The 125,722-nt window shown below is 49.1% G+C and overlaps 30 protein-coding genes across 30 annotated transcripts; 16 read left to right on the forward strand and 14 right to left on the reverse strand.

Annotated features, from left to right (window-relative positions):
• Positions 1 to 13,099: 13,099 nt before the first annotated feature.
• EI90DRAFT_1818590 (uncharacterized protein) lies at positions 13,100 to 13,800 on the reverse strand. The gene is made up of 2 exons (XM_039052225.1): positions 13,519 to 13,800; positions 13,100 to 13,463 (listed from the first exon to the last, which is right to left on the reverse strand). Exons 1-2 carry the CDS (start codon positions 13,699 to 13,701, stop codon positions 13,179 to 13,181), a joined length of 468 nt encoding a protein of 155 aa, XP_038913314.1. The 5' UTR covers positions 13,702 to 13,800; the 3' UTR covers positions 13,100 to 13,178.
• On the forward strand, positions 13,312 to 14,558 carry EI90DRAFT_3068027 (uncharacterized protein). The gene is made up of 6 exons (XM_039061067.1): positions 13,312 to 13,425; positions 13,486 to 13,555; positions 13,615 to 13,717; positions 14,018 to 14,085; positions 14,147 to 14,426; positions 14,499 to 14,558. Exons 3-5 carry the CDS (start codon positions 13,714 to 13,716, stop codon positions 14,339 to 14,341), a joined length of 267 nt encoding a protein of 88 aa, XP_038913315.1. The 5' UTR covers positions 13,312 to 13,425; positions 13,486 to 13,555; positions 13,615 to 13,713; the 3' UTR covers positions 14,342 to 14,426; positions 14,499 to 14,558.
• EI90DRAFT_1818467 (uncharacterized protein) lies at positions 14,400 to 15,388 on the forward strand. Its single transcript, XM_039052224.1, has 5 exons — positions 14,400 to 14,426; positions 14,499 to 14,673; positions 14,728 to 14,882; positions 14,955 to 14,978; positions 15,031 to 15,388. The coding sequence occupies exons 2-5, from the start codon at positions 14,584 to 14,586 to the stop codon at positions 15,158 to 15,160; spliced, it is 399 nt and encodes a 132-aa protein (XP_038913316.1). The 5' UTR covers positions 14,400 to 14,426; positions 14,499 to 14,583; the 3' UTR covers positions 15,161 to 15,388.
• A 99-nt stretch (positions 15,389 to 15,487) lies between these two features.
• On the reverse strand, positions 15,488 to 17,454 carry EI90DRAFT_1818086 (uncharacterized protein). Its single transcript, XM_039052223.1, has 3 exons — positions 17,040 to 17,454; positions 16,889 to 16,957; positions 15,488 to 16,809 (listed from the first exon to the last, which is right to left on the reverse strand). Exons 1-3 carry the CDS (start codon positions 17,149 to 17,151, stop codon positions 15,617 to 15,619), a joined length of 1,374 nt encoding a protein of 457 aa, XP_038913317.1. The 5' UTR covers positions 17,152 to 17,454; the 3' UTR covers positions 15,488 to 15,616.
• A 1,062-nt stretch (positions 17,455 to 18,516) lies between these two features.
• Positions 18,517 to 19,249, forward strand: EI90DRAFT_3068044 (uncharacterized protein). The gene has a single exon (XM_039061068.1). It carries the CDS (start codon positions 18,883 to 18,885, stop codon positions 19,054 to 19,056), a length of 174 nt encoding a protein of 57 aa, XP_038913318.1. The 5' UTR covers positions 18,517 to 18,882; the 3' UTR covers positions 19,057 to 19,249.
• A 2,158-nt stretch (positions 19,250 to 21,407) lies between these two features.
• EI90DRAFT_3068048 (uncharacterized protein) lies at positions 21,408 to 21,948 on the reverse strand (the record flags this gene model as incomplete). Its single annotated transcript, XM_039061069.1, has 2 exons — positions 21,517 to 21,948; positions 21,408 to 21,445 (listed from the first exon to the last, which is right to left on the reverse strand). A coding segment is annotated over exon 1 (253 nt), but the record flags the coding sequence as incomplete, so codon positions are not given.
• Positions 21,949 to 21,981: 33 nt separating this feature from the next.
• Positions 21,982 to 22,686, forward strand: EI90DRAFT_2928499 (flavin reductase like domain-containing protein; the record flags this gene model as incomplete). The annotated part of the gene is made up of 1 exon (XM_039054964.1): positions 21,982 to 22,686. One exon carries the CDS (start codon positions 21,982 to 21,984, stop codon positions 22,684 to 22,686), a length of 705 nt encoding a protein of 234 aa, XP_038913320.1.
• A 543-nt stretch (positions 22,687 to 23,229) lies between these two features.
• Positions 23,230 to 23,848, reverse strand: EI90DRAFT_3068051 (uncharacterized protein). Its single transcript, XM_039061070.1, has 2 exons — positions 23,753 to 23,848; positions 23,230 to 23,526 (listed from the first exon to the last, which is right to left on the reverse strand). Exons 1-2 carry the CDS (start codon positions 23,797 to 23,799, stop codon positions 23,346 to 23,348), a joined length of 228 nt encoding a protein of 75 aa, XP_038913321.1. The 5' UTR covers positions 23,800 to 23,848; the 3' UTR covers positions 23,230 to 23,345.
• Positions 23,721 to 24,801, reverse strand: EI90DRAFT_1819185 (uncharacterized protein). The gene is made up of 3 exons (XM_039052228.1): positions 24,436 to 24,801; positions 24,146 to 24,372; positions 23,721 to 24,065 (listed from the first exon to the last, which is right to left on the reverse strand). The coding sequence occupies exons 1-3, from the start codon at positions 24,692 to 24,694 to the stop codon at positions 23,796 to 23,798; spliced, it is 756 nt and encodes a 251-aa protein (XP_038913322.1). The 5' UTR covers positions 24,695 to 24,801; the 3' UTR covers positions 23,721 to 23,795.
• Positions 24,727 to 27,289, forward strand: EI90DRAFT_1818834 (pyridoxal phosphate-dependent transferase). The gene is made up of 17 exons (XM_039052226.1): positions 24,727 to 24,970; positions 25,030 to 25,040; positions 25,104 to 25,112; positions 25,172 to 25,202; positions 25,258 to 25,343; positions 25,398 to 25,500; positions 25,560 to 25,606; positions 25,655 to 25,732; positions 25,787 to 25,845; positions 25,907 to 25,968; positions 26,028 to 26,227; positions 26,289 to 26,487; positions 26,547 to 26,594; positions 26,654 to 26,750; positions 26,813 to 26,831; positions 26,886 to 27,060; positions 27,127 to 27,289. Exons 1-16 carry the CDS (start codon positions 24,809 to 24,811, stop codon positions 26,992 to 26,994), a joined length of 1,320 nt encoding a protein of 439 aa, XP_038913323.1. The 5' UTR covers positions 24,727 to 24,808; the 3' UTR covers positions 26,995 to 27,060; positions 27,127 to 27,289.
• On the reverse strand, positions 27,162 to 31,980 carry EI90DRAFT_2928796 (sulfite reductase subunit beta; the record flags this gene model as incomplete). The annotated part of the gene is made up of 8 exons (XM_039054973.1): positions 27,162 to 27,355; positions 27,422 to 27,511; positions 27,568 to 27,688; positions 27,741 to 28,188; positions 28,231 to 28,502; positions 28,559 to 28,754; positions 28,804 to 31,126; positions 31,188 to 31,980. The coding sequence occupies 8 exons, from the start codon at positions 31,978 to 31,980 to the stop codon at positions 27,162 to 27,164; spliced, it is 4,437 nt and encodes a 1,478-aa protein (XP_038913324.1).
• Positions 31,981 to 32,290: 310 nt separating this feature from the next.
• On the forward strand, positions 32,291 to 34,893 carry EI90DRAFT_1818848 (uncharacterized protein). Its single transcript, XM_039052227.1, has 7 exons — positions 32,291 to 32,352; positions 32,411 to 33,036; positions 33,273 to 33,331; positions 33,403 to 33,449; positions 33,514 to 33,676; positions 33,735 to 33,995; positions 34,050 to 34,893. Exons 2-7 carry the CDS (start codon positions 32,658 to 32,660, stop codon positions 34,659 to 34,661), a joined length of 1,521 nt encoding a protein of 506 aa, XP_038913325.1. The 5' UTR covers positions 32,291 to 32,352; positions 32,411 to 32,657; the 3' UTR covers positions 34,662 to 34,893.
• Positions 34,894 to 38,603: 3,710 nt separating this feature from the next.
• Positions 38,604 to 40,071, forward strand: EI90DRAFT_3146337 (NADP-dependent mannitol dehydrogenase; the record flags this gene model as incomplete). The annotated part of the gene is made up of 11 exons (XM_039065403.1): positions 38,604 to 38,618; positions 38,683 to 38,753; positions 38,835 to 38,876; positions 38,945 to 39,008; positions 39,069 to 39,161; positions 39,224 to 39,300; positions 39,363 to 39,398; positions 39,460 to 39,520; positions 39,581 to 39,619; positions 39,711 to 39,982; positions 40,053 to 40,071. 11 exons carry the CDS (start codon positions 38,604 to 38,606, stop codon positions 40,069 to 40,071), a joined length of 789 nt encoding a protein of 262 aa, XP_038913326.1.
• A 76-nt stretch (positions 40,072 to 40,147) lies between these two features.
• On the reverse strand, positions 40,148 to 45,031 carry EI90DRAFT_2998640 (uncharacterized protein). Its single transcript, XM_039056268.1, has 16 exons — positions 44,773 to 45,031; positions 44,638 to 44,721; positions 44,512 to 44,578; positions 44,223 to 44,452; positions 44,106 to 44,167; positions 43,449 to 44,050; positions 43,350 to 43,399; positions 42,981 to 43,302; positions 42,593 to 42,928; positions 42,510 to 42,535; positions 42,266 to 42,461; positions 42,100 to 42,214; positions 41,972 to 42,048; positions 41,861 to 41,917; positions 41,438 to 41,804; positions 40,148 to 41,354 (listed from the first exon to the last, which is right to left on the reverse strand). Exons 1-16 carry the CDS (start codon positions 44,821 to 44,823, stop codon positions 40,538 to 40,540), a joined length of 3,459 nt encoding a protein of 1,152 aa, XP_038913327.1. The 5' UTR covers positions 44,824 to 45,031; the 3' UTR covers positions 40,148 to 40,537.
• EI90DRAFT_2975139 (PRTase-like protein) lies at positions 44,982 to 46,206 on the forward strand. Its single transcript, XM_039055837.1, has 9 exons — positions 44,982 to 45,078; positions 45,134 to 45,201; positions 45,328 to 45,352; positions 45,403 to 45,533; positions 45,590 to 45,667; positions 45,719 to 45,819; positions 45,868 to 45,951; positions 46,011 to 46,032; positions 46,086 to 46,206. Exons 1-9 carry the CDS (start codon positions 45,034 to 45,036, stop codon positions 46,135 to 46,137), a joined length of 606 nt encoding a protein of 201 aa, XP_038913328.1. The 5' UTR covers positions 44,982 to 45,033; the 3' UTR covers positions 46,138 to 46,206.
• A 109-nt stretch (positions 46,207 to 46,315) lies between these two features.
• EI90DRAFT_1820588 (uncharacterized protein) lies at positions 46,316 to 48,049 on the reverse strand. Its single transcript, XM_039052230.1, has 8 exons — positions 47,862 to 48,049; positions 47,633 to 47,790; positions 47,314 to 47,582; positions 47,206 to 47,258; positions 47,060 to 47,155; positions 46,853 to 47,004; positions 46,661 to 46,803; positions 46,316 to 46,606 (listed from the first exon to the last, which is right to left on the reverse strand). The coding sequence occupies exons 2-8, from the start codon at positions 47,705 to 47,707 to the stop codon at positions 46,495 to 46,497; spliced, it is 900 nt and encodes a 299-aa protein (XP_038913329.1). The 5' UTR covers positions 47,708 to 47,790; positions 47,862 to 48,049; the 3' UTR covers positions 46,316 to 46,494.
• On the forward strand, positions 47,924 to 49,411 carry EI90DRAFT_3068078 (uncharacterized protein). Its single transcript, XM_039061071.1, has 6 exons — positions 47,924 to 48,227; positions 48,295 to 48,603; positions 48,661 to 48,721; positions 48,784 to 48,937; positions 48,992 to 49,045; positions 49,104 to 49,411. The coding sequence occupies exons 1-5, from the start codon at positions 48,225 to 48,227 to the stop codon at positions 49,005 to 49,007; spliced, it is 543 nt and encodes a 180-aa protein (XP_038913330.1). The 5' UTR covers positions 47,924 to 48,224; the 3' UTR covers positions 49,008 to 49,045; positions 49,104 to 49,411.
• EI90DRAFT_3156249 (uncharacterized protein) lies at positions 49,216 to 51,863 on the reverse strand (the record flags this gene model as incomplete). Its single annotated transcript, XM_039066044.1, has 10 exons — positions 51,309 to 51,863; positions 50,978 to 51,252; positions 50,888 to 50,927; positions 50,823 to 50,832; positions 50,716 to 50,770; positions 50,557 to 50,667; positions 50,078 to 50,497; positions 49,813 to 50,019; positions 49,475 to 49,741; positions 49,216 to 49,421 (listed from the first exon to the last, which is right to left on the reverse strand). Exons 1-10 carry the CDS (start codon positions 51,689 to 51,691, stop codon positions 49,216 to 49,218), a joined length of 1,974 nt encoding a protein of 657 aa, XP_038913331.1. The 5' UTR covers positions 51,692 to 51,863.
• A 196-nt stretch (positions 51,864 to 52,059) lies between these two features.
• Positions 52,060 to 53,890, forward strand: EI90DRAFT_3018237 (transcription factor Opi1-domain-containing protein; the record flags this gene model as incomplete). Its single annotated transcript, XM_039057211.1, has 4 exons — positions 52,060 to 52,243; positions 52,306 to 52,991; positions 53,048 to 53,508; positions 53,572 to 53,890. The coding sequence occupies 4 exons, from the start codon at positions 52,060 to 52,062 to the stop codon at positions 53,888 to 53,890; spliced, it is 1,650 nt and encodes a 549-aa protein (XP_038913332.1).
• A 7,351-nt stretch (positions 53,891 to 61,241) lies between these two features.
• Positions 61,242 to 62,380, reverse strand: EI90DRAFT_3291035 (uncharacterized protein; the record flags this gene model as incomplete). Its single annotated transcript, XM_039067254.1, has 6 exons — positions 62,192 to 62,380; positions 62,029 to 62,131; positions 61,935 to 61,978; positions 61,775 to 61,899; positions 61,547 to 61,746; positions 61,242 to 61,371 (listed from the first exon to the last, which is right to left on the reverse strand). The coding sequence occupies exons 1-6, from the start codon at positions 62,256 to 62,258 to the stop codon at positions 61,242 to 61,244; spliced, it is 669 nt and encodes a 222-aa protein (XP_038913333.1). The 5' UTR covers positions 62,259 to 62,380.
• Positions 62,381 to 64,129: 1,749 nt separating this feature from the next.
• Positions 64,130 to 66,183, forward strand: EI90DRAFT_3225337 (uncharacterized protein; the record flags this gene model as incomplete). Its single annotated transcript, XM_039066481.1, has 7 exons — positions 64,130 to 64,257; positions 64,389 to 64,418; positions 65,051 to 65,159; positions 65,283 to 65,336; positions 65,598 to 65,640; positions 65,663 to 65,698; positions 65,786 to 66,183. 7 exons carry the CDS (start codon positions 64,130 to 64,132, stop codon positions 65,848 to 65,850), a joined length of 465 nt encoding a protein of 154 aa, XP_038913334.1. The 3' UTR covers positions 65,851 to 66,183.
• A 5,989-nt stretch (positions 66,184 to 72,172) lies between these two features.
• On the forward strand, positions 72,173 to 72,961 carry EI90DRAFT_3068099 (uncharacterized protein). The gene is made up of 2 exons (XM_039061072.1): positions 72,173 to 72,443; positions 72,493 to 72,961. The coding sequence occupies exons 1-2, from the start codon at positions 72,332 to 72,334 to the stop codon at positions 72,858 to 72,860; spliced, it is 480 nt and encodes a 159-aa protein (XP_038913335.1). The 5' UTR covers positions 72,173 to 72,331; the 3' UTR covers positions 72,861 to 72,961.
• A 4,460-nt stretch (positions 72,962 to 77,421) lies between these two features.
• On the reverse strand, positions 77,422 to 78,682 carry EI90DRAFT_1821572 (uncharacterized protein). Its single transcript, XM_039052231.1, has 2 exons — positions 78,123 to 78,682; positions 77,422 to 78,007 (listed from the first exon to the last, which is right to left on the reverse strand). Exons 1-2 carry the CDS (start codon positions 78,494 to 78,496, stop codon positions 77,722 to 77,724), a joined length of 660 nt encoding a protein of 219 aa, XP_038913336.1. The 5' UTR covers positions 78,497 to 78,682; the 3' UTR covers positions 77,422 to 77,721.
• EI90DRAFT_1822110 (uncharacterized protein) lies at positions 78,605 to 80,899 on the reverse strand. Its single transcript, XM_039052232.1, has 3 exons — positions 80,739 to 80,899; positions 79,694 to 80,546; positions 78,605 to 79,389 (listed from the first exon to the last, which is right to left on the reverse strand). Exons 1-3 carry the CDS (start codon positions 80,801 to 80,803, stop codon positions 78,637 to 78,639), a joined length of 1,671 nt encoding a protein of 556 aa, XP_038913337.1. The 5' UTR covers positions 80,804 to 80,899; the 3' UTR covers positions 78,605 to 78,636.
• Positions 80,900 to 84,120: 3,221 nt separating this feature from the next.
• Positions 84,121 to 84,986, forward strand: EI90DRAFT_1822575 (uncharacterized protein). The gene is made up of 2 exons (XM_039052233.1): positions 84,121 to 84,487; positions 84,555 to 84,986. The coding sequence occupies exons 1-2, from the start codon at positions 84,432 to 84,434 to the stop codon at positions 84,946 to 84,948; spliced, it is 450 nt and encodes a 149-aa protein (XP_038913338.1). The 5' UTR covers positions 84,121 to 84,431; the 3' UTR covers positions 84,949 to 84,986.
• A 743-nt stretch (positions 84,987 to 85,729) lies between these two features.
• Positions 85,730 to 87,126, reverse strand: EI90DRAFT_3291038 (uncharacterized protein). Its single transcript, XM_039067255.1, has 5 exons — positions 86,694 to 87,126; positions 86,566 to 86,636; positions 86,247 to 86,352; positions 86,078 to 86,186; positions 85,730 to 85,993 (listed from the first exon to the last, which is right to left on the reverse strand). Exons 1-5 carry the CDS (start codon positions 86,989 to 86,991, stop codon positions 85,864 to 85,866), a joined length of 714 nt encoding a protein of 237 aa, XP_038913339.1. The 5' UTR covers positions 86,992 to 87,126; the 3' UTR covers positions 85,730 to 85,863.
• Positions 87,127 to 100,755: 13,629 nt separating this feature from the next.
• On the reverse strand, positions 100,756 to 103,076 carry EI90DRAFT_2975148 (uncharacterized protein; the record flags this gene model as incomplete). The annotated part of the gene is given in 10 exon segments (XM_039055838.1): positions 100,756 to 100,945; positions 100,981 to 101,399; positions 101,455 to 101,574; positions 101,624 to 101,757; positions 101,807 to 101,878; positions 101,930 to 102,202; positions 102,222 to 102,305; positions 102,358 to 102,518; positions 102,578 to 102,679; positions 102,745 to 103,076. 10 exon segments carry the CDS (start codon positions 102,885 to 102,887, stop codon positions 100,756 to 100,758), a joined length of 1,698 nt encoding a protein of 565 aa, XP_038913340.1. The 5' UTR covers positions 102,888 to 103,076.
• Positions 102,981 to 103,815, forward strand: EI90DRAFT_3068146 (uncharacterized protein). The gene is given in 4 exon segments (XM_039061073.1): positions 102,981 to 103,229; positions 103,290 to 103,403; positions 103,461 to 103,718; positions 103,734 to 103,815. 2 exon segments carry the CDS (start codon positions 103,075 to 103,077, stop codon positions 103,390 to 103,392), a joined length of 258 nt encoding a protein of 85 aa, XP_038913341.1. The 5' UTR covers positions 102,981 to 103,074; the 3' UTR covers positions 103,393 to 103,403; positions 103,461 to 103,718; positions 103,734 to 103,815.
• An 801-nt stretch (positions 103,816 to 104,616) lies between these two features.
• On the forward strand, positions 104,617 to 107,929 carry EI90DRAFT_3068149 (gamma-adaptin). Its single transcript, XM_039061074.1, has 13 exons — positions 104,617 to 104,662; positions 104,720 to 104,748; positions 104,812 to 105,083; positions 105,141 to 105,282; positions 105,334 to 105,507; positions 105,556 to 105,732; positions 105,799 to 105,953; positions 106,006 to 106,315; positions 106,369 to 106,584; positions 106,641 to 106,985; positions 107,046 to 107,492; positions 107,550 to 107,642; positions 107,700 to 107,929. The coding sequence occupies exons 1-13, from the start codon at positions 104,641 to 104,643 to the stop codon at positions 107,811 to 107,813; spliced, it is 2,496 nt and encodes an 831-aa protein (XP_038913342.1). The 5' UTR covers positions 104,617 to 104,640; the 3' UTR covers positions 107,814 to 107,929.
• A 505-nt stretch (positions 107,930 to 108,434) lies between these two features.
• On the forward strand, positions 108,435 to 112,307 carry EI90DRAFT_3225407 (uncharacterized protein; the record flags this gene model as incomplete). The annotated part of the gene is made up of 15 exons (XM_039066482.1): positions 108,435 to 108,857; positions 108,923 to 109,002; positions 109,058 to 109,165; positions 109,218 to 109,650; positions 109,710 to 110,204; positions 110,257 to 110,352; positions 110,415 to 110,471; positions 110,528 to 110,679; positions 110,728 to 110,769; positions 110,823 to 110,918; positions 110,976 to 111,008; positions 111,065 to 111,385; positions 111,440 to 111,512; positions 111,564 to 111,619; positions 111,673 to 112,307. 15 exons carry the CDS (start codon positions 108,435 to 108,437, stop codon positions 112,019 to 112,021), a joined length of 2,814 nt encoding a protein of 937 aa, XP_038913343.1. The 3' UTR covers positions 112,022 to 112,307.
• Between the last annotated feature and the right edge of the window lie 13,415 nt (positions 112,308 to 125,722).

Genomic DNA, 125,722 nt, shown 5'->3' on the forward strand with positions numbered 1-125,722 from the left:
AACGTTCTCATAGGTGTGGAAGAGTTATTTTTTGTCCTTACATCGGACAGAGAAGAAGAAACAGGAGAAGAGAGAGAAGAGAAGCAGAGAGAGGTGGAACGATCTATGGAAGTAGTTGGAGGTGGAGGAGGAGAAAGTGATACATTAGCAACACTATCTACAATGGGTAGAACATCAACCGAAGGGTCAACATTAAGAGGAGAAAATAGACCATCAGAAAGAGAAAAAGAAACGGGAATGTGGAGGGAGGACAAGTCGGAAATGGAAGACACGTTTAAGCGTACTTCTTTGAGCACATGGAGGGAAGAATCGCAACCCCTGGTCTGTGCGGAATCCATGGGGGTGTGGACTAATTTTTTGCCTCTGCGGAAGTGGATCCTTGCTCCTCGGTCTTGGCTGTGCGGGCCTTAGATGTGTGAGAAGAAGACTTGGGACAGTCCTTAACCATATGGCCAGACTGACTGCAGAACATGCAAAGTTTCTCGTCGAGACGATGCTTACGCTCTTGTGGTGTGAGCTTGCCATTGTCTCCGAGTTTTGATGAAAGATCCAGCTTAGCGGAGCTGGCCTCGGACTTCTTATTGTCCTTTGGAGGCTTGCTACTGGAAGCGGAGTTGAACAAGGAGGAGGAAGGAACGGGGTCGGAGCGAGAAGCGGTAGTGGTCTTGTCGAAGACATTGGAGGAGGGTTTCGCATGGTGTGTCACTTCGGATTTACGCTCCCAATAGTGCACATCGAAAGTCTGTGACAAGGTGTGAAGTTCCGAAAGAGTAGAAGATTTTCCTACCCTGGCAATGTCGTCTTTGATATGTTCCGGCAATGTCAGGGACAGCTCCGAAAGCGGCAAAGTCCCGGCATGAGGGACCTGATGGGACAGATGTTGGCTGTGCATAGCAGCGATCCCGTCACAGGGGAGCGTCCCCGACCACTTAGTCTGAAGTGGGAAGTTGAGAAGAAGGCTGCTTCTTCTGTTCCCACCCCAGGTGCTATTATATACATGCGGTCAGGGTCACGTGGGGGGAGCCACATCATCTCCACACACAGCTGGACCTCTCTGGGTGTCTCCGCAGGAGATCCCAAAGGTGTGCCGCTCTGTAGGCAGGAATGCGTGTGGCGGGTGCAGCGATCAGGGGAGCGGTATTAGGTGTGTGATGATACATAGAGAAAAGGGAAGTTGACCATGGAATAGAAATAAAGACAAAGAAGAAAAAGGGAGAGGAGGAATGAAGAGTGGTAGCGGGGGGAGCGGAGTAGGGCGGTGCGGTGCTGGTGTGGTGCTGGGTCAGGCAGGGTGTGCCCTGACAGGCAATCCATTATAGAAAAAACGGTGGAGCACAGCTTCTCTGTAACCATGAAGTTGAGAAGCATGTCGATTGAACTCGACAATGTACTTGTTGATGTGGTGCCCATCCTTCATATCCAGGGTCATTAGTTGGACTTCAGCATCGCCCACAGGATTGTGAGGGCCAAAGTTGGTTTGAAGTTCGTTGATGAACTCCTGGTAGTTATTCATCCATCGAGGATGAAGTGAAGAATTTTGATTGAATAACAGATCCGGCTCGAACCAATCAAGGGCCATCCCCTTGAGGTAGGACTGCATGAAGATGACCTTGGCACGGTCGCTAGCAAAAGCAAGGCAGTGGTCCTGGAAGTTCAGTTTGCACTGGACCAGGAATACTCGGAGTTCACAGGGATCTTTTCCATCAAACTGCTCAGGCTCACAGACCTTGGTCTGGAGAGTGGAAGATGGTGGAGGAGGTGGGCATCCAGTGTGATGAGCCAAACTGGCAATGGCCTGGGCTAGCTGTGTGATAGCCACGTTGGGGATGGGTTCGGTGTTGTCGGTGGTTGGGACAGTAGGGATGGGAGGATCAGCAGGAGGAGGGTCAACGAAATCAGGGACCTCAGAACCGAGTCCAAAGAAGTGAACTGGATCTATGGGCTGTTCCGTGGCGTCTCCAAAGTCGGAATCTGCAACTGGTGATCGATTTCTAACAGGGCACATGATCGGAGTCGACGGGAGAGGGGTTTCTAAATTAGAGAAGCTGCAAAACTCAACTGGGTTTCTCGCCAGACGACTAGGACCAGGCTGAGAGGGTTCGGGGGACAGTGAGGCAGAGTTAGGGACCAATGTGCATAGTTGCAAACGAGTGTGAGGGGCTTTGGGTGCCATACAAGACATGTATGTCAGGGCACACCCACCTGACCCTGTGTTGTGCCCCACGCCGTACTGCCCTACTCCACTCCCCCCACTATCACTCCCCATCCCTCCTTCCCCCTTTTCCCTTTTCTCTCTATGTCTATTCCATGGTCGATTTCCCTTTTCTCCATGTACCACTACATACCTAACCCTGCTCCCCTGATCGCCACATGCACCGTGCGCACTCCTGCCTACTGGGTGGCCACCTCCAGGATCTCCCATGGAGACACCCAGGGAGGTGTGGCTGTGTGTGGAGATGACGTGGCTTCCTCCACGTGACCCTAACCACATGTATATAATAGCGCCTGGGGTGGGAACATGTCAGGGCACACCCGCCTGACCCCACTCCACCCGGTCTGACCCCACCCGATCCCACTACCCTCACCTGGTGCCCCCGTCCTCCCTCCTCCCTTCTCCCCTCCTCCCTTCTCCCCTCCTCCCTTCTCCCCTCCTCCCTTCTCCCCTCCTCCCTTCTCCCCTCCTCCCTTCTCCCCTCCTCCCTTCTCCCCTCCTCCCTTCTCCCCTCCTCCCTTCTCCTTCTTTCCTTTTCTACTACACAGACGACTTCCTTGCTCGATGTACCATTAACCAGGCTGCGCAACACGCCTGGACCCGGGCACACCGGGTGACGCCCTACACACCAGACACTCCTGAGATCTCTTACAGAGATACCCAGGCGGATACGGCTGTGCGCATAGATGACGTGGTGCTCCCCACGTGACCTTCGACTGCATGTACATAAACACAGCCTAAGTGGGAACTGAGAAGTAACCTTCTTCTCACACTTCCCACTTTAGCCTAAGTGGCCAGGGACGCCCTTCTGTGCCGGGTCCATTAGTACGCGCGCCCATGATACACCCTATCAGGTCCTCAGTGCCGGGTGACACATCCGGGCGCTCTCGACCCCGGGTCGTTCCCTGACAGAACAGAAGAAGCAGCCTTCTTCTCAACTTCCCACTTCAGACTAAGTGGTCGGGGATGTTCACCCCGCAACAGGACCGCTGCTAGGCATAGCTGACACCTGTCCCATTGAGTCCCTCACACCAGGACCTCACCGCTTTTGGAGCTGTCCCTGACAGTGTACTTGTCAGGGAGTGATAAAATACTGTTAGAGACCGGAAGCGAGATGAAGGAGTTATCTCCGTGGCAGAGGGCTTCAGCCTCAGCGACTCAGACCAGGAGCGCTGTGCCAAGTTACACGTCCATGCCCTGTCAGGGCACACCCCACCTGACCCGGCACCACACCCTGCCCTACTCCACTCCCCCCGTTACCACTCCCCATTCCTCCTCTCCCTTTTTCTTCTTTCTCTCTGTTTCTATTCCATGGTCGACTTCCCTTCTCTCTATGTATCATTACACACCTGATGCCACTCCCCCGATCACCGCACCTGCTGCATGCATCCCCACCTACAGAGCGGCACACCTCCGGGATCTCCTGCAGAGACACCCAGAGAGGTCTGGCTGTATGCGGAGATGATGTGGCTCCCCCCACATGACCCTAACTGCATGTATATAATAGTACCTGGGGTGGGAACAGAAGAAGCAGCCTTCTTCTCAACTTCCCACTTCAGACTAAGTGGTCAAGGACGCTCCCCCACGACGGGATCGCCGCTATGCACAGCCGACACCTGTCCCATTGGGTCCCTTGCGCTGGGACTTCGCCGCTTTCGGAGCTGTCCCTTACATGCCCTAATTTACTTACTGGCAACGAGAACTAAAAGGGGGATCAACTCTAGTCGATTTTATCACTGGGGTATAACCTATGTACAAGTTAAGTATATATAGTTACAGTGAGGGCGGGCCCATGAATGGCGGGGCCGAGTGGAGTGGAGCTAACGGAGTTAAACATTAGCCGATTGAATATTACTGACAAGTCAGGTTATGGGGTTAGCGGAGTGGTGGGCTACCACCCAGAAATGGAAAGGAGGGATAGGCCCGAAGGTAGACTTGCAGGGCAAGCAAGTGAATTGCCCAGCAGGGGTGGGAGTGTGCCAGCGGACGTCGGAGCTGTCCAGAGGCCTTCGGGGCTCCGTACTTAGGGAGGTGTAGGTAATATATTGAAAAGAGGGGGTGGTGACCATCAAGGGAGTCAGAGGTGATTGCAGAATACGGGAGCTCCAAGGTTAGTGAAGAAGGACCGGAGGTAGTGGAAGACGATGGCCGTGGATGGATATGACAGTCTAAGAGCTTACAGCAAAAAAAGGGGTGCCTCATCTGAGGGCTCTGGTGCCATATCCATGGGCTCTACATGGGTTGCCTCATCCAAGGACTCTGGGTGCCACATCTGTGGACTCTGAAGAGTAAATTTGCCCCATCTGGGACTCTGGGTGCCACATCCGTGGACTCTAAATGGTGGGTTGCCCCATCCGGGGACTCTGTTGTTGCCAATATACCCGGCAGGGTGTCATGAGAGTCGAGTGGATTTCTTCTAAAGCCAAAACCCAGGTGAGCCGCCTGGGCTCATAACCTGTTGGAAATGGGGCTCAGTGGCGAAACTCGGTCAGGATGGCTGTCGGCTCTACAGATCTATATTTGATGTAAATAGGAGTAAATACATGCTATGTGCTTGCTCTCCAACAGATGATACCCGAATATGCGGAATGGGTTGAAGGAGAAAGGAATACTCACCGAAGATTATGGCTATCTCTCAGCGATTCAGTCCAAGACAACATTTTTCACCACTCCAAAAGTCCTGCCGCAACACTATTCAGAGCCTTGAAAGGTGCCTACCAGCAGACTGGTGCCTCTGCTGAATACTATGCGAGGACTAGGTACTGTGAGGTGAAGGTCAGCAACTACGAATCGATCTCGGACTTCTTATCTGGCCTTATGAACCTCGCTCATGAGGTAAACAAACTTGTCCCTGGCAATCAAGGACGGATCGAAGATCGAATGATCGCCATGCAACTCATCCATACCTTCCCATCTTGCATGAGTACCCTGCAGACCTTGCTCATCCAGAACGCCCCAGCAGCAACTAACGACATGAGCTGGGACCTCAACAAACTGAAGGGGGAGGTAGAGACCAAGGAACTCCGGGCCCAGGCAAAGGGAGAGAACCTTGGAACGAAAACTGAACTTGCACTCATGCCAAAGGCCCTTGCTGCAGAGAGCGATACAAAGGGAAGGAAGGGTGATCCATCTTGGCTAATGTGCAAAACGTGTTGGAGTTGTGGAAAGACCGGCCATCTTCACACTGTCAGGGACTCATCCAGGATCGAGGAGGCCCAGGTGTAACATCTGGGGCTGAGAGCCTGGCAGGGGGCAGATTGGGCATGCATACTGACAGGCCCAATGTGGGACAATGGTCCCTGGCCACTTAGACTGAAGTGGAAAGGTGTTATTGTTATTCAAAGGGGAATGCTATACTACTTACCTGAAGTGGAAAGGTGAGAAGAAGGCTACTTCTTCGGTTCCCACTTCAGGTATCTTTATGTACATGCGGCTTGGGTCACATGACAGATGCCATGTCACCCTCGCACACAGCCATAACCACCCAGGTGTCTCCGTGGGGGATCCCAAGGGCATCCGGTGCAAGCACGCATGCTGGGCACAGCAGGAAGTCACCCGAGGTGCCTGGGCTGGGTGTGTCATGGGTGCGCTGCAGATGGGTCAATGGTACATCGATACAAAGGAAGGTCGTCCGTGTAGAATAAAGAGAAAATAAAGAAGAAGTAAAATGGGAAGAAAGTGAGGAAGCAGGAATGAGGAGAGAAGAAGTAAAAGAGGGAGGAGGTGAGGAGGGGTGGACAGTGGGGTACCGGGTCAGGTCGGGCCGGGTGGAGCTGGGTCAGGCAGGTGTGCCCTGACACACACAAAGTGCATGGCAACAGAAGCCGAAAAGGAAACCTACCAGAAAAAGAGAGTGCAAACGCTACTGAGGACTCCGAGGAAAAGGCTCTATATGCTGAACATATCATGGACACGGCACTGGTCACCAACAGGAACACAGACGTGCCGAAACCCTGGATCATGGACTCAGGATGCAGTAACCATTTTTGCCCAAACAAAAACAACTTTGTGGAATACACACCTTTTGATCCTCCATGCCAGATTGCCTTGGGAAACGATAGCCACATTCCCTCGCTTGGGGAGGGGACCGTCTTGATTGCCTGCACTGCCAGAGGGAGGTGCTTCACCTGTCGAATTCCAAACATACAGTATGTACCTAGTCTCAAGTACGGTCTCCTTTCCTGTAGAGTTGTTAAAAACCCGGGTTGTGGAAGAGGGGATAAATGCGTGAGTCCAAATGCAGGCGGGGCTCAACTAGAGGGGGGTCCGAGGGCTCCGGTAGTGAACCGAAGCTTCTCAGGGAGCCCGGTTCTGCTGGATGGTACAAGAGGCTCTAAGAAGGATGTGGCCTCAGCGACTCGGAGGGAGCGCTGTGCCTCCGTTACGTCTCAGTTAGTCCTTGTATTTCTTATGTCTGAGGTGTCTTGTAGAACAGGGACAGGATTCACTCAGAGGGACTTTGGGTGGCATTTTAGTCGAGATTAGAACTGAGGAACTACAGGTTCTAATCTACGTGTATTTATAAAGGAGGATGGGGAGGACTTTAGTCAAAGCCCGAAATGACAAAATGGGGAAAACACCGAAAGGTACCGAATGATACCGAGAGGTACCGAATGGTTCCGAACGATATCTAAAACGGGGAACCGAGGTGTTGGGCCAAGGAGGGCGGAGTTGGAGGCCGGAAAATGAATGGGGAAGACAAATGGGTAAAGGGGGTTAGCCGACTGAATGGTAGTAAGAAGGTAGTCGTGCTAAGAATGGAAGATGACTAATAAGTGATAACGTGAGGGAGATCACTGAAGGATGCGGGTAGCTCCGAAAGCGGAGTTGCGTATCCGAAGGATGTTGGGTGACTCCAATAAATGAAGTGGGTGGAGGAATGGTTTAAGGGCATGTCACGGGATGTCGGAGGTCTGTCAGGATATCGGAGCAAATCCGGGGTCTCCGAATGTTCCGACTCGGGGCCGAGGTTCCGGGATGGGAGTGGCCAAGGTTCGGTGTGCCGCAACCAGACCGGAGCTGAGACAGTCAGGAGGGAAGGTGACTTGGAGAGTGGGGAGGCATGGTGTAGGGGATGGTGAAGTTGTTAGGAAGGTGTGGTATGGTGGGAGTGCGCGGGGTCGGGATTCCGGGATATGACAAGAGTCCTCATCTGTCATGACCGACAAATCCCGGGGCTCCGTCAGCGGCGAACCAATGCCGATAGGCGAATCCGCCGACCTGAAACCCATCCTAACCAGCCCCCAACCCCATGTCTGGCCCCCTGCCTTACTGCGTGAGACTTGGCCAAGAATCAGAACCTAGACCCTGCCGGTATTCCGACCTTACCTCCAGTTCCTGAGCCCTTGGCGCTCCCGGCATTCAGTCACGCCTGCCTTGTCTCCATCCGAACCACACTCATCGCTTCCCACTATGTGGTCACAGCCATGCCCCGCTTCCGTGCATTCCACACCCTCTGCCCACTCCGCACCCTCTGCCCATCTCTGCACCTTCTGGCCACGTCTGGTTGCCCTTGACACCTCTGGTCAGGTCAACACTCCCACTCCCCTCTGTACCTCTGTTGGCCTTCATGCTGTCCTTGTGTGACAGTGCTGGCAGATCAACCTCTGTTCGCGGACTTGTGTCGGCACCGCACCGACCCCGCTTATTTGCGGACTTGTATCGGTGCCGCGCGCTGACCTCCGCTTTTCCTCTGGCCATTTGTCACTTGGCAGCTTATCATTCATTCCTTGCCGAGTGCCATTTATTGTTTGCTTCCCTGCCAATATCGGCATTTGATCCCCTCTTTATTGGCACTAGGTTATTGATCTCATTCAGTTATTCATCAATAACCCTTGCCACTTATTGTTTATTGATCTGTTCCTCGTTTCCAGTTCCCGGGCTCTTGTCCTTATTTAGTTTGACAATCCCCGCTTATCTCCGCGCCGGACCGCGCCGGACTGACCGGCCTTTCTATATTCCCTCTTGCCTATTTATATACCTTGTAAATACTTTTGGGGACCTCAGTCTGAAATCAACTAGAGTACCCCCCTGTCTGGTCTGAGTCCCTCCTTCTGCAAAGGGGGCTTCCCCCCTCTGAGTCCGTGCTCGCGGAGTCTGCGCTCCTCCTACAGGTCCGCTCCGCCCGCAAGTCTTGTTTGAAGTCCGCTGTAAGTGTCAGTTTGTAAATACGGGATCTCCCCCAAACGTCAAGCTCAGGGCACAGCGCTCCACCTGAGTCGCTGAGGCCGCGATCCCACTCTGCTAACCTTGAACAGCGCTTCCGGACGCGCCGCATATTTCCGCCCGCATATCCGCGTGCGCGCTCCAACAGAACTCTGCACCTCCGACCTCGACTCAGACAGAAACCCAATCCATCTTCTATCCGCCTCCTGACAGTCTGCCAGACTCTGACATCATCCGTCGGGGCACCTGGATCACCTTTGGCCTTGACAATGTCTGCAGAATTGAAAAAGATGGGAAGCTGATCGCTGAAACACTAAAAGAACTCGCACCGATGTTCTACCTCAATCACCCATCCTCGCAGCTGACACCCACTGTATCCAAAAGGGCGAACCCGGCTGCAGAAGCCTCCACCCCCTCCTTCGACCTTCTCCACAAATGCCTGGCCCACCCTGGGAAGGATGCGTTAAAGGAAATGATAAAGAGCAGGTTGGTTCTGGGAATGGAAAACATTCAGGACAACTCAAGGGGTTTCGATTGTGAAGCGTGTATCAGGGGAAAGATGATGAGGGGATCGTTTGGAAGGGGACATGAGGTTGCTGGTGAGAGACTAGGGTGAATACACTCCGATATCTGTGGGCCGATGGAGGTGATGTCACTTGGAAAGAGGTGATATTTCTGCACACTCGTGGACAACAAGACAGGTTTCACCTGGTCCTATCCATGCTCACTTAAGTCAGATTTCACAGGGTGGTTCATCAAGATGGACACATACTTTGCAAATCAGTATGGGTCCCATGTCAAGGTTTTGAGGATGGATGGAGGAGGAGAGTACTTGAACTCAACCCTTCAGATGTATTGTAAAGACCAGGGAATTGCCATGGAGCAGACAGTTCCGCACACCCCTGAACAAAATGGAGTGGCCGAATGGACTAATCAGAAGATCTTGGATAAAAGACACACCTTGCTGAAGGACGCCAAGGCTCCAAACTTCTTATGGGCTGATGCTTTCGCCATGGCCATCTACACTATGAACCGGACCATCGATACCCACTCGAATACAACAACGCCCTTCAAACGATTCCACAGAAGGAAGCCAAGTGTCACGCACATGAGGGTTTGGTACGCTAACATGTTTATTCACCAGCTGAAAGATTTGGGAGCGCAGAAGTTGGGGGAGAGGGGGCAACTGGCTAAGTTTCTGGGGTATCCAGAGAATTCTTCTGGGTATAAGGTGTACAATGAGCTGACCCACAAGGTCGAGATCGTCCGCTTGCCTATCTTCCAGGAGGAGGTGAAGATCCAGCCACATGCCATCTTTGAGTCAAGGGCACATGATGATTCTGGTGATGAGTCAGATGACTCGGACCACCTGACTGAGGTGGCATCTTCCAGACCCACATCTCTGCCTGTACCCCCTACTGTACCTCCTGCTGCCACCCAGCCCACTGCTTGACCACAGAGGGAACGACGTCCACCTCATCGCTTTGACCCATCAGACTACGGTGCACATGGCTGGCACAAGGACCTGATTGCCAATGTATATGAAGATTTCCTGAATGAGGTATCGATTGCAGCGACTGTCACCATGGAAGATGTCCTGGATATTGTGTTGGATGAGGCCCATCTGGCGAACCCCATATTAGATAAAGATGCCGATCTGCCAGACACTCCAACCTTGTGGGAAGCTTTGGCTGGCCCTGAGCGGGACCAATGGCATGCTGCCATGCTAGAAGAGCTTGCTGCCATCCAGGACACCGGCACCTGGGATCTGGTTGACCCATCTCCAAGTATCCGTAACATCATTGGCTGTCAATTTGTGCTCACCAAGAAGTGTGGCGCTGATGGAAATGTAACCTGTTTTAAGGCTCATCTGGTGGCTCAAGGCTTTGGTCAACAGGAGGGGATCAATTACTTGGAGATGTTTGCCCCCATCATGAAATCAGCCTCCCTATGCATTTTTCTTGCCATATGTGCCTGTCATGGTTGGAAAGTCCACCAGATGGATATCAAATCGGCATATCTCAATGGGGTGCTCTCGGAAGATATATACATGCATCAACTGAAGGGATACAAGGAAAAGGGGAGGGAACAAATGGTTGCAAAACTTAAGAAGGGGCTCTATGGATTGAAGCAAGCCGGATGGGAGTGGTACACAACCTTACATGACTTCTTGATTCAACTTGGATTTCATCAAACACATGCTGACCACTCGGTCTTCGTATTCAAACGAGGATGATCCATTGTAATCATTCCTGTCTACGTTGATGACAAACTCCTTGCTGGAAACGATGAAAAACTGCTTACATCTATCCAAGACACCATTGGGGACCATTTCAAAGTCTCAAGCAAAGGGGAAGCATCATGGATCCTGGGGATCCGAGTTCACCAAGACATATCGGCCAGCACGCTATCGATTGACCAGTCACAGTATATCAAGGATATTCTCACTCATTTCAACATGACAGATTGCGTGCCATTGTTGGAATACGAGTCACATGATGAAACTGAACTGGAATATCCGGGAATATTCTAGGGGTTACTAGGCACCTGTGTAAGCACTGGGCATAGAAGAGCCTGAAATGTTGTTGAGGAGTATAAATATGGGCGCTGGAGCGCCATGTGTATTTTAGTTATATTTCTTTCTATATTACATCTGGGTTGCGAGTGAACCGCTGAAGTGGGTTACCATATTTGGAACGCCGCGTTTACGACAGCCATGCACCATGCCATTACCTGCAGGGATACACTACAAACCAGTACCAATGGAAGACCATTTGAGAGTTTCCTCATACCCCTTCCTCGAAGTCATCGGATCTCTCATGTATGCTGCTCTAGGAACCCATCCAGATATCTGCACATCTGTGAGAGTGCTGGCGCCATTTGCATCGACCTTCAGACAAGAACACATCAAGGGACTTAGGCACATAATGAAATATCTTGTGGGGACTATGAACCGAGGGATAGTATATACAGCTGGGAGCAGGGACCTCATAGGTTACACCAATGCAGATTGGGCGAACAATGTGGTAAACAGAAAGTCAGTATCCAGATATGCCTTTCTTTTATCTGGGGGAGTGGTTTCATGGATGTCAAAGCAGCAAGCCAGCATAGCATCATCTTCAACACACATGGGGTACGTTGCAGCAGCCGAAGCAGCCAAAGAAGTAGTCTGGCTTCTGTCACATCCTGGAATCCCGACCCCACGCTCTCCCACCACACCACACCTTCCTAACAACTTCACCATCCCCTACACCATAACTCCCCACTCCCCAAGTCACCTCCCTTCCTAATTGTCTCAGCTCCAGCCTGGTTGCGGCACACCGAACCTTGGCCACTCCCATCCCAGAAGCTCGGTCCCGAGTCGGAACATTCGGAGACTCCGGATTTGCTCCAATCTCCTGACAGATCTCCGACATCCTGTGATATACCCCTAAACCATTCCCCCACCCATTTCATTTATTGGAGTCACCCAACATCCTTCGGATATGTAACTCCACCCTCGGAGCTACCTGCATCCTTTGGTGACCCCACTCACGTCATCACTTATTAGTCACCTTCCATTTATAGCATGACTATCTTCTTCTTTCCATTCAGTCGGCTAACCCCCTCTTACCCATTTCTTGTTTCCATTCATCCTCCAGCCTCTTACTCCGCCCTCCTTGACCCGACACCTTGGTTCCCCGTTAAAGGATATTGTTCAGGACCTTTTGGTACCTCTCGGTATCATTCAGCACCTTTCAGTGTTTTCTATTATCATTCAGACTTTGACTAAAGTCCTTTCCATTCCTCCATATAAATACCTGTAGATTAGAACCTGTAGTTTTCTCCAGTTCTAATCTCGACTAAAATGTTACCCCAAGTCCCTCTGAGTGAATCCCAACCCCTTTCTACAAGATACCTCAGACACATGAAATACAAGGACTAACTGAGACGTAACGGAGGCACAGTGCTCCCTCTGAGTCACTGAGGCCGCATCCTTCTTAGAGCCTCTTGTACCACCCAGCAGAACCGGGCTTCCTGGAGAAGCTTCAGTTCACTACCGGAGCTCTCGGATCCCCTCTAGTTGAGCCCTGCCTGCATTCGGACTCATGCATTTTCCCCTACAATCCAGGGTTTTTGACAGCTTCGATGCCTCCTGGAGGAATTACATGAAGGAATGCCCAGCTCAACCACATTACACATTGATAACCAAGCTGCAAACCTACTCGCTCGAAACCCCGTCAATCATGCTGTGACCAAAAGTATCGATGTCAGGTATCACTTCATATGGGAATGTGTTGCAGATGGAATGGTTGATCTGAAGCTCATTGGAACAAATGATATGGTGGCCGACGTACTTACGAAGTCCTTAGTCAAGGCAAAGCATGATCACTTCTGCCTGATGCTTGGGATGGAGTTCATGGCCTAAATGGATGTGTGGACGTTGGACTGTGGGGGAGTGTTAAAAGTTGCAGCCCAACACCACTGGTGGTCAAAGGAGTCACCCGGGCCGGACATTCACGCTTTGGGAAGGGGAGGGGCACTTTGAGGCACGAACGGCAGCAAACTCTTTGACTCTTTGTCTTCACGCTTTTGTTTTCCACTTGTTGTTTACCACTCATGTTTCACCTCAGTGGCGTAGAGTCATTACAAGATGTATATAAGGACCGGACTTGCGCTAGCAGCTGATACCTCACTAATTGAGGTATCGCGCTGCGCAGTTATTACACGTGGCACCTCTACTTGTAGTACTGCACATCGAGTTTACATGTAGAGATCGTTTGGACGGAGAAAGGAAGGGGCGGGTGGGTGATGTCGGGTGTCAATTACCGAAGACGGATGGAGCCGACTTGGACCGTCGGACAACGGTCACGTAGGCTAGGTGCCTCACGAGCCGTCGTTCACCGGAAATCTCGTATCTCGATATTCTAAAGAACGTCACGAAAGCAGATATTATCAAGGCCGTCAAGGGTAGTGTCGATAACATCAGGGACCTTAAAGCGAAGTCAACTTGAAAGGCCAGGACCGGATGCGGTGAGTGTATCTCATTGGAAACGGATGTTTTCAGGGTACGCGGGATACATGAGTGATGACCCAAATGCTCATCCTACTCTTGGATCGGTTTCTAGTCAGAGTCCAAGGAACCTGATTTAGAGACGAACAATAACTTCTGCCAACGTCTCGCGCTGAACTTTTACAGTAACGTCACCCGGCCTCGTTTCAATGCGCAAGGTTCGACATTGATGAGTTCCTGTTAGGATAAAGTGGCTGAAGGATTTCCCAACTGTCATGAAGACCCTTGGCACGAACAAGGATGCTATGGTTGCGGGCTCCGTCGTGTCCATCCCCAGTTTACAATGGGTCCATCTATCATCAGAACCAGGATACAAATGACAGGTAGGCGCGTTTCGTGATGGTGTTCAATCGACTCTGAAGTATGGGCTCCATCGTTTTAGATATCTCGCAAACATCCAGCAAAACGGTCCGTTTTGTTCCATTGGCCTTAGCTGGACTAATTAGGGGCCTTCTCGGTCGTTCCCCGCATATCAATTACTCCTGACGGTCTCATAGTCATAGGTTAAGAAATGTGAGCGCGCATCTTATTCGAATCACCTTGGGCGCACTGATGACTAGTCACCGATAGATGGCCTGCATGCGAAGTCATTTGGGTATCCGCTTCTTTCCCCCTCAGGCAGTGCAGAGGCAAGAAGTATATGATCCATGTATGGGTAAGTGGGAAAAAGATTTTTGCGAGCGCTACATCGGGTCATCAATCCCTCGGCTCATTAGAGCGAGTTTATTGAAGCTGGTTTCAAAGTGGGCATGCTTGTGGGTAAAGCGCTTCGCGCCATCAAGTCATGTGTTGGAACCACATGGTGCCGTTATGTAGTTGACGATTCAGTTGGGCGCAAGGAGTCCGCATTCCCACTAGTTGAGCGATATTCATGTGAATACGGCAGTCTGACGGATATTCCACCCTCGTAAGTGGTGATGTACTACATTCGTACCGCCGATAAGCTGCAATGGACAGCACGCTGGGCAGAGAATTAAGTATGAAGGCAGCATTGGGGTGAGAATGATTCCCATGCGGCCATCACCAGCTGCGGCCGCCGGGGCTGACGACTAATTTCGAAGGCTGAAGAGGTCCTTATCGATGGGAACCACGAACGCGGGTATACTGAAGTTGTACGCAATCCTCAACAGCAGAAGTGATTCGTGAATACGGTATGACGATCCCCAACATGCATGTTCTGATCCGAACTGCACTTCGAGAAACACGGCTGGGTATTGAGACAATTGTCGAGCACGAACAAAAGGTGAATTCACATTAATTGTGATCCCCTGAGCATGAGGATTCATAGCGCCCGGCTGACTGGCCCAACGAGTTTTCCGGCGTCGATATCACTGAGCAAGACAGAGGGGTAGCCCGAGCGGATTGGAAATGGCGTCCACCCGCTATGGAGTCGGATCTTGCCCATCACTCGAGTCATAGTCCATGTGGGGACTGTATGCACAGCCTGGCTCGGTATGCTACTGATCTCTACGTACTAACTCTGCGACCAATGATTCCCAATTGGTAATCTTCTATGTGCCTAAGCGAGGATACTACTCAGCGCAACAGGTACGCGGCCTTGGCGTTCTTTAGCTGCGGTAGTTCATATGATACTTCATAGGTGGATGTGCCCTAACAAGCGAGCCTTCACACTGGACCATGACCTAACAGAAAGTCTACGTGGCAGGTCCCCTTCACAAGCGAAATTTCACCTTAGCGGAGAGTACTTAAACGATATATGCGAACTTTGAAATCCTAGCCTTTGACGTGTTAGAAAATGGGTTCTTACTTGCTAAATTGCCGGAGGACAAGTTGGACCAAGCGATTGGACGGTGGGCAACGTTCATCCAAGTTCGGAATGCAACTGCGGAAACGGCAGAGGCGGGAAATAAATTGAAATCGTGAACCAAATCGCCGTGACAGTGAAGGTTAACAATTAACGTCATCATGCTCGGCTCTGCACAGCTGAATCATGGGAACCTTAAGTGGTGATTGGCGCTTGTCCACCTGTGCCTTAGAGACCTTTACCGAAATGATATTCATCCTGGATTTGAAATGCTCTTGTAGCCGAAACAATAGGATTTGCTGAGAATACTGTCATTGAGATCCCGCACCCCCCGAACGCTGAGCATCAGAAATGTACATTTGCTGATGGTATGACAGCTTGACAAAGGACGAGAACTACGATCCACTGGTTTCATAAACCATCATTGGTTGTTATCTTCAGAACGAACGCTGCGGCCCGGCCCTTTGGGTTTGGCTGCCTGAGATCCCAGGATGGCAGGGCATTTGGCTTGATGCTCACTAAGATTCAGCTTCCTCTGAACGAGCATCCCACATGCACTGCAATGGACCCCTCTCCACTTTTCGGCCATGCAGAACCTGTGGAAACGAGCCACCAGATGTGGATATGAAGCCATCGAGGTCACGGGGCCGTTTGCAAGAGCTGCGCGGAATACCTCACTCTCAGTGGCTTCCTCGGTGGTCCTGCGGCCTCCCATATTGGTGTCTGTGTTTGACATATCTTCATACTCGCTATCCGCATCTAATTGTAAGACGGTGAACGCCAATGCCAAATCTTGATTATAGTGATCGTTCCCGATGTATTTCCGGGCGATTCGTTGACGGTGCTGGAAGACGACGTGTTGTTGAAGGCTGCCGGCTCGTGCGCAGATGACATCGCAGAATCGGCAAGTCCCCGAAGGAGTGGGTTCGCGCTTGTTAGGACGGCGCTTGGGAGAGAGCACGGACGCGAGCCAAGAGAAATCATCCAAGGTCATATGCCAATCCATTGGTTTATTAACACAAGGGAGTGATTTCCCGCGATAGGTCCCTAAGGCAAGGGTGGAAGGTGATGAGGATTCCGTGAGCTCCAAAGCAAAGCCCGGGGAAACCAGAGAAGAAGATTGACGATATACTCCGGAAAGATCACAACCAACCCCTTCCTTTCGTTCCGATAAAGTTTTGGCGTTACCAAAGCTTGTTTGGATGGAAATTCGGGGCAAGTGAGGCCTCCCGTGAGTTTCGCCATTCATGCTTGACAGTTGTGGTGAAACTGAGGTCGAAAAAGGCGTATCGGGAGGCTTGGCAGGCAAGCACTGCGCCTCGGTTTGATTCCATGGGGGGAAATTCATTGAGTAGTAAGCTGATGCCACCCCCAAGTCCAGACGTTGCGAATCAAAGGACCGAAGACCCAAGGGCTCAGACTGACACCAGCTTTCCCCATTGATAAGAACAGGCGACATTGAAGACAGTGGATTGGGACCTTTCTGGTATGTGGACATGGTTTCATCCGTATCCAGAGAGGGTGCTTGAACAACAGCATGCCACGGCGGCTGGCTCCCGTGGATGTCAGAAGTGTACGGAAGGCTTTTCTTCTTGGGCAGGGCTTCACCAGCGCCTACATTAGATAAGTCCGGCAAATGAAGCCATCAGCGTCCCACGTTCGACCCAGTATCCCCGACGATGGCGGGCCATACCTGGCAGCATTTCGCCCCCATAGTGGGCTTGATTATTAAGCCCCAAATGCGTTGGGAAGCTCATCGAGTCTGGATGGACAGCGGGAACGAAATTACGGAGAACTGTGGTCAGCACTATGTAATGGGCCCTGGGAGGGGCAATGGTACTTACCAGAGTAATGCGATCGGGTTGGCCGTAGGACTGGAGGGGGGGTGCGAGTGAGACGGCAGTCGTTGAATGGGGGTGAAGGCCAAATTTGGAGCAAACGCACAGGTTGAAACATCAATGATTCCGTGTTCGACTTCCATTTGGATTTTCAGATCAGAAGAGGTGCGGACGAGCCCAGAAAGTGAGAGCAGAGAAGCTGGGCTTGGGATCCGACCTCTCGCGCCTTATAAAGATATGACGCGCTTCATTCGAATAGCAGCACTGGCGCTTATCGGGTATAACGGCATAGGGTGTATAAACATGCCCAAGGCATTACCGAGAGAATACGCGATGGCTTGTTCCCTCCCTTACACTCAAGCTCAGATAATTGTCGACACATACTTCAGGACATGTCCGTCACTCAATTCGAATAAATCAGTGACTAATTCTCAGCGCCTATCTTCTACTTTAGTAGAGGCTGGGATCCTGCCTGGGCCTATCTATGCATCCAGCTCAGCTCGACTATCCCTCTTGACGTAGTTCGAGACTGCGTCTTCAACAACCTGTCCAGTTGTCTGGTTTCCTTTCCAAGCTGTTGCCGCCCGTGAAAAAATTGCGCCGAGGGGCCGCGCGGCAGCCACTCAACAACCTAAGTAATTTAATTGCGCCGAGGGGATGGTAGAGCATCTTACGTGTCGAGCAGTCATGGGCTACGGTGTAAGGGAACTGCGACGAGTCGCTGATGATTTTGTTCAGTGGTGAGAGTGGAGCCGTATTTCCTTATGCTCAACCCCATGTCCCCACAGGAATAAGCGCTCACAGCATCTCATTGAAAAAGTTTACTCCTGACCCCGTGCGCGGCCAACACGCTCACACCCCATTTCTTATTCGGAGCTTGATGACCGCCCCTCACGTCTGAAACTGTGTTCCGTGCGGGCAAGTGGGAGCGGACAGATGGGTTTTCAAAACATGGGCACCAATTCCCGCGTAAACGAGGCGGAGCTGTACCGAGACGCGGAAATTTGACAGGGAAACACCTCACCTTATGTGCCCGCTAGATAATCCTGTAACTGCGACCTTATCCTGAGATCAAGGCGATAGGGGCGTAAGGGGCCAGTAATCCATCATGGAGTGAAGTTGGGACAGTTTAGCACTGTCAGCAAATCTGGAGACTCAGAAAAGAGGCTGGATCCAGGCTGCTGCGCGCACAAGGGGTCTCACGATTGGGAGGTCTCACTATAGTTGGGAACACGCTCTCCACGATCACAACCTAAACTGACGGCCAAAAATTGCAATAGGCCACGCCCAGCCCATAGCAACCTTCATTCCTTCAGCGGACTGCGCTAAAACTAAACGGAGGCGTAAACGAAACATAGGGGGAGAGGGAAAGTTGGAGAAACGAAGGTGGGAACCAGCCATGCTTTTATATGATCGGAAGTCTCCGCGCGCTCCGACAAAAAACTAGCGTATCAGGAAAGACAGCCTGAACGATATGCTGGTCGATGAGGTCAACGTTCGAAGGTTGGAGGAGAATGGCATATTTTGAGGTGGAGGTGACAATGCCGAGATGCGCACAGTAGTGTGAATACAATACAAATCAGGTTTAGTGGGATCACTTATAACTAATACAGGCCTAGTCAGCCACATTTGCGAGCCAAAAATCACTCGAGGCCACGCGGTTCAGCGGGGGCCCGCCACTCAGCAGACCTGATATAGGAAATGTTGACGAATAGCATAATCCCAAAACCCTCCAATTGCGACTTAGTAAGTCTACATCAATAACCATTGGCAGCTTTCCATTTTTCTGCAGTCTTCAGCTCTGCCGCGATGAACTCCTGATATGAGGGCGCTGCCGCCGAGGTAGGTGATGGCGGTGATGGCGGTGATCGTGGAAGACCGAGTCGGGTGTAGGTTTCTTGTGCCCATTGCCAAATTGCACCCTTCGTGCCGCCATGATTTGCTGAATCAAGTATGTGCGAGAAAAGCCGATACTGAAGGAATGCAGCGTAGGCGGACGAGGAAAGGAAGAAGCAAATGGTGAAAGATCCTCCTAAAACGGCGAACAGCCCTAATGCTGGAACGATTTGTGAGGAAAGAGAGGGGGGGGGACACAAGCAGTCAGCGAAACGGTTACAAAAAGGATACAGGAAGGATCAAGTCCCCAGTTCAGGACGAATCAACGATAGGTCACCAAGAAATCATGAAAGCATGGCGGCCAAGACAAAGCGAGCACCCCCAAGGCTCAAGACTGAGCCAAGTCAACACCTGAGCATTTCAGAAAAGCTAGGTCCTACGAAGTGACAAGATTGATGCCAGGGGCGTGGCAATTACTCACCTGCAATCGAGAGGACCCAGGCGGCAGCCGACGCGGCCGATACCAAGGCGATGAATGTGAAGGACGAAAGCACGAGCACCCCAAAAGCACTAGATCCCATCATGCAAATTCAGGTGCTCTGTTCATCGGTAAAAGAGAATAGCCTTCCAATAACATACCAAAAAGATAGCACTGGAAGGAAACTAACTACGACGAAAGTGGTGAGGAGAATCTAATTCGCCCGCGTCTAAGTGAGATCGGCGCCCCGAAGCCGAAGCGATGATATCGTGAGCTCACGGTCGTGAAAGGGTTCCTCTGTCCAAATGCAAAATATTTCCTCCAAAATGGAACAAAGAACTCGCTTTCGAGACTAGGATTTTGTAACGTGTTTCGCATGACGTGAAGTCGCGTAGTAAAAGCAATTCCACGCGCAAGAGCGAGGGAAGCGCATGCGTATCAGACAGGAACGATATGAGCGCGTCGTCAGCGCATTTGTCAACACAACCCGAACATGCTTACTACTGAGTGTCTTCCCGCACCGTCCTCACCGCCTGATCTAACCAAGTTGACAATTCTGCACGGTACTGATCCCCATTTGACGATGCCATTGCGTGAAATGCCTCTTCGCCTAGGGACTACACCAGGTGGGAGGGCTAAAGAGTGGAGAGACGCGGCAAATTGCCTCTTCAATGCAGGGTTTATTCAACCGGGGTCAAACCCCCGATACAGGACGTCGGTCAACTCCGGCCAATACAAATAATCTAGTGCGCGTTCACATGATATTTGCGTCAATTTATCGTCGGAAAACTACGTTACCCCGATTTCCGACATTACGTGAGGAAAACACTATCAAGCCCACTAGAAAGATCCCATTACACATGTATTACAGTAACAGCCGAGGAGTACTGGGTACTACAAATATTACACGTTTTCGCCTCCAATCATTGATTATTTTTTCTGAAATTCCTCCTCAATATCATTCGCCCTTATCCTCTCGATGTTCGGACATGAGGATCTGAGGATATTTAGAGAGCTCTCGGATATGTCCATCCCAACAACCCAGATGATACTGAGTGTTTCACCGTGGAGATGGACGAAGCGCCGCACAAAACCATCATCAAGTTCTACCGAGATAGGACGAGGCGGTGGAGTGGAACCTCCAAATGCATGGAAATAGCTGTTTGTGAAGGAATCTCGAACACGTAAGTGAAGAGGGTATTTTCGACGTCGAGAGGCGAGAGATAAAGGAGGCGGAGGGGTCATATGCGAAAGGATATCTGCTCGGTATCGGTGTCGAGCAGGTCCATGCTGAGCGAGAGGGAATGGGACAATAGTTGACATGGGGACGACAGTGCTCTGTATTATATGGAATACTTCGATTGGACTATGGGTCAATAATTCTTGTACGTGGAGCCAATAAGCCAATGTAGGCTCATATGGTAAGGAGACCTTTCGTAGTCGAGTAAAGCGGGGTGTGGGATTTTCCTTGAGGAGATTCACCAATTTTGAAATGCTCTGGACGTAGAAACCATGAAAAATACGTCTCCGCCCAACCCAATTCCAATGCGAATCTGCTCACCAGTGCAGTCAAATTAAGGTACAACTGCTCTATTTCAGTAGCACAAAGTAGGAGGCAGTATATGGTTTCCGTGCTGATTTCAGGGCAGTTGCTCAGCATTAAGCTTCGAAGTTGAGGCAGGTGAAGTTCTTGCAGTGACTTGTTATCTAAGGATACGGCATTCTAAAACAGGAATAAGCACCATTAAACGCACTCCTGTAGGAATACTAGCCTCAATCGTCAGCGAGCGCAGAGTTGGTGACAAACGTCGGACCCAAGGAAGGATGTGTGGTATCAACTCCTCTGAAATATCTCTGAGTCTAACCCCCTCTAAAAAATGTATGCAACCCAGAGTCTGAGAAAACACTTGAGGCCCCAAACCCCCTAATTTGATATCTAGGACCCGCAGCTCCGGTAGGCACACCAAACTCCGCAACACAGGGGTCGGCATAGGCTCGGATGCCCGCCAGCGGAAAGAGCTAGCGTTGGCGCAATTGAGCAGCGCAGATTCCAAAAGCTCGTTGTATCGCTCATGCGCGGCATTGAACGCGGGGAAGACTGTAGGATCAAAGTCGCACACCAGCATTAAGTGACCAATTCGGTGGCGCGCAGGGGCTCCGAGGACATACCAAATTCCTCCACATGCGCAGAGAGATAGGGGAAGCGCCCAAGCGTTCCCAATAATTTAGCAAACTAAAAATAGGCCGGAATCAACTCAGCATCATAGGGGTTGCGGACCCAGGTGAGGCAGCACCAACTCGACGATAATCATCCGTGCGAGACCCGAAATCTGGCTTGCAGCACCTGAAGCGAGAGCCATCGTATAGTGCTTCCCTGCAGTAGAACACAAACTTCCGGCACACCAAGCAGAGCTGATAGATGTCGTGGGGCGAATCGAGGAAGCTGACAATGCGCGGCAGGAGATCAAGAGGAAGCTCGGACCTCGACATCGCCATTGGTTCGACCATGCCGTGCAAAATGCACAGACCCTCCTAATGGACTTGCTGTAACCTGCCTAGGGCTTGCTTCACGGCTCGAGTCCTTGGTCGGGATCGGCCCACCGGCACCGCCACGCTCACGAAGCCAACAGACGCATGTTGCGTTTTCAGACGTTCAATCGTCTGCAACACACGTCCGCCCGGCGAACTTGGACACTTCAAGCCCGCCTAAAAGAGGTCCTTAGGCATTCGGCACAGCCTGTTGCCGTCCTCACTGCTCCTTACCCTAGACTCCACCATAAGGAAGGCTCAGAGGACGTCCCTTTGTATCATGGTGCAACGCTCTCCTCGTTCACGTCAATCTCCCTCCATCCGCTCCCTATTGTTGCCTTTTCCCTTCGACTTCCCTCTCGCTCGGCGGACTCCATTAGGAAACCAGACCCATGCAACACCTCATCCGTTCCCCACCTCATCATTAACATTCTTAGCGCGTCGCAAACCGATACTGCCATAAAGTTTTCTCGCGCAGATCTCCACCCTAAACCATTCTCGGACACGCGCTACGTGCTCTCAAAGGAGGGAATACCGATACTCTCGGGATGTATTGGTGCATTGTCCTGCGCATTGCTCACATCGCTACCGTTATATGGTGAAGCGCTGACGTCGTACGGTATTAGTTCCTCGGAACTGTACTCCTGTTCTGAAGCTGCAGAAGAGACTCCAGATGTAAACTCGGAGCTTTTTATTGCTCGGGTCATGCGAGTCGAGGATAACGATGCCAGCGATGATCGTCTTCCGTTAGTATATTATGGTCGTCGATACTCCACTATAGAGCCATCCACGAACAGTCCTTCCTCGTGATGGCCATTTTAATCTGGTGAATGCCGTTCATGGCGTAGCTTCACTCCCATGAACTGCCGAGAGTTCCTTATCTGGTGAAGGGGGAAGGGAGCTGTTGCATTCATTCTTCGTTAATGAGCGTATCGAACCATTGTATGCTCGGTGATCTAGGCCAGGCGTTCGTCAATTGGAGCAGAAATGTACGGACTTTACTGTTCATTGATCAATCGTACAGCGGTGTAAATTCAATCCTCCAAATGCTGCCATCCATCTAAACCCCATACTATCTACACTTGGATTGATTCGTGATCAGGTCAAGAAAAGTGTGCTAATACATATGGGTCGACTGCTTCCTGCCCTGTTGTACCGCCTTGGCGTCGGTCCGGATTGTGTGGTGCTTTGAGAGACCAAGTTTTCAACAGAAAGATGTATTTCAGGAACAGTGGATGAAACGCCTCATACACCCTTGCCCTTCTAGCCCACTGCCAACTCAAAACTCCATCCCAGTAGGCGTCGGGCTGGAGACAATAGGCACGCCCAGATGGAGGTAGGATTGCGGTGAAGGTTCCCAATTGCTAGTACCGGCGGTTCTGGCCTGAAAGGCCACACATGGATTATGGCATGTGGGGACAATACCGCTCGTCAACAACATCACAGAAATTGCGTCACCGGGTGGCGACCTATGCAATGCAGTGAAATGCTACCCTTGGCCGGAAGAGTGATGATATGATGGCACGAGTGGGCCGTGCGTGTGCCAAATGCAATTCAAGCCACTCATTGAGGATACTCGTCCCGGCATATATATGTGCACAATGTTGGAAACACAAGAAGCAGTCCAGTGCTAAAAGCAAATGCACTTCCCTGAATCAAACCGTAGAAGATAATGCTTGTCAGTGTTGTGTTAACATTCAACCACCGAAGAACGAGGAGTATTGCAGTTCGAAAAAGTATGCCGCGATTTCTAGCCGAACTAGAGTGTGAGTTACTCGTCTAGACTCCAAATTTATCTCGATCCGATTGCGAGGCAGAGTTGTGGCTCAAGGAGGTGGGGATAAATCAAAGGGTGGTCAGTAATGGGAATTCTTGCCTGGTTAAAACAGCAGATGTTTGGGACAGCCTTTGCTGACACATCATAAGCTCGCAAGATCTCCGAAATCGCTTCCCCCCGACTGTACGCCAATCCTTTTACGAAGGGTAGTGCCACCATTTGGTGTTAATTCAGGTATCTCCGCAATCACCTCATCTGGGTCGTCATCCTTTATAGATGAAACCCTGGTATACAAGCGCTTCGCTATTCGTCGCCGGGAATCCTTCTGGCTCGCTCTATTGCTCCAGATGAGGTACAGTATGCCTTCAGTGGTGGCGATTACTACTGCAGTAAACAGAGCAAATAGTGTACGCTACGCGTTCACGAAAATAATATTCTTCAATTAGTTCTGATTCTTACGATGCTCCAAGTGATAACAGACAGGGGACTTACATGCTCCAGCTTCCAACCCCCACTTCCTGCGATCCAGAACGATCCTATCCCCACACCTAAGATACTGAACAGCGCGTTTAGAAGCGCAACAACCGCTCGGCGGTCCTGTGCAGCACGACGTGACGCCTTGTTGGGGTCTCCCGCATCAGGGTCATATGGAGGCGGATTTGTAAAAGGCAATGAGGTTACTCCTGAGAGCAGAGAGATGAGGAGGTAGTCGGCGGGATCTGCAGGGGCTTCGAGGTTGAATAACACCAGGGAGCAATAATGACAGCGAGATATGCACTTGCCAAGACCATGAGAACGCAACGAAGATCGTCCTTCTTCGGACTGAGCCCACCGGGATATCTGATGCAGAGTGTGATGCCTTATTTCTCGTGTGGAACCACCTTCCCTTTCCCGGTCCTCAGCAGGGTTAAGAAAGTCGCGTATGGTTTCATGGAGAGAACTGGGTATATTTTCTTTGCACTTATCGAGATTGATAAGAGTTTCCTGTAGGTGAGTTGGAACGGACACAGTAATCCCAGTTGCGGGTTCGGAGGAATCCATCTTTACTTCTCGCACGCCGTGTTTCAGCTGTTGTCGGGATTTGACACGAACTCACAGTACCTCCGGCACCTGTTTTGACGTCCTGTGCACGAATTTTAAGGGCAATTTTTGACCATGAACCCGTTCAAGTTTGCGTCAAAAATCGGCCCGCTTGTTCGCGTAAACAGAAGCACACATGTGCCTCATCACGCCGAAGCAGTGTCGAATTATTTAGGCTACCCGTCATCTCGATCGCAGCTTCGGACATCATCAAACATGAGTGTTCCTTTCAAACAGGTACGTACGGATGACGGTGACCGCTGCCATGATTTGTCTCTCAACGTATATATTCTCAGGCGCCGCACAAGTGAGCTGATGCATCGCTCACATTGGTTATAGGCTAACTGGATGGCGCATTGCCGACCTTTAGACTCCTTCTGTGAGTTCCCGGTCCTAAGAGACATAGTCCCCGAGTGCCCGATTGACCGATTCTTCCAGCATTCCCGGACCTATTGAGCTGTCCGATGAGGTACATTGATCCCCTTCTTTCACTTGGCGAACCATAGATTGACGGACATCCGCAGGTCCTTTACGCAAATGCACACCCTTCTATGTCGCATATTAGTCCAGACTTCATCCCTGTCTTTGGAAACTGTATCAGAATGCTGAGGTCCGCTCGTTACACTAGGGGCAGACAAACCGTTGCAACTTACGAGCATTGTAGGGACGTTCTTCTTACCACATCGGGTCAGCCATTTCTAATATCAGGGAGTGGTACTCTTGGGTGGGATCAAGTCGCTAGCAACCTCGTGGAGCCTGGAGAGAATGTGAACCACTTAATCGATTAGTTGATGAAGGATAGGTATTCACGGTCTGAGCCCTTTAGGCACTTGTTGTTCACTCCGGATACTTTGGGGATTCTTTTGCTGAGTGGTGGGCGTTCAGTAGTCCACGAGATTTCTCGAGCTAACCTTCGTACAGCTTGGAAACCTATGGAGCGAAAGTGACGCAACTGAAGGCGCCGATTGGAGCGTCCCCTAGTGCGTCTCATATTGAGGGGTAAGGGCCGTAAAATGTTTAGAGCCTAGGCGTTTATCGCTAAATTCCTTCAAGCGCACTGAAGGAGAAGAAATATAAAGTGTTGACTATCACTCATGTTGACACGAGTACTGGTGAGTTCCTCGGATCATCTAACCCTTACAGCGTGCATAAACTTATTTTCTGTCCTTTAAGGTGTTCTTTCCCCAGTCAAGAGCATTGCTGAAATAGTGCAACGTGTCTCTCCTGAAATCCTCGTATGCCCTTGTACTCTGATCGGATCTCATGCCCTGAGAGACAAGTGATGCACATTTAGGTGATAGTTGATGCAGTCTGTGCCGCTGCTAGCGAAGAGATCCGATTCGATGACTGGGGTATTGATGTTGTGATCACCGCCACTCAAAAGGGCCTCAGCACACCACCCGGTTTAAGCGTGCTGGTAGCCAGTCAACGTGCCCTCCAGGTGTTCGAAAATAGGAAGTCCCCGATCACCTCCTACTACGCGAGCTGGAAGAAGTGGGTCGTTCTTTTAGTTATCACTTGTCGAGGGTGGTTCATGAAGGTCGATATGATACAGCTGGCTTCCCATTATGAAGGCATACGAATCGGGCAGCCCTGCGTATTTTGCAACGCCTCCGGTGAACCTCATTTATGCATTCCACGAATCCCTCAAGTCTATCACACAAGGGGGAATCTCCCTCGAAGAACGTTTTAGGCTCCACCGTGAAGCTAGCACCCGGATTAAGAAGGCTGCCGAGGATCTCGGGTTGAAGCAGGTACAATCATGTTCATTACCGGCCATGACGAGTCTGAAACCAACTATCTTCACTGGCAGCTTCCCCTGGAGCCTCAGTATGCAGCCAATGGGATGACGGCGGTGCGCGTGCCTCATAATCTGTGCTCGCCCTAGTGGTTATGTGATATTCATAACACCCTGTCCAGCTATACTTCCCGGATGGCCTAACAGCAGGCGACATCATTCCTCGACTCTCCAAAAAGGGCATTGTTGTGGCAGGAGGTTTACACAAGGATATTAGAGGTTCGGCACAACCTCCTTAGCTGCTAAATGACTGATTTATCAACATATTCACCTTCACACAGATAAGTACTTCCGCATAGGGTTCGTTTTCGAGAAAATTGTTTTGATCTTGATGCTGATGTCTAACAATCTCAGACATATGGGCCTGACTGCAGTCGACACGTCTCGAGGTGATCTTGACAAGATAATCAACGGCATTGCCGAGTCCCTGCAGGAAGCGAAAGCTGAGAAGGCATTGAACTAGACACCTAGAGTTCATGCTTCTTTTTTTCCAATTGGTTCGTTCACTGGCAGTCATTGGCATAGAATGGTACACATCGCTTAAATCACAACAGCCTGAGGGAGCAAAGAAAGCCCTTACATTCCATTTTCACAGATTCCAAATCCAACTGGCGATAAATTCTCCAGAAATCACGCATCATCGAGAAGCCGGTACACTCCTTCCCCTCCCATACGGTCATACCATTCCTTTCCTGAAGTAGTGGGTGCAATGTAACCAGCGCGAATTACAAAGTCACCGAAGCGCTCCCCTTCCAATCTTTCTAGAGCATAATGTTTGATCATCGGTTTAAGAATCGCGAGGATTTCAGGCTCGGTTACATTTTCTGTATATGAGAGAAGTACAGGAATGATTGCACGATCAGGGGACACGTAGGGAGAGAACTGCGAACCTCGATAGATCTTGTTCAATCGTTGGCCGTAGTACCCCCCGCCGAGAAGCATAACGTAGGCACCAGGAGCTTTACCAACGAAAGCGATTTCTATGGCATGATAAGGAATGAATGCTGGGTCTCTTCACCAACAAGTCACTGCCTACCCGCTAAGTATGGCCGGGCGCAACCATTAGGACACCCTGTCATCCGCATGACAATTGAGTCATTCCGAAGACCATTCTCCTCCAGAATGGCTTCTACTTTATCAACGAGCAACGGCAGGTACTGGATGCATGGTCAGTTGGAAGCTCCAAATGAACTTGTGTATCACACTCACTCGTTCCGATTCGGCCATTGCAAGTCCACATGTGGGGAATGCAACACAAGCGGAAGATGACAATCGCAATCCTGAGTAGTCGAGATTGTCAAGCTTGTGCTTCGTAAGCAGTGACTTCATCAGAGGGACATCTTGATCATCGATATCTGCCAAAATCAGGTGCTGGTTTGCAGTCAGCCGGAACTTTCCCTTGTGAAGCAGCGCGATTTCGCGAAGCCCAGTCTTGAATGCTTTTCCAGGCTCGTCTTGTACGCGGCCGTTTTCGATGAACATAGTGAAGTGGTTCTTCCCATCAAAGCCTTGGGACCAGCCGAACTTGTCGACATTTTCTGTGAACTCGAAGGGGCGAGCTGGAGCAAGTTGGTAGCCGAGGCGTTGCTCCACATCAGCTTTGAAAACATCCAGACCCATCCGATCGATGGTATACTTAAGCCGAGCGTTTTTGCGGCTGGGGCAAACATGCGTGAGATAAGATTAAAATTGAGTAAACATGGCAACTTGCTCAGTTCGGTTCCCATTGTCCTTCTGCACCAACATGACTTTCTCAGCGACATGTTTCGCCTGGTTAGTTGTACAGAAGCCGATGACATCGCTCGTCCGTGGGTATGTTTTTGTATTGGAATGCGTGACACCCATGCCACCACCGACACAGACGTTGAATCCTTCGAGGTTGCCATTTCTGTCTGCGATAGCAATGAAGCCAACATCGTTGGCGAAAATGTCCACATCGTTGTTGGGCGGGACAGCCACTGCGATCTTGAACTGTAAATGCGGAAAGTGAGCCATATCGTACAAACGCAGGAAAAGAGTCGGAATACCTTGCGAGGCAGATAGAATTCGCCGTACATAGGCTCAAAGTCTTTCACTGCATCACCTGAAACCATCTTCTTATCAAGCCATATCTCATGGTATGCAGATGTCCTGGGAAGCAAGTGTTCGCTAATTGTCTTGGCGGTTTCGTAGGCCTCTTGATGAAGGTGGGATAGATTGGGGTTAGAGGAACTTAGAACATTCCTATGTACGATATCTAGAACCCCGTCCAAACGATGAGATGGCACCTTACCGGTTGACATCGCCGCATGCTGCGATTGTATCCAACAAAGATTTATTGATGGCTTGAATGGCAGGCTTCAAGTGACGCTTGATGACTCCATGGAACTGGAAGGTCTGTCTCGTCGTGAGCTTGAATGTTCCATTGCCTCGCTCGTCAGCAATGCGATCCATAGCAAGCCATTGGTCGGGTCTACAGACACCTCCTGGCATTCGAACTCTGATCATGAAGGCATATGCAGGTTCCAGTCCAGCTTCGTTCCGCGCGTCGCGAATGTCTCGATCATCCTGCACGTAGATGCCATGGAACTTGGTCAGTTGACCGTCCGACTCTGCCAGAGTCCCTGTTGTAGTGTCCTCGAGGCCCTGCTTGATCGTACCACGGAGGTAATTGGACGCAATCTTGATATGTTCGTTCGTTACTGGCTCAGGCTCTGCCTCTTTGATGTCAACGTCGTCCACGCCGAGGGCCGACCACACAAGAGGTTCCCAAACCTTGTAACCGGTCTGTGGGCCATCCGCGCCCTGGTCATCGCCCAAACCAAGCACCGCGATGCGCTCAGCACCAAGTTGTTCCAGGCGAAGGTCAAGGTCCTTCCCGGGCTTGTTATAGAAGCCAGCGTCCTCGGGGCGAGGCCAGTACTTGCTGTCCCCCAAACCAAACACAGCGAACCGGAGTTCGCAATTAGAATCGGTGAATGGCGTTGATGCAGCGGTGACAGCAGCATTGAGCGTTTTGAAGAACTCTCTTCCATTCTGAGGAGGTTCTCCTTGCCCGGCTGTGCTAGTTATGAACAGGAAAATAGTCCCCTCCGTTGCCTCTTCCTTCATCTTCTTTATGGGTGAACCACTAGCGGTGAACGAGTCCATGGTCTGGACGGCATAAACCGCAATGCCTCGTTGGCCCGCTCTCACACCAAGTCTCTTTGCCATCTTCTCCGCCACACCACCATCACTTGCGTAGAGAATCCATATCTTCTTTGAATCGGACTGCAGAGCTTCAAGAAGATATTGATAGCTCGCCTTTGCTTTTTCTGCTCGGGTATCGTGAAGCGTCTGACCAAGATTCTCAACGAATTCCTTGGCAATGTTTGCGGATTGGGAAGAAAGGGTAAGTTGAGAAAGATGATTCTGTCGATCAAGGAACTCCCGGAGGTCTGCTTTGATGGCTTCGGAGTCAAGCGAGAATGGTTCCGAGCCAGGGATATCCTTCGAAGGATCCCAGCGGTACAGCGGCCAATAGCCTGAGTCAACGGCCAGCTTCGTTTCCCGCAGAATATTTAACGCTGCCTCATTTTCCGATGAGTAAGGGAGGTACGCCAAAACGACACTCGGCCCGTTGTATGCATCGGCTTCCGTTAGGGCTTGAAGTGTCTGGCCGTAGGAGGAGTACACGGCCACAGAGGCTACGTAAACGTCGCCATGGTTCATGGCATATAATCCGGCGTCCTTCTTGCGAAGTGCGTGAGGGTTCTCGGAGCGTGTCGAGTATGGATGCGTGTCGAGGATGAGTATGTTAACGTTTAAGCCGGAAGTGATGAGGTGGTGCAGTCCCGACGCGCCTAAATCGTAAGACCAAGCGTCAGAGCCAACAATCCAGCGGGATGGAAACTTGAAACTGGATTTGAGGCTGAGAACACGTTGCAAAAAACTGGAAGAAGAGGAATCTGGAAGTACAGACATAATTTTGTCTCCTAATTCTCGGGTCTTGACACCGTCGTCCTTCGCCAGCAGCCACTTCGAAAGCAAGGTACGCAACTCAGTTGTGAAATCATCCACGCCATTTGATGCATCCAGAAAGCCCTTCACGGCATCTCGGAGGCTAGTTTGGTGGTCGTATTTCGCCTTCACCCTCCCAAGAGCGAACTCAGGGCGAGTGGCATCTTCAGATGTGCCCACAATCGTCGGATCATTCACCAGTTCTAATCTATCCGCAAAGATGTGGGAAAGCAGTGATGTATAAGAGCTCTCATGCTTTGGCACCACAAAAGCCTTCTTTGGAAGCTGAGTTGGCGATGAGAACGTCAGCGCAAACAATTCTCGGACATCACTGGGCAATGACGATGGGTCTGTACTGTCAACCTCGACTACAGATGGTCGTGGGTTGATATCGTCTAGGGTTTGTACTGCGCGGACGATGTCTATGTATACGGGGCTCCATCTGGTTGGAGGCTTATTTTTTGTCCTATTTGGTGATACAACGATTATACTTTTGGTCGAAGAAGGAATGGCAGTGCGCAAATTTGAAATCGGAAGGGGTCGAAATACGTTAAGGGATAGAACCCCAGTGATCATAGAAAGGGGAAGGGTTGAAGATTGGACAGAGTTCTGTGCGGCTGTTCACGCCAATTGATCAATTGGCTGACACTAGAGCTTATCCCGTCAGCCTAGGCTTACCTAAACTAATGACGAGTATTTCTGGGTGGGATGGCCCAACATACACCCAACTTTTCAGCGCCCGTCTCGTAAAAACAGAAGTAGAAAGTGCTGCATTGGTGTAGTTATTGTACAATGCAGCTTCGGGTGTACCGTCCAAATTCATCGACAGGCTATCGTGTCGCACATGTCTCCCGGCATCTCCATTTGCATAGACATGCCCATTGGCCAAAGGTAGTGCGTTCCCATTTGCAGATGATTGAACATGGGTATGAACTGGCACTACGCGAGCAGAGAGGAGCGAGTGATGTGATGTCTCGCTAATCAGACTGGCTCCTGAAGAATCACTGATTGAAAAAGCATGAATGACTGCTTGCTTTTCTGATAGAGCCAATTTGGACGCAAGAATGGATTGATCGTGCGCTTGCTGCGAAGTGCCGGAGACAAGGAAGTACGGGGCAGAGGAGCGAAGACTAAGGGCGTGTGATAACGATCCAGCTGAGGATAGAGCGATATGAACCACTATAGGACTGTTCCTGAGTGCGGGTAGTGTGATAAGGAGGCGGGAAAGTGTGTTAGGACTCAATGAAGAAATTGTGAGAGAAATCAGAGAGGCCTCGAACCCCTTTCTCGTTTTCAAAGGTCGAAGGAAATCGCCTCCCGGTGCTATGGCCTCGATTCGGGCATGAGTCGAAGGTTCCAGTTTTGCGTATTCGGGTGTAAAGACCGAAGAAGTGACGTCGCCAGTGAGCACATCAACGACAAGACTACTGGACAGAACCGCCGTCCATGCAACAGCTTCTGAAGCTGACATCCTGTTCTTCTTTGTTGCTTTTTTTTCCTGCCTGGGACTTGATAAGTTAGAGCAGAAATTGCGCGATCTCAGCTGACGGATCCTCCCGACATTGCGAATCTTCCCACAGTCCCACAACGTGTGACGCCAATGCTGACATTACCAAGACGAACGGCTTGCTTTCGTTTGCCAACATTTCTCCTTTGACCATCGGACAGTCCCTGGGCGTTCCTACCACGTATATGCGCTTGCGAAGCGTCAAGTAAATACCCTCCTGAGAATCAGCTGGCCTAAAGGAACGGTTGCTATTAAGTATAGTGCCGCTTCAAAATGCATCAAATTTGAGAGGAGCGAAGCCTGTCTGGTTTTGATACTACAACAGTTGGCATGAAAGTGAGACCAGAGCTAGGATATATTCCACCGCCAATGTACTGTACGCATTCATACACAGATACGCACAACAATGCATCCGGAATACCAGTAATCCTATATCCGTACTTGCATCTGTGACAAAAGAGAGTGCTTCACGGCCTTGCATCCCAAGTTGCTGTTGCGCTAAAGGCGACTAGAAGGGGCACGATGTCGGTCAATGATTGTTTGTATTGACGCCGACGCATCATGGCGTTGAACCAAACAGAGGACAACTTCAGTTGTGACACCATCAGATAAACACTTTGAACCGTTCTTGAAGCTACAAGATGCTGTTCCCTTTCACTTTTACGTCTCTTCTTCCTGATACGCTCAACCCCTTTAGCTATCTATACTCTACGATGTCTTCAGGTAGTCAGCAAGCGGACCCAGATCAGAGTTGGGCAGTGGTCACCCATCGTGGCGATCCACACAGACGACCACACCGCCCTCCTAGATGCGCTTTTCGCGAATCACGCGATCATACGTATAGTCCTCCGCGTCAAGTTGGATACAAACGAGGATGGGAGCCGTCCATTGCACCTTCAACCACTGCAAAGATGAATTCGCGTTTCGCCGCAGGGGATTTCGACACGCCGTCCAAGTATCTTCACGCAGCTTCTCGACCGCGGAAGAGGTATGGCAGATCAGAAGCCAACCGCATTTCAGGTAAGGGCATCGTTTCTTTAAGCCTCAAGTGTTCCGAATGGTGCCAGCCTCGTGGGCGCATGCTATTTAACACGCGACAAATCCCTCATTCATTTTCTGGCCGGACCCTTCGAGAACTTTGACACTTACAATCTCTCCCTTTTCCACCCCATTCTCCACCACGTCTCTTGTCGACATTGCCGCTGACACTCTTTCCTACGCCGAATCGATGGGTTTGTTCCGATCAACTACTCCAGACCCTGAACCCCCCAACAAACGCCGACGTCTCGGGGAGACGATCATCTCGACAGCGCTGGTGCGCACTTTGTGTTCTCTCTCCGCCATTTTGCTGATCATCATCATCTACGTGCCCTTCATACTCGATAGAGCGCTGCGTTAATCGGTACAGCAGTAGGTCTCACTGCTTACAGGCTGTGAGCAAACCTCACAATTTTCCCTCTTCAAGACAGCAGCGCTGACGTACTTCTTGCCGACAAGTTGGCGAGACCGCGGCAAAGTTACAGAATTCACTCCAGCCGAGGATATCCATCGTCCACCTCCACCCCCTTACGAGGAGACCCGGCAATGGACAGCTGAACCCCCTGTGGATGAACGGCCGGCCCCTCCAATCGAGCATCCACCTGCCGTTGATGCACCAAAGGTGAGCACAGTGACACCAAAACTTAGAAGCAGAATCATGACCCCCCACAACCTATCAGGTTGAAGCTCCTCGTCCCCCTTCCCCCACGCCGTCAACGGCAACGTCTGCCACTGCCGTATCTGTCTCAGCTCGATCCGAAACGAAGTCCCCCCAAAAACCTCGGCCGCAGACACCAAAGAAAAAGCCGACTCGTCCCAAGAGACTCACTGTCCGAAGGTCTTCGCCGGCCCTCCGTTCCCAGACTTCTTTCATGAGCATGGCAGCAATGGAAGAGCCTCTTGCTGCCGACGACGAAGATCATGACGAGGTGGACGAACATGTTCGTCACATATTTCCATTGCAGTGCTCGATTGTTAATGGCTTGAATTCACAGATGGATTGGATGAGCGAGCGTCTTCGTGGCCTCATTGAGCAGGGAAAACAAGCACTCGGCAAAGAAATCGTGATCCAAGATGACACCGTCGGTATGGTTGATGAGCACACTGGCCTCGAAGACGACGGCTCTCATGACTGGGAAGACGATCATGCTGCTCCTAAAATCACACCCCCCACTCGCCATGCCCCATCGTCCTTCCGTAACCCTCACAAGCGTGCAGCCCCTCCTTCCTCTTTTTCTGCTCCTGGTTCCCGCACCCTCTCCCGTCAGACCTCCATGTACGGAATGAACTCTGACGCCCCCCGTTCCCTCTCCCGCATGCCTTCCACTGTATCACTGAACCGAGCCTCAATTCGCGCGAGTGCCCCCCCAACGATTGTGGACCGTAACCAGTACTGTCCCCCTCCTTCCCTCTCTCGCATGTCTTCTACTGCATCACTGAACCGCGCCTCGATCCGCGCAAATACTCCCTCAACAATTGCGGACCGTAACCAGTACTGGCAACACCCTTCGACTCATACCGTCGACGATGACATCAGCGGCGCAAGTCCTGAGTTGCGTGGATTTATGGAGGAGGCACGAAAAGCGAGACAAGGGGCAGCCTCGTAGCCAGGCTCACTAGACCGTTGATCGGTCAGGTGGCATGATCCTCTCCCGATATTCGCTGCTCAGAATGCCGAAGTCAACCACTCCTTAACAACCCGTTCGCCTCGCTCACATCTTTTTCGTGAGCTTGCTCTGCCGTATTTATCACATACGCTTATTCGCCAACGACCTTGACACGACCCTTGGACGCCAGCATCTTAATTTTCGCTCATCCAAATGCATATCACCTCTTCAACCTGCATGCTTTCGCACTTTTGTTGCCATTCACAAACAACACGCCTTAACCGCTTTACATCCTACTATTCCTTTTGGCCTCACTTGTACCTGGTTATACTTTGAATCCTCTTCATTCCGTTGGAAGTCGTGCCCTCTCTGCTCCCCTTGGTGGATGACGGGTATTGGGGTGCGACATACAACAATTCGCTTTCCCGACATTCCCTTTCTGTCCTTCGTTATCGCGATGAGCCTTACACGGCGAATCGTCGATCCATTCTTGTAGCATAGTACCAAAATGCATTCGTTCTTTTGTCGTTAACATGCATGTGGTTGGGAAGTACCAGTACAAATCTCTGCGTGGCAGGTTCTAGCGAGAACCATCCGGCAATTGAAGCATTGCATTGGAGGACCCCAAAGACACAGCAATCGCTTTGAGAACCAGCGATCATCTCGTGAAACTCTCCTGTAATTGATTAGCTCTTGATTCTGAACTGAAGTAGCGCTACGCGTAACGCGGCCCCCAATTCATGAACTAGGCTGGCCCCGTTTCTTAAATGTTCAATCAGGACCTTACATAGCACGGACATGGTTACTTCCACCGAGCTGTTTCTGCTCCGTATAGCTTTAGGTTATTAAACGGCAACAAAAGTGCTTGCGCAGTATATAGATTTCCGTCGCTGCTGTTCTAGAAGCACACCAGTGCCCCGAAATTCTGGGGTGAGGGCACCCTATTTCAACTTTGCTGTCTAAGATTCAGAGTGCAATCCCGAGGATTCCCTACGTGTATGATGATTTCCAACTTCGGTCATGCCCCGGTACGTTACCTAGGCGATAGACACAGCCAACGTGCTACTAAATCACAGACGCAGGTCGTCAGCCTCTGTTAGGGGGCAATATATGCACGCCCGTTCGTTTATGCTGGCACACACGCTGCTCCTTGTATCATTGATGAAATCTATCAATGAAATTCGCGCCGCTGGTCGTGGGCCCCTGGGAGGTGCGCGTGACCGGGCGAGAGGAGAAAATGAGCAGCAGACTTTTTAAGGCGGCAATGCCGACTTAGACACCGTGTACGTCTAGGACATTGAACCTCACTCATCAATAGTGATGGGCAGAGGAAATGGGGACAGATACATATCATCCAGATCCCACTTCGGTGAGGATCATAGAGAATCCCATGGTACAAGTCTGATACTTCACTGTATCCAACATATCCGGAAGAGACAAGCTCTTGTTCAGAAGGGAAATAGTCATCTCAAAATAAGAACCCAGAAGTATCCTGTAAACAATCGCTCGAGTGCATGGTTGTTGCATACCAATTAAGCCCCGGCAATCCAGGTATCCTAGTTCGATAGAGAGACTATTTTTGCTGTCGACCCGTGGCATCGGATGCCCCCAGTGCAGCCAGTGAAACAGCATGGGAGCAGTAACAGAAAACGCTGAGCAGAAGATAGGTGAGGGGATTACTAGGCGCGTGTACACCATATGTGTCGAAAGTTGAATAGAGAACCAAATAACCTAGCGCCTTTTCGAAGATACATAGCAGCTACAGTATCGCCAGGACTCACTGGAAGTAACTACCGGGCTTTCATGACAGCCATCAGAGAAAATTAATGCGATCGAACATGGCAACTGCCATGCAAAAGTCGCGCTGACGATTTGAGGGGGAGCAACATCCGAGCAACTACAGCAGATGTAACAGTAACAATCCCGAAGAATGTTGGGATGATGCATAGCTCTTTCAGTTTCCAGGTGAAAAAACGCCGCCGCCATTCTCGAGAAAGGGGAAGGTGCTAGTCATACAACCAACCCCAGATAAAAGGGGTGAAAACTGAGTGGACAAGATGATGAAATACGGACTCCCGAACAGGCAAAGGGCAACCACAGCCAGACAAAGACGAGACAAACGCAAAGTATTTGAAAATTCAACATTTTATGTTCCCATCTGGGCCATTTCCTGGGAAGGGGTTAGGAGAACCTTCCTAGAGAGATTGGCTTCTAAGATATGTTAGTGGAGGGGCGAGGATGGATGGGACTAAGTAGTGGCGACGTCGATTTGTTTGTCATTTTATATTTTTCTCGGTGCTCGGGCCTCGCTAACATCAGCTCATCTAAATGCAAAAGTAGACCCCGTTGTCCCAAGAATTTAGGCGAAGTTGAACACATAGAGTTAGAACTAAGATGTCAAGGGGAAACAGCTAGGAAGATATCCTTGCTCGCAAATCATTTTCTTGATGTTGTCTCAGTAACCGCGAAAGCGCTGTAACCCGATAAAACGACCAGAACGCATGATTAGCCTGGGGCTGCCATTGAGGACGCTGGAACGGCATGTGCCGTTGAGAGGACGCCGATTCAGTCGCATCAGCGACTTGATGCCAGAAGGTGATGTGAAACAATTCCATTAATTTTCGTGATTCCTCATTCACGTTTCATTTAGATTGGTATAGCTCTGAGCACTGGCTCTACTTGAGCAGAGGTTGGGATCTTGCTTAACTTTGATGGCATCGCCGATCGCGCGAGCAGCCTCTCAGCTGGCGTTCCAACATTATATTAATCATTCCAAGTGCTGGGTTCTTATCGCATATAGTACTACTTACTCGCTATCTAATGAAGTGTTCTGATGGGGGTCTAAGTTGATAAATCTGCACCTTAGCATCCCATTGCAGTATCGCTCTACTTGTGGCTCTACTAGTACTGAGTGCTATGACTGTACTAGAAGATGCCTCCTGGCCATGCATAGCCAGCGGGACTCATATGTCACCGGGCCGGGTTTGCGTTCCTATGGGTGATCACGCGGCCGTTCTATCAGGCTGGCTACGTCACGATCATTAATGTTCGGTCATGGTCCCGCCTAGTCCAAAGTTGATCTTCGTATGCCCCTATGCGTTACCAGTCGGACTCCTAGTACTCCTGAGGGTTGAGTGAATAACTACGCACATGGATGAGGATAAACGGCACGCACGATCAGAAGGCGCCTGCATTACCCGCGCGCACAAAGGGAACGAAAAAGCCGCATCAGCAACAAAACTGTTGCGCTGATTTTGCTCTGTTATAGAGCTCGGACCCGGTTGGTTCTGTGACATTATTTGATTCTGAAGTCAGCATGATATGTCCCCCCGCAGGTATCTGACCTGGTAAGCTTCTTTTGGAACTACGATGCAAACCATATAATCAGTGGCCGGTGGTCACCGTCAACCCTTGACAAGATGTCGGTGATACTTTTCCTATCGGGTGTATCGTGCTTCTCCGATTTATCTTATGTCACCAGTCTGTGCGCTTCCTTGTATTATTGATATATTTGCGCGGAAGCGCGAAGAATTCGCTCAGCAGTGCGTCCGAAATTACTTTTCCTCACGAGGCATCACCGCCCTGAGTAATGATTGATAACCCGTCCATCCCTCATATTAGTAGTTAATTTCTTCTGGACCAATTCCCAAGATGGATCATCCTTATCATACCACAGTGATTAGTGTTGATTAACGATCAAGCGGGTCACAGTGCGGGGGGGAAAAATCACGATGTTTGGCCCAGTTTAGCAAGTTTTCTATTCGAGGGAGCGTGGGAAACTGTCTGAGATGAGATTAAGATTGAGCTTCAGCTCACATCATTCTCCCAAGTCCCTTTGCTTCCGACATGGCTACTGGTCTCACTATTTAACGGGATTTGACTGATATCTTTCTTTGCCATTCCCACTCATACCCCAACTAGAATCTGACCCCTCTCACAACAATGACAAAAGGTTTTGTAAGTGGAGATCGGCTTTACCATCGTAATCATAATTAACAACAACGCTTTTGGGCACCGTTAGACGATCGACTTCACTGGCCAGACCATTATCGTTACTGGAGGTAACCGTGGAATCGGCTACGAACTCAGCAGGTGCGCGTCCGCCACCCTTTCAATACTTGCCTGTACAGTTTGGATGCTCTACTCGAACTAAGACTTGACGCGTGAACATAGGGGCGTCGCGACCGCAGGTGCTAACGTCGCCATCATCTACAAGTGCGCTTTCATTTCCCACCGATGATCGGTCTTTGTAATGGAACTGAGATGTCGCCTCCCCTCCTTAGGAGTTCCAAGGATGCCGATTCTGTTGCTGAGAAGATTGCAAAGGAGTTTGGAGTGAAGTCAAAGGCAAGGCCCCCACCAACTACCTGATGTGATCCCTAAACATTACTTATGTTGTCTCACCAGGCGTACCAGGCCGACGTCTCCAAGGCGGACATTGTTACCAAGGTTTTCAAGCAAATTGACGAGGAGCTTGGGCCTGTCACTGGTCTCGTCGCCGTGAGTTATACCTGCTCATTTTCGTCGAGCGATTCCAACGTGTCACCTCATTCACCCTAAAGAACGCCGGTGTCTCTGTCGTGAAGCCTGCCACCGAGCTTACCGAAGAAGACTTCAACTTCGTTTATGGTGTAAACGTGTCAGTTCACACTTCCCGGCTGCAAAATGAATTCTTCTGATAAGTTGCATGCGTCACAACAGGCTTGGGGTCTTCAATACCGCCACAGCGGCCGCCAAGTGAGTTGTTTCTACCCCTCTCAATTTTTCAGGTATGAATACCACGCTTCTGAAACGTCAGGCTCTGGACCGCTCGCCAAAGCAAAGGCAGCATCGTCATCAACTCTAGCATGTCTTCTCAGGTGAGAGATGGAGATGACAGAAGTGATGGGTGATACGAATTGTTCTCATCATGCCCACAGATTATCAATCAAGCCGGAGAAAATATTCCCCTTACCCAGGTCTGTGTTCCTACTCCACTCCGGCTCCCCACAAGTTTCGCCACACTTACCTCTCCCATCTGATCCCTTTAATCCCTCTTGCCAATGGCAGGTCTTCTATAACTCCTCTAAGGCTGCTGTCTCCTCCGTTGCGAAGGGTCTCGCGGCGGAATGGGCTCCGCACGGCATTCGCGTCAATACACTATCACCAGGCTATGTCAATACTGATCAAACGTCTCATATGGATCCTAAGTTACGCACTTATCAAGCGGCAAACATTCCGTTGAGAAGGTTTGCTGAGCCCCAAGAGATGGTGGGCCAGACTGTTTTATTACTCAGTGATTATGCCAGTTACATGACTGGTGGGGAGTATTTTGTTGATGGGTGAGTTGAATTCTCATTCTTTGAAACAAAACAATTCTTTCAGGTGAGTGGCGCTGATATCTTTTCGCAGTGGTCAACTCGTCTGGTAGAATAACACATGACAAAAGTGCTACTTTCCCCATTCCCACGTCCTCGCTCTTTGATCGAGCATCCACCATTCCCAAACAAATGACCGCCACTCAATGAATGCATAGGATTAGCCCACGAGCTGGCATTGTACATATAAAATTCCTCGTCAATCGATGCAAAGCATAACTGCGAAAATATCCATACACTCTGGCTAACGGAGTTTTAATTTTGCATAGTTTTTCCGTTGCGTTGTAGGCATAGATCCAGACGAAACAAAGAAAATGAGCGAAAAACCAGAGAGAAAAACAAAAACAAAACAGATATATATATAAATCGCGTAGAAATAGGAGCTATGTGAATGGAATCCACTGATCTACCGAACTCGATCCTTATGAAGGTGAACAATCCGGAGCGAACCTACCTAAAGCTTAGGGTTGCTGCACGTAAAACGTGAACCCAAACACGGAACTAGTCAAACAATTCCAATCAATCGTCGTTCCTCCCTAATGTTTCATCCTCACTCCCACTGGCCATGCTCCTCGTCGTCAACTTCTTCGCAACCGCCGAACTAGGGCGTTGCTTCTTCGCGACCGAAGAAGTCCGTAAAGGTGTGGACGTACCCGGACGGGATTTGACGACAGGTGTTTTAGCAGCGGTAGTAGAAGGAATTTGTTTCTCAATCGACGGACTTGAAGATCGAGAAGGAGACATCGACGTACGACTAGTATTAGAGCCAGTACTTTCTCCACCTGCTCCTGCTCCACCTTTATTCGCATTGGTCGGAGCACCAACGACGCGAGGGCCACGGGTCACACGGGGACCACGAGGACCTCTAGGCCCACCTGGTCCGCCTTCGTTAACTGAGGCATTCCGTTGAAGCGTTGCCCTTGCAGCTGCCACTCGACCATTTGGAGCCGAAGGCGACGTCTTGACAGGTGAGGCTGACCGCGAGGATGAGGTTCCTAAGGATGTTACGCTGCCTCGACGATCGGGTGTGCTGGGACTTGCTGCTCGTGCTGCTGTCGACGGTGGAGCCACAGGCGAGTGAGCTGGTGCAGGACTTGAAGAAATGATCCGTTCGGCTTCAGGCAACAGTGGTATGGTCTCCTGAGAAATTGGTGCGGGCTGGGCTACTGACTGGGGAGCGGAAGTGGGGGCTGGGAGCGCCGCTACTGGAGGCACAGGGACGGGTGTGAGTTGACTTGCAAGAGAACCGTCAACAGGAGGAGTGGGTTGAGGGGTGGGTCCCGGCGTTGGAAGACCAACAGGCGCAGATTCTGGAAGAGGGGCGGGAGCCTGATCGCTGGGTGTTGGCGGAAGAATGACGACAGTCGAGTTCGAAGGGGCATCATCTATCTCAGGCTCAGGCTCTCTGAAGTGCGGTACTGAGGGAGCGTTTGAGAAGTTGAGCTGACGTTGGGGTCGTTCCGGTGGGGAGATGTTGTTCGAGGTGGCGAGGAAATTGGTGGTGAGAAAGTACGAGCCGGCTGGGGCAAACTGGCGGTCAGTGACAACGGCCTGGGGACACGACCTTCGGGGCCTGGGGAACGGGTCCGCAGCCTGCTCGGGTCAGGTTGCGGCATCAGCTTTGACAAGTCAAATTGAGTAGGCGCGGTACCCCGGTGGACGCGCATATCAATCGGAGCAGTACGTTTGCGTAAAGGAATTAATCTACTCCCCGAATCCCGCCGTTTTTGCTGTATTGCTTTTGGGAGCACATTCTCATAATGAGTGAGAAGGTCGATGAAGAAAACTGAGAAAATGGTGTAAATCCCACAACATTGGAGGATAAGGTGGCCGGCCCCTTACCAGTTGGGTGCTTGTCTTGGACAGACAACGGGGTCTCGATGCGGGGTCGTAGTATAGCTTCACGAGCAAACTCAGTATCACCGCTTAAATTTATACGCAGTAAATACATACCTCTTCCCAAAGAGAGGGCAAGTTTATTCCGATAGATATCTGCGGGCTCCGTGCCCTCCTCCGTGTCTTTCGTTAGCCTGAGTTCTATGATTGAGTGTTTTCTGGGCAAACAAATTGGTCAGACGTACTTGTTCAAATGCTTGATAATCTCATCAAGAACTAAAAGATGAACATTCGGTAGCCTTCCCAAAGCGATACGGACATCATCGATGATGCTGTGATCAAAAGACGAGTCGGCGCCAACTGAAGAGTGATAAGCCTAGGCTCAGTATCCACGTCAATTTATGGACTTGCCAGAGGGGTACATGTTTCGGATCTCGTCCCAGCCGTCCCACAGACATATTGGGACCTCGAGCTCGAGCAACCAAAGTTTAAGGGTGCTAGCAAGGACTGGCGCATCATATTGGGCCAGGAGATGCTGGCTGATAGATTGGTCAACAGGCAGAGCATTGACAGCCTCTCGAAGTTTATGCTGTGAAGGAAGCGGTACCTGCACGGAGAGTGAAAATCCGCGAGAGTTGGATTGATGAGAACTTACGTCATAAATCCATGCTTTCCGTCGCTCTAAAGTGTCGTGGAATACTCAGCAATACGAACTAGCTGTGAGGAGAGGGCACAAACCATCATTATTGGGCAACTTTTCATAAGCAGTTGTCAGTGCCCGCAAGAAACTCGTGACGATTGGCGGTGAGCCCTCTGTCTGAGTCCGACCAGAGTCCAAAGCCGTCTCGCCCGCCCATCTCCTCAACTCCATGCCAAACACCTTGTCAACCACATCGCTTCCGACGGCCTTGTATATAGGTGGCGAAGGGCGGAATGGCCCGCTGCGGCAGCGTTCAATAGTGGCAGTGAGGTCTGCCTCAGGTTGGAACGAAGAAATCAGATTGGAGGACGTGTCCAAGGACGGGCCAAGTGCCCTGGGAACGTTAGACAACGTCCCGTGATACTGCAAGAGAACTTGAAGGATGATCGGTTGTGAGACGAGCAGAAGAGTGCGATAAACACCTACCAGTCTTCACAGCGCGCAGACGATCCAACTCCCACCGGTTCCACAGTTTCAGCGTACCTTCAATTCGGTCCTCCAAAGAAAGTCGTTGTCTATCAAGTGCATGAACAGCATACCTGTACCGAGCGTCAGCGGCATCTGCTTCGGCACGGAGCTTGACGTGCAACGGTTCTGCCGAATTGTTCAATCTTTTGGATATGAAGCTGCTGAGAGTATTTGAGCGCTGGAGTAAGCTGCCAGCCGACGAGGAAGGCGGCACGGGAGAGAGGGTATATTCATCCTTGTTCTGATCGGGGAGAGAAAGACTAGGAAGCGGTTCGAATGCCTTGAAAAAAGATTTGAGCGGTGCCGCCGCAAAAACAATAAGCTTACCTTCGGCCGGAATTGATAGATAACAGCCGGATGGTTCTCAAATTTATTTCCTAGAACGAGCGTCAGTGAATCATCATCACGATAACAGGAAGCCTCTACCCAGATCCCCAACTCTCTTTAGCAAGTTGTCGCGTTCGGTGAGATCACGCGCGGCAGCCTCAGCACGTTCAGTACTTCCTTCGAAAGCAGGCACATTGTCCTTTAGCCATTTCGTAAAATCTGCCCCCGTGAACGTGTCTTCATATTCTCCAAGGATTGGAATACGAATAGGGCGAAGTGGAAGTTGAGACTTGGCACGCTTCAAGAGATCCAGAATTGCGCTGCCGGTGAATGGAACTCCAACTAGTGTGACGAGTGGGCCGTTATCAAGGGATGCTTGTGATTGAGGAATGCGAAGAGGCCCAGGGGGCGACGCATCGATTGCTCTACCTTTACCCTTGTCGAGCTTTTTCAGAGGGGACGTGGGCCGGACTGTTTCTGCATCAGAGACAGATTGTTGGTCACTGTCCTTCTCTAACTTGGCAACGCTGATTGCTTCTTCCGCCACATTGCTAAGCTGGGACACTGGAGCTAGAGGCTGTGACTTCCTCCCGAAAAGCCCCTGTGCAATGCGTTCAGAAACGGTACCGGAGCGCTGAAGCGCTTTTGAGGGTGGGGATGCCAGATTGCCATGCGCCTCATTGGCAGGTGCAAACTTCGCACTATGAGTCGGAGTACCGTCAGAAGTACAGTTTGCCTTTCCGCTAAAGCACTCACTCATCCTCCGCATCATCAGCTTGCTGTCGTTTGAAGATATATGCTTGTTTGATTTTCTCGACCTGGACGGAATGATGAGTATCTGATGCAATGTGTTCTGGAAAATCCGGGACAGACTTCATGCACACCGTCCTCATAAATACGAAGCCATCCATCAATAAGCGTATCCTTGCTCTCTGCAACACGAGCAGCATGCTGGTTTGCCCATTCCTCGAATGGATCTGCAACCAAGTTATCAAGTTCCTGCGCGATAACTCGGTGCATTCCCCCTTGCTTTCGTGATTCGGCTTGCAGTCCGCGAAACGCTATCAGCAAGGTTGCGCCATCATCGCTCCCAAAACCTGAACCTGTGAGCAACACCCGACTGTGAGGCGGAGTCAGGGGCAGATTTCAAATAGAAACATGCCTGAAGGCGAAGTGATTTGAGTGCTCAACAAAGAGTTCGCAAGGCTACGCTCAACGTTAGCCCGCGCCTGGCGAGGGTATTCCACTCAGCAATTCCGAGGCCAATCCACTGGTCAGTGTGACGCACTCTAATGAAGGCTATGATTTCTCCATTCTCCTCTACGCCCTGTGAAAGCTTCGTATGCGCTATCTCCAGACCTTTACGGTAGTCCTGTTTGTGTGTGAGTAATAATAAGCGGCGAGAAAGTAGCATCACCCTCACTTGAGACCAGAATGAATTGTTGAAAGTCAGCGGGAGTGAGAGGAGAGGCATGGTGGGACGACTAATGCTAGATATGGCCGAGTACTAAATAACAAAGCAGAAAGACGTCAAAACCTCTCAGCCAAATTGAACGTGTCAAACGCAAAAGTCGGCCAGTAAGTGGTGTGTCCGACCGGATTCGACCGTGTCGAAGACGGAAGCAAACAACTGGTCGCAGCACCGCCCTCAGGCCCAATACATACATTTGTGGTTGAACACAGAATGGCAAACGATGGACATCTTCGAGCCACCTATAACGACATACATGTCGTAAGTTGGGATCGGTTCCCCATGGACATGATCTACTGATATACACTTCCAGATCGTGGGGAAAGCCAGCGAAAGAATTGCCGCCGAATTCAAACCGAACCTGATCGTAGCGATCGGTGAGTAATCGAGAGGCTCTCGACACGAACCACGATCTCTGACACTCCCATTGTATAAATCAGGAGGAGGGTAAGCTTGATGTCCCCGGAATAACTGTTGCGACTATGGTTTAACACCGCTGTTCGTCAGAGGCTTCTTTCCAGCTCGCATCCTTGTAGTAGAATTCCAGCTATTCTTCATCATCACGCTCAAGGGTACTTTTAGAGGACATTCCTGAAAGAGCCATCGACCCAGAAGAACATACCCATTCAGGCCATAGGCCTTTCCCTATATGAGGCTCTTCCTTCTACTACCGCCGAACAAATTGGAAAGGAAGTAATCCGAACACAATGGCTGTTAGTGGCTTGCATTTTTCAGATATCGTCTCAAGCTCAACTCTGTATTCCCACAGGGGGGGCAATTCCAAAATTCTATTAGGACGAAACGTACTCATTGTAGACGAAATCGATGACTCCAGGCTGACTCTACAGTAAACACCAATCACTCAAGTACTGAGCCTATGACTCATGGCCTCCATCAGGTACGCAGTCTCCGAGCTACAAGCCGATGTGGATCGGTTACTTTCTGAGCTTCCTGAGCCTGAAAGAGAGAAAAAGAAGGCAACCTTCGGAATCTTCGTGGGTGAGTATTCAGAAGTGCACATCCGCCGCTACTCACACATGGCTGCAGTGCACAACAAATTGAAGGAAAAAACCGGTAAACTTCCCCCAGGTATTCCGTATTTCGCCGGAGAGGAAGTTGATGACAAGTGGTGTACGTACCCTTCGTACTTTGTCTGTATAGCGCCCTAACATACATTCCATTCTCATCAGTTGATTATCCATGGGAACAAAAGTGCGTACAGCTTTGTCTCATCCTGACTACTCCATCCAATCATTACTGTTTAGGGACATATATGCCCACGATGCTTTGGTACCCCAATCCAGATTTCGGAGCTGATCGCCTTATCTTGAAATATCTTGTGCGGACTGCAGGCGGTTCGCAGTACATGTCATGTTACTCGTTTTGAGTGTACTCCGACCCAAACCCAGGACTCAAAATGTGGAGTTGTATCGCTAGTTTAGAGTGCAATACTCAGCACACTGGGTTCGCGGGTGAAGATGGTTCTTCCAATATTGATAGGGGTGAGATTTGTGTTTACGCCGGGGCGGGGTTCAGGGCAGCTCCACCACGACTCATGCTTCAAAGTGTCCACCACGAGTTATCTTCCTCACTGCACCAACTTCACTTCCATTTATTGCAAGAGTGGGGAGGTATGGCTGGATCCATATAGCAATGCTTTAGGTTATGACAATTCTACGATCTAAAAGTTCTCCACAGCATGAACCTTATTTTCTCCCATGGGGCATAGAAGAAATACGCCATCCCTGTCAATGCACCCCCCAAGTGGGCCCAGTGATCGAAAACCCTGTTTAAAGTGTCGCTGCTCCGCCCACAGGGATGAAGGATTTCCTGTGCTCACCTCCAGCCTCGTATGATGCCCACTATATCTAATGCCACTGCGCCGGCAAAGCCCACCTGCGATGGGATTGGGAGCCATGGGAAGAAGATAAGTGTGACATGAGTCTCGGGCATTGCCATCGCGGTCATGGCGACAGCGCCATACTTAGACGAGCATTGATACCACGATAATCTGTTAGGAGGATGCACTCACGATGGCTCCTGAGGCTCCCAATGATGGACGTATCGTGGATTTGGAGGGATCCATTGATTTCGCTTTTGTCGCATCAGACAAAGCCGATAATAAACGGGGAAGTCGAACCCTAGTTGCAACAATATGAGAGAGGGCGCCAGAGAAGAGTCCAGCTGCACATCATTGAGTAATTGTTTTCGATAAATTACCGAAAATGATGAGGCTTACCACAAACGTAGAAAGCGAGGAAGTGGTACCGGTCAGTGTCATGAGGTTGATGGAGGACGCCCGGGCGTTGGCTATCCGCCACTTCGAAGGCAGCACCTGTTGAGGCAACCATTAGGGCTACTTCACGCGGCACAGTATAAACCCACCAAAAGAGAGCAGGGCGATGGAGTTAAAAAGAAAGTGAATGGCGTTTTGATGGCTAACTCAGATACAGTAAGTGTGATGTAGTAAAAAGGGGGAAATGAATTGCACACCTAAACATGGAGGTGAACAGAGTATAGGATTTCCCTGAGAGGGGGTGATGACTAAAATGCCGAACCATGAATGGCCGAAGTCTAGGTATCTGCCATGCGATGAACACAAGCGAATTGATCGCAGTTATTCCATAGCAAGTCCGTTTTCCTTCAGGCATGTTGAGCCAATGGTTGGCACACATGACATATATTGCCAAAACTTCCTGAGCTATTGCAGGTGGCAACGAAGAGACTTGTTTCTTAAGCCAATTGAGACCTTTAACAAGTTTCTAGGCACTTGTAGGCGTTGATAGAGATTCCGAATCGCCTTCTAACTCACTGTTTTTAACGCGTAGCGACGAATCGCCATCAGTTCGTGCGTCATAGGAGAATCTGGCCGACGCCACCCTCCCATCGCAGTAGCAAGTAGGGATGCGTGATAGATTGCACTTTCGTTAGTGTAATAAGCCGCTGCGCCGTATGTAGCACCAGATATGCCTAATGCAAACTATACTTAGAACGTTGTGGTCAGCTTGCATGATGGGGTTGATATGGAAGGTGATACCCACCAGCACAGGCCACAAAGAGCGCGCGCGTTTAACATAAGCACCGGACAATGGCTCTTCGAGAGGTTCTGCCACAGAGGTCGAGGTCCCCTTAGAATGGGACAGGCGAGGGATTAGTCGGTAAGAACTGAGCGTGCGTCCTTCCCGAGGACAGCGCCGCGGAAATGATGAAACAGAGAATGTGCGACACTGCACTCGCAGGCGCGCGGCTAGGTACACTCGGAACATCACGGGAAGAGATGTTTCTACCCAAGGACAGATACGCAAGCGCCAGGTGCTTAGTGCCGATACTTCCATTTTACCGGCATTTGCCTTTCCAATTCAAAAGCAGTTTCTCGCTCGCACAGTCATTGACGGGACGCCAAAATGGTACGAGGATTTCTTTCAACAATTGAGCATTTCTGGATTTCTCAAACATGGACATCCCTTACCGTAGCCGCCCCCAAAAGCAAAAGGAGGCAAGATGCAAGGTCTCATCCACTGGAGGCTAAAAATCACCCTGAACGATGGTCGGGCACTCGTTGGTCAGATGCTTGCTTTCGACAGACATATGAATCTCGTTATCGTGGACTGTGAAGAGTTTCGGCGTGTTCGAAGCAAAAAGAAGTCGGAATCGGGCGAGCCGCTTCCTCCACAAGAAATGAAGAGAACGCTCGGGCTTGTAATCATTCGCGGAGAGGTTGTGGTCAGCATCAGTGTCGAGGGCCCTCCCCCTGTTCCCGATGAAGACAAGGCGGCATCTACTGTACGTCCAATGGTATTCACAAGCTACTTCCGGCTTGACATTCTTCGATCGAAACAGTTGTTGCCTGGACCTGGTCGTGGAATGCCTGCAGGACGCGGTATAGGCATGATGCCCCCAGGTAACTCGCTCTTTCACGGCATACCTTTCTCACAGAGTCTGACTGCATCTCCTCCATATCAGGTGGTCTGGCTCCTCCTCGTCCCTTCGGTGGCCCCCCAATGGGAGCGCCTCCCGGAATACCTCCACCCGGTTTCCGTCCTCCAGGATTCCCGGGCGCTCCTCCCCCGCCTGGTTTCCCTGGTATGCCACAAATGGGAGGGCCACCTCCACCTGGGTGAGCTTTGGCTGTAATGATATTAAGTTAATCTGGTTAATTTTGTGCTTTTAGCTTTCCTCCACAGTAGGGTTGACACTGTACACTGCAGAGGAATGGAGTTGTATTGTGAGCTTGAGCCTCATCCGTGGTCAGATATCTTCACTTCACTAAGCTCTGTCAGCAGTATTGTTTGTTCTGTAAACTCAAACTCCTGTGAAACAATGCTTTCCCATTACGAACATAAGCTATTGTTACGACTGCTTTCCGGGCCAATTGCCATAAGGTTTTAATCCTCATCAATCAAGCTCCCAAGGTGATGGTGTCCACCAGCGCTCAGCCATCCACTCGGCCATGATATTGCCAACAATGAGATCTCCAAATCCGACATTATCATTGAGACAAAGCAGGCCTGCTTGAGGATCATCGCGATCCGGGATCAGTGACAACACCGACCGAGCTTGTTGAGGGTTCTTTAGTCGGCGAAACGAGGAAGGTGTCACCCCTGTTGACAGCATCGAGTCAAAGTCAACTTGGACAAAGTCACATTGACCGCACCTATAACGAAGCGATATCTGAGTAAGAGACGTAATATCCATTGACGGATATTAATATGTTCTTGAGAACTAGCGTATGGCGCGAGAACATTCTCCAAGCTATAATCACAAATGTTCCATCTCTTCGTCAACGGGAGCATTGGCACGTGGGAGGTTCTCTGATCCCCGTCAGATAGAATAATCCTTGAGGTTTCGAATGTTCGATTAGTCGGAGGCAAGAAGGCAGAGAGACCGAGAGGACCGCTTGCTTTGACAAGCGCAGTGATGACTGCGTAAGTTGGGGACGAGAGTCCGCCCTCTTGAGCTCACCCAATGACAGCAAAACTATAGGTCACTCACTGCAATCACCGCAAGATTGTGCTCTCTCAAACGCGACGCGTTTGAAGACGCCTTCCGATCTAAGTTTTTGGCCGTCATGAACAGGGGCAAGACAGTCGTTGAACTCAAGCACGCAGCGCTCCGATGGATCGTAAAACTGTTTGCTAGAGAACCACGACATGGCGCCTCTCCTTCCAAAACCAGCGTAAGGATAGCCATCAAAAGCCGCTGGGCAAAAGAAAGTGACGATCAACACCAAACATTTAACTACAATGCGCGCACGCACCAAATGCGAACTTGGTCTTCGGCGGAAAATTCTCATCATTCCTAATATCCTCTATCTTTTCCTTTTTCAATGTTTCCCTCTTCCCCTTCAGAACCCCGAGCTTGGCCTCCCCCTCTTGCCCACCCACCTCCTTCCAAGCCCTCGCTGCGCATTCCTCGTCCCAGCCCCCGTCCTTCTTCCCAACTTTTCCAACAACCCAACTCCAAAGCAAAGCCTCTCTCCACCTCTCCACGACAAAATGGCTAAAAAGCCACATGATGTAAAAGTCGCCTTCACTATTAAGGATGCTGCGGAATGGTTGAGCAGCGGTATGGAGAATCTCAGATGACCAGATGAGGGAGATCTCATTCAGGAGGGGAGTGGAGAGAACCTTGACGTGGTGCGAACCATAGGGACGCCAGCGTTCACCAAATTTGCCGCCTGGTGAGTGAATAAATCTTGCATGAGTCAAGAGATCGATAATTCGTAAGAACACTCACTTAAAAGGCTATTGGAGAATTCAAGCCCCTTCCATTCATCTGAACCCCGACCAGGGGATTTATGTGGACTTACCAGTAAATCCGATTGCATCCTGACGATAATGCCGAAAGCTGAGAGGCTTAGCATTTCGCATCCCATCACTTGCGAGATATACGTACCATCCGTGTAGAAGTCCAAAGTCTCAAAATTAGACAGGAAGAATGTATCATCATTCTTGAGAAAGACATATAAACTCATCATCGGCGGTTTAACAAAAAATGCGCACCATGTAAATACTAGAAACGGGGAAAAAAATTAGGTCAATATCACGTACTCGGAAACTTGACCTACAAATATTCAGATAAGTTAGGGATGTTATATAGTTGCGATTCTATCCATACAAAGTCTCAGAATTAACAAAAGGCAGAGCACCACTCTCACCTATTGCAAGACTGTTGTAATTAGACCCATTGGGCTGAGTAAATATTTGCCCATGATGGAATACATGTAGCTCATGCTGACTACCATTCCATGAGAAAATCCGGGAATTTTGACGGATGCTCGAGGGAAGCTGGCCGAGCCGCCAACGCTCCACGGAGCCATTTTTATGACAAACCGGTGCCTCCACATCAGTGGAGACGATATAGAGGTTTCTGGTCTGGCTTTGAAAATGATCATAAGCGGAGCGCATGGAATACTGCAATTCATTATGATCTCTAAGAGTGCAACGCTGTCCACACTAAGCCAGAGTTACGGAAGCACAGGTGCTCACCGGTACTGATTCGTCTTCATTCCATGATTTTGCTTTCGGTGATATGGGTTTAGGTGGTACACCTTGGCTTTTTCGATCATATCATTTCGAATCAGCGGGTCCGAACCGTTCACCCATGTCCACACGACGTCCATTTTAGGGCCAGTATTGCTAAAGCATGATGTCTCGCCGTGCTCAAAATGGTCATTAAGACATTGAGAAGTGAGGGGCCCCAATTTTCCAGAGGGGTCCCGGGCCCATGAGAGGTCGAAAGAAGTCATTAAATCCTTATCACGGCGTAGCATCGGCTTGGTTGACTTCTGCTGAAACACCGCATAAGACACGCCAGTGCGAGGGTGAATGAATAATTGGTCAAATGATCCATCGTCCTTGGAACCCGCCATGTCGAAGCATTCACTCGCTGGATACGGGACTACTTGAGGATCAAGGATCCACGTAGCGAGGTTGAATAGCCCAATAGTACCAGAGAGTGTGAGGCCAGCTATAATGAGGCGCCGTAATGCAAACAGTCTCCTGTGGACGCCAAGAGGGGAAAATCGCCGCCCGCGGGCGTACCTAGGCAGCATGAATAACGCGAACCCCCGGTGCGCGCGGAAAGAGCTGGTAAATGAATTTCCCACAAGCTCGTGATTCGGCAACATCCGGTGAGCCTGAGCACATGTCACTTTGGGCGGACCTCGAACGTGAATTTTGAGCATTCGTTGCTAAAATCTTTCTTTCTCCTTCCATCCGTCTCTATTCAGCCGCCCCCATGCGCGACGGTGCCCATCAAAGGACCATGGAAGACGATGAGGCCATAGCCGTTAGTGCCCTTGGCGAAATGCGCAATGGAGCGGTATCAACTCCCGTGAAGCGTGAATCCCTCGATACCCTGCCAACGGATGTAGCGCCTGCCTTGCCTATTGATCCCCGCTATCGTGATTTTTCCCAGCCCAGTGAGTGGATTACCCCACGCATAGTCTATCTCGTTATCTGAAACAATTCCCGCGACTCCAAGCCTCAAGCCAGGCCACACCGTCCCTCTCGCTGGCCTCGTCTGATTCAAGGTCGACGATATCGGACACCGCCTCTAACCTTGCGGAAGATGATACGCTGCTCATACGCATGTCCAACCTCCCGCTTGTCCATCCTGCACTAAGAGCGTATGACTACGCCAAGAACAGTTCCCGAGTGGTCAAGTTTGGTGCGGAGGTGATGGAGGGTACCGTCAAAACCATGACACGGCCTGTCATTGATAGACTACCCGTTAATCAATTCGACGAGTTTGCGTGCCGTCAGCTTGATCGCTTTGGTCGATATGGTGGGAAGCCAGAGGAGTCGTCTCCTATGCATGTCGAAGCTCCCATTGATAGTGGCAGTCCAAATCGGGCGGAAGGTAGTTCGGGACAACGAGGGAGAAAGCATTTATGGCTCGACAATGAAACGAGGCAATCACCAACTCGTGAATCCAGTGTGGGTAACAGGGACATGTCGGGGGACGTCGCAAATGCCTCGAGCTCTCGCTACTCTGGAGACTCATATTGGAATACTATCGCGCAACAGCAGCAGCAATCTTCGAGCCAGGAAGTGCAAATTGTAAGCCGTAGCCGATGGCAAGCGGTGCTCTTGGAGGCCGGGGGCATTGGTGCTGCTGTGAGTGAAGAGAGCATGAAGCGCTTAAAATATTGCCTACAATGGCTTCAGGTACGCCACATTGATTCGGTTTCAGTAGAATCAGATTATTGATATCTCGTATCCAGTACGCCAATGCCCACATCGATCAACAAATCCTCGTCATCCGTTCCTTCATCACCTCCATCGCACCACAAAATCTCGCTTCAAGCTCAACCTCCAACGCTGTCGTGCCTTTCCAAACTTTAGGCATCCTTTCCCAAATAAAAACGGAGCTCATTAACACCATCCGTCAAGTGGTGGATGTTGTCTCTAAATACGCCGGTAGTGCTCTGCCTGAACAAGCGCGAAACACCGTGAGGAGTTTTATATTGAGATTGCCTGAACGATGGGCGAATGCATTGCGATTGGACGAGACGAATGGGCAGTACGGCGGGTTCGAAAGAAATGGACAGGGTCTAAGCGGGAGCGCGGCGACGATGGCTGCCACCCGTGTGCTGACTCTCGCTACGGAAAGTCTGGACATGATGAGGGGCGTCACAGGCGTATTCAAAGATAGCTTGGATCGTGCGGAGGCATGGGTCGATCGGTACGTCATTCACGTTCAACTAATTTTCCAAGCCACAAACGACTTCCGTGTCTCTTTTCTCAGACTTCAGCAACTCGGTCTCCAACGCCAACAGCAACAAGCACTTCCACCTACGTCGTCTCTTGTGCAATTCTCCGCCACGTACCCTACTCCTGCCTCCAACAGTACCTGCGTGCCCAGCCACCGGCAATCCTACGAACCCGATCGTCAGCGTGATGTGGCTGTCAGTGGCGTTACGACTTCCGCTAGTTACTCTGCCTCAAGGCAGACCACCCGTTCCCCATCCCCTTCCACCCAGGCAGCGAGCGAGTACGGAAGCGAAGGTGGGAACGAAACGGAGACTGGGGATGACATGAGGAAGAGCATGGATGTTGATCAGTGATTCTCCTACCGGCTGAAAGTTTCTTATCCCAAATTATACAGTGAGCCGTATCCCCCATCCAGTTACCGGGGATATAGGATGCTCATTGAGGCTCGCTCAACAGGTACTCTCTCCGGAGTGTGACAGATGCACCCAGTGGGTGCTGGTTACACAAAGGGTCTAATTCTTGTATCATCATGACTCGCACAATCACCTCCCCGGGTTCCTTCTCCAACTGTTTACTTGTTCATGGCTGACTTTCTTAATTATCGTCCTTGATTGGTTGCCCCCTCCAATTCTCTTTTGGTATATTTGTTTCAATCCTTTACAATACCTTCATTACGATCATCCGTATTCTCGCCTTATTATCTATGGCGTTGCTTATTCTTTCTCCCTGGGCCAACTTCACCTGGTCATGACTTCCCCTCGCATTCATATTGTCCCTACTGTTGCCTTACTGGCTTGTTTTGGCCTCACTCCTTGTCATTGTTCCTGTTCTTGTGCACGTATCCGTATTGCGTTTGTATCTAATTTGCAGCTTTTATCTCAGATCCGATTTTCAAGCATGTCCTATCTATTCATTTCACCGGCGGCATTCCAAGCCTACGGACAATGGAGGTGTTTTTTCTTAAGCGGTCATAAATCAGAAAAGATTGCCTTCGATCAACCCGGGAAGACAATGCGCAATCTGTGCAAACACTCGATATATATATATATATACATGCAGGACGCACACCATCCGGATTTGCGGCTGATAATAATGACACGCTGCGCTGGATGCACGTACAATCGAGCTGTATTGCACAAAACACACAGAAGAGGTAGGAATGGTGGGAGAGGGGGGGGGGAGTCGTACGTTACACGCAGAGAAAAAAGCAGAAATTAATAAGAGCAAAAAGAAAACCGAGCAGCAAATAAAGCAAACCAAGAGTGAATGGAGAAGTGTGTTACAGTGTAGGAGGGGGATAAGCCATAAAAGGGAGGAAATGAAGCTTTACATGTGTGTGCGTGTGGTGTGTGTTTGGAAACCGCTTTTGATTCATGTTTGTACGACTCTGCCATGAATACAACAAACTACTTGTGCTACTTGGTTTTCTTGGTTTCCTGTTGCTGCTGCTGCTGCTGCTGCTGTTGCTGTTGTTGTTGTTGTTGTTGTTGTTGTAACTTGGAAAGTTCATGAAGGTCCGCGCGTCTGGCGTATTCTTGGCCAGCCTGGTCGTAATGATCGAGTGTGGATATGTGATGGAAATGATTTTTTTTTTGAGTCAGTTGGTATTGTTCGATCGATGGTTGAGGTTGAGATGAATGGGGGTGGGTAGAGAAAAGTCGCGGTCGCATCGGGTCGGGTAAGCGAATTATTAATTTTGAGGGGGGGGGGGGGAATGTAAGATTGTTGCACGCGCCAACGGGTTGGTGATTATATGTGAGAAAAAAGAGGGTCAGAACGATACGGAAATGAACTGCGGCGTGAGCGGGTATCGGAATACGACACACAGGGGAAGTTGACATGGGATGGGATAAATGAAGAAATGATGTGAGACAATGAAAAAAAGTTGGAGAAGGGGAAGTTCATTTTCTTGGCATGAACTCTTCATTCATGCGAAGAGAAACGAGAGGGGGGGGGAGCAAAGAGGGCAACGGGCCAAAAAAAAAAAAAAGTCGGAAAACTGTACCTGAAGTGCCAAGACGCCAAAAAGGGATAAGATAATGAGAGTGTTTCCAGCTGCGAGGACGCCGATCGCTTCACGTTGATCTTGAATGGTGTCTACCGGTAAAGGATTGACGATCGTTCGCAAGGTGGGAATCGTAACAGAGAGGTAAATGATGATTCCTGCCAAGAAGAGGGCTGAATATATGCGTATTATTATGGCCAAAAGTGGGTGTGTTTTTTTTTTTTTTCCGTTCAAACGAAAGGTCCTTTTGTTCGTTAGCGAAAGAGGCCGTTGTCCAAACGAGAAGAAAGAAAGAAAGAGACGTGCCTAGAGATGTTCCATCGAACCACAGAGCGCTCTCGTCCCATTTGTGTAGCTTCCCGACGAGGGATAGAACGCCAACTCCCATTACAGCGTGCAGCAGCGCCTAGGAAGGAAACACCAAAGTAGAACGACACATTATAAAAATTAAAATTTGCCATATCACACACGGAGAGAGGGAGAAATGAACATACCTTGATAGCTAACGGGGCCTCGTAAAACGTCGTGTAAAATTTGAACGCATCGGCATAATCTTCCTCTGTAGGAACACCCCCACTGTATAATATCCGTCTATCCACATTGAAAGCAATGAACAAGACACCTGTTCGACATCCAACCCCCCAAAATCCCAGTGAGTCAGTTACGCGACTTGCAAAAGTTTTCACGAGATGATGAAGACAAGAACTAATCCTTGTAATAAAAAACCTTGAAGAGACAAAAACTTTACCTAAGAAAAACGAAAGAGCTGCTAAAACGCCAGCATGTCGGAATCCCATCGTTGTTTCCCTTTTTTTCTCTTTTTTGTTCAACTTCCCAGAGAGATCAACAAGGCCAGATGCAAAATGGAGAAGCTCGCTTCTTAGTTCGGTTTACGGAGGTGAAAAAAAAAAAGGGCGTCTAACGGGTCAACTACGACGAACGATAAGCGTCGGTTACAGTGGGGGGGGACCGATTTAAGTTGGATGATCCCAGCGGGAGGTCACGTGTAAGGGCGGGATTTAAATCCGAAAAACCCAGGGGAAACGGTCATTGAAAGCACTGAGGACGTCTCTCTCACTTTCTGCAAAACTTACTGGTGGTCATTAAACGCCAGTGGTAACCTTTTTAAACTGCCTATACGGAGAAGGCTTCGTTACAATTTTGAAACGAGCGTCACAACCACCAACAAACTACAATGAAATACTCGACTAGATAAATCTCTTCTGCGGCACTAGAGTTTGTCGTACCTGGCAAAGGCTATCATGTGCTAACAGAGTTATTATCTACCTTATCTACATACCCATCCAACTCAACGCCAGGCGCAGGCAGGAATTGATCACGTATCGCGCGCATATATCTTGCCATGCATAACGCCTGAGCTAGCTGGATTGATCCCGCTTGTACAGCAAGATATCTGATTTTCCATTTTTATCTCTTATCTTCGAATGAACGAGAGCCAGGAACGCGCGCGGTGCGCGGGTGCGCGTGGGTGCGCGTGGGTGCGCGCGGCTGTGGCACACTCGAATATGTCCTATTACCACCTTTGATTTGTCTAAAATGGTGAGTTCAATTAGCCACTGAGGGTTATTTTATCTACCATCATCTTATTTCAAGCCACCATATACGTAAGGAAGGGGGGAGGGACTTGAACTCACAAGTCCCTTGGGAAAACCCTACAACTACTACTAAGCTAGTGCTGTACGAAAACCTTTTGCCCCCTAACTTTAGCTTGCCTTGTACGGTCAATCGATCAAACGCTTCCAACCCCGCATATGGAAGCATGCTTTGATCATACAGTTAATCAACTCGAGCGCGATTTAAGCCTACGAGGCTTCCAGTATATATGGATAGTGATATCTGAATACCCTCAGTACTACTTGAGTCTCGAGCCGAGAAGATCAGAGTAGCCACTTGCACTTACCATACACATGATCATTCATCGCCCCCTCCTATGTACGACACCATGGTCCCCTCAAGGTTGTATGCGCATCGGAGGTGGCGGACCTACGCATTCAGCTCTACATTACAATGCATTCCACCGAGATTCAATACAAATGAACGCTTGGGGGGGTTGCATGTTCAACTCCACTAGGAAAAATCTCTCTGCCCCCAACCCTATTGAACAGAATCAACATCAACGTAAACCACTCTTCCTTGCCCATACACCGGCTGCAGCTACCTAGTTACAATACATCCTAAGCCCACAAAGCGAATAATGGCAATTAATAAACCCACACGAAGTCCGATATCCGTTGTTCGCCTCGATCTCTAGCTCGCGTTTACCCACCACAACTCCGACTTGATACCCACACCTTTTACTTACAACAACCCAGATCCCTTTGAATTCATCAATCTCCTTCCAAAAAAGTATAAAACGATTACGCTCTTGCTGCGTTTTCTTCCAAAAAGAAAAATATATAATATAAAATGACGTCGTGGGTATGTTGTAAATAGGTCCTCCGATCCTCATTTTTCGACACGAAAGAGCTCTCCGCCATTCGTTTGATCTTTTGTACCCGTAACCGTAACTGTACTCGCGCGCGCAATTTTGTTGGGCTGTGACGCAAAAAGAATTCCAATCAAACCCCCCAAAACCGCGATTTTTTCTAAACAGAGTATGATCTACACTTCGACAAACTCACACCACAACATCAACATCCAACGGATGTTTTTTTTTGCGGCCCCAGTCTCCATAATACGGCCGGTTCTTGATCGTTTGATTATTATTATATTTATATCTCCCAACTCTTAAGAACGGGCGGACGAAAAGGTGAATGGTAATAGAGACACTTGCAACAATTAAACACCAGCTGTGCCGAATCGAACCGAAAGTTCAATGTTCTGTTTATGTTGTGCGTTCCCCAACAGAAAATGATAGGTATATTATGCAAAGAACAAAGCGGGAATCTGACAAAGAGATCCTTCAGGAACCACAACGGACAAAAAAAAAAACAACGACCAAGGGGGAACCGGCCTCACACATTGGACGTTCTGACCGCAAATTGCAGCCACCTCTCTACTACTACATAACTGTACAATACGTATATGACGCCCCCCACTCGAAAAGAAGAAAAATCTCTCAAGTCTAGAACCCCCTCCCTTCATGCATCCCTTCGCTCAAGGGGGGGGCGTGTTTTGGATGATCATTCCACCAGTTAAACCATCTATTCCGTGATTCATTACAACAACAAAAACAACAACGAAAAAAAAAAACCAACAGCAACAACAACAATATCACGAGCTTCTCTTCTCTTCCCTTGGGGTTATATATAGGTTGTGCCTGATGAGCAAAGAGGAAGAGTAGTACTTTCCTTCCTTTCTACGCAGTAAGAGCTCAATCTATGGATCCAAATATGTAGTCTTACACATCAACATGACGTCACCATGTCGTCATCCCCCCTCCCCCCCAAAAAAAACCACAAACCCCGTAAACCCGGAGACTTATCTCCTATCGCCAGGGCAGTTAGCGGTTTATCAGGCGCCGGGTCGATAAATCTACACATCCGAACAAGTAGCAAGAAAAAAAAAAACACGCCAAGTACTTGTTTGATTTCAAACCCCAGCTCCCTTTTTAGCGAACGATGTAAACACAGTTCTTTGGTTGTTCAATTGCTTATCGCAACATGGACTCCTCGTATTTGGCAGTTATCTCTAATCTCTTGGGGAACTCATGCAAGGCGTGGGCCGGCGGGGGACGGAGCTAGAGCTAGCTCGCGTGCACATGAAATCCAAAAATGGTGGCTCTCGTGCACTGCCTTACTCCTACTACTCGGTCGCTACTGTTTTTTCACGCATCATTAACACGGCATTGGATATACCTATGTAGCTCCCTTCGAATCCTTTGCAGATTAGCCGACGCATAAGTGTTCCAATTCCACCACGTACTACAATCCCATGTTGATCCCTGATCCCTGATCCCTGAACATGCACGGCTTTTCCCAAAACTATCTTTGAAGAAGGTCCAACACCACGAACTTTAAGGATTGGTATCCCCTCTGGCCCCTGGGTTTATTATCTTATCCTATCTTGTTCTCTTCCCCTATCTTTCCCCTTCCCATCGTGAGGGTTGATGATACCATATATTATAGTTCCCCTTTACGACTCCCCCCCTCCAACCCTCCAAATGAGTGGCTTCCGCTTTTTTCTCATATCCATTTCTCCTAATCCTACTATTCAAGCCAGTACCCATATATTTCATACCCTGTGGCGCTGACCTTACTGACTGTCCAATACAGCCAGTAACCGATTATAAAGTAATTTACACGGGAAGAACCCTACTCTGCAAAACAAGCTTCAATTTTTTTTACGTTTACATATTTATCTATCATCGAGGGGTCGCTGATTGCTTGGGGTGAATTGCACTACTAAGCTATAGATCGATAAGCTGGCCATGATAGGTGGCTATAAGCTAACTGAACCCATTCTGACAGATCTGGCATTTCGGACATATATTTCCTGAACACAACTTCTGAACCGTTCAAGTTCATCGACTGGAATTACTAGTACTGGCTGGGCCGAAACATTTCGAGGGCCCTTTAACTCGTTTAACTGACTTGATCTTGATGACGCGCTTGCGGCGTTGACACCTTGGACCGGTGTACCACCCAACGTACGCGTGCAATGCATGCCAGTGTCAGCACGCGCGCACTATCATGCTCGTCTTGAACCCTGCATGCATGCGTTGCGTATATATATGCAGGTAATAACTGTACACGGTAGTAATGACATGCATGACCAGGCTCCCTGGCCTGGGCCCGCCGGCCTTACAGGGTCTTACTAGTGCATCTAGGCAGTCTGTTCAACCCACCCGCACGTGCATGTATATATATGTATATCGATCTCTCACTCAGCACGCGCGGACAAAAGCTCGACAACGATCATCATCATCATCACAACAACGCAGAAGGGTATTTGCTTACGGCAGCAGTACTACTATTTTGCGTTCTCAATATGCATATTATCTTTGGTAACAGGCGTACACACACACCACACACACACACGTGGGGGGGCCAGTCCCTGCCACGATCGAAGGGTTTTCTCTTTTTTTTTTCTTCTGGGGGGGAGAGGGTGGCCTCGTGCCATGGCCGGTGGTTCCTTTCCACCCAAGAAGGGGTTCTGCGTAGACGCTCGGGTGTTCTTCCCCGAAACTCCAGCACCAAGGCTACCTCTGTCTGTATCAGACTCCCCCCAGTCGCTATTGCTATATATATACACTACCTTACATACTCAAGATTTCGCAACACCTATCAGGGTTGCGGCGTTCGGACTGCTTCAACGTTGGAATCCAAGCCATTCTTCCTCTTCCTGAGTAAGAAGAGTGATCCATACTCGTCATTTCCTGCATTGCGCAAGAAACTAGCCGATCCAACTTGCCAGGATCAGCGAGTCCGGGCCGGATGTGACGTTGACACTGAAAAACTCGTAAAGCACAGTCTTCGATGCACCCTGGCCAGTTAGTTATGTAGAGGGGGTTACGTCTTGGTAGCCAGAAGGGAAATGCCAGAGTTGCACTCTTGAACGGTGTTGCTTATTTCGATGATCTTCAACTCCTTGTTGAATGAATGCAAAATAAATAAATAAAAATTGGGGACCCCTCGTGCCCAGGTGTTAATGTTAATTCTGGATATGACAGAGGATGGGGCCATAGATATAAATGTAGATTATGTAAGTATATGTACTCGATCGTACGAAAACCCCCCTCATTTCGCGCGAACACCCTCTAGAAAAAAAAAAGTTCCAAGATCTAGTCCTCTGAGTGCTATTACTGTATACTTGGTGGTTGCAACGGACTTCACCGATGACCCAACGTCCCGGGTCAGGTCGTATATACTAGTAGGACAGGATTCGGAATAGTATAGTGACACGTCTGACGTGCCGTGGCACTCAGGGTGAACCATGGCTTCCGACTATGTCCAACGAGCCATAAACGGTACAATAGCTTTCATCGGCTATTAGTGAATTCAATTCAATGCTGCGTGGGTACTAGTAGGCCTGTGTAATGTACCGTAGCAGCTGGCGGACAGTACAATACAATCCCCATTGGAACCAAATGTATTTGACCGTCTCGACGCTCGCATACGCAAACGCATTATGCACGCCAGCTGCCGTATCAGGATGTCGAGCTTGTTGCTGTTGCGCGTTCTCACACTTGGAATGCAGTGGCGCAACACCACGACACTGGCTTCGGAGCATTATATTGCGCACCTGCACATGCTGAGTTTCCGACACGTACAGCCTTCTGTATTGAATGATAATAAACAAGGAATGCACTGAGGGCCTTGATAGTTCCGAACGATTTCGCGGCGGGGGGGAGGGCGCATCTGGCAATAATTTCATTGAATCCAGAATCCCCAATCACTGATCATTGCGCGTGTGTGCGTTAACGTACGTACTATAGTCCCGCGCGCGCACCCGCGGCTTCAACTTTACAAGTGTTCTGTGACAAAAAAAAAAACCCCGACTTAGTATACATATATACATACATACATACATACGCGCAAGTACCGATAAGTACAAGTCGAGCCCATAAGCGATGGTGCTTGGATTACTATTTGTACGACTGCTACATGCAGTTGTACTAGTATAAATGCTGATAATATCATCAGCATCATCATCATCACCATTTGAATACTGTATATATAACGAGAACTTTTTCCTTTGCGCGCGTTGTCGAACTTCTTCCTGAAACGGGGAACAAAAAGAGTTTTCTTCTGCATTGCATGCTTTCCCACTTGTGGACTCGTATATGAACATTATCACATATATATTCCGGATTTGCCGCCCCACACAAGCTTTCTGGCTGTGTATGGGGTCCGGATCGGAGTACTGATCACAGGTCAAGGATTATTATTATTATTAGGTAGTTTGCTTGGTCTCCCGCGCCAACTTTCTTTTGTGCACTTGGACCGCCTGTGCCAACAACTGCCATACAGGGATACCAACGTCATCGCATGCAAAGTCCGAATCAGTCGGGGACTCTTTTGTCTCCGAATGGAGTAGGAATGACCACCAAGTACTATACGTGAACCGCCGCTTGTATATGCAATATTTATCGCTTATCCGCCGCTGAGGAGCCGGGCGGGGGGCTCCCTTACCATCAGGGCTCGAGCTCAGCCAGGGTAACGTACATGTCTTATCGAATCGGCATGCACTGGCTTCGGGAATGACTATGTAATCATATCGGCAGAACTGGCGTCATCGGATCCGAAGAGAGGGTACAAGCCCGGATCTGCGTATCCTGACGATTATTATTCTTCACATGCCATTCTGATGGTCCGCTTTTCGATGCAAAGCAGCCAGCTTCAGCTTCGAATTGGGTTCCGTAATATGGTGTAACCACGGTAACGCCAGTTGGATACTATGAGAACGATTTAGAATTTTACCGAGTTACGGGTTATGAATGAAGGATAACTTTTTGCTGTTACATTAGCACAAGGACCAAATAGTGTAAAACTTATTGCGCTCAAGCTCGGTCACCGCGCCGCGTCATTCAATTGAGGAGATGGTAATGATCCTGTCAGGGCTTGTCCTTATATATATATATTCTTGGCTTTTTCTTCCTTTTCTAGCAACTAGCCCCACGCGTGTGTGTATGTGTGCGCATGCTAGGCACCAAAACTGCGCGTGTGCCCCCCCCCCCCCCCTCAACTGCCTTGGGTGGAAAAAAAAAAGAATGAATGACATAGTGTTTGCCTCGTGTTGTCACTATTGGCATTATCGGGCAACCAACTAACAATGGCTTTCCTCCATCGGCTCCAACAGATCGACAACACACGTTCCCCACACCCCCCAAATTCGTTACGATGACATCAACCACCAATATTCGAAAATACACCAAACCCTACCCGTGGCATAATGCATGCGTTACAAATCCCAACCAAAAAAAAAAAGAAACCTCCAGCATGTACGTACCTCTAAAAGCTTTCGTCCTCCGTGATCGAAGCCAACTAAGCACACGCCCTAACCTCGGACCTCCAACCATACAATTACTTGACGATATAATGAAAATAATACATCCAAAAAAAAACAAAAACTCTTGGAAGGAGACGTAACTTTAGTGTCTAATCTAGCTGTGTAGATCCCCTCCAGGAAAAAAAAAAGCCCTTATTGTTTTATTGTCATTACTATTAAGTTGTAAGAACCCCTCGCAGAGGGCGCAGATAATGAAGCTATAGTTATTGCGATTGATAGACCCGATTACAGCCAAGTCATTATTATTGGTCCGTTTTTCGACCAAAAAAGTTGGACACTGGGCTGGGCTGGGCTGGGCTGGGGGTGTGGCGGTGACGTGCAAGTAACAATAACTAGCTACCTAGTTGCCAACCCCTGCGCGTGTTACAGATTTACCGATGATGGAATGTGCAGCGCTGCATTACCATCGAGAATATATATATATATATACGATATCTCTTGAAGCGGGTTTGTTTTAGTCTTTTATACGCATATACGCCTATGCACACATCAATATGTATGTATAGATTTGGAAGTGATAGATGGAGGGGGGGGGGGGGGGAAGAGAAGCTTGCTGAGGAATAAAAAAAGGGGGGATTGGGAGATGAACCCGGAAAGGAGGGGATCTCGTACAACCATGCGTCCCAACAACGTCATAAGTAAAGACGGTAAACCGGGTACTCCCACACAACCCGAGAGAGAGAGCAATATCGTGGCGCGTCAATGCAGCTCGTTGCACATGCACGATCAATTCAGAAGTGCCAAGTGAGGGCGCGCGTGCAGGACACACGCATGCACACACATGGTGAAAAGACAACAACAACAACAAGTTCGCAGCCCTGTTTATTTTACTGTAAAGTTTTACCGTTAAATTATGTAATTTCCCCCGTTTGCAGATCATTCGCCTATCGTCAAGGTCCTCTTTGGTTTGTTTGTTTGTTTTATTTTTCACGTGAAGTTCTTTCGGTCGGCCCTTTTCTTTCCTCCCCCCCAAGTCGCAAAAGCCTTAGCCACATTCTTTTCGGCTTTAGACGTCATACTCATGATGCACATGCAAGCTGAACTGATTCGACGGATGAACAAGAAACATCCCCAACTACTCCCCCCCCCCTCAATTGACAATTATCCCTTTCCTTTCGGGGGGCTCCCTCTCATGTCACACCGCAGCGACGGAACTGCTGCAGTGCTTGGTGCCCAACTAACTATGGGCCAAAACTTGAACCCATCGTTTCGTTCCTTTTTTTTACTCACGGACAAAACACCCAGGGAAAGGGAACGTTTGGAGAGAACATTCTATTTGAACCTTTGAAAATCGATCAGGGTCCCCATTCTCGATCCCGACGTACAGATCAAACCGAAGCTCAACTGAGCTACCGGGAAGGGGGGGGGGGGGTAAACCCGCGATAGGTAACAAAGGAAAAAGAAACGCTTTCAATTTTTCATTTGGAGCTTCTTTTTTCATTCACCGCCTCTCCATTTTCAACCTCTTCCTATTCTTCCAATTCTTCCAAATGGCGTGTCCACAATGTATTCATATGTATACATGCCACGCTCTCAGGCTGGGGATTGTGGTGACGAGCCGGCGTAAGGATAAGGGAAATGTTTTTCAGATTTGGCGTGGGGTGAGGGGGACGGAGCCTGGGCAGATCGAGGGAGCTAGCTGGACCGTAAGCAATAACGAAGACCATTTGAACCGCGAAACTTTGAGCCGGGATCGGGATCCGGGATCGCAATTTTTTTTTGGTTACACACTCAAATGAATGGATGTTCAATGCATGTGTTCATTGTAGCCCTCCTCCCTCCGCCGGACGAGTCGGATGTGGAGCGAACGGACAAGTAAAAAGGTATGTTCAAATGATTGTTAGCTGATCGCCTTGTCATGCCCACCCGGATCCGATATGCTCCAATCGCTGCGGAATTATCACGGGGTGTTCCTAACATACTAATTGCTGTTGGGACGGCCGTGCACCTATATCCATCACACACACACACACACACACACACCACACACCTACCATGCATACTGCATGCTATGCATGAGCGCGAGGGGGATGGGATCGTGAATTCAATTCGTCAAAGGTTGCACTTTGGTATGTACTATGTAGTACAAAGTCCCCAACCAGCGATCATTAAAACTCTCAAGCACACGTACGTACTTGAATCGATGCAGATGCACAACCGCGCGGATCCGACCCGAACGAACGACGTACGTACGTGTGCTCGACCGATCGCAATCGATATCTTTCTCTATTATGCTACCCATAAAAGTCACTGGCAGGTTATAGTACACTAGGTATGGCTCCGGATGTCAGGAACCCGAACCTTCCCTTCACTAGCTTCCTCAACTTCGACTTCTAATGAGACCTTTGTGAGTGAACGCTAAGATGATCATCATGGCAATATCACTTGCACAAAGTAAATCCACGCACAAAGATGCTTTTATACGCACGTACCGATCCTGAGCTCATACTCGATCGACTGCGAGGTTTGACCATTATACCACTTTGCATGGCTAACCCAGCTAGCATCGATGTCTCTATGGAAGGAATAAAAATTCGATCCCTTCCCAGGCAAGATCATGCAACACTTTACAAGTAAACAAGTCCATAATCATATCAATTTGATCTTGCCCCCTCTCGCCCCCCCCCTCCCTCGGTCATATCTATATCTATCGACTATATCCCGGTCCCGGCCTGACAATCGATTCTGTACTAGACCCTTACATTCGATCTTATTCCCTCGTACTAACGTCTAGACCAAAGGGACTATTAAGTACTGCATGCATGCAGATCAATCGTGGCGGAACCCGTCGATCTTTTCCCTCGTCCAACTTGGTCAAAAGCAAGCAAGGCTTGCTCGCTTCGCTTCTACTGAACCACTCAAATTGCACATTCCATTATTCCATTTCGAGAACGTTACCATTCTCGAGTAGTCGTTCCGTTACTGCGGCGTGGGCACATGCATACATTGAAGTTCAGCAATCAACATCATGTATACTATACCCCGATAGGAGGCCCAGTACGGCTGTGGGACGGATGGCCCCCCCCCCCCGTCACATCTATAGTAGTCTTAGTACTGTACTACTGATATGATTGGTTACACATTGATCAATAATTGGATCAGAAATCGTTTCCACAATCACCATTAGGTACTTGTGTTGAACAGCCCCCCCAGTTACGACCAATAGCAAGGGTAGGGAATAATTGGATCGGACGTGTTTCGAGTAACGTCAGTGTACGTCTCGGAAGCGAGCGGGGGTTGCACCAGCCACGATCGACTCCATCCAGCCTCTATGGACTTCGTAATATACGAATGCATGCACAGAATCTTACGCATGTTACTAGTGCATGCGACCTCGGCGTCGAAAGAATAAACATGCCATGCATGTGCCAGAGAGAGAGCGGAAAGGAAAAAAAAAAAAAAAAAAAACGCAAAAGGCAGTCTTCTGCCAGGATTTGAGCATATTAGTCCACAATGCACCGAATGCAAGGCTGCTTCTGGCACTGTACTAGCATGCACCCATGTTGTTCTGGTATTTCTATCGTCAACCTCACACCGGACTAAGTACGTTCCGAATTGCTATCGGATATCCTATCTGGTCATCCCACCACTGTGCTAATCCAATAGAAGGGGCTACCCCTCGGAGTCCTCGCAGCTGAGGTCAAGACCCGAAACATAAAAGAACCCACGACGAGAACCCACGACGAGTGCTGAACCTATCCAATGCATGCGCGAGACACGCGGACCAAGTTTTTTTCACAAACGTTTTTGCGAGCCAAAAAAAGAAGTTCGGTCAGGGAAGTCAAGGAACGGTGTGTGAGCATAGCGAGTACCGTATCTGTGGGGAGGGACAAGTTGAATCGAAATCCGATCCAAATAGTACATGGGGGTACGTGGGGGCGAGAAAGAATCAAAATAGGATTCTCGAACGACGCGTCCTACACAGTAACATAGATTGGACCCAAACAGGTTGCGTGCTCCTTGAGATCCGGTGTTATTTTAATGCGCCTTCGCAACTTCCCCTGGGAATTTGAGCGAGTAGAATCAAACAGAAAGCCGGTCCTCGGCATCTAAGTCTCGAGCTAGGTACCATCATTTGTCGTCTGCAACTTTTTGGGGCCGGAGGTAGTAGTAGCAGAACAGAATAACTGCATGTAAAGAACGTGGGGCCCCATCGGTACCAGTGATGAATGAAAGAATGAAAAAAAAAAAGGTCAAGCACGTTCGCGACACTATGTATTGCGTCAGTTAGTAAATTCATGACCAACTTGGAGAGTGAGCTTGACGACAAGACGGAAATAATGAATCAATGGCATGCATAGATACCCAATCCGACCCGAAGTTGATCCACGCAATTTCATGAATTGGGAAGGGGGGAGGGGAGATTTTGAACTTGGCAAGTGGAGGTAAGATGTGCGTGCGTCGCTTTTGATGGTTTTTGTGTTATCAAATTAATTCCGGTCGTTAGTTGACCTAAATGAGGCAACAAAGTTGTGAATGAAAACGAGCTTGCCGTTGCCATTGCCATTGCTGGGGTCCCACGTTCGAAGCTGACGGAACCCCCAGCGGTCTCGCTCTTCGCTCTTCATGACAATGAACTCTAATGTGAGAGTCACACGGCGCCACGAGCCATGCCAGGCAACATGCAACAATTATGTAGAGAAAGATCTGTGAGATCGTTTCTTACAATGCATGAAAAGATAGAACACTTCCACATCGAATCTTGCGGGGAGGAATCGACACTGTCCTGTCGATCGGTCCTTTCCCCTCGGTACGAATCGGGTTGTTGCGTTCCAACTCAATACTTTGATCCACATATGTGAGGTTGCACAAATATGGTCCCTCCCCCCCCCAAGTCAGGGACAAGAAAGCTTCTATCGCGCGAACGTTCCAATATCCAATATTAAGTCTGGCATCTTGCATCGTGGGAAGCTTGACATCGTGCGACGCTAGTAGGTCAAGGGAAGCTTCGGAGAAGTTGCCACCCCCAAAAAAAAGTCCCCAAGGGGATCGGAACGAAGGAAGTAGGTCCCCGAATCGATCAGGTGGCCGGCTAGCTAACGCTCATCCGATCCGCTGGATTGAGTCAAGGAGGAGGTCGTGACTTTCGAATCCGCCATCGGAAATCCGGACCCGAGTTCGAGTGCCAGTTCGCCTTCTGATAAAGAATGGGCGTGCGCTCATTTGATCAAGTAGCCACCGGATCAGCCTTGATTGAGCTGGTCCGTGAAGGCAGAAGTTGATGATAGTTCGACTCTCACACATTGATGGTTGTAGCTACATGGAATATTCAGCCATGGACATGCGCACACAGCGCGATGCGGCTTACTTTGGTGATGGCGACAGACGGGTGTGGTTGGCATTAGCGGGCCAAGGCGGGTTCCAAATGAGCAGTTCTTCCGAGAATTCCCGAGGATATTTCCCCAATGCCATCTAGTTTCCTCTCACTCTCGCAAGGTTGCCTGGTGGTTGCCGCAGGTGGGCGGTAGTCCAACATCTTCCATCCGTAAATAGGGAAATCTCAAGATTGTAAACACCACCACTCCGCGATAAAATACGGAGTTGCAAAGCATTGTTCTTGATCAAGCGGCACCATCATTCCCTCGGTCTGAAGCCTTGTAATTCAAGGAAAGGTTAGAATGAGCCCCCTTAAGTAGCAAGTCTATTGTCAACAAGAAAATAGTACGGAAAGTCCAGGAGGGTTGTTTGATGCTGCAGACACTAGAATGGCATCAGCGAAAGCCCTTTCCCGCCGCTGGTCAGGTTCCAGGATCTCATAACACAACATGAGCTAAACGCCTTCCTCAAGTGGCAAAAGTGGAATACAGATTCTATCCACATAAGGAGCAAGGCAATGACTATATATCTCTGAAGACTTTGTCGCTGAAAACTTAACCCCTAGCCCCGAAGTTGTTCGTTCAAGGGGAACTAACCGGAGCCAAACTGGAACAGAAACTGTCCCAGTTGGGCTCGAAGGGATCAACAGAAGCAAAAAAAAATGCTGGAGATAAGCCAGCGGCCCCGTCTCCTGTTGGTCGCGTTGCGGAAAGAGACAAAATACCGAGGACATGCCTGTCTTGCATGTCTTCCTTGAGCACCTAAGGCCACAACATACTTTTCTTACCGTTGGACATGGCGGCTTCATGCCGCATAGGGAAAACGAAATCGTCCGCGGCGCACTTGGACACGCTGAAACACCGAAACCCAGAGAGAAGTCGGGAGTATTAAAAGTCGGTAACCCATAAAAGCAGATGCTTCGCATGCGTAGAAAGCCGGAGTGTCCACGCTAGCCGCATTGGAATCTATCTTCCAATGGCCTGTCAACGCGCCCTAATAGTGGTGTCACCACGAGTTAGTACCCATTCATGAGCAGCTGATCAGAAAGGGTGAATGGATTGAATGAAGGAGCTAATTGGATCGCCCAAGATAGCGCACGAACCCAATGCGTGTGCGGCTGCTGCGGAATCATCCGTTGCTGATCGGGTGGGTTCCACATTCGATGGACCATGCGAGGTTACTAGTGCGCCGACCACCAGCAGGATTCGGAAGATTCCGCACGAAGCGGCTGGGTGACATAACTCCAGTATCAGAAGCTTAAGCGGGAGTGCTACTAGCTGATGGCAGAGTCAGTTCTGCGGTATCATCGCCGGCGGTCTAGCCGTTCATGGCAAAATCAAGTTGTGAGCATGATGGGTTCTGCCATAAAGTTAATCGAAGATAGAGAGGCAGAACTGTCCGGATGTCGAAGCAGTGGATTCAGCTCAGCGGAAATGATTGACGGGTTCATTATCGTCTTCAATGTGATGTGACCAGCCAAGTGGAGCAACCAACAGATGTGACCAATCAAGCCAAAAAATCGTTGCGAAGATATTGCTCAAACCATGTGGCTGCGAGACTTTTCATTTCGCAAGTCAACAAGAGCTAGCGATCACTGGCAGTGCTGCGAACCAGGCTGATTAGATATACCCTGTCTGATAGCAAAGATAGGGGAGGGTCATGGGGCCCCTCATCAAATATCCCAATTGGGAAATGCACGGTGTCTGACTGATTTTGCGTTATCTTCAGCATTTTTATGTAGATCAGAGAATTAGCGTATACACATACTGGCACTAGAAACTCTGCACTTCCGATGCGGCACTGAATTTGGGTTTGGCTTCCTTTAATAGAGCACCAAATCAGAATCACGAGATTCTGACGGTCATCGCAACAAAGGGACCTGAGTTAGATACCGATCTAAAGTAGCCCGGAGGGGAGTCTGCGCTCGCAGAAGATTCGAACAAGTCACAGCTGACTTCTATGTGAACGAGACTGTAAGTGAGGTAAATATCTGGGGCCGATTGACGCATGAGTATGGGAATATCTGGAACATCTCTGTATCTTAAAAGAGACTAGTGCATCTCATGTGGAGAACTAGGGGAAAGGATAGTGTGGCGGCGAATCATTCGGCTGTAGCCGAACAGTGGTGGGGGCGTTGAGAAGGCGCAGGCAACTGACCTGTTTGAATTAAAATATGGGTAAAGGGTTCGATAGATGAATGGGTACGGTCTGCTGCTCCGCCGCACAGACAGCAGAGGCGCGCATGCAGCAAAATTCCCGCATTAAACTTATCCGGGTCCGATGAGTTACTGCTGGTGCGCCCCGTGCCCCGCCGATACCTGATCAGTCGAAGCGAGGTTCAGAGTCGTACTCATGGCGTACGAAGCTCTCAGCCCATCACGAGACGCGCGAACTGCCTGCCTTCGCGTCCTTTCTGCTTGGTTGAAGAATGATAATCCAGTGTCAGGCCTTCATCCATCAAGTTGAAGACTACGTGGCAGGTCAATTTTCGAGATACTAAATAACAAGCATTTCACTGCTTAGATATCTAAGAAGAGCAAACTTGGGCGTGAACATTGCGCACAGATCTATCATTGTCGTCGCTTAGTTGATTCGATCCTCCGTTCTATTGCTTACCTGAGTCCTCGGTGCACGAGCAAAAAAGCCATATAGAGGATTAATGCTGGTGAAACCAAGAAAGGGGGACATCCGAGCTCACCCATCCCATCATCCCATAGAACCCTCGTGTTCACGTAATCGGGATTGAGGCCGCTCCATGAAAGATTAGATTAACAATATTAACTATCAGGGGATCGCAAAACAAATGTGGCTAATCATATTGCGAAGTTGATTGTATCCCGTGAGGTGCGAAGATAGCGAATTCCTAGACAACCAAAAGTGGAAGAAAGGCCCAGTCTCTGCCAGAATGAGTGCACGGGCGCTTCCCCGGATCTGCAAGGAAGCCGAGTGGGCGAACTTCATGAGGGCTCATGGCCTGCCAAATTAGGTCTACACAGTTTCGCGTAAACGCCAGCTGGCATTGGCTTATTCTAGGCCATTTTGTATGTCAAACCATGTGCAGGAACAACACAGGCTGCGTATTTAAGGACCTTTTGTATGGAAGAGTGCTGCGTGGAATTACGCCCAGCTGGGAGTTCGGGATATGTCATTCAAATAGGTGTGACCCTGCAGTCCTGTCGAACGTCAATGCAGACCGTAGCGCATGTTTTGTGCCTAGAACGCAATACCAAAACTGCGTGCTCCCCCCGATGCATTGCAATCCACACGTGCCTGCACGAGTGCTGAGGTTAAAGTGGGCCCGGTGGTGCGAAACAGCAAGGGAATCAACATAATACGCAGACTCGTCTGGTAGTGTGACCATTAGGCGAATCATCGAGAGCTGAGTAAAGATAGCGCAACAAACCCTAGGCAGGTGACCAGCCTCTATAGTAATACACAAACCCCACGCCTTACCATTCGAGACAGGCATTGATGGTCCCAGCGCAATTCCATCTTAACCATAATGAGAAGTGAGGACTCGCACGACCCTGAAATTTTTTTCATGTTGTGCGTTCGTTCTAGATGCGGAAAGAGTCCAGAGGGCGGACTCCCAGCGCAGCGGAGCCGAACTCCACCTTGAACACATGTTCAACAAGCGAAAGTACAAGTTACAGTAACACGAACCAGCGATGCGAACGACTGCATGTCTTCGGCCGAATGCGCCGATGCAAGTGATCCTTTTCTTGTTGACATGTGGCGGGGAATTGCCGTTTTCCCATTCAAATGACCTTTTGAAATGCAACCCCGTTGTGAGACCAAGTTGCGCACACCCCTCATGGGTATACGTGCTTCTCATGTGCCGGCCCAGGCGTTGCGAGCTTCTTGGCCTTCAGTTGTGGCTCGTTAATTGTCCTGTGATATTCATCACTGGCCAGAGGCCGGTGCTGGTGTTAAGACACGCGGGAACAAGAATCGGGGGCTGCTGTCATGCCAAAAACCAAAACGCCTTTCGAACAATGCGTATTTTGCACACGAGCACTACCCAGAGATGACCTGTGGTTTCGCAAAGACGCTAACCAAAAGAGAAAACTTGCCTTCTCTCGGTAATTGACCACTGACCCTAGAGCCAACAACAATGGGGACTCTGGTTGTCCACTTTGATTTTCCCATGCAAGTCCTTTGGCCCCCTTAATAAAAACGGCTATTGCATTCAGCGATTATTTACTGCGGGCCTATTCATTCATCGTTACCACAGAAAGCAACAAAATTTCTGGGGAATAGAATGTGGACAGTGCCCTCAACGGACCGACAGCTGCTGAACAACCCCAGGCATGTGATTCTGGATGGAGCATACCCATTGACTGGTCCGAAACAATACGCTTCTTGCTGTCCTTACCAGCGGCACTACGGCTGCCTAAGGCCGCTCGCGAGTTCAACATGTACAAATATGTAACCTCAGGCTATCACACATACCCCCGTCTTCTTTCCATAACGCTGGACTGATGAAGAACTCCACTAGCCCTATATTTTCATTATACGAACTTAACTCAATCTGAGTGGCTGGCTAGACCCCTAACCTTTCGGTCGTACATATTACGTTTTATCCCGAGCCCCTGAAAGGGCTCGCTCAATTACTCTGTGATAAGGGGATCTCTCCCTCGATCGAACCAAATCCGTCCATCCCGTCTCGGATAGCCAGATTTATCCAGATCTCTTATTGTTGCTTTAAAAAAAGTGTCAATTGGGATTGGAGTTCAAGTTCCTCCAAAGGGGCTTACCTCGGGCACGGAGACTTGCGAAGCCGGAGATCCCCTCCATTCCTCCATTGGAATGGCTAGATCTGTGTTTGTTTGCCTTGAACATATCATCCGTGGCGGTTCTAGACCATACGTTACCGACGGAGCGAGAGTCCGTTGCTGAATAACAGCAGGCGTGACCACTGACCCTTTTTTTAATGAATTCCTAGCTTGCTCATCTCGCGTTCAGTACAGCCCCTTTGACCTCCGCCCCAGAGACCATTTCGCAATCAAGGGGTGAGGCGAAATGCCTCGGAAAGTCGTTCAACCTTACCATGTTGGTGTTCCCGGGCTCGCTTCTCATTCATCGGCACATGCCGAACGACCGAATGCGCTCAGTGGCGTGAATACTCAGGCATTCAGGTTGCATTTTCTGAAGTGAGAGATTGAACACAGATTCTAACTCCATCTCCGTTACTGATGAATTTTCGCCTTTCACAGTGAAGGGTCATCACATGCGCTTCTGATCCGGAGGTGCGTGGATATTTAACGCAATCGCTGTTCTAGAACGTGGTCACATCATTGTTCTTCGGAGGCGAGGTATGAGCTGATTTGTGTAGTTTTCAGCGGCGCTTAGTGCTCGCGAGAAGAGGAAGCTAACAACAATGACGACGTCACTATGTTCTCTTCTTGAAGTATTCACCTATCGATCAGAAACAAGTCAGGTTGACGCCAGCGAAGTGGCGTGTATCTTGATACTCCAGGCTGTACAGGTGCAGGTAAACGGAATCCTGGGACCTATAACCACAGAATTGAACTCTAAAGAATCCAACACTGCTCTGGGATATTCCACTGTCATCCACACGTTTTCCCCAAGATCACTAGACCAAGTCCCCAACCCCTGCAACCCAACCTGACCATGACCGAAAAATCCTTGGCCCCGACCCCAAGGCGTCTCTCAGATTCCCGCGGAGAAACAATGAATTATCTGTGTACAACAAAAGCGATATCGATCAGAAATGTATATTGGCATAGCGACTCCGTTATCATGCGCGCACCCACGCTTCCACACACTCCCTTTGTCTATGCGTATGACGGGCGCCGACTACCGCTTCTCTTCCCTGAACTCGTCATCGCACCATTACCCACGCGCTGGTTGGCAGGTGTACATATGTACGTACTCTATACCTACCGTCTACACATACACATACAGACAAGCACGCACGTACGCGCGCACACCTGCCCCACGCGCACAAAGGGACTTGTTCATACTTACATAGTCAGACTTCCATCTCTCTTCCCATATACCTACCTTCGCGTTCGAACTCAACAGCATCCCATCATGTTCACCGCACCGAACCCCATCAGTTCTCAGATTCATACTCGACCGTAGCTTCCCATTTCTTTTCATCTTACACACGCATATACGATTCAGCGGCGCTCAATACCAAACTTCTTTCGCCCACTGCGGGCGCGCACACGCACACACTCGAGATAGAGCGTGAACTTTACATGGGGATCTTGTGATCAGGTGGACGCCTGTCCGCCCGCCCGCACGACCGCTCTCGGCTGGTTCCCTCCCCCCAAAAAAAAATCATTGTTTTTGAAGTGACCCCCGATCTCACGAGAAGCAAAACCGGTACCCTCAATCGTGCGCCGCTATCATCCACCATCAATCGCGACATTGGCATTTTCATATATTACTGAATATCGCAACCACATCAGCTAGCTCCTAGTAGTACGAATCTTTCGCATGAATCCTTTTTCGCTCTACCGAGCTAAAGCCTAGAACTCACACGCCTAAACAAAAAAGGCGCGTCCACAACAGTACACACTCACGCAAGACCCTCGGAACATATATATACGGATAAATTGCCTTCGAATTCCGGATCTGCCGTTGCTCTTGATCCATTTGTATAATAATCCCACAACAAATGGATGGAAGTGTCATGCTGGTATCGGCTCAGGCCTACCAGATAACAATATCATTGAAAGACCTTAAGTAATTCTAGGCCTTGCGATAACTAGTTTCCGCGGACTCTACTGCATGCGAATAGTGCAATACAGAAGGTAATACGGTGATGCACACCGCCCACGTGTGCGCTCGATCGAGCCTCGCTCGAGCAAAGCCCGCTGCAGCTGCTTAAAAAGAAGATATGGATAGTTGTAAAGCTTTAGCTATTTCCTAAAACTCAAAAAACGCTTTGTTGGAAACAGCTGCTAGTACGTCAGCTGGCTGGCCCCCCCCACGCTTAGCGTCAGAACCGGTGGGATGGTTGCCAGCTGCCAGATGTCAGATGTCAAGAAATTGCCAGGACAGATTCGGACCCTGAAATGGACATATTCATTCTGGAACCAATTCCATGCACTGTATACACATCCAATATCGCAACGATGCATGCACCGCCGCCAATCGCATCCGCGGGTCTCGCGTTAATGGTAGTCAACCGGCGGTGTTCCAAATCTCAATGATTAGTATGGGCGCATCAGTGCAATCACAATCATTCACGTACAACACACAGACATTTCATGGCCATTTCAAACCATCCATGAATACGGTGTCCTGAGGATCTTTTACGTATATAATTAATTCCCCTGGCCATGCATAGCTGTCGCTGGTGGTAGGACAAATTTCAAGAGAAAATGTACACACTATTCGGGAGCGCACGTGGGGAGCTCCCAAGCTTGCTGTACCCCTTGCCACTACCCTTACTATGCATTGAAAACAGCGCAAAGATAGTAAGTCATAACAAGTGATGTTTACGAGAAGCCCCGGAGAAGAATCCAATCACACAGTACAGTACAAGTCCCTTATATGCGTGAGCCCAAGGCGTGCCAGGCCCAGGGGCAAACTACTGGCCAGGGCTAGACGGACCTGCATCGTACCTACCCGTACGGCAGTTGTCCGCATATTACAAAAACTAAAAACTCCGTTTCGCTGCCGAGTCGACCGGCATGCATGACTGATCGCACACACACGCACGCACGCACATACACACACACACGCACACACGCAACCAGTGTGCAGCTAGCTGTTCCGGCCCCGAACGGACGTACACCAGTTACTCATGCTCCCAAAAAAAACCCTTGACCGAACGGGACGACCCGAGAATTGCATTCGCAGATGACTGGTGATCAATTTGGTTGAATAAAATAATGAGCGCTAATCACCAGCGGGGCTACCTCTAGTGCTCCTTCATACTTCACATGAATAATGTTATGATACATTTGCTGTCGAGTGTTACATGCAAAACAAAGAAAGAGATTCCTTCAGGACTCACGGTCTATGAAAACAGCGATTTGTATTGACACGGTGCAGATTTTTCTTGTCACTTGCTGTAAGTTGCATGCCACATGGCACCCGTAGTAGCACAACCACGCTCTCAGGAGCAAGCCTGGAAGTTTACAGGCTAAATATCCAGAAAACACACTGCATGCGCACACACGCACGCACTGCACTGCACGCACAGATCCGGAAACCTGATGCCAGAAACAGAACAAGATTAACGGTAAGATTCCACAGGTTACAAGAAGCAATTACGTTAATATACGCCGTGTTGGTATGGGTTCTTTGCATGCAGTACCAGTAGCTGCTTTCGCAGCCAGTTTGGATGCCACACAATGTCCTTCGAGTTCTCCGACTTCCGATGCGGGCCGATTATTAACTTGGCCAGCTCAATAGCACATCAACCACTGCACTGAGCTGCGGTACGGCCGATAGATTAGACCTTAAGCAAGCATAATACCGAGTAACTGCCACAGTTCTGACCGCAATCTGTGCTGGCCGGCCGAAGGATCCGCCCCTTCGGACTTCAGGGAACGAAAACACGAAAGAAAACCCGAACCATGAAGGCGCCCATGCAGTGAGATCTGGATATATTGTCAAATGCCCGTGGTATATGTGTGGTGACGAAAAAACAATCTGGCCGGCCGGAAGCCCAGCTATATACGTGTTATGTACTGGTGAGAGGACCGACGACCTGAAAAGGAAGAAGAAATAAACTTTCGGGCGACTAGTTTCATTCCGGAAATTTGACCCAAGTGTAAGTAAGCCGCAGGGCTCCTCGAGTGTTATTCACGGGCTCGACATCATCGCGCCAGACACCCCAAGCGGGTAAATCTCCCAGTGCTGCTTGCTCACACCCTTTTCAAACAAGTCCCACACTTATCGTAAACTTCAAATTCCCATTTCGTTTTCGATGGAACGACATGTTATAGCTGGTCGAGTCAAGTAAAAAAAAAGAGAAAGAAAAAAAAAAAGCTCTATGATCGCAAAGCTGTTTGTTATCCGTACATCTCCATCGAAAGCACCACGAGTTCCACAGTTAGAACGGGGAAGAAAAATTCGGCACGAGACATGGGTGGGCGGAGGGGACAAAAAAAAATTAAGAGAGGAGAAAAGATCGCCGAAAAATATCATAGATACAGGACAAGGAAAATGTGTTGATCGTGACCCCGTGGAACTAGATGGAAATATGCAGATGAACGAAAAAAAATGAATGGATTACAGGACAGGAAGAGAAGAGAATGAAAAAGATGAGGAGGAAAAAATGCATGCAATGATTTGAACGTTCTCGCCTTCGTCGTGCGCCGGTCCCGTATAATACCATGAATGGTGTTTGTTGTCGTTTGAGTAGCGATAGATAGATATGCAAGGTCGTTGAGTGAGAGAGGAGTGGGGGGGAAGTCGGGAACGGGAGCAGACAAGACGAAACGGGTATCGTTTTGGGTGCGTTGCGTAGTGGCATTTCAGTTGCGAGTTTGTGATGCATTGCGTGGAGGAAAAAGAACAAGTAGTAGTAGGAGATATGTATGTGGAACGTCGATGAGAGGGCGGAGGGGTCACGGTAGAAAGGGTAGGTGGCATTGATAGGTTGGGACTTGGGAGAGAGCGGCGACGGCGGTGGTGATACAGAAGAATGCAGAGCGGGGAGTGTACTTGGGAGGACCATTTTTGGCAGAGTCGAAACATACGAAGAAATATTCAAGAAATATTAGGTCGAAGAGGAAGTACGAGGCGATTGTGGAAAAGTCGAAAATGAGAACTCGAGTCCAAGGCCGAAGGGGGGGGGGGGGGGGAGAGGGGGCACATCTATACAAACACCCGCCTCCCAACACCCGCAGAAGGCACGAGGGCTACTCCACTGGCTGCCGTGCTAGCGGCAGTAGTAGGATGAGCAGGATGGGATGGAGGATACCTCCTCCCGCTCGTCCTCCCCCTGCTTGCCCAAACAGCCTCATCACTCAACCCCGCTTCATAAACACTCATCACTTTCATCCCAACTGTCTCATTCCCCCCTCGTCGTGGCTGCGGACCAACAGGATTCAAGTAGTGCTGCTGCTGCTGCTGTTGATGATGATGATGATGATTAGGTTGAGGGACGGGCCGCCTGTCCCCATCAGACCCAGACCCAGAGGCCGAGTCAGACCCCGAATACCACGAACCCCCGTCCTCTGAATCAGAAGAATCGAACGGGGATGAGGAACCTCCAAGTTGGAAGGTTGTCTTTTTGCGTCGTGTTCGTTGCTGTTGGGCAATAGCGCCACCATTAGCATTCACGCCCTTACCAACGCCAGCATTGGTAGCAGCAGGTGGCCAAAGCCTTTGCGTTAGTGCGGACGGAGGATTTTGATGTTGGTGATGATAATGATGATGAGGGTTGGGGTGAGGATGATGTGCGTGTGCGTGTGAGGGATGGGTGGTGTGAGTATTGAGGTTAGGTGAAAGGGGCGCGGGTGTGATAGAGGCGGGTGCAGGGGACAGAGTGAAGGGGGTGACGGGTGAAGGTGGGACGGATCGGTTCGCAGTCGGGTGTACGGTGACTTGCGAATCCTTCACGCTCATCTACGTTGACCAAAAGAAGCAGGAGAAGACAAAAGGCATCATAGTTGCAGTTACACGCCGTTGGTGAATGACGAAAGAAGAACGGGTGGGCAAGGAGAAACCAGGGTGAGCGTCCATGCCAAGGGTCCAAGGGGAAAAAAACCAGGGTGCGAGTTATCCGTGCACATATGAATGAACAACAACAAAAAAGAATCAGTAACGAGCTTCAGGCGGGAAATGAAATGGAGGGAAAAGAAACCACCAAAAAAAAAAAAAAACACCACGGTTCCACATTCCCCCCCCCAAGAAAAAATTCCAAGCTCACCTTGGTGGAAGAAGAAAGATTGCCGTTTCTCTGACTTCCGCTGACACTCGTCGTAGTTGTCGTAGTCGTCCTGGTGCTCACCCCCGATGAAAAGGCCGTCAAGACATCCTCATCAAAATCCTCAAAATCATCGTCATCATCACCTCCAGAGTAATAATCAAATTCCGAACGTGAATTCGTACCATGACCTTCAAATGAGGGATGTGTGGACAGAGCGGGAGGCGCCAGCACTCGAGGTGAGAGTGCGAATGACGGAGCTCTATGATGGTTATGGTGGGGATGAGGATGATGAGGATCGTTGTGGGGATTGGAACGTAGTTGTGTAGGTGAAGCACTAGGATTTAGAGCATGTCGAGCTGGGGCTGGCGCAGAGACAGATGGTGCGACCGCGCTGACTTGTCGTTCCTGCGCAGTCGAACGTTGGTTGGGGTGGACGTTATTATTGTTGGGACCACGGCCACCGCATTGAACATCGGCTACCCAATGAGCAATTCCATTTTCATCCTTTCCGCCTTTCCATTTTGTTGTCGTTGACCGGACGTGTGTACGATTACTTGAAGTAGTAATAGCGGCGGGTGTCCTTGTAGGACACATCGAGGCATCCGCAAACGATTCTTCAATCGCTGCCATGTCTCGAGCGAGTTGTTCAGGCGAGGAACGTCGGTGTTTGTTGTGGGCAAGACGAGTAGAGGGAAAAGGTGGAATAACGTCGTCCATTGGAGAAGACATTTGGGAATATGGGTAACGAACACCACGACTAGAAGATGAAGTGTTGAGAGGAAGGGGTAAATCGTAACGAGGCATAGTAATCTTGAGGGGCTTGTAGTTGTTGGCGGAAGACTGCATGATGCGACTGCGTGAGGAGGAGGAAGACGATGGCGTCGGACGTGCTTCAGCTCGTTCACAAGCTAATGAACAGTAGAGAGCACCCGTATCCTAAGAGGGATTACAACGGGGAAGGTGAAGAATGAGACGTATTGCTCAGAGAAGGAGGGAGGGGGGGGGGAAGGATAAATTTTGGAAGAGAGAGAGAGGGAAGACCTACGATATGTTTATAACAAACTGAGCAGTAATCGATGTCCATGTTGGGATGAGAGGGGCAATGGGCATCGGCAGAGGAAGGGACGGGAGGGCGGGAGGGAGAGAGAGAGAGAGACGAGAGACGACGTGCAGTTGAGTGTTAACAAGGTTTTGTAGTGCACCTATACCTACCCAATGAAGCCCATGTATACAAATCCAAAAAATACTAAATCTACCGGCATTGAAATTCCAGCAATCCAATTCAATCCTGCTGACTTTCCATTCATAGCATTATTTTAATTCCATTTACTGCGATTTGTAATTCCAACTCTGTCAATGGGGAAGGGCTTCGGAATATTTGAATACAAATCGCAAAGAAATCATTCGGATCCAAATAATTACTTATCAAAATTTGTATTTTATGATCCAAAATGCCACTGAATTAGGCCTTGGAATCGGTTTATCAGGATTGAGGACTTTTGGCCTTGACGCGATCCAAAGATGTCGGCAAGAAAAAGGGCGAGCGTGAGGTCCCTTCAACACTTCGACAGAGTCGCACTCTGACCCGGCTACTCGGCGCAAGTCTCATGAAAGACAATGCGTGTGGTGAGGAGGGATGGAGAAGAGACGAGCAGTTTTGGTGTTCACCTGCCCAATTGGTTGTCACACCTGATATGGCAATGTAAACTCCACTTTGATTCATATTGGTACGAATATGTTAGGGCAAGTAATACAGAGCCTCTCAACTCAATACTCGAATAAATACATTTCCGCATATATACATTCAGATTGAATAGAAATGAATAGGGATTCCTATTCAATTGTCAAAAAAAGAAAAGAATGAAATGAAAAAACCAGTGACTCCTCGTCCTTCGTTCCTTGGAGTTCTTTCCTCCTCCTCCCCCCCGAACTTCCTTCGTGTAACCAATAAACTTTTTTTTATTCTTTTACTTTTGTACATTGATCAGAAGTGAGGAAGGCATCAAGAACGACAGGGTGAACAACGAGCAGGAGGGATGAGAAACGTCAACGTGACAGTAAATCATCCAACAAGTAATCACCAACTCGTCCACCGTCGTCGCTCAGATCCTTCCATTCCAACGAACCCATTCCCTACCCCTCATGCTCCTCACAACAACACACTCGATAACAGCTCCCGCTTGCAATATTGCACAACCAGAAGCAGTTGCTAGGGGCTATGGAAGTACAACGAACGCCACCTGCCTTCCACCACACGCCATCATCATTATTCTCACAACGGGCCGTACCACTTGATCAACCCCCCCAACTCCTAACTCCTCGACCCGTGCCTTGCCGCCTGCCGTAGTGGCCCCTGTTGACAACCAGCCATCCTGAGACTACTCTTGTGCCAAACCTACACCTCGGATCCCCCTCTTGTCACACTGATTAGCTACTATGACAAGAGATCCATGTCTCTAGATCTCCCAATTACGCGCCCGCCAACTACACATACTCCTTAGTGCTTACTATAATATTGATACCGTTGTCTCACCTCACCGTAATATATTGTCGATGCGCTACGTAAACACCTGGACAGCCCATCCATATCCAGCTTCAGCCCTGTCTCCATAGCCAGCAAGCGAGCGAGGAACATACTGTATATGAAAACCAACTATCCCTAAACTGAGTAAGCAAACTGCCGCAGCTATATAGTATTTGCTCTAACAGAGAACAAGGTACTCTCCGAAGAATTTCTATTCTTTTTTTTTTGGTTTTGCATTCCCCAACAGTGTTTCTCCCGCCCATACTCCCCCGAAATTGAAAGAGGCTATCTCATCTCATCTCATCAACTCAACTCAACCCAACCCGGCTGGCGCATTGGCAGCTCAGGACATTCGTCTGATACATAAAAAGATCAACGGCGCGGGCGCGCGGCAATAGATCATATATCACAAATGTCATCTTTGAAACTGGGCTAATTAACGGTGGCTTTGACACCAGCTGACACCTCGAACACATATACGGAACCGTTTGCAACTACTAGTACTGCGGTATGGCATGGCCGGTCGGTACAACCCACGGCACCGCAATCGTACCGTAGCCAATGACAACACCCCGGAACGAACATTCTCCCTCGAAAATTGACGTGTCTCACTTTACTTTGTATGTGTATTTCCCCCCCCCCCCTTCAAACTTTCCTTCCTTCGCTAGAGCGACCTGGACGGTACCGCCCGTGCGCGCGCGCTGTGTTCGCAGATCTCCATCTCGCATCTCATGATTATCCATATTCAGCAACGCTCAAACTGATTTATCCCACCCAGATCCTCCTCATCGCCTAAACTCAGCTGCCGGCTTGGGCTTCCGCCGTATAACCACCGCCATGATTATTGCCGAAGGCATGGGCACCAGAGTACTGGAACCCGATGGTGATGGCGAAACCAGGTGGGGCCCAAGAAAGGGAAGCGGAGTTCATACCCGTTCCAAGGATCTTGTACAATTTGTTACGTCCTCCAGAACTAGTAAGCAATGAGTAATCATGCTCACTTCGAGTTGATATATGTGCCCGAATCCCGAATCCTCCATTTGCGAGCACGTTAGTTATCAAACAAACCAACCCCCCGTCTCTCAACCAAAACCTAATTGTTGTGTGTGTGTTTGGGGGGGGGGGGGCAACCGCAGTGAGCCAAGCGCCGGGCTGAAATCGCCATGATCGACAGGGACATCCAATCCAACTACTGGTACCAAGATAATTCATCTCTTCTCCCAGAATCGACCCCTTTGTGTTCCCAGTCACTCCCCCTCGCCAATCAGTCACTGATGGCTAATCACTGCCAACAAAAAATGGTTCGGCAACAAAAAATCATCGAACGACTTTAGTTTCGTTGTCCATAATCCCTGACCAACTTTTAGTCGGCCGTTCGTTCTCCATAGACGTTAGCTACCCCCTACTATCGATTGCTGATCTTTCAAATCATCTATGCGGGAATCGTCCACCGTCCTTTCGCTTGTACATTTTCCCACAGCCACTTTATATCATGCCTGGCCTTTGCCACTTCCGAACCTCCGTTGAGTGTTGACTTCCTGACGTTGGACAGCGGACTTCTACGCCCGATATTGTCAGCCTGCACCGGCATCTCGCGGAGTCAGTTCAAGTCGAGTCGGTCAATTGAAGTGGCGCTGACTAGTGATGAGCACCCCAACTCGGGCTTGTCACTTTCCCCTTCTGATCCGATATCCATTCGGGTGTTCGCCCGGACTTGGGTCGTGCTAGGCTTCTAGTCTACTAATACATGCTGTCGGAGAAGGGGGAGGGGGGGAGTGGAGGGGGAGTGGAGTGAAGGCTCCTGTTTCATCCTTTCGGTCATATCGTGTCATGGGGTGACATGGGGATTTTCCCAAGCACTGGCGGGGTCACTGCCGAGCCCAGATAACAATAGTCGGGAATGAAAACTATTGTGCCAGAGAAACTGATCGGAAGCTCAGGGCTCGAGTGTGAATTTATTTTTTGGTTTTCGCGCGACAAGCGCCCATGGGCACTCGACCTCCGAAGGGGGGCGCCCCTGAAAAGGGCTACAACCCGTGGCACGTTTTTGCCCTATCGCCCCCAAGGGGGGGCCAGGAGATCTCCGAACTAAATCGTTTAGGTGCATGGTTACCTGGGGGTTATCTTTTTCGTCGTTGAGGAAGATCAGGGAAAAACCCGAGGGAACGATGGTAACTTGCCGCATACTTACCCCGACGATTTGGGTTTTCGGCCATGAGTGCCGGCCGTCGCGATCGTTCCCTTGTGCTGGTAAGTGTAACCGCGAAGTGGTAAGTGGTAATAATACTCCTTTAGCCCTTTCATACCAATCTTGCCTTTTTTTTTTGCTGTATCCAGTGGCATGCGTTCATATCCCGACTGGCCATTGTTCCCCGTGTTAACATTCTTGCATGATGATATTGCAATCTGCACTTCAGTGCCGTTATCATCTCATTGCCTCCCCCCCTGGCAACTGCTCGATCTCCAGCCTATGCAACTATTCAGCCATGCCGAAGGGGGGCACACTGCACGAACGTGCCGCAACCATTCGCATCATAATTATTTCGGAGGCGTTCGTCATCCGTGCTTCGATTCGCTGTCAAGCTGCTTCGATAATTTTTCCCATTTCTTTTTGGTCCTGTCGTCGATCTTGCGCTCGTCCAATGGGCAGACAAGATATATATATAATATAGTTGCGTCATTCGACCCCCCATCATTCATTCAAGGATCCGCCCCAGCTTTACATAAATGAGCCAAGAATAAATTGGACGAGAAGACGAGGACTGCATCGTAATCTCAGGCCGAGTGTGCATGGTTCTCTTTTTATTTAGTCCTTTTTTTCTTCTGTATATACAGCATGATACAGTTTCGGTGGTTGGATGCATGTCATCATGCAAATATAGACTGAGATGTCCTTTTTTTCGGTTTCATACATACGATTGCATTGTATGATGGTGATGGATGACGATGGATCTACAGTAGTACCATGTGGATACAATTGTGAAGCCGCGCCCCCGCGGCTAGTAAGCAGTGCCTGTATACATGTGGTTGTCGAATTGTAATTTTAATGATACAGCTGGAGGTCCATTTCCTGACGACGTCGATTCTCCTATGCATGCAAGCATATACTGACTGTGCATTTTTTTATTCTGATGCTTACGACATAAACCGAAAAGAAAAGGAAAAAAATGTTGATCGTGTTGTAATATGGCACTAGTTGGACCCTTAATTGACCAGATCAGTTCCTTCCCTGTCTCTCAGGTCCCTTCGCTAAACCCCGCGGAAATTCCAAAGAAGGCCACATATAAATATCATTATGAAGAAGTCGTTACACTGTGTGTGTGTGTGTGTGTGCGTGCGTGGCATATGTATTCCTACGGGGTACACAAGGGGGGACCAACCGAAGAAGAAGAAGAAGAAGGAAGTACCAGTGCATCCTCGCTGATCTTGCCAAGTCGTCGCCGAGAATTGATTTCAATCAGTAATTTACAAAATGTATATGTAAAAAAATATAATGATGATGGAACGTTTGTATTTGTATAGGGGATATGGATATGAGGATCTGCGGGTGGGGCAGTATCCGAGCTATATAGTAAGGCTGGAGATCTCCTCGTTAATTGACACCAATGAGGTTGCAACTGCTGGCCACTCGGTGAACAGATCCGGATCATGTTATGTATGCATTAGTTGAAATCACCGTGAGGGGGTAGACAGAAGTGCAGTTTTTGCGCGGCCGCGCCCCAACAATAATATTGGACATGGGGGACCACCGTGAAGGAGGAGGGGGGGGGGGCTTGCTGATTAGCAGTAGTACACGAATTTGTGAGTGCACAAAAAAAGACGGTTTGGATTTTTAGTTACCGAGCAATTCTTTTACTTACATAACAACCGGCGCCGGAAGGGGGTTGCATGATTCTTGGCCCGGGTGTATGCGCGGCCATCTCCGGCCAACAACCCGCTTCGCGCGGGCAAAACTTGACAAGTTACATACTACTATAAAGTTCCATTGTACAACAATGCGGGCATTTGTACAGAGTTGGACTAGCTTACTAGTCTTGGTAACCCTACCAACGGGCCCTTTTCCCCTTCCTTTTCCTTTTTTCCAACCGTACTTATTACCCTGACTTGGGATCAAACCGGTTTTGAATGTGAATTCCTGACCGATCGTACATAGTACCTAGCCAGCCCGGAACTGGAACTTGGGCTAGAACTTTGGGGGGGGGGGGGGGGGGGACTTCTAGAACTGAGGGGTTTACTATGGGGGCCGTGTGGGTACGTGCACGCGGACGGATCCGCAGTCGGGTCATGAGAGTGATCTACTGTTTGTTTGATTGGGAAGGGGAAGGGCGTCCCAGTACCTGGCACGCACACACCCGAGCGGGTTGGTCCATGGTCCAACCAGTGCTGTGATGGCTTGTGTGATGAAATTGCTGTGTTTTACTTTTACAATTGGTTCCAGACGATCAAATCTGCGGCCGGGGCAGGTATTGCACGCACGCCTAGCTGCGTGCAGCGCAAAGTGCCTCCTTACTACGGGAGACAAACGCCATTGATCCACTTGAGAGCCTGGCCGGACAGAGGGGATTTTTTTTTCCCTTTGATTTTTCCCGCCGAGCGGCTCGGTCGGGAAACCCCCAGGTAGTAAGTACCCCTGGACAAAGGGTACAAGCCCCGTCCCAATCATCTGAGCACCAGGTATATAAGTAAACAAACTGTTGGACTCCCATTTCATCTCAGGAAGAAGAGTTTGGGATGGGGAGAAGAAAGGGAAATGCTGAAGCCATATTGGGTACATACGTGGCCGCGCACAGGGGTTCGAGTTGCGGTTGTACGTATTTTTTTTTTTTGCGTAACACGTGTAGCGAGGAAGCCTGTAAGAGGAGCATTTAGGGGGTTTGGGGCGGGGTGGGGGAGGGGGTGGAGGGAGGACTATATTGTTCGAAGACTTGCTGCAGTGGAGGCGGAGCTAGGCTTTCGGCTTAATTAAGAAAGAATATCGGCTTGTGAGCTATAGCGTTTCGAGGAAATGTTTCGGTCCTGAAGGTTAGTACCTACCTAGCTTCCGCTTCGTTTTATATACTGTCAAGTTGCAAAGAATTGAATCGTCGAGTCCTTTTGGTATGGATATAAGGTTCTACCAGTAATCGTGAACTCCTTTCCTTTCTTATGGAACCCATTCGCTGACATTTCCGCAGCGAATCTGGGAATATAGTCTTCCACATACACTAGGGGTATAATGGCGCCATAAGATAAACAATGCATGTCGAGTTGTTTTGCTCGGCGCTTGTGCATGGTATGTGGACTGCGCAGCAACCTATGTAACTAGGATTTATGCTTGTCAGCAACATGATGCATCTCCTTATCACAGATTCCAGAACACCGTGTTCATCTTTCATTTCGTTCCACCCCGCTGGATCTGTGCAAGAAATATGAGCTCCGTGTTCCCACAAATCACAGCGCAAGTGCCCCATTGATTAGCCGTGCGTGGCATGTGCCCCTGTCTACTATACCCTGTCGATCCCGCTACATGGGCACCCTGAACCGAGGTGCTGGGAGAGTCGAGATCCGATACATCTCAAGCGCTCGGTCCAGGGTCACTTGAGTCGGATGACAGTTAATTATATATATGTAAAACGCCGCATTGCGAGACGCGATCGAGAATATATGAACTCGTCGATCCCGCGCGTTAGCACTCTGTCGTTACATATCTGGCAGTATTCGGGTTGCGCTGGAATATGTCATGACCAAAACAAAACATCCATTTGCGGCATTTTTTAATAATGGCTTACTTATACGTTTTTCTCTGGTGCCAGTGTACGGGTGCAGTGGATCGAAGGCTCTTTCTGGTGCTCAGCTGGAAAATAATATTTTCTCGTCGTGATAGAGGAGCTATGAAAGGGTGTGGGCTGGAGCTGGTAGCTATTTTTTTTTTTTAAAAAAAAATGATTTGCTACGTGAAATGCTCGGTGTATGTTGTTGGACCCTGCAGGGCGTTAGGCGATTCTCGGCCTTAGCGATTGCAGGATGGTGGCTTTCAGCTTTCGCACTATCGATAATAGCAAATCTCCTAGAAATTCACTCCGCCGAAATCGAATGACACACTCGCTCTTACAGTGTGCGTTATATATATATAGTGCGTCCTACTACCAAGACCTGCCGGGGAACCAATGGTTCTTTTATATTTACATGTCGCCTACCACCAACTTGAAGATCATTCATTCATTCGCGCGCATACACGTACACAGTCGTGATAGTGTCAAAGTAGCGCCATTAGGTAGAACGTTTCCACAACGGATTAAATGATCATTTGGAGCTGGACTCCCGGCCCTTTCAATCCTAGGCCTCTAGTTCTGGTGTAGCCGTGCGAGATTAAATCGGAAGGGGCTGCCTTCCGCTGTCATTGGCATGATCTTCTGCTCCCAGTGCTGGCTCACTAAGCAACTAATTGAGTCCGGAGTGACGTGCACCGGAGGTTTTTAATCATTGCATGATTCGGTGGTCGAGCAAGAATGGAGCAGTCGAAGGATTCCCCCCCGCCCAGCCGCAAGCCCCTTTGTTGTCAGTCGGCTTCGACTGATTGACACACCCGGCTGTTGAGTTTCGACGTATGTTCTGACTGAATTCACCATGGCAGGTGACAGGAAGCACGGGCGCTCCCTAGCGCCATCAGAACGGCTCCTGCTTCTAGCTCCGGCCACGAACTTAAGCCCGATGATCCCATTCACGGGGTAATCAAATTTTGTCTTCTCGGAATTAGAAGATGATTCCTCCTGTCTCGTTTGGGTAGGTTCTACTAATAATTGCCTAGCCACTGGCGTTGACAATATCGCTGCTGGCATGCCGTGACAGTACACATGCACACGCCACCACATTCACACGGAGATGATGTGTATAACTGGCGGGTCTCATGATTCTATCAACTGACGAGCCGATGGTTAGTTAGCCATGCATATACTTGGCCCTCAGACTCTCATTCCTGACATGCGTGTGGGATTAGTACTAACTCCAATTCATATATATACGGTACGTAGCACCGGGTATATTATATGTGTCCGCTCACACAGTTCCATGGACCCTTTAATTTTCATTTCGCTCTCCAGTGGTACGGCATAAGCTGGTGTTACGCCAACGGGCATGCACCAATACATATATATATATATACGCCAGCCCCAGCAAGAGCATGACCAATGGTTTAATTTGTTCCATTTCGGGTCATCCATAATGAACCCATATCAGGTGTTCATGTACTATCTATCTATACTATTCTCCGTTACACACTTTAAAATACTTTATCGCATCTTTTTAATTTCCCGTGAGTGGAAGGCATAATGTGACCTTAGTCAGATGATCATGGGGGAGGGTGTGGTGGGCAAAGCTATGCAGTGATTGACCAAGATCCCTGCGCACGTCCACGCGCGTGAGTGGCTTATATATAATCGACTCTTTCGTGCAATCGATCTCGGACCACCCTCGTTCTTTTGATCGAGCTAGGCGCATCTATCCACGCATGATAAGATCGATAAAGAGTATGTATCTAGATCAACATTCACGAATGGTTTCTTCTTTTTTTCTTTTCTTTGCATGCCATCGATGATTTGTGGCGTTGCACTATCGTTATATATTATATATTTATTAATAAATCCGTTTATCTGTGCGCTGATATGATATGATATGATATGATAGTACATACTCGTGGCTGATTCGCCCAATGTCTTCGAATTCATCCAACCGGTTGACATCCCCCTAGCGCAACGACTGCGTGCATGCAGCGACAACGAAAACGTGCATGGTGAATTGATAAATCTTCTTGTTCTTCTCTCTCTCTCTCCCTCCTCTCAATTGTTTTTCTAACCCCAATTGGATTTCCACAGACTAGCATTCTTCATCCTCATCTAGCCATGTGGTTTCCTCTAGTCTCCATGCGCACTGCACACGTACTTGGACTCTTTTAATTAGCCATCGATTCTGCAACGTTATGAACACTTCTCGTTGTTTTTTTCTTCTCTATCACGCTGTGTATCACTATACAGCTAGAGATACATATGAGGTCCATTTGATTTGTCGAAACCCTTTGCGTGGCTGTTGGAAATCATCAACTGCGTATTTACATTTGCTTGTGTCGTGGTGTATTTAAATTCCAGTCGTCTCACTTCGATCTGCGTCGGTGCCATGCAGACTTTCTAGGCGTTGCGCAACCATCACGACACCAGATACCATACGAAATCAAGTTAATCGATATTTACTTTCTTTGTTTTGGCCATGTGCAAAGGCGTTTGCAACATTGATGGGAGGGTTAATTCCCTCTTACAATTTCTGGGAACGGTCGAATGATCTTATTATACGTGATGATCATGCCAACTGAGGCCTTTTTAAAATTCGATTTCCACGCTAGCTGGCGCTCGGCGAGGGGATGGTGGCTGCCGGCTTATAATAGGTATATTATCGATTGGCGTTCTAGGTCTGTGTGTGTCCACGTGTGTGTGTGCATGTGTCAATGTGTGTGTGTGTGATACTCGGTAGCGGTTGCGCGCAAATTATGGGCTTGATCCATTGGCTGCTCTCGCTTGTTCTCAGGTAGGCAGGTCATGTACTAGCTAGGGTCCCATTGGAATAGCTATGCAGAGCCAGGGGGGGAGGGAGTGCTGCTTTCCTTGATTTGGGGGGGGGGGGGGGGGAGAAAGAAATATTCAGGTCCCGGGACCCGAAGTCGGAACAAAGGTACGTGTATCCTTTGCTTGTTGCATGGGCGCCTTTTTTTTTGCTACTACATAGTTGGTCTTGCGTGTCTACTCGCATCACACGGCCGCGCGCTCACGACAACCGTATACAATGGCCCCGTCAAAAGCATTGGAAATCATCCTCTTATATTCAGTTGCTGGGACAGCTCGTGGCTGATCAGACCTTTCCTGAACACCGCCCCATATATATATTCACCCTTTGCGTGAACAGTGGCCATGCCACTTATCTGATTCATTGGGTATAGTAAATCGACACATACCGACCCTGGATGACTATCATTTCTATAGTGTGACCACTGGCTGCTAGTGTTAGTGGAGATCGAAACTAAGCCTAGCCTTATTTGCACGATGCCGCTGGACCCGAGGACCCTAAAATCTCATAGCATTAGTCCGCCAGATCGGAGCGACCGCGCGTTAGATACATGTACGGGCATTTCCGCGCACAAAAGTACAATTTTCTCGGGAGGATTTAGCATCATGTTTGATGGGATTTCACACCCAAGCAATGCTCACCAAACATCAATTTGTGGGCTTTGGTTTTAGCGCCCAGTTACTAAGGATACTGGAATCCTGAGAGAGTTCATGTTCATTTTTACGCGCACACTCTCGTGTTCAGTTTACCTATTTATAGTGCTGACGCTCGGGGGTGGAGGAGGATCGTTTGAATTTAGCGGCTACATAGTATCTAGGCGCGCTATGACGGTACCGAATTTTCGAGACGTCATCGGTTGTAATGCGGATAATACTTAAGACCCTGGTGACTTGATCAACAGGAGCAAGTTAGCGCTAGCTGTCCCGATCTCCGTCGGGGCTTCGTTCCAAAATCTCACGATCGTACCAGATCATGCTATACTACCATAATTCAGCATCTAACGCTAGCGCGCGGCGGGGGCTGTGTGTGGGGGTTTCCGGAGGGTTGCGTGTAGATCGAGCTTGCGAAATGCCAATACTAGTGGTGATGAGAGTATCAGAGCAGTCACGTATTCGTATTGAAGGGTAATATGCGTACTATCGCCATGTTCCACTGTAGTAAGATATTGTCATTAATGAGTTCTCTGTTTCATCAAGGAGAAAATAATTTTTCTTTTCAGTCAAGCGGCACCGATGATTTTTTTTTTTTTTTTTAGCTGATGCATGCTTGATGTGTAAGCGGGTTGTAAGTGGCCGGAATGGTACAATCACGGAGATGGTAATTCGGAGCCGTCGGCGACGTGTCATCGCTGAGTTAGACATAGGGGCTTCATGATCTGTCAGCTGGCTCGCCTTTTTAACCGACAAATCCTTGGACGGGAATGCGTGAGATCGACTTGTCAGCGAACGGGAGTTTCCAGGCCGTACAAGATGACGTCAACGTCGTTCCACACGCATCAATGGATTAGCGCCTCTAATATATATTTTTGCACCCTTTCCGATTTCTTACGTGCAAGAGCATTTGCCAGCTGGTCACCAGGCCCAAGCCTCCTATCCTATCAGGCTTTCCCCTCTCCGCTACCGTTAGCAGGTATGCTTGCCTGATGCGTATGGGGCCCCTGAGTGAGTGGCGGGAGTGTCAGTACTGCATGGGAGCTGGTACTCAAGCTGTTGTCGGCGCATCATTGCTGAGTTAGACAACATTACTTTTATAGGGGTTAGCGCGCCTTTCAGCTTTCTTGCTCGGCATCCCTTCGATGGAGTGCGTAAGATTGACCTGGACCTGTCAGCGAACCCGACGCGAGAACACTGATCATGATAAGGAGGTTTCACCAGCCACAGCAATCGGAAACCGTGGAGATCGATGAGGACGTCTAAGCGACTACACGTAAATGTATATCCGGACTGGGCGCCGGCCACCCTTTCGATTTCTTTTGCATAATTTTTTTTTTTTTTTGCTTATGTGTTGGTCCCCAGCCTCCTCCCCTATAATCAGCGCCTATAGCTCTTCGCTACGCTTGCTCAGCTTCCGCGCGATAAACGACACTTGCATCAACTTTTAATCGCATTCTTATGCGCCACTTACACCTGACAGGTAACGCCGAACTTCACTGTACTGCTAGCCCCCCCAACCCCCTTTTACCTAGTTTTTGACGTATCCCTGTGAATTTGGTAGGGGAGCGTATCGCGCAGTTGGTCAATTATTTTTTGCGTTATACAACGCTACGCAGCAAGGGGGGCGCGTCAGGAGAATTAACATTGGCAAATATGAATGGGGCCACTTGCCACATTAGATCGTGTTGTAGTGGCGGCTACTATATTCGGTATCATCCAGACGTTGATATCTTTATTTTTTTTTAAATAATACACACACACACACACAATTTTTTTCGCGCTTAAGTTGCCGGCTTATGGGGGGCGCCACACTCCAGCGTTGACATCCTTTTTACGGAGACGCCGGCATAGGCTCATCGGCTGCGAGAGCACTGGTATCACGTTCTTCTTGTATAATGTTATGCACCTAGGTAACTACGGCAGTGTATCGCTCGCGCTCGATTCCAACCAACCCCTTATGCTCCCCGGCCGGGCCTCCCGATTGAGTAGTTTCCGTGGAATGTTTTCTCACTTTCGATCCCAAAGGACTTGAAGGTGCAAAACATGGCCCCGGTCCTCCTCCTCCTCCTCCCCCACTCTCTCCTAGCGATGTTCATCTTTTTTCCCGTCTTCGTAACGGATAAGGATTGATGATCATCCATTGTCGTTCTGGCCAAGATATATGTTTATGCGTCGGAAAAAGTATAACTAACATAATGTATTTTTACATTGAGAAAGGATACGGTCGATAATAATATTGTTTGACCGTACGTACGTACGTGCTTAGCTATGTATTTCTTTTTTGACCTGGGATGACTAGGAGCTAAGAGCGGCGATCTGCAATGAGGCTGGCTGTGAATGAAAGCGCGGTCGGTGGCGCAGCAAGAATTCGAAATATCGATGATAAATGTAATTAGAGCCTAGACAGGCCATCAATAGCCCGCCCGCACTGCCTGTGTCCCATCTCTAGGTGCATTTCACGTCGTTGTAAAAAAAAGGGGCCTAGCCAGGGCTTTTTTTATTTTTAGTAAAAATAGCCTCATTGATGCTTTTGTCCATCTTGCAGCGGTCGGCCGGCTGGGTTTCTAGACTGGGCACTTGCCCCTGTAAGTTCCTCTCTCTCTCATTCATCGTCCAGGAAGAAGTGTGTAACGCGCTGTTGACTACGCGATGATGGCCGTGGAATATTGTGAATATGAACATGAGTAGGTTCACGCTAGCTGCGAGGATAGTATATATATATATTATTCACTGTTGCGCAATGACTGCATTATGTACATAGTACGCGACACCATTTGCATGTATATTTAAGTAACTCATGTCCACGGACATGCAAGATGACTCCTTTGTCGCTGTTCGTCAAATTAATATATATATCGGATGATCTTGCCAAAAATGAAGTATATATTACTTATCGAACGGCTGAAAAATCGAGAGGGGTTATGTAAGATCATCTGAAAATCTCGGCGTAAATAAATGAAAACGTGTGGGGTTGGTTGGGGAAAGGGAAAGAGGAGCCGAGGGTTGCCTCTGATGATGGAAGGGGGATGTTGCTCGGGTTATAAGTGCTACATCGAGCCCTGAACGTTATCTTTTTTAGAATAGAAATGGGTTTTTTTTCATTTTGGCAGTGCCTTTTTTAGGCCGGGCAAAAAGTATTTATTTATCTATCTGCAAGCTTCCCCGGGACAATTTCCCCATTTCTTTAAATTTCTTTCTTATACATACCCTGATTTTTTCGGTTCCTGGGTCCTGTAGCAGTGTGTTGGATGACCACGTTCCCATATATATATGTATATCACTTTCCAAAGGGATCGGCGGAGTTCTCAAAACTTTTAGTCAGTTTAGTTTTGTGACGTAAAAAAAAACACAGGCAGGGAAGTCGATAAATCGACAACGTTGTGTTCTTGTTTGTTTATGTATCCTAATTTGGAAATTTGGACACCTTACATGGTTACTGGTGCTACCGGCTGGAAGTGTCAATTCCTTTTTTGTTCAAGTTGGGGATGGATGCTTCGATCCAATGATCATCCCTCTCTCATATATATATATACGTGGGTGCGCAGGCAACGTCGTTGTAGTTGTAAGCTGGCGGATTTGATTTTTTTACATATCACTTGGCGAAGGGTTCTGTGCGTGTAAAAGAAATCTAATTATGGATAATCATGCATTTTTGATTGCATGGCCAAGGTGGGCTTGCGATTGATCTCCGCCGTTCATGCGATTACGTCTGCATGAAGACGTAACGATCCCGGAGGGAAAGGGGGTCATGTAGGGGTGTTGCGGTCCGTGCGTCTTAGCTACGACTTTTTTTTTAACCGTATTCTGCAAGGCGATCAGGCCGCACGCGACCGCATCTATGCGCCATCTTGTGTGAAGCTATATATATATCAATGATTACGCCTGTACTACTACTACTACGTAAGCCAACGCCACAGGATGTTCCGTTGTATGAGCCAAGTAGAATTTCCCAAAGAAGGCAAAACAACTGCGCAGTATCCAAGGTGACTGGCAGAAGGTGGCAAGGAAGTTGTGTGTGTGTGTGTGTGGGGGGGGGGTTGGAGGGGGATCGGGACTTCTCAATCTGAACAGCATATGCTCACAATAAGTATGAGCTAAAATCTTTGTGATATGAGACCCCCCGAGTTCGGTAACATTTTGGCACTTGCTCTTTGTGGGATAATAATAATAAACACGTGTATGTTCTTCCTTTTTGGTAAGCTTGTTGTTGTTGCTGTTCGACGAAAACGGCTTTAGCGAGCGCTGGCGCGGCCGCTTGGGCAACAAGGCATCACATGTTCCGCTAAAGCTTGTTTGATGGAAAACGCGTTATGTAAGCACAGCCATCGATTTCGCAATCCATCTTTCTTTTCTTTCTTGTTCTCTCTTTCAAATTTTGCAAGCGCAAAAAAAAGCCCTCGTTTTTATGGTCGTTGCAACGATGACCAGCTGACTTTATAGTTCCTAGCTTGATGCGGGTGTGATCGGGCTTGCAACCAGGGGTACGAAGAAAAAAAAGAAGGGAAGGGAAGAAGAACCCGGCCTGCCTCCCCCTTACTAACGTTAACTACATGTAACGTTCGCTCCGGAGGGTTCCGTGTGCGCGCGATCAACTCGATAAGGTAGTAGTAGTAACTCGTAATGGGTTTGCAAGTACTCGCGTGTTTATATATGGCTTTGGTCATGGGGAGTCAGATGTTCTACTAGGCGGTGCCAAGACAAGTCGGGGCGGGGAAGGCGTGCTCTGCGCCCGCGTGGACACCTGATGGCTATATACGCGCGCCCGCGCTCCTGCTGGCAGCCTCCAAGTAGTGATCTTGTGTCATAAGCCGTTCTCGGATCGGTTCGGGGCTTTTTTTCTTGTTTCTGATAGGCGGGCGTGCAACAACGTCGTTTTATGCCTAATGTTTGCGGGTCCTATATACAGTCTACTAGTAGCTTTGGTCATCGACTCAGATCGACAACGGCATATTGGGCTCTCAGGTAGTACCGTTCCATCAGTCCGTGTCGACAGCTAGCTAACACGACTGTAATCGCCAACCTGACTCGACTTGTGTGTGCCAGCCTCAACAGTACTGTACTTACTGCTAGTGCTAGATCTCGGCGCGCGGCCCCCGTGACGGGTTGTTACTTTCTCTTTCGATAAGTACTGATTCGGATGTCTCCTTGCTGTGCTTTTTGCTGAGCTCGCGGCTGCTCTCGGCTGAAGGTGGTCATTCAGCTGACGCGTTCGGCTATTTCAAAACTTTACAAAAAAAAAAAACCTTGTCAACACGAATATTTGTTGTGGCGTTTTTCTCGAATTTTTTTTTTTTTTTTTTACCAAGCGAGAATGTTGTTGCTTTCTCTCTGAGAAGGCTCTTCGGGTGGAATGCCGAACGAAGGATGCCAATCCCTTCCCCCCCCTCCCCCCTTTGAATTTTGTTTACGTTCATCTCGCATGCAAAAAAATATGACTGTGATGGTGGTGGTGGTGGTACATTCCAGTTTTTCCGAACTGTCTGCGCGCGAAGGTGTGTAGGGGCGTTGGCACGCACGGCGCCTTTCGCTGTGACCCGAACTACTACATGGCACTGCAGCAGCATAACCGCTTGGTCTATACCAAAGAGGCTAGTCTTTAATTCAATTGGAACAACTGGCCATCCAGTTGTCACTGTGGGATTTTTGGAGGGCTTTCCCCCCGTTCCCTGGCGGCGTTCCTCACCTTCATAACTGAACTAATTGGGAGGTGGTTAAGCTACTAATGGGGCCCTCTCCCATGAATGAGGGAAGGCTATATCTACTTAGCAGTACTTGTCGTTAGCTGCTGTGACATTAATGGCGGTCTGTCCCACCCTGATCCCTTGATTCGTCATGTTCACAGATAGATAGCGAGTTATTTGATCCATCTCTTGTTGAAGTAGTGATATTTCCTTCCGTTTTATTGTATGTCTAGATCGCGCATTTCGATCTTTGAGCTCTAATTCGAGGCAAGCGTGTCGGCGGCTTGCTCCGATCGGAAGAGTTTGACCTCAGGCGGTGATGCTCCTTATGGAGTGAGTGGTGATAGTGCTCCCATGCACCCAGGTTCTAGCTAGGTTTTTGGCTATATTTGGTATGGTCGAGCATCTATCCATCCATCGAGGCTCGTACGTATACGGGATGCATAAGATTACCCGTCTACGTTTTCCAAAGATGCCATCAACTCGTTTTGACCTCTGGTTCAACATGCAGCAAAACACCGATCAATCTCTCTTGGATATGGGAACGCTCATCGAACAAGCGCGCGAATGACTTGTTATACTGGCTGGATTGTGCTATGCATGGGGTTGTGATCGATCACCTTCGAGTTAACAAACATATCAGCCGCTATCTTGATCATACTCTTTCGTTGTATCCAGGTCCAGATGTAGTATTTGGTGACGGATCATCATCTCCTTTTTTCGTCCAACTTATCTATGAATATGCGTGACTTATTTTTTTTTTTGTTCCATCGAGATCAAACGAGCTCTTTGAACAGCTGTTTGTAGTGAACCCATGATCATTTCCGATCTCTATGTTCAGCTTTTTTTTATCTACTAGGCTTTTGATTCGTGGAGGCGGGCGAAACTGATTAGATCAACAATTGTGTTGTTGTTGTTTTCTTGCATCTGGTGATATCGGTGGCGTCCTGTCTCTTTTATCTCGGTTGGACCGGTTTGTTTGTATGCACCATCATTTACCGTATCTGAGTGCAGGGATAGGGTTGAAATTGGTACCCGTGCCCACTGCAGTATTAGGAATTCCCCGTTTGTAAACCAGGACATACTTGGCCAACGCCACCCAAATTCATGGCGTATATATATATGAAAGGGATCTCGAGCCAGTTTTCCTCGCTTACCCCTCTCCTCCCCTGGTTTCGTGGAATTTGCCGTAGCAAGGGAACCCGCCGCGCCGCCGCCCTTGGCTACTAGGATTGAGAGAATTCCCTGATTCGAGTTTTGAGGTGGGGCGGAGAATGCCATTCGTTGGTGCTGGCTGAGATGCCTTAACTTGGACGTCTCACATGCTGATTCTCCAGTCCTCAAGCACATTCGTTTTCTCTTCCCCAATTGGAATAGTTTGTGATTGCTAATCACTCAGGATCATAAGATATATGGCACCTGATTGGTGTTATCTTTTTTTTCTGCTAACGTAGCAGTACGGGATCGACCAAGCAGATATACCGTTCTGCGCCCCCAAGTTACTATTCTTCGGCAACCTAACTTGATACAATTGTTCGACGGATTTTCCGTGCAAGTACTACTACGTTGATTGGCGAGCCATGCATCGGACGGTTGTGGGTTGGGGACGCCGCGCCCGTGCGGTACGGTGTAATAGCAGGCCTGGGTCCCTGCCAGCGGAAGTTTGGTTGAAGGAGGCACCCGATCCAACGTCCAACTGTGTAGCAAGCTTCTCTACTTTTGGATTTTCTCGTGCAAATGCGGCTATCTAGCTAGTCGCATTAGCTAGCTAATTGGTATCTACGCCCCTGCATTGAGAGGCTTTAACGCTGGGATCATCCACATGATAACGCCGACCGGTGCAGCCGCGGTCAGGTGTCTCAGGCGCATGCGTGCTTTTGCTAGGGGAGTGGTGCAAGTACTGTAATCGTCTATGCCTCTTGAATGAAGCGTGTCCTTTGTTGCGGATAAGATAATCTAGTGAGTCATATATACTGTATGGAATTTTTTTTTGCATGCTTCTGATAAATCTTAAGGCAGATCGATATTATAATATCCAAGAGTCAAACGATCCTAGTCGGTTAGAAGCGAGTGGGGGAGTTAGATATATGTGATGAGACTCTGATAGGTTGGTTCATTTCTGGTATAAAAAAGAACCCCGATCGATTCGTTGACCGTTCTCGTTTAGTAGAGCAATCATTAGTCATGAGATTACCTTGCAGCTAGGGTTCTCGAATCTTACACTCCACCTGTTTCTTGTGCATGCAGCAACACGCCTCCTGCGTTCTTCCCTCTTTCAAATGAGGCGTTGAAAAAAGATGTATACGTACAAGATTTCTTGGTTTCTCAGTTAATGCGGTGGGTGGACCCTTTCATGCGTGTATGCGCGCGGTCGTCCAACGTAAGAACGGATCAAGTCCGCTCCAAGCTCGTTCCCACTGTCATACGTAATTAACAGGCTGATATGTTCGTGCGTGACAGAGAGTATCATGAAGACCCTGCTCAGCATTGTAGTGGGAAAAATAATATTATCGGTTTGTGGATGGCACGGTGTATATGTATGACTACCGCTAGTTGACGGTCAAGGCTGAGGAATCATCAGACCGACTCCGCTTGCGAAGGATATGACAGAACAGACGGAATATTGAACTGGGTGCTTTATGCCCTCGAATGAATGATCCAACTAATAAACGCAATTTATTCTCTTCTTGTTTCTTTGTCAATATATCACTAGTACAGCATAGAAGTCGCGCTACTTGGAATGTTCGTTTAATTTTTCCATTCACTACCTGGTCCAGGTGCATGATATCTAACGATCAGTCGCGAGTTAAAAAAAAGGGGGGAAGGTTCCAGATGAGTGAGGAAACTATTGATGCAGGTGTTCGAATGCATTCCGAGCTGTACATAACGCGTAACGTGCGTGTACAGCAGCACAAGCGCCATTTTTGGATGGGAAAGGGAAAGGAGCCTTTGATATGCTTGCTAATGCAAGGATTGCAGTTTGCTGGTACGAAAGGACTGGATCAAACTGCGGGAATGGAACCCAGTGTGCAAGGCTTTCAAAGATTGATTGGCCAATCTAAACGATCAACAGCCCTCCACTCTCGATATAGTTGTCCATCCTTTTGTCTGAGTGGCCAGTAAGTCGTCACTTGTAGATATTTTTTTCCTCCTAGAATTACAATCATCCATGAAAATGAACCCCTCGAGTGACGCACACTTGGAAGCAATGACGCACGCGGGAGAGTAGTGGTAGAGAAGAGCTTTGATGGTAACGAAAGTGTAAATGTTGGTCAAACGAGTCGCCTGAAGAAGAGCACTGCGTAGCATCAATATTTGCAAGGAAGTTGGGGAGGATGCTTGGTCGGTGGTATATCAGAACCCAGGTCAGAGACAAAGTCCAGGGAGACACTATAAGCTTGTATTGGAAACAAGGTTATACGAGATACAATGATTAGTGAATAATCCGGACAGTTCATAGCATGTTCATGAATGTTGCAATGCAAAGGGGAGATGAAGGTGCTGCCGGGGTCCGATATTGCGTCATGCGCTACTGCTATATTTTCACGCGAACGCAGATTCAGAGGATCTGAGGTGTGGCGAAGGGTCTGGCAGGGTATATACCAAGCAGGAAGCTCAGAAGTCGCCCAAGTCAAGCTCAATGGAACTTGTCAAAGCATCGAAGGAATTGGAAGAGAGTGCAGGCGTATCAGCAATTGACGATGAGAATGGTGTAGTTTTCGCGTCTTTTGTAGGTCCATCCACATTCGGGGTCCCAGCCCGGCTGGAGACAGGCATCAACACGGTGACCAAGACCATGTTAGCCCTTTTGTCAAGGGACACAGACAACAAGCCTCGCACCTGGACTTCATCTCGTGCACCAACTTCGGCATAGTTTTAACTCTTGCACTAAGATCCGCTTTGATAAACGGGGATCCGGATCTGGACCCGTTCTGACTGGCAACCATTGAAGCACCGAGCGCGGCCTTACGCCGTCTTTCTCTTTCTGCTTCCTCTTGGTTCCGTATTGACTCAAGGTTCGCCTTCCTATCACGTTCATTAACGATCGTTGTACGATCAGCCATCTCGCCGCGCTTAGTGGCGTCAGAGGAGAGCTCAGCGAGTTCGCCTTCGATGCGCCCGATTTCCTTTTGGTCTCGCCGATTTTGAGCAAGAGTGAGCTGTTGGTTAAGAGTAGCTTTCCTCGCAAGCAAGGTTTGGAAGGACGGACGATTATCCAGGACTTCGTTCTTGGCTCTCAGCATAGCCTGGAGGTCACTCTGGGATGCATGGGAATCTAGATTGGACGTTGTCAATGGTAATAGCTGCACACACCTCTGTCATCGTCTGCTTGGAATACATTAGGATCTGCTGGTGCTTTTTCTCCAAAGCGCTTTTCCTAGGCGGATTAACGTCATCTCTTTTGAGATGTCGCATAAGACTGTCAAATTCGTCCTTAGAAGCAAGTCAACAGGGAACAAGCTTTTCATAGCACAACTCATACCTGTGGGAAGGGACCATTGGAAACCCTATCCATATTCCAGCATTTTTGCAATGAGCCATGTTTTAGTTCCAATTGCTTGTTGATCCTAGTTTTGTCGTCGAGGTTGTAAGGAGGAATCAGATGAACCCCCACATCTTCGGGGAGGATGAGAAGTTGTTGCAGAGCCATTCGACTAAAACTGACCGACAACTTCACATATACGGTAAGTAGGGCGACCAGATTGGTCCGGCCCAAAATTGTATCTTATCCAAGCGCCTGATGATCCCATGTGCGAGGGCAGGATGAGCAGGGGTGAGTATGACGTACCTTTGACAAGCTCTTCAAACCACGGCCGGAAACAGTATTTAGCCAGCATGTCTCGGGTTATTCTTGCCTTAGACAAGTCATCAACACCGATTTCCTCAACGACCTCTGGTCTTTCCTTCTCTTCACGCGGCTCCTCTTTGTTGGCTTCTCCATCTTCATCAGAGTATTCTTCCGAAGAGGATTCCCTTTTAGTTCGCTTCGGTGAATCTTCATCTTTCTCGCCCTGGGGACGAGTTCGCCGTTGTGAAATTGGTCGTGAGAATGATGAAAATACTAGCCTTATGAGCATCACGTTCCTTCTTAGCCCGTCGTTTCTCAGTAAGTGCAGCCAGTCCTCTAGCTTTCTCTTGAGTTCTCCCAGTGGCAGTGTGTTTCCCTGAAATGGCGAAGATTGAAGATGCGACCCAAGACTCCATGTCGGAACATACGCTTGGCAGCCGATGAAACTTTATCATCATCTGGAGAATTTTGGTCTCTACGTTTGGCCTTCAGTAGTCGCTCTAGGTTCATCTTATCAAGGAGTTTTTGATGCTGTTCACGTCGCTCGGCCAGAATTTGTTCCCGTTCAATTTCGTTCATCTGCATTAGGCTTTGGGGAGGGGGATGAGCCAGATTCAAAACTACGAGCCGCATAAGTATGGCCTTTACCGTTGGCGGTCAAGTTCATCCTTGTATATGCCATCCAGGGGGTATGGATTCGATTCGTCTTCTTCACTCTCAGGCTCATCCTCGTCAGATTGCACGGGTACTCTATTGTACCATCAAACCCGTTAAATCCAATGAGTAAACATGGAAGAAGCGCGCTTCTCGCTCACTCTTGTTTGCGCCGCTTGGATGATGAAGCGCCTTTGGATGTTGGAGCTGCGCGTTTCTTCCGCGGCTTGTTAGATTCTGAGTCACCAGCAAGCGCAAGCAACTCGTCACCGAGGTCAAAGTGATCATCGTCAGAGGAGGCCATGTGGAGCACCAGGTGATTGTGGAAACTAGAGTGGTGGTTGTTGTTGATTAAGCCGGGGATTACCGGTTGATGATGCACGGCTTCTGCGGCTATCACTCACCCGCTTGCTCGCGCGTTCATACTTCGGATTTTTGGTAATAGCGCCCGCTGTCACTCAATACCAGCCTGGAGCGTTCGTTTGTCATTAATGAGTTATGCACAGCAGAAGCAACGGCATTTTGCGCAGCTCTCAACCACCTTGCAGAGGCTTGCGCGCGAGCTGGAGCAGACTCGCGATCTGATGGAGCAGACAGTTGTTCAACTGAATGCAATGGGGAAGTTTAGTGCATTGCACGCTGCTCAGTTCGTCCCAACTTTCTGATATGAGGCGCGAACCTTATTGCGCGTCCATGTCCTTTGAAGAATGATTGCAGTTGAGAAAATTGAAGAATATGTCGATGAACATGGTCACTTACCTAGCACGGTCCCCGCGAACAGAAGCACCAAATCCGCGGGGTCCATCTAAACTTAACGTCTGTGAGCATTTGATTCCTTCTCACGTCAAATATGCACAGTGATGTACTCTCTTTTTAGCGCTGTCCACTGCAGTCGGTTGCAAGCAGCTTTCGTCACTAGCCCTCAAGGATCTCTTTCAACCATTCCTATAATTGGCCCTCGGAATGGCGACCCCTCACGAGGATCCATTTAGATAAGATTTCGATGCTTCGACTTTGCACCCCAGGATCGCCGAGAACAGGCACCGCAAACTCTTCATGGGGCGTGCCGGCTGATTTGATCATACGGTTTTGGCATGAATGCCTCTGGTTATCCTTGATGTGTATCTCCTTGCCCTCTGGCACGCCCAAGTCTGGTTGCATATTACGAATGTTTATGTGGTACCACAACTAGTACTGTCAGCGACTGGTTATGTGCCCAAAGATTTACAAAGGGAATCAAATCTTTTTAACAGGACATTACGTGAAGGGGATCCCTATTCCTGTACCAGCTCGTGTCACAATGAGCATGAGGATAGGGCGTGTGTTGGATGGTGAAGTTTGCATTGTCTATTGTTGTATGAGAGGAGCTGCTGTGCCATTGGATTAACATTCAACGACAGGAGATGGTTGGGGGATCTCCTACTTTCAGATACTCGTTCAGTCGCTCTTCCTGTCCTGAATCAAGTAATTCAACTTCATATTCAGAGATACCCATACGTTACTGGTGCCACCCTTTTAGACGCGATCCCAGGAATATTATCTGCGCAACGGTAGCCTCGCATGCAGCAGCTGTATCGGATGGCACGGAGTTCACAGGGTGGTTGAGAATCGGCAATGTTATCGGGGTGAGTGAACTGTGCTTTCATCAATACGCCACTCTTGTGGCAGAAATCCAAGGCATATGCCTAGTTCCTTATGTTGAGCCACTGGCTCCACGACGATAGGCAGGTTACCAGCCTCTATTGGAATACTTAGACCACGACGACCCAACAGGTCATGTTTCCCCCCAGCAAAACAGTACCGAGACAATAGTAGATCTGATTCCCCACAGGTGTAAGAGGACCCAGTCCAACAAGCATAACTCCTCAACAACACAATGATTTCCTTCCAGACTCTGGCACAGAAACTGAAGTCCGTGCACTTCCGCGTCACATGACTGTAAATGCACTTTTGAATTCATGTCACAGTTTGTACTGTCAGTGTCACGGACTTTCAGCCAGTTTGCCATCGGTCGTGAGGCCTCGCCCTCGCTCTGAGTCTTAAACCCTCCGACGACCATGGTTTCTCATAATCTTAAAGGTGAGTAAAATTGAATCGAACGATCTCGGTATTAATATCACTCCATTCGTATATCAGCCCTCATCAAAGCAATTCGTGCTTGCAAGGTGCGCAAACTCTGCTGCGTCTTGGTCAATACTCATGAGTCTGGCGGTCGTTCGCGCCACTAGACCCTGGCAGATGAGCGCGCTTTGATACAAAATGAATCTGCAGCTATCCGTACGTCGTTCCGCGAAGAGGATTCCTTTGCACGGCACAACAACATCGCCAAGTTATTGTATATCCATATGCTCGGCTATCCAGCCCATTTTGGGCAAATCGAATGCTTAAAACTAGTAGCAAGCCCGAGATTTTCCGACAAACGACTGGGGTACCTTGGAATCATGTTATTACTAGACGAGCAACAGGAGGTTTTGATGCTCGTTACGAACTCCTTAAAGAAGTAAGCCCAATTCATCCCTTGCGATGAGCCTCCCTAATGATTATTCGTGCCCAACAGTGACCTGAATTCTTCCAATCAGTATGCTGTGGGGCTTGCCTTGTGCACCTTCGCAGATATATCATCAGAGGAGATGTCTCGGGATTTGAGCAATGAAATCGAGAAGCTCTTAGGCTCTGCAAATACTTATATACGAAAGAAGGTGCGTAGCTGCTTATTAATTTGTTAATTCTTCCCCCTGAGACTGTTTCAGGCTGCCCTGTGCGCACTGCGGATAGTCCGTCGCGTCCCCGATCTCCTACCCAACTTCATTCAACGTTCGAAACCATTACTCTCGGACCGAAATCATGGCGTACTCCTTGCTGGGATCACTCTGATCACGGAAATGTGTGAGATGGACGCCCAATGTTTAGATGAATATCGAAAAGTCAATCTACCGTTGTGTGCAGAGATTTCGTCACTGAAGGTTTTTTAGGCTGTCCCTCTCCTTGTTCGACACCTTAAGTCACTCGTAACTACTGGCTACAGTCCAGAACACGACGTCTCGGGTATCACGGATCCATTCTTGCAAATCAAGACTTTGCGTTTGTTACGCCTGCTGGGAAAGGGTGACGAGAAAGCAAGTGAAGTCATGAATGACATTCTAGCACAGGTGTGCCATAGGCAGTGAGACCGGCTTCAACTTACATCTTACTTTTATCACCCCATTATTCATAAGGTCGCCACCAATACCGACTCGACGAAAAACGTAGGGAATGCTATCCTTTATGAGACCGTTATGACGGTTCTGGAGATCGAAGCCGACAGCAGCTTGCGTGTCATGGCGATTAATATTTTGGGAAAGTTCCTGAGCAATAGGGATAATAACATTCGGTAGGCACATCCTATTTTGCCGGTTCAGCGCAATTCTGATAGTATCTGGCAGATACGTGGCTCTCAACACTCTTCTTAAGGTGGTCTCCATGGACACAAATGCAGTTCAACGTCACCGTAATATTATCCTTGATTGTCTTCGCGATGGGGACATTTCTATCCGTAGACGAGCACTAGAGCTCTCTTATGCACTGATCACTGAATCCACAGTTCGTGTGCTTACTCGAGAGCTCCTTGCATTCCTGGAGGTCGCCGACAATGAGTTTAAGCAGGGGATGACCACCCAGATATGTTTAGCTGCAGAACGATATGCCCCAAACAAAAGGTGGCACATCGATACCGTTTTACGGACGTTGAAACTGGTGCGCACGACTCGTGCTCGATGAGCTGATTCATAGTGACCGGCACCCGCCAGGCTGGGAATTATATCCGAGAAGAGATACTTTCCGCTTTTATTCGGCTCGTATGCCACACGCCAGAACTTCAGGCATATACTGCATCCCGTCTGTATTCGGCTCTTAAAGAGGACGTTTCCCAGGAGTCGTTGACCCTTGCCTCTGTTTGGATCCTCGGAGAATTCGGAGACAATCTACTGGAACATGGTCTAGTCGGCGAAGAGAATCCACGGCAGGTAAGCACTGGCATGCGCTATGGTATGGAATGCAAGCTACCACAGTCATCTTACAGGTAACAGATAGGGAAATTGTGGAATTGGAGGAGTCTGTCCTACAGTCGCCATACGTGAACGCCCTCATTCGGCAATACGTCCTCACGTCGCTGACAAAGTTATACGCCCGACCAATTGTCTCTGACGCGCAACGAGAGCGGATATCGACCATCCTGGAAGGCTTTTCGACAAGTCCCGAACTTGAGATCCAACAACGCAGTGTAGAATTCGACTCATTGTTTGGTCAAAGAGAGATTGTAGTCGGTGTGCTAGAGCAAATGCCAGTCCCAGAAATCAAGGCAACCGTGATTGGCACCGTAAGCGAGAAACGAAGTGTTGGGCCGACTCAGGCCAAAAGTGACAATGTAAGTGACGTATTCTGCAGCATACACCAGAATTCGACAATTTGCGTTGCTTATCTTTAGCTCATTGGAGACGATGAGCTGCTCAGTCCTGCGACAGCAAGTGGCCCCCAGCAAACCCAATCAGGACTTGAGGACCTTTTGGTAGGTCCTGGCGGCCCACCAGGCGACCAGGGTACTGCTCGAAAGGCTACCGTCAACGACATCATGGGCCTGTTCGACACGCCAGTGACCAGTTCGTCCAACTCTCAACCTCAAGCCAACCCGCTAGCCGCCCTGTTCTCACAGTCGACTCCACAATCCTCTACCCCAGTCACCAGCCCTCCCACAATTCAACCAGCTGCATCAACTCCCCATGTGTATCATGCATACGAGAAGAACGGTCTCAAAATCACGCTACAGCCGCAGGTCAATCCAACAAAACCTGGTATGGTTATTGTCTTGGCCCGATTTCAGGCTTCGGGCGGACAAACCATAATAAACGTCAACTTTCAAGCTGCGGTACCCAAGGTGGACTGTTTGGTCGCCTTAAGTTTCATTCGGCACTAATGTAGTACATCTGCTCAGACTCAACAACTTCAGATGCTACCAATTTCAAGCCAAATTGTCAATGTAGGCGCAACAGAAACTCAACAATTGCGTATTATAGCACCACAGGGAGTGAGTGGAGTTTCGGGTGAATTTGATTGAACACATTCCGATTTCTTTGCTTTACAGAGCCTAGTGCGTTTGAGGTTAAGAGTAGCTTTCACTGTCGGCGGACAAAGCATACAAGACCAAGTCGACTTCTCTGGATTCCCTGCTGGGTTGACCAACGGATCACTATCTTAGCCACATCCTGTAGATTGTTACCATACAAGGCTTACCTACTTCCGGTTCCGAGTTCTCACAGAGTCATCTTTAGCTTATGTAAATAAAAGCGTCTAAACAATCTTCTTAAGTCATTCCACGCTTGCGCATCGTCCAGAAGACAACCAACAGCGATTCAAAAGACAGCCCTCGGACTCTAAATAGTATCCCTCTACGCTAGATACAGCACTTGCTCCCCATTGCATGTCCCAGGTGGACGCTAATATTATCGGTCGTAACTTAACAGCAACAGTCGATCATTCTTCGGCTGCCGTAAATGACGGGCCTGCTGGTGTTGCCCTTAGAAGTACCAGGCGTCGAAGAAGGAATAGGCGTCCGGTCGAACGCTCACGGCCAGTACCTTCCAATGACGACTTCGACCCTTTCGACCTAGGTACGCCGGTTGACCGCACAGCCCGTTATGCTGCGTCGAATCCCCAAGTAGAGGCTCCTGCCGCCCCTGGTCTACCTCCTGGGCGTCGAGATGCGAATAGCAGGAAGCAACGTGCGCCGCTGACTTCTGATGGTGGAGTTCTAGGTCTCAGTCATGCTAGCCAGTCACAATTGGCAATCACGGACACCGGAACCACCTCTCCATCTGCCATGAGCTCCGATAGGGGCCAGAAGAAGGAGAGCTACGAGCCTCGGATTCCATCTCGCAAGAAATTCGGTGCGAAGCTCACTATGAAGACTGTATCGACAGCGGATGGCGGAGAACCAAATTCATCTTCCCCAACCAAGACCCCCATCCCACGGAATAGGAGAAGAGGCAGGAAGCTGAAGGGAGAACTCGACTTGACTGAATCTCAGGACCTTGCTACTCGTTTGATTCGCTCATTTACAAATAAAGATGATGCTCTTGATTGTCCAATTTGTTTCAACTCTATCCACCCCGCACAACCTATCTGGTCCTGTTCTCCCGACTCTACCGAGCATGTTGAGACATGCTGTTGGACCTCTTTCCACCTGAAGTGTATACGATCTTGGGCGTCGAAAAGTACGTCCAATGGGTGGATTGTTTGTTTTGTTTAACTCACATGATGAATTCTCTATATAACTCCAGGTCACAAGGAAACCCTAGATGCCTACAGAGCACGGGGGAGAGTAAAGACGGTGAATGGCGATGTCCAGGTTGTCAGACTAAGCGATCTGTAGTGCCCCAGACCTATCGGTGAGCCGGTGTCTTCTTTAGGTCTGACAAGCTGTGCTATAATGCGTATATTCAGGTGCTTCTGTGGACGCGATCAGGATCCCGAAGGCTCACGGCTCATCACGCCGCACAGCTGTGGCAGCGGTTGCTGTAGACCGAGGAATTGTGAACATCCTTGCTCGATGTAGGCCAATTTTGGCAACATATTGTCACACCTAGCTGATTTTTTGCACTAGGTCATGCCACCCTGGTCCTTGCCCTCCTTGTTTACTCTCCATTGAGCGCAAATGCCACTGTGAGAGAGAAACACTTGTTCTTACGTGTTCACGTGCTCTAGACAGCTCACCTACGGCCTCATCTCTGGTCCTATCATGTGGAAGGCAGTGTGGCAAGGTACTTGGGTGCCGCAATCATCGTTGTGACAATATTTGTCACATTGGACCTTGCCAATCGTGCTCCCAGCGGGAGAACGTTCGCTGTTTCTGCGGAAAGGATGAAATGCAGGCTGATTGTGGCTTTCGGGGTGAAGATGCTGCGCCTTGTTTCAAAGTACATAACCCCAACAATTCCACCAGTGGAATCGTGTCGCGCGAGGAGTGGGAGGGGAGGTATCAGTGCAGTAGTAGCTGCGAGACGCTATTCTCTTGCGGGGTGCACATGTGCCAAAAAGTTAATGATCCACTTCTCAATATGTTATCACTATCGACTAACCCGTTGTTCAATCATAGCCATGTCACCCTCACCCTCTCTCCGAGCTCTCGTGTCCGAGCGATCCTTCCGTAGTCAAGACTTGCCCATGTGGCAAAACTCCTCTCAGTGCCTCACGATCGAGTTGCACAGATTCCATACCAACATGCGGATCGACTTGTAGAAAAGAGCTTCAAACATGTAGCCATCCCTGTCTTGTCCCTTGCCACACTGGCGAGTGCCCCCCATGTTCGACACAAATTTCTGTCCCCTGCCGATGTGGGGAGACGGTAAGATACGTGTCATGCTCGGCACGTCAGCTCCAAGTACTGCAAGGCAATAACGAGGTAACATGCACAACAAGGTGCACAGCAATGAGGCATTGTGGGAAGCATGCTTGTAATAGGGATTGCTGCCCCCTAGCCGCTCATGCGAAACAAGCAAGAAGGAATAAGAAGCGGAGGGCTGCAGAACCATTGGTAGATGCTGCGACACTCGAAGCGGAAGATGTGCAAGGATGGCATGCCTGCAATTTCGTAAGTTCGCCTTAGCTTTCCGAGTGCGTGATGAGTGAAATTTTGGCGGTAGCCATGCAACAAGCCACTAAGTTGTGGGAAGCACCGATGTGAGCTCCAAGACCATCGAGGTATATGTCCACCATGTTTGCAATCCAGCTTTGAAGAAGTGAGTCAAGCTGTGTACTCTTTTACTGTCGTTCAAAACTGATCTGTTTAATCTTAAACCAGGCCGTATGCAATTGCGGTAGGACAGTGCTTGAGCCACCAGTTGCTTGTGGGACACAGGTATGCGTTTCGCATCATGAGATTCGGGTCCCAGCCCATCCGTTCCTCCCTGTTAGATTCAATGTAATTTCCCTTGTGTGCGTCCTGATCCTGCATGTGGTCACCCCAAAACGCCACACCCATGTCACGAGGACGGACCTTGCCCCCCTTGTCCTCACCTGATCACGAAGCTCTGTGCTTGCGGAAAAACCAATGTGAATAACATACGGTGTGTATTCATTCTCTTGATGACGGTCCATGACTTATCTGGTCCTAGTTGTTCTCAAGAGAAGGTACCATGTGGTAAAGTTTGCGGCAGGTGAGTCCCCAATCATTGCTGTGCAGTGTTTATTTGCTGATCAATCATCACAGACTCTTAGATTGTGGTTTCCATTCATGCGGCAGAACATGTCACGAAGCCGATTGTGGGACTTGTACTCGGACCTGCGGGAAGCCACGTAAATCCTGGTGAGTGTGAGTTGCTGATATTTTACCGTTTCATAACGCCTCCTTTTCACCGAACAGTCAGCCTTGGCAACACGGCTGTACTCATCCCTGGTGAGCCTTGTCCCGCCCTCGAGTTCCATAGCGCTGACATATCTGCGTTCTTTCAGCCATGCTCCCTCTGCTTGTCTTGAAGATGAGCCTTGCACAGCCCGTGTTGTTCTCCGTTGTGAATGCGGACGAATTCAACAGCCAGCGACTTGTGGCTCTTGCACCAGCAATCTCGCATCTCGTAGATCCGGCTCCTCGCAGCTCAAATGCAACCAAGAATGCGCTATAGCAAAGCGGAACAAGAATCTCGCTGAAGCCCTTGGGATCGACACAGCTTCATCAAGGACGAGCAAGTTCCCTGTTACATGGCCTGAGGAGTTGCTCACATTTGCCGGGGCGAACGGTCCTTTTGTACAGCTTGTCGAAAAGACGCTGAGCGAGTAAGCTACAATTTATGCCCCATAGCGAAAGAGTTGAGGCTAACTCATGCCTAGCTTTATCGAAGCCCAAAAACGTGTTCAGATCCTTCCCCATATGCCACCCGCTCGCCGGGAGTTTGTGCACAAGGTGTGGTGTTTCTACGATGTTGAATACTCATAATCAATCGGGTTGATACAGGTAGCCGAAGTCTACCGAATGGGTGTTCAAGAAGTGGACCAGGAGCCTCATCGGAGGTGTGCAGTCTGTCTGATAAACCCCCGATCCATGAAGCTAACAAACTTCGCAGCCTCCAGTTGACCAAGCGCATTGATACAAGGGTGCCGGATCCGCTCCTATCAAAAGCTGCAACTATGCTTAAGAGGCTAACAGTTACTGAGGCCAAGAAGGCAGTTGCTCAGTCTTCATGGAGTCCAATAGTTCCTTCTCCAAGACCTCCTGTTGTCGGAGCCACGACTCTGAAGCTGGTCGGGACATCTACCAGTGCTCAACTGCCCAAGCCCCCTTCAGAAACTTCTGGGCGTGCAACCAGCCGTCAGCCGTCCCCTATCCTTAGAAGATTTGCTGGCCCATCTTCGCCACAGCGAGATAGCGAGCCTCAAGCTGACATACCAGAAAGTTGGGATGATGGGGCGTGACTTCGTCAGCCCATTGTTGTTGTACAGACATAAATAGTTCCGATTAATAGAAAACACCCAAGTTAATCAACAACATGTGGTAACTTCGGTGCGTCTCCGGCTTCGGCAAGTACGTGGGCTGGAGTTCGATCTGACATTTTATCGCTACGAAAAACTATCAAAACCTGTACTGTATTATGCACTGCACTCCATGTAAATGATGGCCAAAATACGGGGCTGTGCAAGCAGTCTGATGTTTGAGTGGATGCTCTCTTGTTATGGAGCACTCAGCGGGGATACTCAAACGGGGGAGGATCTCACTTATAATAACATTGTAACTGCACAGCGGTATAAGTAGCTAAACTAATAACATGATATGAGACAAAATTGATAACGGAATAAGATGCGCGTAAGCGCTGTATGTGGGACGCAGTCAACGGTGAAACATGTAACGCATGGTACCATATCAGTAACTGCTACGCGTACTGGCACCTCGTCATGGCTTGTTCGTCCAACGTGCTCAGATCAGCCTTGCCAGTTTACAACCTCCTGTCCTCTTGCTTTGCATGTTCTTCCGTCAAGCGCTGCCCTCTACGCTTTATTGAAGTGCTTCTTGTTTTCTTCTGTTCTCCATTGTATTTCTTCATGCTCATTGTTTAGGCTTTCTTTTCTCCTTTTCTGTTGTTTTTCTTTCGCAATATACTTATTGGGCTCAATAGGGAGATGCAATATTATATATATTTGGTGGAACCTTCTACAGCTCTCGCAGCAAGTTCCTGCCTGAAGGTTCATAGCGGGAGGGCTCTGCCTCCTAAATAAAGGCCAGCTCGCCGTCGTGTGCCTGGGATTAATTGCGACCTGGGGAAATGCATTGCTGCACGTGCGGTGTGGCACACAGAAAAGTGCCTATGCAGTTTTTATACATCGTAACCGATAGTTCATGCTTCTGCCTTGGTTCAGCAGGGGAGGTGTCCTTAGACATTGTTAACTGGACTGTCTAGTATCGTTCACACTCATTAGGCAATGATTCATATTTCTTCCTGCCTGAGGAATCCCTTGCCTGCACAGTGCATACGATGTCAAATGACATTGTTCCATTACTGTACTATAACGACCATTGGTTCAGTCACATGTCACACGCAAACTGTGAACTGAACTAAAGTAGGTTTTGTCACATGTCACAGCGAGACTTTGAACAGATAAATGTATTGACAACTGGTTCCCACGAAATCCGGGAGTTGCCGGAATCAGCAAATCAATTCAGTTTCAATTCAGTTTAAGATTTCACGTGATGTGTGGCGCATGTCACACTGAGAGATGAACTATGCAAGAAGGAGATGGCAATCCCCGAAAACCGTGGGAATGAACCTATGGTCGTTATAGTACAGTATTGTTGATACTGAAAATGCACTGTCTGGCCATCGATGGACACCTGTTGAATTGAAGGCAAGGCATGAGTCAAGTACATTGTCTTCTACATAAGCCGTACCGTAACGGAGTTGTCCCGAATTTATTTTGTGTTGGATGGTTTCTCACTCTACTTACTATCTACACACCACTTGCGAGTTCGAAATTTGATTCTTGAGCTCGTACTTGACGCTGTACCATCAAGTCCCACATTGGGAACGTAGCTGAATTGGTGATGCTTGTCAAAAACTCTTCATCGTCAGTCCGAGGGCAGGCCTCTTGAGCCCTCGGCCGGCTGCGGCCATTCTCAACGTTTACAGTAAATTAATGAGTTAAGAGAAAAGCCTTCTAATCAGTTCGGTTCCGTGAGCAGTCCATGAGTTAGTGGACACAGTCCGTATGGACCTGCAATGCGTATGATTGTGCGCCAGCGATGCGAGCCGTACGTCAATTAAATACATTAATAGTAAATGCAGGAGAGGGTAGCAAGTGAAAAAATGATGTAACGCAACGGAGGCGATGGGGAAGGAGGTGGGAAGCGCGGAGATTCAGTTAAGAACTATGAAAGTAAGAGTAAGCGCGCGTTTAGTGGATAGCGAGAGCAGGGATAACTGTGTGCAGGCCTGAGGAGCGGGGCCAGCACACACGGTTAGAAGCCTCATCGCACTACCGTTAACTTACCAGTTAGACGTTGTAGTACGATTGCGCAGGCAGGTGGGGAGTGGATAAGGTGCGCTATTTATCTCGCTCCCAGATGCAACTTGTCTCTTCCCGCAGCTGGTCTGAGACCAAGTTTGGGCCCGGAGGAGGGTTTCGTCCGTCTTGTTCCATCCGCACTGCGACAGTGCAGAACAAGACGGCCTCCTCTGAGGCGCGCGCGGATCCACCTGATTAGTCACGTGAAATGGGATTAAACTGAGACTAATCAGTTCGGTTCCGTGAGCGGTCCATGAGTTAGTGGACACGGTCCGTATGGACCTGCAATGCGTATGATTGTGCGCCAGCGATGCGAGCCGTAACTTGTACACGTATAATGGCTGGTGGAGGGGTGGTTGGTGGTGAGTACTTAGACTCAATGATCTGCACGCTGGCCGTCGAATGCTGATCGTCCCCCAATGTGCCTTGGATCAGTATTGGGTTTTGGCGCAGGTAGATCAGGAAAGCTTCTGAAGACCACCTCCCAATAGCGCGTATCCGCTCCAAAGGAGTACCTGCAAGTGCTAACGCCGTTGCACCACCCGAGCGCAAGGAATGGCCTGCAACATCTCCCGTCGTGATGACTCCTTGCAGTCTGCCCAAGAACCAGGACCGGGTGGGGATCTTTCCTGAGTCTCGCAGCCATAAGTCGGGGAGGTGTCGGAATCGATAGTCTCGAGCGTTCAGGTATTGTTCGAAGATTCCCAGGGGGTCTAAGTCACTGTCTCGTCTCTCTAGCACGACCGTTGAGCCTTCAAACAGCCTGTCCGCTTTGTGCATTGGTAAGATGAACGCGTAGTGAGGTCGCGGTTCGGAGTGGAATCTAACTGAAGATCTTCTTATTGATTTTCGGTAGTTGCGCAGTGCCATCCTGTGAAGGTGATTGCAAGGAAGAGCATATCGTCATGTGAAGGCTGAGGTGGGATTGATTGTAGAACGGTCCGCAAGTCATTTTCGGTTAGAGCCCTCTTCCTGACAGCTGGAGTGCGGAACATTTTGGAGCATCCAGTTAGAGTTCTCGAGACGAGTTTTGAGTTGCGAGTGTCGCGGACCTCCGGCCAGTATGCTTCAAGTTCCGAACATATACCTGAAAGATACGAAGAGACCGAGTTTGGTTGGATGTGGGCACACATGTAGACGATGTAAAAGGTGAGTGTGTCGATCGTTGGTCGTAGTGGGAAATGGTGGAGGTCGCAGAAATTGATGTAAGACATTAGCGCTGACATATAGGTACGAGCAGTGCTAGGCTCAAGAGCGGCTCCCAGGGCAGCTGCTCGAGCCTCCCGGAGGCGCTCCAGGGACCAAGGCTCGCGCTGTGGTTGACGGGTCTTGGAGCGCCTCTGATCATTCATTTCTTCAATGCCCCCAGCTTCATAAGCGCTGGAGGCATGAAGTGTTTGATGACCAGCTTCGGGTACATACCTTTCACCAATTCAAAATTGCGTCGCGACAGTGCATCTGCCACAACATTCCGCTTCCCTTCCACTAGAAAGACGCGGAGGTCGATCTTGTGCTCTATCCGTGTCGAGACAGCCGTCATGAGGACTGGGTTGTACAGGTCTGTCGCGCGGAGCGAGTTGAAAATGTTCAGTGAGTTTGTCGAATCGGTGTAGATTGCGAGTCGTTTCGGTGGGGGGGATATTGTTGTAGACCATTGGAGTGCCGCGAGTATTGTGATAGCTTCATTGTAGAATATGTTGAATGCCTCGTCAGGTTGGGTTACCGGGTCGCCAATATACGCAGCTTTGTATTTCGGTGCCCAGAATGCGAGCCCAATCTTGCAGGCATCTCCCCATACAACCACATCAGCATCGCTTGGCCCCCATGATTCGGCGTTCAGCATGCGAACTCCTTCCATCCGCTCTACTGAATCAGCAAACCATAGTAGGTCATTTCGTACCTGCTTGTTTATATAGATGCTTTGATTCATCATCCGCTTCCCTGCGATTTTCTCGTATGACGAGTTCAGCGCCGGCTTGAGAAGTGGGAATACGTTGAGGACCCAGTTCGCATACCCAAGGGTCTTCAGCCAGTCCTTCAGAGGTTGCCTTCGCAGATTGTCCGGGGTGTCAAGGACAAACTTTCGTATCGCAGCGCAGAATCTTCCCTTTGCCTCTTCTGAGTCATCGACATAGTGAAGTAGACCTCGTATCCCGCAAACATGGATTCCAATCCAACATATGAGTCCGAAGAACAAGCACCACAGCCGGCCAGAGGCCCGATTCCCGAAGACTGCACATCGGTCCACATGGTACTTCCCATCAATCAGTGTTGCCTGCCGTGCCTGCCATCGTGGGTGCATTGGTAGCCGTCGGTAAGCTTGAGATGCGTCAGATTTCCAGAGAAAAGCTGGCCTCCTTCCTCCATTCTCTTTCATGACGGCACGGATATTGGTCCCAAGGTCAGTTAGATTGTCCAGGACTACATACCCGCCTTCACTCAGGATCAGCGAATTCAGGGATTTCTCCCCTGCGCTATGGTCGTTGACAAGCCGCAGCTTCGATGAGCCTTTCTTCGGTACCGTAAAAATAGGTTGTGCCACCATCCCAGGCAGTAGCTGGTCCCCAAACGCTTCGGAGTATCGGTCCAGGCCCATCTCGGCAGCACATTGCCGTCTAAGGAATTCGACTGATTCATCGTCCAATTCAGGAGCACCCTTTGCACGCTCTACGTGTCAGGGCAATAGCCCCGAACCCCGAGTCACATGTAAACTAGATAGATATAGTCACGTGGACAAGCGGGAACCTCCGGGTAACCGCTTACACACCACCGTAAAATACATCATCTTGTATCACTTACGGCTTTGTGTGCTGAGCAACCCCAAAGACCTCACACTTTTTTAAGTGCATGAGGTGTGTTTTACAACACAACCCACAACTATAAAATCTCAACATCTGATTCGGAAGCGCTTATGGCGCCTAAACACGCCCGCAAGGGCAAGGTCGCATCTGCAGCGACGTTAAAAAGAAGCGAGCGGTTTATTAAGAAACCGCAATCTCCCATCATGGGAGATTCAAACCAAAAGCTGTCGTCAGATGACGACGAGGATCAACGCGATCTGGGAAAAGCAACCACTTCAGGGCTGGTCCCTGAAGACTCTAGAAACTTACGTGGAGTAAGTGCGGGGCAAAATACCCCCAGAACTCCACAACAAACCGATCTAACCCAAGCTGGGGAAGATCCCTTATCTCCTCACGAGGTAATCGACTTGCGCGAAAAACGCGTAAGCGCCGAACGATCAGCCCAAAAAGCTGATCGGATAGAGCCGCAGGAAACCCCAGGGCCCCACTATCCCCTAGAGTTCCCAATCACGTCCCCAAGTCAAGCCCTAAAGGCAGACAAAGGGAAACAAAGGGAAGAAACCCCGCGTCGGCTATCCGAAAAACTACTGGACTTGTTCCAGGTTCCGTCCGAATGGAGGACGGAAAGTGAAGATCAACTTCTTCTCAGGCTGAAAGCCCGAGAAGGCGCGAAAATACGCCCTGAGAGCAGGATCTCTCAGAGCGCGGAAGCTCCAAAAGAGCCTCTGCTGTTTACACCCCCACGCACCATGCCAGACAAGGCAAGGTCGCCAACTTCGGAGGAGGTCTCCGAGATAATGAGGAGGAGGCGAACTGAAATGAGGGAGTTCACTGAGGAAGCCTTACGTAAAAATAAGGAGAAACCAGCGAACAGACCCCTCTATGAAAGGGAAGCACCCTCCGCAACGGCCTCGCCAAAACAAAGCGAGCGTGGAGTGTTCACTCCAAGAACCCATTCTGGAACTCCCAGAAGCGGAAATGTCAACTGGGGAGAGTCACTGCTCGCCCAACCAAACTTCCTCCTGGAAAACCAGGAATCGCGCATAATAAACGTGATAAACTCGATCCAGAAAAAGATCGAGGAAACGAACCATAATAGCACGGCTCGTCTAGAGATAACTCTAGAAAGAATGGCCAACGCAATCGACGCGTTGACAGAAAAAATCAGCGAACAAACAGATTTGCTGAAGGAAATAAACTCCTCACAAAAAAGTGAGGAAACAAATAAACACCCCTGGACCACGGTCCAGGACATAAATAGAACTCGTGAAAAATTCACGAAAAGAACCACCAGTGAAAGCACACTGGAATATCACCAGCGACTCGACAGAGACGCTAAGGAGATCCTTCTCCCAAGGATAGGAGAAGACGATGCCGAGAGAAGACATCGTTCAGAGATCAGAAGGAGAATTGGCACGTACCAAAGGTTCGGCCAAACATCCAATTATGACGGACCTCTCGAACAGAGAGGTAACACATTCATACCCTCTCAAAACAATGAGAGAATACAAATACAACTTCAGGCGAATTCGCCTGAAACCAAAGAAATGCTGCGAGAAAGATTCCCCCCAGCAAAAACCCCCCCAAAGGAGAGATCTCCATTGGACAGCGACCCCGCGAAGGCAGGGGAGCAAGAAGAGTACCTGGAGAAATGGTACGAAAAGGCCATAAGAATGGCCGAAGTGAGAATACTCACTCCCTACCCAGAAGGAGTGAAGCCAGAAGCCCTAAAGAATGGGCCGGCATTCCCTGACAAGAAATGGTCAGGGGAGAACGACATGGAATCGTTCTGGCAGTGGTTCACAGAACTACTGGGATTCCTCGCCTCGCGAGGATGCAAAGGTCCCCAATTCGACGAAGTCCACCTGGACTGCTTGATTCGTGGATTAGGGGGACCCGCATTTGACCTCGGAATTAGACTCCGAGACGAAACTCTCCTCAGAGGAGACGAGGGCATGTTCCTCGAGGTTCTCAACATATTGATGAGAACCTTCATCAAAGCCTCCGCCGCGTTGAACGCGACAAAGAAATACCGCAACGTCAAATACGAAGCGGAAAAAGGCCTAAAACAGTTCTACTTAGAACTGTCAAAAGCAGCGTCCCAAATGGTGACGCCGCCAGACCAGGCGTCCTTTAACGCCAGGTTCTTAAACTACATTCCCCTCGAATGGAAGAGGGAAATGATTGCTCATGATAGAATCAGAGCAGACTTCTCCTCAAACGAGGAGATGTTAAAAGCAATATCTCGTGTAGACGAGATAATTGACGGGCTGAAGATGTCTTCAGCCTACAAATCAGGGTACTATACCCGAACAACCACCACGGCAACAACGAGCCGCGGCAAAGCCCTCCCGTCAGGAAAGAAAGCGGAAGAGCTGAAACCCAGATGGAAAGAGGATACATCCTCGAAAAACTCGAGGAAAACTGACCAAAAGTCAGTTCCAATTTGCGGCAAATGCGGCAAAATAGGGCAAACGAAAGATTGCCCAAGACACAATATAACGAGCGATGAAAAACCAAGGCGTATAGCTGCCATGGAAATCGCGAACTCAACAGATGAAGAGTCAAAAAGCTCATCAGATGAGAAACCAGAGAACAACTCTGGTAACTCCGAAGCATCAAGCTTCGAAGTGGAGGACCCATACGAAGGACCTCAATACTCACCTGACTCAGAGGGTGAGGAAGTCAACGTTGGGACCATAAGAATGGGCCCAATGTCAGTCGTCGACCACGATGACATAAATTATAAAATCAAACTGGCTGTAGCACACCAGTTAGAAAACACGGCAGACGAAAAAGTCGCCGAAGCCTTGGTGGAAGCACCAAGAAAAGACGCCTTGGGGAAATACACCAAAGTACCCAAGGAAAACAAGGACAAAGGGAAGAAGGACCAAAAGTCCATCGAAACCCAGTCCCCTTTATTCGATGCGAAATTCCGCATCTCAAAAGATGCGGGAAAATACCCCGTAAACAGACCGCTCTCAACAAAGAGAACGCTAACGGCTCACATAAAAATAGCAGGCATAAAAGCCTATGCGCTATTCGATAGTGGAGCCGAAACGGACGCCTTATCGCCGGACTTTGTCCGCTGAAGGAGGAGAACAGAAATCCTATAAAAGGCTGTTCTTTCTTCTGATACTTATATGTTAGTATTGGTACTTTAACTCAACCACTGTAGCGTTTTGGTTGCTTTGTGTATTGATATTTGTATGTGTTACTAATTGTTTGTGTGTGTATGAAATTCTCAGGGTTCAATTCACTTGTCTACCTGATTGTTCCACACGAAAATCGCGCTATAGACCTACTATTTTCAGTCGTTTCACCTCTGTCTTGTCACTTTTAACTCGGAGCGACTCCAACCGACTTGACTCAACGTCACTATTTCTTAACTTCTTCTTAATTTTTTACTGAGGGTTGATCACTTTTACTCAGATGTGATCTGAACTGCACACTTATACTAATAAAACTTAATTTTTATTAGGACGCCTTATGACCTATGAGCCAGAGCACGTAGGGGAGAGGAGTAAAGAAGGAAGAGGGGTCAGACCAGAAAATGCAGTCTTTTATACCTTTCCTAAGGGCTCTGTTTTCACATGTCACTTTACTATTTACATTGCTGAGTAATCTTATATTGAGCTTAGCAATCCTCTTATGTAAGCGATCAGCATCCCATTCTGCTTCTAGAACTTTCTGGAAGTTTTGGTGTGGGAATTAGCCAATTGCATTGCCTAACACCCATCATGACCTTGTTTACCCTTGTTTACTCACTTTATTCTAGGTCACATGTCATGGGGTTATTTGTTAGCTTAAGAGTGTAGCTTTCCGTCGGTATAAACAACAGTAAACTATGAGGATTATTTATGAAGATATGAATTTTTCAAGATTTAATTTTGAGGTTCTCCAGATTGCTTTGGCATTAGCTCATCCATTTTCCTACGATTAATTCTGGATAAATTATGCCTTGTTCCTGGACTCAAACTCTTTAGTTTTGTATTTCTAGCTCATCCGTTTTTACCACAAACTCAGGATGTTTGAGCCAGTCTTCTCTGCAAGTGTGTTTTAATCTTGTTAAATCCATTTCTCCCTCAATTCTTCAGATTTTAACATGAAATCTTTTCGTACACAGACCTATACTTTAACTCTTTAAGACCGACAAAGATTCATATTTTTCTCTATTTTCCTCATATAAATATTTCCAATTCTTTCATCTTTTCCTCGTACCCGACCATTTTTCATTATATGAATGCCTTGATTTTCTTCCGATTTCTCTTTGTCATTCGTTTCGTACGTTCGTAAAACTATTTTCCCACGTTACCACGAATTTCTAATATTTTATTTGATACAGGAAACCTTGTTTTTGTTTTCATGTGAGTTTATTTGCTGTTTTTCTTCATTTTCTGAACCATCTTTTAATCCCTAGACTTGAAAGTTCGCGTAGATACTCAACCCATCGACTCTGTTCTTCATTATTTTTCCGATATTTTATTTCAATTCATTTTGTTGAGTTATGATTTTATTCCTATTTTTATTTCTGGTCCGTGGAGGTTGTATGATTTTTATCCAATTTTTTTGTGATGGTTTCTGGTTGTTTTAGTGTTGTAACTTTTATATTCCTACACCGCGCGGTCCACATCCCAATCCTTCAACTGGAGAACCCAGTCGTCCTCCAAATGGGGACGAAAGGAACAAGATCACAGATCCTGTTCGGAACTAACGTGGACGTTGAGATCAACGGCCACGTAGAAAAACACTACTTCGATGTAATTAACATCGACAGGTACGACGCCATCTTCGGCGCCCCCTGGTTAAACAAAAACCAGGTAAGCTTAGACTTCCGGTCCCACAAAGTGAGAACGGCGAACAAGGGCAACATAGACACCCTTGGAATAAGCGAAGACCGTGTGACGAGATCACACGGAGGGAAAACTCGAGCAAGAGCCCGAGAACAACCAAAAAAGAAGCCCCCCTGACAGGGAGGCGGGACTGAAACACACCTCAGGGTAATCACAAGAAAATACCCTGAAGGTTGGCCCAATCCTAGTCTGGAAGGACTAGAACTTCCAGACGTACCACACCTGGAAGGTCTCTCCATGAACAACCCCGAGTTCGAAATACTCAGGGAGTGGTGGAGAGAAAAATTTGAAACCGTAATGGCGCCAGCGCCATTAGAAATGCCTCCCCTGAGGGAAGTGAACCATCGAATCCCGTTGAAGGATCCGAACAAGAAATTTCGGGAAAACACCCCGAGATGTCCCGCAGCACTGCAGGAAGCACTAGCGACCAAAATAGATCGCTATGTAAAAGCAGGATGGTGGTATCCCGCGAACAGCGAGCGAGCATGCCCGCTACTGTGCATCCGCAAAGCAGATGGATCTTTGCGCACGGTAATAGACGCGAGGAACCGTAACTCAAACACGATCCTCGACGTCACACCAATGCCAGACATGCGACTGATCCAGGAATCAGTTGCCAGAGCAACATACCGATCAAAGATCGATATGTCGGACGCGTACGAACAAATACGCGTGGATCCAGATGACGTCCATAGGACGACATTCTCCACGCCCCACGGGACGTACAACTCGAACACGATGCAGCAAGGAGACTGCAACGCCCCCTGCACCTTCCAGCGCGCACTGACCTGGGAACTACGAGGAGAAGTAGGCAGACGCCTACACGTCTGGTTCGACGATATATTCACCAGCACAAGCTCGGTGGAAAACCACAATAAAGCACTATTGTGGTTATTCACTCGCCTAAAAGGGGCGAAATTCTACATAAGCCGGAAAAAATTCCAGCCATTTGCCCCAATCCTAGACGTTCTAGGAAGCCGAGTGGACGAACAGGGCATCCACGCTCAAGCGGATAAAATGGAAAAAATCCGCAACTGGCGAGAGCCAGCAGACCACACAGGAGTCCTAAGATTCCTGGGAATGGTAGAATATCTATCGATATTCATGCCAAACGTCAGCGGTTACACAGGACCACTGCAAACAATCTGCTCAAACAAGCAGACATTCAGGTGGACACCACTCCACCAGAAATGCTTCGACGAAATCAAACGTCTAGCATGTAGGGCTCCGATCCTGAAGCCCGTCCAGTGGAACCCACCGGAAAGCCTCTCAGAAGAAGAGAGGACCAAACTCCACGTCTGGGTCATAACAGACGCATGCCCAGCGGGCATGGGTGCATTAATTGGACAAGGCGAAAGGTGGCAGACTTGCCGCCCGGCCGCATTCATGTCCAAAAAGTTCACCAACACACAACGTAGGTACTTCGCCTACGAGCTCGAGGCACTGGGTGTCCTCGAAGCGCTCATGAGATGGCAAGACGACCTCATGGGAGGCCGTGAATTCACAGTAATCACGGACCACAAAGCTTTGGAATATTTCAAAGCGAAAAACCACAACTCAGGAAGACACCTGAGATGGCAAGCCTTTTTTGCAAGCTTTAATTGCGAAATAAAATACGTGGAAGGCCACAAAAACAAAGTGGCAGATGCACTCTCAAGATACTACGACTCGTCAACGGACGAGGATCTGCATTTCGACGACTATGTGTCGGCGGACATCCACCTGGACAAAAATGCAGAAGATATCATTCCCGACAGAATCGAGGAATACAAAGAACTGCTACTAAGCAGTACCCTGAGTAAAAACTCAGAGAAAAAGAGACTCGCAGCGATACACGCGAAAAACACCCTAGAGGAAGCTCTAGGGGGAGCGATAACCTAGAGGAAACTCTAGGGGGGAGCGCCCAAAATCTGGAAGAAATCATAACTCCAGAAAAGAACCTTCGAAAACAATTCGAAGAAAAAGACCTCATTGAGGCAATAAAATCTGGATACTTGAAAAGCCAGATCCACCGGGAAATCCTAGAGAACCCGGGGAATTTCAAAAACTTCTCCGTAAAAGACGGACTGATAACCCGACTTGGAGAAGGAGGAACGACCCAGATAGTAGTCCCGAAAGGAAACTACGAAAGGAAGTCCATTCGGGGAATAATCCTCGAGAGCATCCACGAAACACTTGGACATCTAGGATCCAAGAAAACAGTGGAAACCCTCCGTCGACACTTCTGGTGGAAGTCGATGAGAAAAGACACCCACAAGTTCTGCAGGTCTTGCGGAACTTGCCAAACAACCAAGAAAAGCACCAGGAGAAATCCCGGAATGCTTCACCCACTCCCGACCCCCGAGGCACCATGGTCATCAATAGCCATGGACTTCACAGGTCCATTCCCAACAAGCTTGGGATATGATTACCTCTGGGTAATCATCTGTAGGTTGACGTCCAACGTCCACCTAATTCCAATAAAAACAACAACGAACGCACTAGAACTAGCATTCGTATTTCTTCGTGAAGTTGTAAGACTCCACGGTCTACCACACTCGATCATATCAGATCGAGACTCGAAATTCACGTCAAAATTTTGGCGCGAACTACACCGAATACTCGGTGTACAGTTGAAATTCACAACTGCATTCCACCCGCAAGGCGACGGCCAAGCGGAAAGAATGATACAAAAAGTAGTACAAATACTACGCGCGATGGTTAGACCAGACCAACGCGACTGGGCAGCGAAACTGTCGATGGCGGAATTCGCGATCAATGCGAGCTCGAACACATCGACAGGATTTGCCCCGTTTGAATTAATCTACAGCCATATGCCAAAAATGTGCCTAACAGCACCACTCTCGGACTACCCGGGAATAAACGACTTTGCTCAAAAAGCGAAGGAAAACCTCATGGCAGCACACGACGTGATAATACATAATCGCGCTGCTCAAACAATCCAGGCGAATAAGAAAAGACGCCCGGACCCGCCTTTGAAAAAAGGCGAGCTCGCATACTTATCCACAGATAAGCTGAACCTACCCAAAGGCAGGGCAGGAAAACTAAAGCCCCTATACATAGGGCCTTATGAAATCCTGGAAACATTTCCAGAAACGTCCAACTACGTCCTCAAGTTGCCACCACAACTTGAACAACGCGGAATCCACCCAAGATTCCATGTATCCCGGCTAGCACCTCACGAGCCGAATGACCAGGAAACCTTCCCAAATAGGGAAGTAAACATATTCTACGATTTCGGGGAAGACCCTGATCGCGAAGCAGTAGTTTGCGAAATCCTAAACCACGCGTGGGTTCACAACGAACTCTGGTTTAAGGTTAAATGGGAACTAGGGGACACCACATGGGAACCCCTAGGAAATTGCGACGACCTCGTCCACCTGGACGAGTACCTCACCTTACAAAATGTAAGGGAACCAGAAAAACTCCCTATCAAAGAAGACAGGGAACTCTCGGCATTATTACGCCCCCAAAAACGGAGGCGGAAGAAGTAAAGCCGAGGGACGATGGCCCACAGCCAAGAGCGTGGGAAAGTTCTGGGCGAGTAACTCGCCCGGACAGCCACACCATGTACAAGAAATCACATGGGCTAGGCAAGCAACTCGCCTAGACCACGTGAACCACAGGCTCACGTGCAAAAGAACACACAACCGCGGCGAATCTCACGCACACAAGAACGAAGACCCCTCCCACCGCCACGAGTAACATAACGACGAGATGTCGTTCTCTGGGGGAGGCAACCCTCGGTTCGATCCAAACAAACCGCCGGATATCGAAATACGACAACCCGGGGAGCAAGGCTCCCCGGAACAACAACAACACCAGGCGCAGATAAGCGCCATGGATTACACGACGCACGCAGCACAAATGAGTGCTGCGAACCATCAACCATCCGCGTTGCCAACAGGCATCGCACACCCCCAGCCTCCCCAAAGAGGCTTCCAACCATACGCGGTGCAAACTGC

Source organism: Cantharellus anzutake (genome assembly GCF_015039405.1).
Source record: "Cantharellus anzutake strain C23 chromosome Unknown EI90scaffold_42, whole genome shotgun sequence".
In the NCBI taxonomy this organism is placed as follows: Eukaryota; Fungi; Basidiomycota; class Agaricomycetes; order Cantharellales; family Hydnaceae; genus Cantharellus; species Cantharellus anzutake.

Excerpts from the sequence above, each read along its gene's own strand:
- EI90DRAFT_3291038 (XM_039067255.1), bottom strand. The coding sequence starts at position 86,991 with ATGTACCCAATATGGCTTCAGCATTTCCCTTTCTTCTCCCCATCCCAA. Across the intron at positions 86,637-86,693 it reads TGCGCTGCACGCAGCTAGGC|TAAAACACAGCAATTTCATC; the intron begins GTGCGTGCAATA and ends CAATTGTAAAAG. Across the intron at positions 85,994-86,077 it reads CTTCCGGCGCCGGTTGTTAT|CAAGCCCCCCCCCCCTCCTC; the intron begins GTAAGTAAAAGA and ends ACTGCTAATCAG.
- EI90DRAFT_3068146 (XM_039061073.1), top strand. The coding sequence starts at position 103,075 with ATGAGTTATGCACAGCAGAAGCAACGGCATTTTGCGCAGCTCTCAACC. Across the intron at positions 103,230-103,289 it reads AGTGCATTGCACGCTGCTCA|AATGATTGCAGTTGAGAAAA; the intron begins GTTCGTCCCAAC and ends TGTCCTTTGAAG.
- EI90DRAFT_1818834 (XM_039052226.1), top strand. The coding sequence starts at position 24,809 with ATGAACCCGTTCAAGTTTGCGTCAAAAATCGGCCCGCTTGTTCGCGTA. Across the intron at positions 25,203-25,257 it reads CTATTGAGCTGTCCGATGAG|GTCCTTTACGCAAATGCACA; the intron begins GTACATTGATCC and ends GGACATCCGCAG. Across the intron at positions 25,501-25,559 it reads TCGTGGAGCCTGGAGAGAAT|GCACTTGTTGTTCACTCCGG; the intron begins GTGAACCACTTA and ends TGAGCCCTTTAG.
- EI90DRAFT_3068027 (XM_039061067.1), top strand. Across the intron at positions 14,086-14,146 it reads AGTATATGATCCATGTATGG|AGCGAGTTTATTGAAGCTGG; the intron begins GTAAGTGGGAAA and ends TCGGCTCATTAG.
- EI90DRAFT_1820588 (XM_039052230.1), bottom strand. The coding sequence starts at position 47,707 with ATGGGAGGGTGGCGTCGGCCAGATTCTCCTATGACGCACGAACTGATG. Across the intron at positions 47,005-47,059 it reads CCTCGCTTTCTACGTTTGTG|CTGGACTCTTCTCTGGCGCC; the intron begins GTAAGCCTCATC and ends AATGATGTGCAG. Across the intron at positions 46,607-46,660 it reads GGCATCATACGAGGCTGGAG|GGTTTTCGATCACTGGGCCC; the intron begins GTGAGCACAGGA and ends CACTTTAAACAG.
- EI90DRAFT_3068044 (XM_039061068.1), top strand. The coding sequence starts at position 18,883 with ATGGCGGTGATGGCGGTGATCGTGGAAGACCGAGTCGGGTGTAGGTTT.
- EI90DRAFT_1818086 (XM_039052223.1), bottom strand. The coding sequence starts at position 17,151 with ATGTTTCAACCTGTGCGTTTGCTCCAAATTTGGCCTTCACCCCCATTC. Across the intron at positions 16,958-17,039 it reads AACCCGATCGCATTACTCTG|ACTCGATGAGCTTCCCAACG; the intron begins GTAAGTACCATT and ends CTGTCCATCCAG. Across the intron at positions 16,810-16,888 it reads TGGGGGCGAAATGCTGCCAG|GCGCTGGTGAAGCCCTGCCC; the intron begins GTATGGCCCGCC and ends TATCTAATGTAG.
- EI90DRAFT_3068149 (XM_039061074.1), top strand. The coding sequence starts at position 104,641 with ATGGTTTCTCATAATCTTAAAG. Across the intron at positions 104,749-104,811 it reads AAGCAATTCGTGCTTGCAAG|ACCCTGGCAGATGAGCGCGC; the intron begins GTGCGCAAACTC and ends TCGCGCCACTAG. Across the intron at positions 106,986-107,045 it reads CTCAGGCCAAAAGTGACAAT|CTCATTGGAGACGATGAGCT; the intron begins GTAAGTGACGTA and ends GCTTATCTTTAG.
- EI90DRAFT_1818467 (XM_039052224.1), top strand. The coding sequence starts at position 14,584 with ATGACGATCCCCAACATGCATGTTCTGATCCGAACTGCACTTCGAGAA. Across the intron at positions 14,674-14,727 it reads TTGTCGAGCACGAACAAAAG|GACTGGCCCAACGAGTTTTC; the intron begins GTGAATTCACAT and ends TAGCGCCCGGCT. Across the intron at positions 14,979-15,030 it reads GATACTACTCAGCGCAACAG|GTGGATGTGCCCTAACAAGC; the intron begins GTACGCGGCCTT and ends GATACTTCATAG.
- EI90DRAFT_3068099 (XM_039061072.1), top strand. The coding sequence starts at position 72,332 with ATGAGAAGTGAGGACTCGCACGACCCTGAAATTTTTTTCATGTTGTGC. Across the intron at positions 72,444-72,492 it reads GCAGCGGAGCCGAACTCCAC|CAGCGATGCGAACGACTGCA; the intron begins CTTGAACACATG and ends AGTAACACGAAC.
- EI90DRAFT_1821572 (XM_039052231.1), bottom strand. The coding sequence starts at position 78,496 with ATGGTCCTCCCAAGTACACTCCCCGCTCTGCATTCTTCTGTATCACCA. Across the intron at positions 78,008-78,122 it reads GGGACCGGCGCACGACGAAG|TTCCACGGGGTCACGATCAA; the intron begins GCGAGAACGTTC and ends ATTTCCATCTAG.
- EI90DRAFT_1822110 (XM_039052232.1), bottom strand. The coding sequence starts at position 80,803 with ATGCCCATTGCCCCTCTCATCCCAACATGGACATCGATTACTGCTCAG. Across the intron at positions 80,547-80,738 it reads CAGTTTGTTATAAACATATC|TCGCATCATGCAGTCTTCCG; the intron begins GTAGGTCTTCCC and ends CTCCTCACGCAG. Across the intron at positions 79,390-79,693 it reads ATCTTTCTTCTTCCACCAAG|ATGAGCGTGAAGGATTCGCA; the intron begins GTGAGCTTGGAA and ends TGGTCAACGTAG.
- EI90DRAFT_1819185 (XM_039052228.1), bottom strand. The coding sequence starts at position 24,694 with ATGGATTCCTCCGAACCCGCAACTGGGATTACTGTGTCCGTTCCAACT. Across the intron at positions 24,373-24,435 it reads GTTGCGTTCTCATGGTCTTG|ATCCCGCCGACTACCTCCTC; the intron begins GCAAGTGCATAT and ends AAGCCCCTGCAG. Across the intron at positions 24,066-24,145 it reads GGGGTTGGAAGCTGGAGCAT|CGTACACTATTTGCTCTGTT; the intron begins GTAAGTCCCCTG and ends GTGAACGCGTAG.
- EI90DRAFT_3068051 (XM_039061070.1), bottom strand. The coding sequence starts at position 23,799 with ATGATGTGTCAGCAAAGGCTGTCCCAAACATCTGCTGTTTTAACCAG. Across the intron at positions 23,527-23,752 it reads ACATCTGCTGTTTTAACCAG|GGAAGTGCATTTGCTTTTAG; the intron begins GCAAGAATTCCC and ends GGTTTGATTCAG.
- EI90DRAFT_1818848 (XM_039052227.1), top strand. The coding sequence starts at position 32,658 with ATGCTGTTCCCTTTCACTTTTACGTCTCTTCTTCCTGATACGCTCAAC. Across the intron at positions 33,450-33,513 it reads GGTCTCACTGCTTACAGGCT|TTGGCGAGACCGCGGCAAAG; the intron begins GTGAGCAAACCT and ends CTTGCCGACAAG. Across the intron at positions 33,996-34,049 it reads ATGACGAGGTGGACGAACAT|ATGGATTGGATGAGCGAGCG; the intron begins GTTCGTCACATA and ends TTGAATTCACAG.
- EI90DRAFT_2975139 (XM_039055837.1), top strand. The coding sequence starts at position 45,034 with ATGGCAAACGATGGACATCTTCGAGCCACCTATAACGACATACAT. Across the intron at positions 45,353-45,402 it reads TCTTTCCAGCTCGCATCCTT|AGGACATTCCTGAAAGAGCC; the intron begins GTAGTAGAATTC and ends GGGTACTTTTAG. Across the intron at positions 45,668-45,718 it reads GACTCCAGGCTGACTCTACA|GTACGCAGTCTCCGAGCTAC; the intron begins GTAAACACCAAT and ends GGCCTCCATCAG.
- EI90DRAFT_3068078 (XM_039061071.1), top strand. Across the intron at positions 48,604-48,660 it reads AAGACAAGGCGGCATCTACT|TTGTTGCCTGGACCTGGTCG; the intron begins GTACGTCCAATG and ends CGATCGAAACAG. Across the intron at positions 48,722-48,783 it reads TATAGGCATGATGCCCCCAG|GTGGTCTGGCTCCTCCTCGT; the intron begins GTAACTCGCTCT and ends CCTCCATATCAG.
- EI90DRAFT_2998640 (XM_039056268.1), bottom strand. The coding sequence starts at position 44,823 with ATGCCTCTCCTCTCACTCCCGCTGACTTTCAACAATTCATTCTGGTCT. Across the intron at positions 44,168-44,222 it reads ATGAGGACGGTGTGCATGAA|GTCGAGAAAATCAAACAAGC; the intron begins GTCTGTCCCGGA and ends CATTCCGTCCAG. Across the intron at positions 42,049-42,099 it reads ATTATCAAGCATTTGAACAA|GCTAACGAAAGACACGGAGG; the intron begins GTACGTCTGACC and ends CATAGAACTCAG.
- EI90DRAFT_1822575 (XM_039052233.1), top strand. The coding sequence starts at position 84,432 with ATGAGTGCCGGCCGTCGCGATCGTTCCCTTGTGCTGGTAAGTGTAACC. Across the intron at positions 84,488-84,554 it reads GTAAGTGTAACCGCGAAGTG|TGGCATGCGTTCATATCCCG; the intron begins GTAAGTGGTAAT and ends TGCTGTATCCAG.
- EI90DRAFT_1818590 (XM_039052225.1), bottom strand. The coding sequence starts at position 13,701 with ATGGACACGACGGAGCCCGCAACCATAGCATCCTTGTTCGTGCCAAGG. Across the intron at positions 13,464-13,518 it reads AGACGTTGGCAGAAGTTATT|GATGAGCATTTGGGTCATCA; the intron begins GTTCGTCTCTAA and ends ATCCAAGAGTAG.